The following is a 136,084-nucleotide window of genomic DNA, read 5'->3' on the forward strand; positions in this document are numbered from 1 at the left end:
GATGACAATTAAAAAACATTTTTCAGGGGCCGGCTCAGTGGTGCAGCGGTTAAGTGTGCACATTCCACTTTGGCAGCCCGGGGTTCACTGGTTCAGATCCTGGGTGCAGACATGGCACCGCTGGCACGCCATGCTGTGGTAGGCATCCCGCATATAAAGTAGAGGAAGATGGGCATGGATGTTAGCTCAGGGCCAGTCTTCCTCAGCAAAAAGAGGAGGATTGGCAGCAGTTAGCTCAAGGCTAATCTTCCTCAAAAAAAAAATAAGTGAAAAATAAATAAAAACGTTTTCCATATCTTTCCTCTTCCTTTCTTTCAGTATTTATAATAGCAGTGCTTCTCAAACTTTAATGTGCTTTCAGATCTCGGGGATCTTGTTAACCTGCCGAGATTGTTGGGTCTGGGATTCTGCATTTCTAATAAGCTCCCGGATGGTGCAGCCAATGCTGCCCTTTGAGTAGCAAAAGTACAAAGGACATGGGGCCGGCCCGTGGTACAGCAGTTAAGTTCACATGATCTGCTTTGGCGCCCTGGGGTTCGCTGGTTTGGATCCCGGGTGTGGACCTATGCACCGCTTATCAAGCCATGCTGTGGCAGGTGTCCCACATATAAAGTAGAGGAAGATGGGCACGGATGCTAGCTGAGGGCCAATCTTCCTCAGCAAAAAAAGAGGAGGATTGGCAGCAGATGTTAGCTCAGGGCTAATCTTCCTAAAAAATAAAAAAAGTACAAAGGACACGTTGTTAGGGGGTTAAATATACCCTTTAATTCAGTTGTTTAAGTCCCCAGATGCCATCACCATAGAACTTGAGGAGAAGTGTGGACATCACCTTGAAGATGCTCAACTTGGATCTGGAGCATGACATCAGGTCTGAAGGTGGGCGACCACGGAATATTGGAACTTGTCTGGTGAGCACAACTTTGGATGAATGGAAGGAGGATGTGTGTGTTTGTGTGTGTGTGAATTTGCATGCACATGGCAGTGACAGGGTGGAATGTAGCTACTGTGGTTGACCATGGCCCAAGCTGGACCAATAAGATTCTTTCTTCTGGGAATCTAGAACTTTGAACCAAGAGACATTAAGTTTAGAAGTTTTGGTTCTAATTAATTGCAGTGATCTAGAAAGAAAGTCCCTAAACTGCTACCGCTACAGTCAGTCCTTACAGCCTCCTTGATCCCTGCCCTTCCAGAGGCTGGGAGGGTTCATCTTCTTGAATCCCCTTGAGTCATCCTACCGTTGGTCCCCTCTCCATTTTCTTTTCTCTTCCCTAGCTGGAGTTTGCCTTCAAAATAACTGCAAATAATCCAGAACTCCTTCCAGAGGTAGCTGCCACCTGCTTCAACAGAGGGGAAGGCTGCTCTGGACTCAGAGGCTCACTTGAAACCCAAATGTCCAGGTAATTTTCGGGCCGAGACCCCGCCTCAGTCCCCCTTACACACAGCTCCTTAGGCTGCACCATGGCTCCTAGTTGCACCAAGCTGCTGCTGCCTGCCCTGTTTCCCTGGGATGACCACAGGGCCCAGGAAACATTTTAGAGGCACTTTCCTCCTCCGAAAAACACACCGTCCCTTTTTGCCTCTGACCTTTGAGAGCCAGGGGATCATCCAGTCCTCCAGACCCAACCCCCTCTCCCAAGGCTGGCTTAAGTGCACCTTCTAACGGCGCTGTCAGCCCTCTCTGCTGAGCTCCTACTACACCACAAGCACCCTGCATCGTGAAGGTCTAGTTCCCCGGAGACTGAGCTCCTTGAGGGTGGAGTCTGGGTTCCTCTGCTCTTTGTGCCCCCCGCCCCCCCCCCCCCCCAGCAAAGGTGTGTTACATGATTTACAGCTTGAATGAACGGGCGTGTGTGAAGCGGAACAGGAGGGGCGCTTTTCTTCATTTCCCCAGGAATTCAAAACGGACCAAGTGCCCTTTGGATGCCAGGCACGCTGCTGGGCACTGCGGGCGTGGGGGATGGGGGAGGACACAGATGATGAAACACTCTGACCCCTCAAGGCGCGCTGGGTCACCCCGAGGAGGTACAACCCGTCCCTCTCTTTCCTCCCCCCAAATGAACCAGTTCTCCAGTGATCCTCCTTGCTTTTTTGCCTCTCCCACGCTAAACCCGGTCACGCGGGGCCTGAAGGAGGGGGACCCAGGCGCTCCCTTCCCCGCACGCAGCGCTGCGGGTCCTGCCCCGCTCCCGGCCGCCCCCGGAGCCCCCGCGGCGGCAGTAGCCCGGCGCCCACCGCCCCCACCGCCCCCACGCGGGGCCCGCGCCCTCGGGAGGCTCCGCTCCTCCGGCCTCGGCGCCGCTCCCCTCCCTGGCACCAGGGGGCGCTGCCGCCCCACGGCCGTCGCCATGGTCACCGCTGGCGGCGGTGTGAGGTTTACGTAAAGGACGCAGCGTCCCCCGGGGGGCGGAGGCGGCCTTCACGCCGGCGCCGGCGCCCTGCGGAAGCGGCGTTAGTGAATCGGGGCCTTGGGGAGCCCAGGATGGAGGTGGCGGTCGCGGCGGCGGCGGCGGCGGGCCGAGCCCTGCGGCGGGCGGGAGGTAAGGGGGGCGGCGGGCGCGGCGGGCCGGGCTCCGGGCGCGGGCGCGGGGGGCTGGGCAGGGGCTGGGCAGGGGCCGGGGAGCGCGGTGGCCGGCCCGACGTGTCCGCGGGCGGAGGTGCGGCTGCCACGCGCGCCCGTGGCAGGTGTGGGATCCGTGCAGCCCCAGGCGCCGCGGTGGGGATGGTGACACCCGTGGCACGGACGTGGGTAGCGTGGGTCTGGCACAGGCAATGTGGTTTTCCTGGCACGGGTGGCAGAAGACTCACCCCCACCTTGGCGTGGTGGTGGCCACCCAGGTATGAGGCTGGTGCAGCCGTCTATGCAAGTAGGTGATGGGCTCAGCGCTAGACCCGTTCGGGGTGGCGGTGGACACATGGTGTCCCTGGCATGGGTGTGAGAAAGTGCTGCCGTTGCTGGGGTATTGGAGGGGTCTGGCCTTGGCACGGTCTGGAGTGATGGCACGGGGGACTTGAAGAATTGGTGTCCTCAGCATGGCAGGAGTTCTTAGCGTGGCCGTGAGAAATGGACTTGGCACAGCCTGGCCCTGTGAGGGGAGAATCCATGGCCTTGAGACCTGGTGGAGGGGAAGAGTAGAGCCCCATCCTCCCATTCTGGTGATGAGGAGGGGCATTGCCTCTGTTGTGGGGCCCACCTTTAGTGCTTATGGGGTACACTGGACCAAGGAGGGCAGAAGGCTGGGAGAAGGTTGGCATCCTTCATGTGTTAAAAAGAGACGCCAGAAGTTGCTTCTTCAAGAGGACCCTGATGGTGGCCCAGATAGAGAAAGCTGTCCAGGTACCAGCTTTGTCCTGGGCTCGTGAATTCACCCAGCTTTGGGCAAGGAGGGGGGGACGGATGGTTCTCAGGGGTGATCACCATCCCTGAACATGTGTCACGAGAATGTGCTGGGCTGAGATTGACCGGTGTCAGCAGGCCAGGAGCGGCGTGGTGCACCAGCTTTCTGTAGTCGCCAGGCCCTGCCTGTTCTTTGGATTGTTGGTTCCCTCTGGAGTGCCTGGGAGTTGCCTCTCTTCTTGGATGCTTGGAAGCCTTTGGGTCCAGAGGACCATTTGGGGGATGCTGAAAAGATAAGTCTGCAGCCATGGGGAGTGTGCTGGATTGTGTCTGCCCTCACCAGTCCTTTGAGAAGCTTTGGGTGAGGGTCTCACTCAGCATCACCTGGTGTTCCACTCCACAGAGGGGCAATTTACAGACCCCTCCGGAGAAGTCTTGGGATATGGGGGAAATCTTTAGGTGTTTGTGGATCTCCTGGGTAAGTGGATTCGAGGGTGGAAGAATAAATGGGGTGAGCTTGGGTTGAGTCCGGAAAGACAGTGTTGAGGGTACGGGAGACCAGGGTGGCACGTGACAGCTCATTTGCCAAGGTGGGTGCTTAGAGGTGCTGCTGAGCTTCCTTAAAGCCGGAGTGTCGTCCGGTGCATTTGGAGCCAGAAAACTTGAATTCCGGTCTCGGCTGTGTGACCTTGAGCAGGTGACTTTACCTGTCAGAGCCACATCACCAGGTGGTTGTAGAGGATGGAGGGGGACGGGGCACCCTTTGGTGGAAACCCTTTGTCAACAGTGAAAGGCTGTGCAAAGGTCGGGGATTCTTGTCAGGTGAAGAGACCACAGAGGGAGGTGATAGGAAATGGAGGCATGGAATGTGACAGGGGAGGAAGGCTTCCGGAAGGTCGAGGGCCTGTCACCGAGAATTAGAGGCCCTGAGCGTAAAGGCTCCTGGGGGGGGGGGGGTGGGATCTGTGGACACTGTGAGTCAGCTGCTGAGCTGGAACCAGGCCCCAGGTCTCCTGAGGACGGTCCCCAGCATGGCGGCAGCGGCTGTGGAGTCCTGTAGGAGTGGCCCAAGCAAGAGGATGCCCTTCGCTCGGGCTGCAGACCTGCCTGGTGGTCCTGGTGGGTCTGGGAGGTGTCTGTGGCTGACAGATCTGGGGTACCTGTGTGGGAGGGAGACTTGGAAGTGTGTATTTTCTCTTGAGAATTTCCTCTGGCTCCGGGTTCTGAGGATGGGGGCGGGGAACTGCCGCATCAGCGTTTTTGAGGCTGTGCCCTGAGGACAGAGAAGTGGGTCAGGCCCCCCAGGGTGGACGCGGGGCTGGGTGGTCCTGCGAGGCAGGTTGAGGCTGGATGGCAGGAGGCTAGGGGTGGTGGGGGATGCCCTCGGACACATGGGGCAAGGAGAAAGGGTGATGGGCACCCTCAGAGGGGTCCTCCCAGGGCAGACAGGTGTGGCACGAATTCCCCAGGACATCTCTCCCCAGCGGGAGCCCACTTCCATCTGAAGGGCCTTCCCAGGTGAGGAAGATGAGGGTAGCTGCATATTGCATTTCTTTCTGCCACCAGGGGCCGAATTCCTGACAATGGGCTGCAGAGTCTGAATTACAGACCCCCATGGCTAGGAGGCTTCACACTGGAAGGCCCGTTTCTCGATCATTCCATGTGACAGTCTGCTTCAGCCAGCAACCCATTTCACAAGCTTGCTCCCCAAGACAGAAAGTTTTTGCCTGTGTCCAGGCTGCACTGTCCAGCTATGTGGGTAGAAGGAGGACCCGACCCTGCCAGGCTGGCGAGCTGACTTTTCCGTGCCAAGGGACTCGCTCTGCCCAGTGGCTGTCGCCTGGACACTGCCTGGCATTGCCAGTGCTTCCTTGGCCATTGGTCCCCAGGTCGTCCGAGGGGCACCTGAGGCGCGCCTGAGGCCTGTCCCGCAGTCCCTTTCTCTGCCTCTCCGGGAGTCGCCGGCACTTCAGCTCCTGCCTGCAGAGCTCTTTGAAGTGCAAGTGCGTTAGGAGGAAGCCTCAGGCCTCCCTGTTGTGAATATTCAGCATGCCCCGTCTCCTCAGCTCACCCTGCACACCTCCTCCTGTTTGTTCTGATTTGAGGCTCAGCCTTATGGTTTTGGGTTCCAGGAGCCCTTTGCAGCCACCCCTTGCCATCTGCTTGGGTGGTTGGGATTCTGCCCAGCAGAGCTGGGGGGAAGGTGGGGCACATCGGACAGGCCGAGAGGGGGAGGTGGCCTCTGTTCCCCAAAAGCAGAGCTCAGGCTTTTTCCGAGTCCTCAGGGCTTGGGAGCCCAGCCAGATCACCACCCCTCATCGGCGTCGTGCACAGACGCTGATTTTGAGCAGATTCCAGCTGGGGCAGAGGGAGGAACGTAGGAGTGGACATCAAGGGCAAGCAGCTCCCTGGAGTTGAGATGTTTTCAACCCCGCTCCTCTGTCCTCTTCCCATTTCTCTGTCCACGTTTCTCCGAAAGTTGCTTAAGTCAGAGCCTGGCAACCTTTCCTCCCTCAGCAGCCTCATAAATCATGATGCCCGGCTGCTCTGCTTCAGGGTGCCAGGGAGTCGAGCATCTCTGGACCGAGGATTCTGGACCAGAGCTGAGAGCACTAGGCCAGCCGGCCACGGTTGAAGGCACAGCCTGTCGGTGGAAGCCACTCCTACCCCAGCCCCTCTCCCCGGGACCAGAGGGGGCCTCGATTTAATCACCTGTGGGCCCAGCGCTCCACCTGAGTTCAGTGTCTCCCTGGAATAGCCTCGCATCACGCTCTAGTGGACCGGGTAAGTAGCGCTGGGGGAAGTTTCACTGAGCGTGTGGTCAGAGAGAGATAAATCTCTCAGAACCGCGGAGCCCAGGACATCGCGGGATGTGGTTACCTTCCCGGCAGGCAGGCCTGAAAACTGTTTCTCTCCCTTTTCTTTTCTCCTCTCTGAGACTGGCTCTGGCTGGCCCAGATTTCTCTGGGGTGGACGGGGGCCTGTGTCTGTGCAGGCGAGGGAGACCCAGGAACCTTACCCATGGGGACTTCTTGGCCACCGAGGAAGGAGTCCACGGAGGTGACATGGAGGGGAGCGTTGTGGCCACGGGTGAAGGTGTTTGGTGGGGATGCCCAAGTCCTCCCCAGGCTCTGGGTTGGGATGCGCAGGGGTGGGGCTGTTACTGCCGCAGGGCTGCCCAGGGATGGCACGTGTGTGAAGCCGCGTGTGCCCGTATCGTTTCTGTGGGAAGTGAGGGCTGAGGGGGTGTGGAGCGCCTGGCGGTGTGGGAACTTGTGGGCTTCTGTGTCTGGCTGGCCTGGTGTCAGTGGGTGTGTGGAGCTGGGCGTTGCTGGGATCCTCAAAGCAGGAGAGAACAGGGGGAGCAGGGGGGCGGTGGCCTTTTAGCCCCGGGAGGGTGGGAGTGGGGTTTCACATCTCCTGTTGAGCTTCTTACGAGAGGAGCCTCTGTTTGCTCAGTATTCCTTAGAAGGAAGCCCAGGGTGGAGCTGTGCCTCTCGAAGGCCCGCATGCCTGCTTCCATGCTCTCCCCAAGCCCACCGGGCAGTCAGCTGGGCACAGTCCACCCGGTGACAGAAGAGAGCATTATAGCCCACGGGCCTTACAACACTGGAGTCATGCAGACCCAGATTTGAATCCTGGTACCTTTCTACACCTCAGTTTCCTCATCCATAAGATGGGGACACTGAGACCCCCCCCCCCAACCAGGGTGGTTGTAAGAATTCCACGACCTACAGTGCCTGGCACACAGAGCGAGCACCCTCAGCGAATGTTGTTGCTCTGGCAATCGAAACCTTTTCCACAGAAAAGCGGTTCCATCATGATCTGCATACATTAGCACCAGGCAAGATGTCATAGGTCCTGTCCCCCTTCTTGACAAGGAGAAGTCAGCTCCACCCTCCCCTTGGCATGGATGGAATCTTGCCAATCTGTCAACAGAATCATACACAAGATAACGTCTCAGCCCCTGGGGAACGTTTCCACACGGAGTCAGTGGATAGTTATTTCTCGCACACCCACTGAGGGGTGGGGTTCGTGAGGCCGGTGAAGATGGATTGGCCATACCAGAGCCTGTGAGGTGGAGAGTCTGCCCTCGAAGTGTTCACAGTCTATTGAGAAGCTGGGAGATGGAGACACAGGTCGAGGCTGGAGGTTCAGGAGGTGGATGCCCCCAGAGTCAAAGGAGAGAGTGACTCAAACCAGGGAGGTCACGGGAGAGGTGGGTGGCGATGACCTTTGACCTGGGCCACCCAGCTCATGAGGAAACGGCAGCAACGGGGGCTGTGGCTGGGGAAGCGGGTTGCTGAGTGTAGGTTTGTGGTCTGGCTTGAGTGTAGGCCAGGTAATGAAAAATGTTGTTGAAAAGTGAGTTGGAGCTGGGTCCCCGAGAGCCACGACTGTAGGGCTGGAAGTTGGGTCTGTGGGAAACCGTCGCTGAAGTGTTCTGAGTGAAGGTGTGGGGGCTGGTGCCCTCCCGGGAAGAGGCGTCTGGCGGCAGGCCCCGGGGGTTCTTGGGGACAGGAGTGGGGAGGCCAGCTGGGGGCCAGGGCAGTATCCAGGTGTGGAGGGTCTGAACCAGGGCAGTGGCCGCCCTGAGGAGAGGAGGGGGAGACCAGCCTGATTGTTGATGGAGGGGAGGCGGAAGCCCTGAGATTTGTCAGTTTGGTCCGTAAGAGGTGGGCCCGGAATCCAAGCAGGGCCTCCGAGTCCCAGCCTGGGGTGTGTTCCCCACCCTTGACTTTCAGCTGCTTGGACGCTGGTAGGTTCCCGGTCAGGAGTGGGAGGCCTTCCAGGATCCCCACAAGGCCGTTCTCATCCGCCAGGGCCCGCTGAGGGGCGTCCAGCGTGCCTAGCCCGCGCTTCCTGGCGTTTGATCATTTTCTCACCAAATTACCCCTTGAAATTTTGCCTGCCTGAGTTCAGCCCAGGAGGTTACTATTCTGGGAAGTTTCATCAAAACCCTTTCAGCGTGTGAGAGTTCTCTGAGCTGGGGGAGGCAAACAGGGCCTGTCTTCACCTGTGTTTCGGGAGCTGCTCCTAAGAACCAGTTCCTGCACCTGGAGATGCTCCCGGCTGCAGAGCCTGTGCCGGGCTCGGGGAGGGTGGGCGAGGCTGTGTAAGGTGAGGCAGGACGCGCTCTAATTCATCCCAAAGAGGCCTGTCGTTGCTCTCCTGGAGCCATTTAATTAATTTATGATTGATGTTCCTGGACTTCCTTGAGGTTAATTTATTATTGATGCCCCTTCATTATGTACAGGCTACCCTGCACCTCCCGCTGGGCAGGCTGGGGGTGGGGGGGGCCTGGGGGAGCTCTGTGGGGCTGCACCTCTGTCCCCCACCTCCAGCCCCGACCCTGGGGACAGAGCCCTGCCCTTGGCTTTCAGGTTTGGAGGTCGGGGAAGGCCCCAGGGTGTCTGTCTCCGGTAGACTTTGCTCAGCCACAAAATAACAGTAATAGTAACAATAGTTTCCATTTTGTGAATGCCGAGTAAGGATGCCCGGCGCAGAATACAGGAGGGTCAACTGCAGTCCAAATATTTTAAATGGAAAGTTCCAGAAAGAAACTATTCATAAGTTTTAAATCGCGCGCCGTCCTGAGTAGCGTGGTGAAATCTCTTGCCGTCCAGCTCCTTGCCCGGGACATGAATCATCCCTTTGTCTGGCGCACTCGCCATGCATGCTTCCCGCGTGTCAGTCACTTAGTGGCCATCGTGGTTATCGGATCGACTGTCGTGGTATCGCAGTACGTGTGTTCAAGTCACCTTTATTTTATTTAATAATGGTCCCAAAGTGCACGAGCAGTGATGGTGGCTGTGGGATATGCAGAAGAGAAGTTATTGTTGTCCATCTCTTACCGTGCCTAGTTTGTGAATTAGACTTTATCATAGGTGTGTACGTGTAGGAAAAAGCAGAGTCTGTATAGGGTTCAGTACTGTCTGTGGTTTCAGGCAGCCGCTGGGGGTCTTGGAATGTACCCCTGCAGAGGAGGGGCCGCTGTTGTGGAGGATCTCATGTACTCCTTGTAGCACGTCCTGCCTCTACTCCCCCATCCCTCCAACCCCTGTCTTACAGGAGGCTTAGAGAGGTCGAGTTACCTGCCCAAGGACGCACAGCAAGTAGGTGGGAGCCAGGGTTTGACTCTTCCCTCTCCTCTGTAAGCTTTACCTCTCCTTCAGGCCCTGCACAGCCCATCTCTCCCACCACGCCTTTCTTAATCTCCACTGAACTCCAGGGCTGTCCTGTCTAGCATGAGGGGGCGCGGCCTTGGTGCCCCCTGAGAGCGTGTGTGTTCCTAAATGTCCCTGGCTTGTTCCCCTCGCTAATCCATATCCTCATCGAAGACTAGCAATAATGGCAAAATCGCACTTAGTGAGCACAGATGCCATGCGAGCTAATTCATGCGTTAGCTCGCTTAATCCTCATAACCACGCGGAGAGGCAGGACGTATTGCCCATTTTGTAGATGAGGTTTAGAAACATGCTCGAGGCCCTCAGCACATAGACGGCAGGGCCAGGATCTGGACCCCAGCAGCCTTGAGGTGCAGGCTCCTCGTCCGATTCTCGCTCTAATTCCCATCTCTCTCCATCTCCTGGGGCCTGTGTGCGTATCAGATATCTGTGTATTCATCCTGCAGGCTCATCCCCTTTCGCCCGTCTTGCCTGAGTGTTCACATGCATCGGCCCTCCCCCCTTTGCCCTGGGGACCAGGAGCACCCACTCACTCGGGGTGGGTGATTTTAGGGAGACAGCGAGGCATGTGGAGGGTGCCGAGCCCAGATTTTGCCCCTGGCTCTGCTGGGCAACTTCAGATGAGTCACGCAGCCTGTCTCAGCCTCAGTTGCCCCGTTGGTGTAATAGCAGCAATGATATTTATTCTCTCTCCTTCACTGGCTGGCCCTGTGCTCAAAGGCAATGCTGATGGGAAAGACGCTGTGCTAATCAGGGGTTGGATTTGCTTGTGCGTGAGATTCAAGAGGCGGCTTGAAGGCCAGGAGTGCTTGAGGCCAGGCATGTAAACCCAGGCCAGGGCATCTGCACCCACTCCCTGAGCTACCGAGTGGGCTAGTGAATTCCATGGCTTGCCAGCTGGTGAGGACCTGCTCGAGGACCCTCTTTGGCCAAGAGCTGGGCAAGAGGTCCCTAAACGGGCTGCCAGGCCCCTGTCTGGTGTCCTGGTTGGCTGACCCGTGCCTGGGTCCTTGGAGGCTGTCCCTCCGGCTCTGGGGCCTTGGGTTGTGTGCATGTGCCAGGGGCCCGCCTGGGGTTCTGGGCTCCCCCCAACCTCATCTCCCACGCTCCTGGGCAGCCTAACTAGGTCGATTCAGGCTGCGTTTGGTGAGGAAGGAGCATAGCTCGCCAAGCAGCCACTGGGACCTCCCCTCAAAATATGCGGAAAGCCTGGTGAAGAGGTGAACTCTGCGTCTGTTCCGGAAAGCGGTGAGACTGTCAGCCTCGCCGTGGCAGGGTTCCCAGGGCGTTGGCTCGGAATCCTCTGCCTTCTCATCAGCTTCACTCTGAGCACGTTTCAGCACCCGGCTGGGCCTGGGCAGCTCGACGCGTGCTGCTGGGGCTCCCCCCGGGCCCCGAAGAGGAGGTCAGAGGCCCCGGGCTGTGGGTAGGGGCGAGGCACACTTGGCATTGCCGTTGGAAAGCCGTGGCCGGGCTGCTGTTCAGTGACGGTTTGTTTCACTTCCCAAGTTTCCGCCTTCTGCAGGCGGGGATTACGTCAGGCTCCGGGGGCCTGCCCTTTAGCCAGCTCCCCCTTCATCCAGGCTCCTGGACTGCCGTGGGATGGCTGCCCCGCTGCGGTTTTGTGGCAGCCTCCAGAATCTCGGGGCAGCCCAGTGCCCCGCGGCCGAGGGGACTGTCCTGGCCGGTCTCGGCTGCAGGGGCCCTCATCCCCAATGCGCTTGCTCCCAGTGAGCACCTCCCCACCTCCTCTACTCAGGACTGCCTGGTCTCCAGGACGCTGCCCCCATTTGTTCCTTTGATCACTCCCTTCTGATTCATTCTCTCTCTTCAAATTAAGCACAGCATAGGCCTGCAAGCACGGACTTTAGCCTAAAGACGGAGCTTCATCTGAGTCCACTGCTGCTTGGGCAAGTCACTTAACCTCTCTGAGCCTCAGTTTCCTCATCTCTAAGATGGGGGATCTAATGGGATATGGCTCCCTGGGTTGCTGTCGGCATCAAATGAGACACCACCTTGGAAGTTCTGCCATGCCCAAGAACATCGGAGGTTCTCTATAAACGTTACCTACTATTGTTAATTATCGGGATTTCTCTCGACTGTTCTCTGTCTGCCAGGCGGGTGCTAAGATGAGAGGACGCTTCCTTTTCTGAGGCAGCGGCTCCTCTGCAGCCAGGCAACCCAGCGCCACTCCTGCAACGCAGGCTGGACCCTTGGGCTTCCTCCACTCCCCTCCGGCTTCCGGGCCACTTCTTAGAGCTGGCAGTGTCCCACCATCCCTCTGGCATCTTACCCTTTTCCCGCCCTACACCCCACCCAGGCTGGCCCCAGCCCCCCGTTCCTTTTGGTTCCTCTCCTGTGTTGGTTTCCTTCCCTTTGGTGCCTCTTCCATCCAGCTGCCTTTTCTTTGTCCACCTTTTCCTCTCCTGAGGCCGTCGGGGGAAGCCATTGTCTTTCCTCAGAGACTGTCTGACCCTCCCGTGCCAGGCGGCGGCCCCTCGGCCCCTCCAGCTCCCCTTGGCTATGGGAAGGTGGCCTATGCATCAGACTGTGCATCCTGAGAGTAGGGGTCAACACTTGGCCTCACAGCCAAGAACACTGGCAACCTTGACAAATCCAGAGCCGTGTTTCGTCCTCTCCAGCCCTTGGGAGCCTGTTGGTTGGGGCAGCGTCTCCGGTAACTGGAAAAGGAGGCCAGTGCTTCTAAGGGGAGCTGGACTGGGGGCCATGGTGAACCCTGCCTGTGGAGCCACAGAGCCCCAACTGAGGCTGGAGGTTCCAGTCCTGGCGAATCCTCCTCGGTTCCAAGGACATGCAGACAGGGAGGGCCAGAGTCAACGCCAGCGTCCCAGAGCCAGAAAACCTGCCGCACCTGGAGTCTCTTTCCTCCTGGGAAGTCAAGGAAGTTTTCCCAAGAGGTTGTTTCACTTTCATACCTTTGGAAAGAACTTGCTCATCCTCGGACACCTTCCCTGGGACGGGGCCAGACTGTGGAGCAGAGAACAGCTTTGCCACTTGTCATCTCCCATCCACCCGTTCATTCAGGGACATTTAACAAGTACCTACTATAGCTAAGCCTTGTGCCTGGAGCTGGGAATCAGAGAAAAGTTACCACTTGGTCCTTAGGGAGCTCCTCACTTAGAGACTGACACATAACAGACAGACAGTACAAATGTAACAACAGCACAAATGTAACAACAGCAAACACCTCCTGGGAGTCAGTCCCCTCTGCCCGCCCTGCTCTCATGCTGGATGCGGCATAATTCGTCAAAACCTAGTGGCTGGGCTCCTTTGCTTGGCGCTCGCCTGGCTCTGTGCTCAGGGCGGTGCCCACCCGCCCTAGGAGGGAGGCCCATGGATTTTCCAGCAGAGGCACAGGTCAGGGGCCTCAGCTTCCTTGGAGAATTGAAGGAACCTGCTAGAGGCCATATATTTGCAGCTGGCAGAATGGGACTCAGACCGCCGTCTGGCCCCTGCTCCTTCTTGCCCCCCACCAACTGGCATCGGGTCTGAGGACCCTGTGAGCCACGGGAAGAACCGGTTGCTACAAAGGAGGGCCGCCTTTGGCCACCCTGTTGCTGAGTGGACCAGCCTGCCCCGCTCCCAGGAAGCCCTTGCCCTTCCCCGTGTGGAGGCCGTCATGGCTCGTGGCCACCTCCTCCGACCCCACACCTCACCCGCCTCGGCAGGCGGCATCCAGGCGCACACAGGATTGTTCCTCTCGCCCCACGTGCCCCCTGCCAGTAATGTTGAACACTTGGAGATTGTTCTCCTTGCTGCCTGCCTGCTCTGCCATGCAGTTTAATCAACAGGCTCATGGAGGGCCCCTGTTCTCCGGAGCCGCCTTCTCCATTTCTTGGCCCCTTTAGAGAGCCTGGCCCCCTCCCTTCCCCAGGTGAACCCCATTCAGCGGGCTTCCGGCAGTGGGAACTAAGCCGGGCGCCCAGCCCACCACCTGCTCAGTACTTTATAAAAGTTTAACCTTAATGGTGTAATGAACTCCCATCATAAAGCCGCTGGAGCGATACAGCCTGGGACGTATAAATTATAGGAGCCCTCTGAAGTTGTAATTGGAAATGGCAGCCACTGGAAGGTTGAAAGGGGCCGGCCCCATTGGGCTGAGCACAGCTATTCTGTGCTTCCTTTCAAGAGGCACACAGATCTGAGTCTGGCTGTGAAAAAAAGAATGTCCTCGGACCAAACCGAGCTCCTGGTTCCTCCGCCCCACTTCCCACTTCCTGCCCCCGACCGCGTCTGCAGAGCCTGCTGGCTTTGGAGGCAGGACCCCCACTCTGGCTCCGTGCCACAGACGGAGGGGGCTGGGAGGGAACGGACATGGGCGTGGACACGGCAGACAGGGTAGGCGCCAGGTCCCCCGTTTCCCAGGGAGAGTGTCAGAGCAGTCGGCCTGACGTCCCCCGGTCTCCGAGGTCCCGTCTGTAAGGTGCAGAGTTCGAGCCTCCCAGCCGAGCGGTGGTGGGGATTGAACCGGAAGCCATGGGGGCTTTGGGATGCGGGGTTAGGAGTTCAGGCTCTGGAGCTGGACTGGCTGGCTCCGTGTCACAGCTGCTGCTGGTGGCACTTGTGAGGCCTTGGCCAAGTCATTGAACCTCTCAGCTGCAGTTTCCACCTGTAAACTCAGGGTATCACCGACCTATCTCTGAGGCGTCTTAGGAGGATGACGTGGGATGATGCTCATCAGGGCTCAGTATAGGGCTTCTTTCATGGCCACACAGATCCCTGGGGAGCTTCCAGTGCAGATTCCCATGGAGGCTGGATGGGGCCTCACATCAGCTCCTGTGAGCAGGTGGCCCACAGACCACAGCTTGGGTGGCCAGGGCACAGTGTCTGCCCCACGGGCAGTGCCTACTAGTGCTGGCTCTGATTACCCATCTAGGCAAAGTGCCTGTCACCTGCACCCACCTGGCATCTGCACACAGGGCCCATGTGGCTTTAGCTCAGTGCTCCTGAGTGTGGATCATGAGCCAGAACAGCCTCACCTGGGATCAGGTTAGAAATGCAGAATTTCAGTGCCCCCCCCTCTGGCCCCATCAGCATCTCTGGGAGTGGAGCCCTGGAATCTGCGGTTCATCCTGCTCTGGGTGCTTCTGCTCCCTCCAGTAGGAGAAGCCCTGGTGGGGCGCGTCCTCTAGAGCAGGGCTTCTCCAAGTGCAGGATGGGTAAGCCCAGCCTCCAAATCTCCTGGGCTTGGCCATGGTGGGGCTTGCTCAAATATAGTATCCTGGGTCCTACCTCAGACCAACCGATTCAGAATTGCTGGGTGGGGCCAGGGAATCTGCATTTATCATGTCCTCACTGGGCATTCCAGTTTGAGAGTCACTGGGACTCTCTCACCGAGCCTGAGCGCTATGGAGAAGGGCAAGACCCGCCCCCCACCCCCCACCCCCCACCCTGTGTACAAGGCTTTGCCTCTGCTGGGGACAGAGAGCACTAGACGGGGGGTCGGGAGCCCCAGGCTCCAGCGTGGTCCCGCCTGCATCCCGGAGTTGCTTGGCCTCGGGCTCAGCCATGGGGACTTTGTCACAGCGAGAGGAGGGAACAGCCTAATGGCCTCCAGTAGGGAATTTGTCGAATAAACTCACGTACGCCGTGTACATGGACTTCTCTACCATAATGAGAAGATTGGGAAAAAGGTTTAACAAAGAGAAATGTTCACCTTCTCCAGCTCAGTGAAAAAAAGCGATAGATACAGAATGATCTTATACTTGGACGGAGGAAAAAGAAAGACTAGACAGATGTTAATAGTTAATAATTTTCCTATTGGGATCATGAGCGATTTCTATTTTCTTTCTCTCTTTTTTGTTTCTATTAGAGAGAATGTATTTTGCAATAAGAAGAAAAAAGTAGGTGTAGATAAGCTTGTCTGGTCCAGGGGCCTCAAGCCACAGGTGTCAGTGGCAGCCCAGACTCCCAGGACGGTCCTCCTCCTGTTCGACCTACCCACTGGGTGACTTTCACCATGGTCCCCCCCACCTCCGGCTGCGTCTGGTGGTCCCCAGTCCTGCGCACTGTTTCTTTAACGTTTTTACTTCCTCTCTGCTTTGAGTCTCCAGTGGTGATGGCAAGAGCATTTCCTCCACTTTGCACAAGAGGAAAGAGCAGGGAGGGGAGAGCCAAGGGGTGGGAAGCCCCCCAGCTCGCAAGCGTCTGGAGGAGAGTTGAGTTTTCATCAGGGTGTCACCTGGATGCCTGAACCTGAGTTCAGAGTCTGGGCACAGGGATGTGCTCAGGAAGTAATGGTTGAATGAATGAGGGTTGGAATACAGCCAAGGAGAGGACGAGAACTAGTGCTGTGTGACCTGGGGCACATCAGCTTACCTCTCTGAGCTTAGGGTCTTCATCTCTAAGGTTCAGGGGGTTGGGGAGGCTTGAACTCTGATTCTCCCAGGGCCCTTCCGGCTCTAATCTCTGGGGAGTCACATGCCTCCCGACTCCTGCCCCCTTGCCTAGTTTCTAAGCAATTTGTGCTGTCCAAGAATACCCCACCTGTCTGTCCCAGCTGCCCAATGAGTGTGTGTAGAAGCCGCTGCTCAGGGCAGGGCCCTCCAGGCAGAGACGAAGGGAGGAGCAGGAGGAAGGGAGACCCGTGGTGCTGGAAAGGAGAGTCAGCCACCGACCCATAGCAGAGGGCACACAGGCACCTGCACATTCCTGGATCTGACATTTGCCTGCCGCAAACGCTTTGTCGCCTTCGCACTGCCTGTGGTCAGGCGTCCGCTTTTCATCTTCTCCAGACCAGAGCTGCCTTTATCCCAGGGCCCCCTGCCCGGCTTTGCCGGCCGAGTCCCCGTTACTGTCAGGCCGCAGCAGCCCCTGAGCCTCCTGCCCTTGGAGCCGTTCCTTTCCGTTGAGTGGTTTCGCGGGGAGGAATGGTGGGGGAAATCCATTCAGGCCATTTGTTTTAAAGACATTTAAGTAAACCCGTGGGGTTTGTGTGGTCACATCTTTTCAGTCTTCTTTCAAAGAAATGGATGGGTTTCTGGGTCTCTCTCACCACCAGCTTCCGTGCCTGGGAACTGCAAGAGGCCCACTCTTCAGGAGGAAGCGTGGAGAGGGAAAGATCAAAGCTGAGGGGCTGGGGCAACCTGAACTTGAGCTTCTGTCTCCCCCGCCTGTGGAGGGGCTCTGGGTACCTGCCCAGGTAACAACAAGCCTCTGTCTGCCTGTGGTACCGAGGAATCAGCCCCACATGCCCTCTGTGCACTCACAAGCATGTTTTTCTGGCTCAGGGAGCCTGCAGGAACCAGCTTTGCCAGCAACCCAGAGGCTGGAGTTGGGAGCTAATGGTGGTGCTCAGCACAGAGCCTTGAGAGGGCAGAGGTGAGGGCATCAGGCCTCTGTGCTGGCTGGGATCCAGCCCATGCACAAGGTACATCCTTCTCAGGGATTCTGGGGGGCTTTTGTGTATAGGCGAGAGGAGGGGAGAGAAGAGCAAGCGAGCCTGGCTTTCCCCCTCTTTCTGCCTGGTGGTGAACTCCTGCTCAGCCGTCAGCGCCCTCCAGGAAGCCTTCTCTGTCTGCCTCGGGCTGAGCCGCTGTCCCTGCTGTGGGGCCTCCCCCCCAGCATCGTAGCTCCATCCTCACTGGCCTGCATGTGGGTTTCCTTGTCGTTCTGCACTATGAGCTCCTCAAGGATGGGGCTTGTCATCTTCGTGTTCATATCTCCGGCAGCTCCTTCTGGAGGTCCCGTCCAGTGCGTCGGAAGCCTCGGCTGGAACTCCCAGGCCCTGGCTCTGCTCTCCCCCTGCTCTGGTCTTGGAGCCCACGCAAGGCAGTGAGTGGGGCATGCTCAGAACATCACCCTCTCCTCGCTCTCCTCGCCTATGCCTAGAAGAAGGTGGCCCTCCCTGGGCAGGTGTTAGGCTGGAAGGGAATGGAGAGATGGGGTGGGTGGCGTTCAACTGTGAGACACTGGCCAGAATGTCCAGGGAGACAGACCCAGCTGGCAGTTGCCTCCAGCAGGATCTTGCAGGTCTTCTCCCCTGTGACCTTAGGGAGCCGACAGCAGTGAGGCGGCCGCTAACACCAACCGGTCTGGCAGGTTTATGGGGACCTTGCCAGGTTTCTTGAGGGAGAGGAGGTCCTGCCGGAGCAGGCTTTGTGCCTGTCCTCTCTGTTCTTCCCTTTTGAGGCCGTCCTGTCCTGGCCTTGTCCTCCTCTTTGCCCCTCCTCTTGGGGAGGGCCTTGACCCTCCCCTTCCTCGGGTCCAGGGCAGCATGGAGGTGGGGCCCGAACAAGAAGCAGAGGCCAGGGCCCCACAGGAATGTGGGGCGTCCACGACCCCTACCCTGTGAAACTCTGGGTGTACTGAGGCCCCTGGGAAGCAGGATACCGAGTTGCTGGGGTCACAGGCACCAGGCAGGGGCTGGCAGGGCCCGTGGTGACCCTTCTTCCACTTCCTCCCTCACTGACGTGCCAAGAAGTGAGGGACCAGAGGCCTGAAGAGGCCGCAGAGCGAAGCCTGGGACGGCTCCTTCCTGCCTCCACCGCCGGGCTCCCCTCTCAGGGAGCAGGAAATGGGGGTGGGGGAGCCCGGGCGTTCCTCTCACCCTCTGCCAGGAGGGGCTGGGCGCCCCACTCCGTAGGTGTCAGCGGAACTGTCACCCAGCGGCGGGCGCCGGGGCTGGGATTTCCCTGGCTGACTCACCCCGGCCTGGCTGTGCCTCAGCCCAGGCAGGAGTCGTTTGTGAAGGTGTCTGGGTAGCGACAGCAACTCACGTGGAGGGGGTCCCAGGAACCGGGAGTGGGGGCCGAGGGGTCCTGTGGCCGGCTATAGGCAGGTCCCCCAGGTCAGATCCACTGGCTGCCTTCCCCCCATGCCTGGGAGACCCCACGCCCCACTCCCCATCCAGCACAGCGCCCCCACTTCCCAGCACAGGAGGAGCAGCGAGGCATCGAGGGTCCTGAACACAGGGGGGCTGCTCCCTGCCTCCCTAAAAGATTCCCCCCAAGGGCGAAAGGCCTTCCCTTCCTGTCCTCTGCCAGGAGAGGCAGAGAATAGAGGAGCCATTGATTCCCTTGATCGGCGGGCACTTCACAAACAGGGCGCCCCGGTGGCCGACTATGAGAGGCAGGAAATGAGGCCGGCACAGTGACCCGGCCAGGCGCCAAGGACCCTTGCAGAAAGGGACAAGACTGTAGCTCTCCCCCTGGAAGAATTCACACGAGTCTGTCCGGCATTTCCTGGCCCCCTGCTGCCCTGGAGCGCATCTTCGGTTCCTCCCGGCCCCCAGCTGCCTGTGCCGCCTCGGCGGAGAGCAGGCAGTGGGGTGGAGGTGTCGTAGTTACAGCGTGGGGGGCTGGGGGAGGACGGAGCAGACAGAAATGTGGAGTGCGGCTTGCGACCAGGCCTGTGGGGGTGGCAGCAGCAGAGCCGCGTGGGGCGAGCTGGCTCTGGGGCGGGATGGGATGCACAGTCCTGGGTGATTGCTCAGGGGTCCCTGCTTTCCTGTTGCCGATGGGAGGGAGAGTCACCCCTTGACCTCTCCAGGCTGGAATAGCAGGGGCCAGCAGCCCCCCACCCCCACCCCCAGGGCCAGGCTGCCAGGGCTGAGGTTTGCAGGGTGACATGTGGGACCCTGGCATGGCTCGGTCTCGGCGGGCAGACTTCTCAGCCCCCTACTCACCCACCTGGCCTGGTGAGAAATGCAGGAGTTTCTGTTGGCCAGGAGCCACGGGGCAGCTCCTGCGTCCCTGACGAGCAGGCTGCCTAACCCCCTGCAAGCATGTCCGGCCCCGTTGGCCATGCTAATCCCTCTGTGAGCAGGCTCAGGGCAGGGTGGCCAAGGAAGGAATGTGGCCCGTGGGCCCAGCCTCCTGAGCGACAGGGCTGGGGGCACAGCCCAGAGGGCAGGGCCCTGAGCTCGGCCCACTGCTGCAGTCAGGAGCATCGAGGCTGACTGGCTGCAGCCTGAGTGGGCCGCATGGACAAGTGGGGCACGAGGGAGGCCTGGCCTGCCCTGGGATGGGCCCTCAGGCACGTCTAAGCCCTCCAAGGGGAGCTCTGTTGAGGACAGAGGACAGCTCTGACCAGGAGCGGCTGAGGCTCCGGGAGCCGGGCTTGAGGCCAGGGTTCCGGGTTCTGCTTCTGGCCCGCCGTTGACCTCAGTGTGGCCTGGGGCAAGTCTCTGCATCCTTGCCTCTCACCTTCCTTCCTAAACAGTGTGTGTGAGTCAGTGGCTCAGCAGGTGCCTTCCCTGCCACATGTTCTCCTGTTGTTTATTAAGCCCCCAGCTTCAGAGAGCGAGGCAGGGCCCAAGGACCTTCTCCCGATGGGCCTCCGTGGCCAGGTGCCTCTGCAGTGAGGACTCTCCGTTTCCTCCTCCCTGCTCCCCAGGTGATGGGTGAAGTGAGATAATGGCAAGACCTTCCCAGTACAGGGCCTTCTGGCAGGCAGTTGGGCCCTTGTTAAACAATAGCTGGTATTGTTGCCCTTATTATCATTACGTTTGAGTTATTATCATCATTACAGTGGAGTTGGCTCCCCAGAGCCTGCGGGGGGCTCCCGGGAGGAGGCGGTGTGGCTCGTGTCCTGAGCTAGCATCCTTTCCCCCCCAGCCTCACACCTGCCCCGATCTGCTTGAGAATGAGGTCAGACGGGGGCAGTGGAGGGTCTGGGCGGGCAGGCGGGGGCCCTGGCACCTCTCAGCTTGGCTGCACTGCCGGCTCCCATCTGCAGAGGGGCGGCCCACCCTCTGCAAGCTGGCTGGGAGACCTCAGAGCCGAGGAGCGCGTGTTCTCCAAACATCTCGTTCTCAGCAGATGGCAGCCACAACTCCCTTCTCCCCGCGGTTCCGCTTGCACCTCCCTTTGCTCACCCCTCCTGTTAACTTTGGTTTCTGCTTTTGGAGATGGGGAGGCAGCTGACAAGCCCCCAGAGCCACCCCGGCTGGGGGGAAGCTTGGTGCTCAGGGCGCGGACAGTTTCCAGAGGAGAGGAGACCGCCAGCCCCCAGCTGCCTCGTCCAGGAAGCTCAGTCCTCTTTGCCTCCCGCACGCTGCCTGAGTCTCCTTGGCCCACGGGGCCAGCAGCGTGATCTCAGCGGAACACGGGAGCTGGGCCCAGGGCCTGGTTTCTTGAGCAGCTGCAAGTCCCCAGGCTCTGTGCCCGGTGCCAAGGACACAGGACGCCCCGGGAGTTCCTGGCCTGGTGGGGAACCAGGTTCCTGCGGCAGGAATGGAGGGGCGCTGATCAGGCCTGCCTTGGGGTTGGCAGGCTTCTGGAGGTTTCACCTAGGAGGTGTTTAGGCTAAGCCCTGGAAGGCCAAGGTGTTCCCAGAGAGTAAGATGGGAAAGGCATTCTGTGCAGGGAGCAGCATGTGAAAAGGCACAGAGGCCTGCAGAGCACCCGACTGCGGTGGAGCAGATAAAGGCCAAGCCGCCCCTTCAGCCTGTGCAGTTCAGCCCCAGGGTGGGGTCTTCAAGGAGGAGACTGCGCTCTTCTGACTGCCTGGGGGCTGAGGTCTGCCTGAAGCAGAAGCGCTGGATGGGGGCTGATGGTGGCACAGGCCTTTCTCAACTGGAGGGAATCTGGGACCCAGCTCATGGCTGCCCAGAGTGTGGGGCCAGCAGGAGCAGCTCCTGCCGGTGGAGCAGCCCCAGCTCGTGCAGCAACAGGTGAGACGGCCTGGGGGCAGAGGCCAGGGCGTCATGGAGCAGCTGCATGCCCCTGGACGATGTGGTGCCCTGGTGCCCAGACTCCCACAGTACTGCCCCTCATTCTGTGACATGCCCTGGCTCCACCCCACATCCATGTGGTGCTGGGCAGAGCATCCACATATCGAGATGCTCTCCTGTGCCACACGCCTTGCTAAGTGTTCCCACACAGGCCTCGTCCCGTTTAACCTTCACGGAGCCGCACCCGTGGGCATCCCTGGCCCTAAGGTCCCGGGACTTGTCCAAAGTCACCCAGCCAGGATGTGGCCAAGCAGAGGCTCCAGGCCCATGCCTCCTGCTGGGTCACCTACCCTGTCCCCTAAGGAAGGCTCAGTGTGCGTGGGGGGTGGCACTCGAGCATCGGAAGTCCAGCCCCCTGAGGACTCCTGCCCTGTCCATTCTCCCCCTCAACACACACTCAGGCTTCTGGGGGGAGGGGAGGGGAAGGCCAAGCCATTCACCCTGGGGGCTCCAGTGGCAGCCGCAGGCAAGGCCACTCTGAGCAGTCGAGCACCGTCACTTTGGGCAGTGGGCCCGGCACAGAGGTGCCAACGGTGTTTGCTTTTCCCAGCCCCATGCTTGCTGTGCCATTCTCACCTGGCTGACTGTTTACCCAAGGATTTGCCCTTCAGGAAGATGGGTGGCGCTGGGCGAGGGTGGCAGGCAGGTAGCCCGCTGCTTCCAGGCTTCCAGGTTTTCTGCATAACTGAGGGCCACAGTGCCCATAAGCGCCACATCCTGCAGCCCGGGTGCTGCCCCAGTGGGGCCTGGCCTCGCCCGCGCACAGCATGTGACTTTGCAGTGCTGGGCCTGACATGCCTCGCGTGCCAGGGCGGCAGTGGCAGCAGCAGCTGGACGGTCAGCAAGGAGCAGGAGAGGTCCCCAGAGCCCTTGTGTTGGGCACTGGCCCTGGGGCATGGGGGCGAAGGGCAGTGTCAATGGGACTTTTGTGTGGCCGGGGCAGAGGAGCACATGGCCCAAGCCGGGAGTGCCCCGCAAAGGCACCTCTGCCCCTCTCTTCCCTGGAGCTGCCTTGCCTGGCCGCGGCCCTCACCCTTCCCTCCAGTGAGGAGAGCCTGCCTTGTTTCAGCCGGTCCCTGCCCTGCCTCCAGCGCCTTTCAGATGAATCGGCCCCAGGAACTTGATTTCTTCCCCGGCCCGGCCCGCCCCTCCGCCTGCCCTCTTGAGAGCGGCCTTCCCATCCTCCCCATGGGCTGACCGAGCTCGCCCCTGTGTGGGCAGGCCCTGACCGGGGAATGTGCCAGCGGCTCCTTGAGGCCACGGGCCTGGTCCTCGGGGCCAAGGGGAACAGATTAGGTAAACAGCGGCCAGGTGCATCTGGCGTCCCTGGGAAGAGGGAGCCCTTCCTCTCCCAAAGCTGGGACCCACGGAGTGGCCTGCGTTAGCTGGGGCCTCCCTCCCTGCAGTCCCGCCTGTGGCCGGCCTCGTGGACTGGCTATGGTCCTGTGAGGATGAGAGATCTCACACTGCCATGGGGGTCACCCTGCTTTCACTGTGGCCTTTGGCAAACCCATTGCTCTGGCCGTGGTTTCTCCACCTCTTGGTACCTGTCAGACAAGCTGTGAGGACGAGCAGGTGGTCACCAAGAGGCTGTGCCACCCCCTCCCTGGGCAAAGAGCTCTGTAAACAGAGGGCAGCTGGGAGAGTGTCATCGCTCAGGCTTGGGGACAGCCTTTCCAGATGGGCACAGCTATCAGAAGTTGCCTGGTTACTCTCGTGCTGGCTGTGTGCTGGGGTTGGGGAGGCAGCCTGGCCTGGTGAGGGACCCCAGGTCCCTCCACCACCACCTCTTAGCTGGGGAGCAGGACTGACATGGAGGAAGGAGGGACACTAGTCTCCTGGGGTTTGTAACTCGTTTAGGTCACTGTGGCTGCCGGGCCCTGCACAGCCCTCTCTCCTGCTGCTGGTCAGGGCGGGGTGCTGGCCTGGGGGTGGACCCAGAGTCTGCCGGCCTGAGCAGCATCACAGTAGCCCCACCCTCAGACCTCTGACCACACCGCTCTCTCCTCCCCAGCAGCCCTGAGGGTCCCTAATGCGCGTGGTGCTCACGCAGCCCCCTGGCGAGCGCTCAGCCTCACTCCACAGCAACGCTGTGAGGCTGGTGCCCTCGCAGTCCCCACCTCCAGGTAAGGAAACTGCTGCTTGTGTCCCGCTGTAACCAACGTCACTCAGATGTTATTTATCCCCCTTGTAGAGGAATCGGGGCTCCAAGAGGTTGTGACTTGCCCACCTATTGTGGCCGAGCCCAAAGCCATGCCTGGATTCTCTGACACCAAGCCCCACGTGTTTCCCACTGTCCCCTGCAGCAAGCCAAGTGCTAATAAATAAGCACGTTGACGCATAATTCATCCCACCCTGGATCTCTCTGGGCTTTTCTCTCGGAGGAACTCCGAGCCCGTCCCAGACGTGATCTCACACACCCTCCCCAGTCCCTGACGAGCTGGGAGGAGGCCCTGCACGGAGGGCGGTGGAGGGGCCGCACACAGCGGGCTGAGGGTCCGGAATCCAGCCCCTGCCGCACGCCTCAGCCCGCTGCCTCTGGGGGAGATGCTGGGGCAGGGGCGTGCCTGCCAGTGCCACCTGCTCTCTTCCTCTGGTCTCCTCGGGATGGCGCAGGTGTGAGCTGGGAGAAGGCGGGAAGCTGGGAGAGTCCGAATGAGGCCCCAGCGGGCTGGGCTGGGAAGCCCAGGGCTCCGTCGTAAAGGGAAGTAATCATATTCCTGAGGCTTTTTATAGTACTTTCCTCCTAAGAAGCCTCCTCTGTCTTGTTTGTTCTCACAATCCTAGGAAGTTGGCAGAGAGCACATCAGGGGCACGGGGAGGGAGGCCACTGTCTGGAAAGGAACCGAGGCTTGGAGACTCCCCGAGGTCGTGGGCAAGTCCGTGATGTGTTGGGTTTTGAACCTAGTCCTGACTGCCTGCACAAGTTGGTGCCCCTAAAACGCTGGGCCGTGGTGTGGTGATTCCTGGCCCGTCTCTCTCCCTGGGCGGCCGTGGGGTGGTACTGTCAGTATTTCTGAGTCTTCCATGGGGTGTATTTTTTCAGCGGAGGCCGAAGGCTTGTGGAGCGTTCAGGGGGAATAAAAAAGGGAATCCTGGGGCTGCCTGGTGGCATAGTAGTTAAGTTCTTCAGCAGCCTGGGGTTTGCGGGTTCAGATCCCAGGCGTGGACCTGCATGCTGCTCATGAAGCCATGCTGTGGCAGCATCCCACATACAAAGTAGAGGAAGGTTGGCACAGATGTCAGCTCAATAACAATCTTCCTCAAGCAAAAAGAGGAAAATTGGCAACGGATGTTAGCTCAGGGCCAATCTTCCTCACCAAAAAAAAAAAAAAAAAAAATCCTAGGGAAACTGGAGATCCTCTGGTCAACCCCCTCATTTTTGGATGAAGACATTGAAGCTCTGAGAGGGGAGCTCGTCTCCCAAGTCCTACCTTTTCTTCTACTGACAGTGGGCCCGGGATCCTTGCTAAGCCCCTCTGGCAGCCCCGGGCTGCAAGCTGGCCAGGTGGTCTCATGGGGAGCCCTGTCTCTGGGAGAGGGCAGGAGTACCCGGCTGCATCCCAAGAGCACAGCCCTCCGTGCTCTCCCTGGGGAGATGCCCCCTCCCTCTAGTGGCGTGTTTTGCAAAGTGGACATCACAAGTGACGCTCCCACAGATGCCCAGGAGGCCGAGGCGGGGCTGGGAGCTGGAGGGGGGTAGGCTCATTGGTGCCGTGGAGCCCCTTGGGCAGCAGAACCTCCCGGGATAACTGGTCATGGTCCTGGCTCTACCACTCACTGTGTCGCCTCAGGCAAATCATCCAACACCTTCTTCCCGCCACAGTTTCCACATCAGCCAAACGAAGGTGCCCCATTTCTTCCCTGCCTTGCCCACAGAATGCTGTCCAGCTGCCGTGAAGCCCCGGATGTGGTTGTTGCCGCAGGAGAGCCGTTCAGGACTGAGCCTGGATCTGGGGCATGGGCCACGGGGGGTGTGGGAGGAGCCCAGGGCTGGGAGTCAGGAGTCCTGGGTTTTGGGCCCAGCTCTGCACTGGCTCCCCCGGGCCGTGCTCAGACGTGGCTCCTCCTCAGGCAGCAAGGACTGGATGGGTTCCTGCCACCTGCCAGGCCCTTGGCTGGGTGCTGGGGACACAAAAGGGAAGAAGACAGGTGGGGCCTCTGCCCTGGGAGCCACACCCGGTGGGGAGGGGCAGACAGTAAACTTATTACCAAACGAATAAACTAGAGAGTGTTAGATGGTGGCAAGTGCTGAGGAGCATAGAACAGCAATGAGAGGCAGAGGCCTGGGGGCACCTGACACTGTGCGGGAAGGGCGGAGGAGGGACATTTGAGCTTGGAACTGAATGACAAGAGGGGCCCAGCCACGCAGAGATGAGGGGAGCATGTGAGGGCTTGGGCCTTGAGACAGGACACGCCTGGCTGTCTGGGGGACAGAGAGAGGGCCGTTAGCAGGGGCGGCGTGGGAGGAGGGGAGGGCAGGCAGGCCAGGGAAAGAAGAGGCGAGTTTTCCACGTGTGCTGAGCTCTGTGCAGTGACTGGAAATGGTGGGTGGGACAGGGACATCCTCTCTCCCAGCCTTCATTTCCCCTCCCGTGTATGGTTTCCGTCAGCTCCGAGATCTCTGCCTGGGTGAAGGCCTCCTCCGTGGGGCCGTGTTCGTGGTCAGAGCCGGGTGGCAGGACGAGGAAGGACTTCAGTGTTGAGGGGGAGATGCCTCCAACCTCCAGCTTAATTGTGGGGACCCTCAAATGTGGGAGCCGAGCCTGGTGACCACCCCTGAACTGGTGTCTGCTGGACCGACGCCCAGGCTGTCGCTGTTGGCCTGGGGACAGGCTGCCCCAGGCCTCCATTCCCCTGGCGTGCCTCCAGGATCCCTGAAGCAGGGCGCCGTCCATCTCTCCCTGCCTGCAGGAAGAGACAGCAGGAAGTGCTCCAGGGCGCTGAGGGCACATGCAGTGCTGGCCCCGCTGCCTGTCCAGTTGTGCAGGCTGTTAGGCTGGGGCATCCTTGGCAGCACCCTCTCCCTTGCTGCCCGTCCCCCTGGCACTGTTGTCTGCTGCCCCTCAGTCTGGGCCCCTTCCTCTCCACCCTCTTGCCTGTCTTGGCCCGTAGTTTCCTGTTGCTCTGGGGGTAAAGCTCAGACTCTGGGCTTGGCTCACGGGGCCCCGCCGGCCTTTCCACCTCGGCCCTCCTCTCGGCTCCCGTCTGGTCTGATCTTTGCTCCATCCACCGTGGTCTTCATGCCGAGGGGCATCCTCCATGCAGCTCCCCGCTGCCCTCTCCTGTGGCCTCTTTACTCCTTGTGCTTGAGAGCTCAGTTCCTGTTCCCAGTTCCAAGGGCGGGTGCCCTCACCTCCCTACTTGGGCCCTCGCTTCTGAGCACATGCCGTAGAGTTTTTTGTTGTTGTGCTTGAGGATGAGCTTGAAGTCTCTCTTTCATTCCTGCCTGTCGGCTCGGTGAGGGCCGCCCCCACATCGGCTTTTGTTTATTGCTGTGGCCCCTGGCATGTAGCTGGCACTCTGCTTATTTGTCAGCTGGATTGAGAATGGCTGCATGCGTGAATTTAATTTTCACTAGATTTCACCTGTGTCCACACCGCCCAGAACCCACCCCTGGAGCTGTTTCCAGCTTTTCCCCCTCAGATCCTGGCCCTGCCCTAAGTCAGGGGGTCTGGAACCACACCCTGGCTACATACGAGGGTTGGTGTCCACAACTGCCGGGCCCGGGGCCACCTCCTGTCCTGTGCTCCCGGGTCTGCCAAGCCTGGGGTCTGGGGCCCGGGCCTGTCTGCGGTCTGTCGAGGAGGGGAAGAGCTCCTTGAGAAGCAGGGTACCAATTGGAAGAGTGAGCAGGCGAGCGCCCTGTCAAAGTAGAGTATGTCCCAGCGGGCTTCCAGGGCGATGACAAGTTTGGAAACCAGGTCGAATTGCAGAGGAACCGTGGGACTGAGAAGGTGGGGTGAGGGCCCAGGATCAGATGACTGTGGAGCCTCTGCCCCTGAGCTGGAGGCCGCGGTTGCGCTGGGTGGTCCCTGGCTGAGCGGGCTGCCTTGGGCGCTGTGTCTCCCCTGCGGGCCGCCAGGCCTCTGCTCTCCGGGGGCCGGTGTCCTCTGCGCTTGCCATGAAGGTAGGAGAAATGCTGGTCCTAGGAGACTCGGCGTTGGGCATCCACAGCTGGCTCCCCCCGTGTCGGGGTTTTCCCTTTCCTGGCGGGGCCCTGTGCACCATGGGAGTGGGCTTCCAGCCTGCCAGGATGTTCTGGCCGGACAGGCTCTGTCGGACGCTGGCAGAGAGGGTGCACCCAGGAGTCCCAGAGCCCAGATTCTAGGTCACCTCCCGCAACATCCAGAGGCAGGAGTGGTATTTATAGCAGCCAGTGGCCACTGAGGGAGGGGAAGTCAGCAGGAGCGATGACGCAGGCCGCCCCCGACTCTGATCCCCCCGTCAGGCTCTGGCTGACGCCCTCACTGCTACCCCCCACTCCAGAGCCTTCCTGGGGCGAGCCGGCAAGGGCTGGGCCTGCTGAGGGAGCAGGCATTGTCACACTGCCTCCCGAAGCCCCGGAGGAGGCGAGATGCCACTTTCTGCCTGGCAGGAGCCTTGGCCTCAGCCCGTCTGGCCAGGACCTTGTCTGTCTCTGCGGCCCCAGGTGGGCAGCCCATTAGCACTCGGCACACGGCCCTCCTGCTGTCTCTCTGTGGCACTGTCAGCTCTCGTGGAAAGGTTCATCCGCTGGAGTCACGGGCAGCTTCGCTGACCTCCCTGGGGCCCGCAGGGGTCAGCGAAAGGCCTGGCTCGTCCCACTAGTAGCAGGCAGTTAATGGGGCGGACCGTGGGCCCCTGCCCCAGGTTGATGGGGAGGAGCCCCCCCCCCCCCCAATGCCCATTCCCTCCCTGCCGTGACCTTGTTAAGCAGTAGTGGAATGCCACTCAGGGCTGGAAGGGCGGCAGTGCCAGCCTGTGGTCATCAGGGCTGTGCCATGTGTGTGGCCCCACTTCCACCTCCTGCCACACCCAGGGAGCAGACCGGGAAGCAGAGGCCACAGAAGTGACAGTGTGACAAGGCTGGTGCCCCAGGCCCCGAGGGTGAGTCCTCTGGGAAGGAAAGTGATGCCAAACTTTGGAGTCTGAGGTCCAGCCGGCAAGGCCCTGTTCTCTCCGAGCCTTTGCACCCCACATACAAGCAAGTCCTTCTTTCCTGCCCAGGCATGAGTGGGCAGAAGGCTGACATTTATCAGGTGCCTGATGGGGTTGCCCCCGTTGTAGGGGCCAGTGCTCCCCTCCTGGGCTCCCCACCAGTGCCAGTCTCCGTTGCCCAGAGCCTCCGGGCCCATCCCCCAGGGAGGGGAGGGGAGCAGGGGGAGGCCGAGGTTTTCCCTTGGGAGCGGAGAAGGCGAGGCAGGTGCACCAGGAGCCTGCAGGAAAGTGGGTCCTGACTTCACTCATCTGTTGTGGACACATCAACCAGTGCTGAGGCCTAAGGCCGACTGGGGACAACCCCCGGGCTTTCCCAGGAGGAGCCCCTGCAGTGGGTGGGCCATCTGGAGAGCAGGAAGCACCGGCATGGGCTCACTTACTCCCTCACTCCGCTGATGAGCTGATGAGCAGGTGGGAGACGCAGACCAGACGGGAGCAGGAAATGGCCGTGCCTGCTGGCAGGGACGGAGCGGGGCCGTGGCTGGTGGAGAGTTTGATGGCTAACGGTTGGGAGTTGTAATCTGATTTAAAGGGCGTTTCAGAGCCATAACCCGCTTTTGAGGAGGGGATTGATTTAATTAAGACTGTAAACTTTGTGTGTGTGTAGCTAATGCCCGCAGCACTTTACAACTTTGAACTCACTTTGTCCTCACAGCAGTCCCAGAGGGAGGCACTGTCATCACCATCTCTGTTTTACAGATGACGAAATGGTGGCTGACGCGTACTGAGAAGTGGCTTCTGCGCTGTCCTCTGAAGGTCGTGCTCAGTGATATCTGTGTGAACAGAGGCACTGGGACAAGAGCCGGGTCTAGCCGTGTCCTCCACCCGGTCGCAGAGGGCCTTCTGAGCCCCCATCCCTCCTTGGAGGCCTGTGGTCCCTTGAGCTTGGGTCCAGCCTTGTCATGCCAGGGAGGTGGGAGGGAATGAGGGGGTCTGAAAGACCGAAGCGTCGGCCACAGTGCTGTCTCCAAGCTCCTGGGTCAGGTTTTTCTGTGACCCCTTTTGCCCTTGTGGCTCAGGCCAGGAGACACTTGTGATGGTCGAAGTTGCTTGGGCTCCTGCCTGGAGCCCCAAGGCTCTCGCCTCGGCCATCCTGCACCCACCAGCAAGTGGAACTCTGAAAGTCAAGGCCAGAGTGGACCTGAGAGGTCATCCTGTTCACTGCCTCTCAGACATTTTAAAGCACTGAAGCTGTTGAGTTCAAAATGCAGTGTTACGAGGAACCCCAATACGTGTGACAGCTAAAAGCTGCTCTGACAGGCGGCCTGCAGACCCCACCTGCTGTGACCAGCTCCTGTCATCCGGGGGTGCCTAAGCATTTCCAGAAACCCACTTGGAAGAGCGCGGACACCCCCTCATGGGGCACAGGAGAGGAGGGTCTCGGGGCAGGGTCTGTGCTGGGGTCATGTGCTGCTGGAAGCAGCACGTGCCACCTCCACTCGTGCTCCGTGGGGGCCGGGGGTGGTGGCCCTTCCTGTCGCATACGGGAGCTGCAGAACTCCTCCCCTGGGGAAGAGCTTGTGTTACGCAGTCACTCGATCCCCGCCTGCTTCTGCGATGCCCAGGGAATGGTCGAAGTGAAACCCAAGAGCCCGAGCGGCCGGCCTGTGCCCTAGATGGCTGTGCTGCCCAGGCAGGTGACCCCTCCGCAGATCAATCCATGGCCCATGCAGCCTCTGGAGTCTGGGAAGCATTTCCCCCCATGCAGACCAGAGCCCGAGGCCCGACCCACAGCCTGAGGCGGCACACAGGACACCGTTGGCACAGGGTATGCTGGGCCTGGGGGTGGGGGTTCCCAGAGGGAGCTGTCAGCCGAGGTGTGCCCACTTAGCATCCTCATTAACGGCCTCTTTAGGGGGCCCCTAATGACGTGGAAGGTGTTAATTCCTCTCGGAGGTGTTGCCAGGAGGTGTTGCCAGCACCCGGGACAAGGAGTCTCCTCTCGGGAAAGCTCTGAGAAGCCGGCCTGAGCATTGCAGATGAACTGCCTGGTGGGGGCTCCCAGCAAATGGCTCACAGGAGAGCAGAGGCCCTGGGGGAGCCTGGGGGTGGGCGGGGGGAGCATGGGGGAGCGGGAGGAGGCTGGACTGGGCAGTGGGCATGAGCGGTGGGCCTGTGCCCCTTGGGACTGAGCTGGGAGGGGGCCTACAATGGGACACCCTGAAAACTCTGAACAGACAGACCTGGGGCATTCTGGCAGGAGCAAGGCGTGGCCCTGGGCTGGAGGTCCATGGGCTGAGCTGCCCCTGGGATGGTGATGCCCATCCCACCGGCTTGTGGTGGATGAAGGAGGAGGGCCAGCGAACCCTCAGCCTTGCGGGTGGGTCTCCTCGGGGATGCCACCATCCCTGCCCAAGAAGGTAGGTCAGGGCGTTACGTAGGTTGTCGAGGATGAAGGCAGGTGTGGCTCAGCCTGGTCCCCAGGGATAGAGAGCAGGGCCTTTCTCTTTAGGAGGGTTGACTTAGATGCCAGAGAGACGAGCGTCCCTGCCACTCCTCAGGGGCAGGAACTCGGCGTAGTGAGGAAAAGCTCTGAGCATCAGGAGAGGTGATTAGTAAATAGTAACGAAGCCACTAATGCTTTCTGTGAGCCGAGAGTCGACATGCATTATTTCATTTTCTCCGTGTGACTCCCTGTGAAGCTGGTACCTTCATCATCCCATTTTGCAGATGAGGAAACTGAGGCTCAGAGAAGTGACAGTCACAGACAACGAGAAGTGATGGAACCAGGAGTCAGCCCCAGGGCTTGGTGGCAGGCAGCCGTGGGCTCACTGGGTGGCCGCCACCACCCAGACGCTCGCCTCTGAGAGGAGGGTTCCAGAGAGCAGGGTAGAGATGGGTTAGGGCGTGAGGAGACCACAGGGTGGCCTAGGAAGGACTCTGCCCAAATAGAAGCAGACTGGGGATGGGTGCCCGCCTGCCCGTGTCCTCCTGCAGACAGGCAGGAGGAAGCAGCCTGGGGCTTGGTGACCCAGGCGGCCAGGCAGCGCCCATGGGGCCAGCCGAGCCCGCCCCTCCGGGCCGCAGGCACTGGAATGCGTGTGGGATGAGGGCCTGTTCCTAGTTTCAGGAAAATAAATGGTCTCCAGGGGAGACTCAGAAACAAAACCTGGCCTGGCCGGGACCTGGGGAACCTCTTCCACTGTTGGAAACAGATCCATTCTGGCCCAGCCCTGAGGGAGCCCTGGCATGAAGCCCCCGGAGGGAGGACCTGGGGAGGGCGGTGGGGGGAGGAGGGCGGCCTGGCTGCCAGGGAAGGTCCTGCTGCCCTCCCTCCTGGCCCTCCCTCCTTGTTCCCCGTCCCCAGCCAGCCGCCCTTCCAGAACAACTAGCAGGAAACCAACGGGCCCAATTGATTTCCTGGGAGTTGGCTGGTGTCAGTGTCAAGGCCAGTGGCAGATGGCAAATTCTGCCTGTTGTAGACGAGTGGAAGATAATTAGCGTGAGAACGAGAAGCTGAAGCCCCTGTGATAGATGGAGCCCTGAGGAGGGCTCCTCGGGAGGGGCTGGAGCACTCACGGCCTGGCTCTGCCGCTTACCAGCTGAGTGACCTTGGGCAACTTCTTAACTTCTCTGGGCCTCCTTTTCCTCGTCGGTAAAATGGGGCTAGGAATAGCACTTGCCTCATAGGGTTTTAACAAGATTAAATAAGAGGAAGTAATATCTGTGAACTGCTTGCCACAGGACCTGGCGTGTGGTAAATGCTGTGACACAGGAGCAGCCGTACACACCCACCGGCTTGTAGTGAGGGGCATACGAGACACCTCCTCCGAGGCCATCCCAGGGGGAGGGTGGGGAAGGTGCTTGTCAGTCTAAGACCCTGGGGGCAGAGGGGACCCAGTGGCGGTGGCGTCTCTGTCCTGCCCCCGGCCCTCCCAGGCACGCTGTTTTAGTCCCAGGGCCTGGGCGTGTGGGGACCCGTCTCCTGCTGAAATCCGGCCCCAGCCCTGGGCAGGCGCGGCTCTGCCTTCTGCTCTGGCACAGCTGATGCGTGAAAAGCGACAGCTTTCGGGCCCCTAACTTGGGTTGCGCACACCCGGGCACAGGCTGGTGGCGCACGCGGCCCCCAGCCCACGCGTGCTTTCTCTCTGTCACCTCCCTCGCCGCCTTCCCCCTTCCAGGGCCTTCTGCGGACCTGGGAAGGAGAAGGGACATTGGGGTGGGAGGAGCGTGTGGGTCTTTGTGGCTGTGTGCGTGGGATGAGGACTCGGACCCACAGCCGGAGAGGTTGTTCCCTTTCAAGTGGCTCCAGGAGGCCCTTGAAGTCCCTGCTCTGCCTCCTTGTTGTGGGATCTGTAGGCAAGCCAGCACGTCTCCCTGAGCTTGTTTCTTCATCTCTAGAGCTCGAAAATACCCCTATGTCTCGATGAGGCTGGGACAGGTGACACAAAGTGTCCAGCTCTGTGCCGTCTCGCAGCCCCACAGCCCGCTCACTCAGGACAGACCACGGGACCCCCCTGGGCTCAGTTCTCCTCCTCTGCAGAATGGGCGACACCCACACCTTCCCCGACCGGGAGTCTGGAGCCCGGGGACTCAGAGCTCTTTGTGGGCCCTGAGGCCCTGCCTCTTCACCCCATGAGGGGATGTTCGAGGCCAGCTTCTGGGGTCAGAAACAGGCATTTAGCAGAATCCTGCTCCTCAGAACCAGCATGCAGCGGTTAAGCTGCGGGCTCTGGGACCGGGCTGTGTGACCCAGGCCAAGTCCCTCAGCCCATCTGTAAAATGTGGTTACAGCAGTATGTCCCTCACAGTTGTCATGAGGATTAATGAGCTGTGATTGTAAAGGGTTTAGGGGAGGCCCAGACGTGGTAGGCAACTGACGAATGCCAGAGGAGGTGAGTGGCTGGGTCCCCAGCTTGCAGGTGGGCCGAGGTCTCCCCGCCATCACCCGGAACTGCGCTGCAGTGTCGTGAGCAGTTCTGGTCCTGGGTCAGTCCCTCCTCTGCACGTGCTCTCCACGTGAGCCTCGTAAGCCAGCAGAGAGCTTCACCAGCTCTCTAACTGGCCCCGCAGCTGAGAGTGGAGGAGTCGGGGTTTGAGCGCCCCGGCTAAAAGGCAGGAGGCGGCTGCCAGCCCTGTTGGGCAGGAGAGTGGCCCGTCGGTGAGCCCGCCCTGGCTGAGATGGAGCCTCTGGCGGCTACCATGCACCCTGCAGGCTGCCCGGGGCCCAGCTTCACTGCATCAGTCCCCTGAGTTAGATGCCCTCGTAAGACTTGACAAGCTCCACTGCCCAACCCAGACACCCTAGGAACCACACAGACCAGGAGGAGCCAGCCGGCCGCAGGTGCCTGTCCCTGTTACCTCTTTGAGAGCTCCTTCTAACTTCAAAGCCTCCTCACAGGGGGAATCCCGTTCATCACGGGAGTGGGAGTCCTGGGCCTTCGCCTCCGGCCACCAAGGATCAAAACACCCTGAAAGAGCCCTTACAGACTCCCCAGATTCCCTTTTTGCTTTGGCCACCAGGAAGTTCAGTCTAATGATAGTTTTCCGTGTAGCTCCTGTGTGGGCCTTTATGTCTTGCATGTGTACACCAGATTCCCCGACTTCCTATTTTAATTTATTTAGTTTTTGTTCTGAAGTTTGTTTGTTTTTAAATGTATACTCTACCTTTTCCCTGTTTGTGGGTCCTATAAGGCACATGCAGCTGTTGGTTGTGAACACAAATAAATACAAACCTCCCATTAGCCCAGGCTCCTCCTTCTTCAGAAGAAACCCAGGGCTGGAGGGGCGGTGACTTTCTGGCCTGGGGACGCTGCTCTCGGTCTGGGACTGGCCATTCTGGATGTGGCCAGGCCTGACCCCGTCACCAGCCTCAGCAGGCAGGGGTGGACTAGGGGTCCGGGGAAGGTGGGCTGGGGTCTGAGAGCCTTGTCTCCTTCGCCAGCCGAGCTGCGGAGCGCTGGGGGCCCGCGGGGAGGCAGAGACCGGCCGTGAGGCTCGTCTGGAGCTGCACGAGTGGTGCCTGCCTTCTTGTGGACTGGTCTCCGGGAGGGAGCTCACGTGGGTTTTGGCGGCTTTTGAGAGGGTTACGCACCTTCAGGAGCGTGCAAGAGAGGCTGTCACCCATCTCTCTGGGTGACACTGTTGACAGCAGTGTCTCTTGGGGGCTTCGAGGGGGCTGTGCAGCGGGGAAGGAGAAGGGCGGGGGCCGGCTCGGGGACTCCGGGACCGTGTGTCCAGCACCTGGTGGTGACGCTGCAGGGATGGGTGTTACAGGAAAGCTGGGGGCCTCTGGGGCCTTTCTGAACTCAGTTTTCTTATCCCAAAAAGGGGGGTGGCAGACTGTTTCTGAGGCCCCATCTAACTCGGATATTCCTGCCCGAGGTGAGGGCTTCGGACGACAGCAGGAAGGACCCGGGCCTCCTGCCTGCTCAGCCTCCTGCCGCTCGGAAGGTGTTGGGGCGAAGTCCCTGAGCCTCCGTCTCCTCGTTCTTCCATAGTAATAATCACAGAGGAGTGCTCACTATGTGACAGGTGCTGTCTTAGGTGTGTGACTCGTTGAACCCTCATGACAATTCTGAAGCATTGTCCTAGGTAGTGTTCAGTAGCCCCATTGTGGAAATGAGGAACTGAGGCACAGAGAGGTTAAGTAACTTGTCCGAGGTCCCACAGCCAGTAAGTACGGAGCCAGAGCTCAGACACAGCCTGTGTTTTGAGCATGTGAAGTGTGAGTGACACTTCCTCTGCATCGCTGCTGACAGGCTGGAAGGTGGTTAGTCCGGGGCTTGGGACACAGGAGGCGCTCAGCTGATGTCAGATGTCTCCCTGTGGCCTGGACCTGGCTGTCATCCCTTCCTTCAGGCTCAGTCTCCAGCCTATCCCTGGCCACCTCTGCCTGGTCAGAAGCCTCTTGGGCTGACCTAGAGGCTGGAGGTGGCAGTGGACGGGCCTCCCACAGCACATCATCCTGTGCCCTGTGGGCACCGGCTTCAGCCTGACTCCCGTGACCTGGCCCGGCTCCCATCTCCCACCGGCCCCAGGCCTGACCTCTCTGTGCCGGGCCGCCTGGAGGCGGCCACAGCAGCCCACGCCCTCCTCCCTCCCCTGGGGACTCTGGGCACCCCGCCGGCTGGGACCCGCTGCCCAGGGGCTCTTCTCCCCGAAACCTGCTCCCCGGCCAAGCCCAAGGGGACGTTAGGATCAGGGGAGGAGACCCAGCCTGGGGTGCTTTAGCCGGCAGCCCCCCAAGGCCCACGGCGGGGGCAGGTCACCCAGTCAGGGCTTCTGTCTGCTCCGGCCAGTCCTTCCCGATCAGCTGGAGCCAGTCGTGGGCATCAGCAGCGCCTGCCCAGACCCCCGGGCCAGGTCACAGGTCACCCTGCCAACAAGTCCCCCAAAAGCCCCTCAGGAGCTCTGTTAACGGGAAAGCCACCGCAAATGGAGCCGTGGGGTCTGCCAGCACCCGTGCAAACCTTTAGTGACATCATCGCAGTGAGTTCTCCATACAGCCTGAGGGGGTGGTGCTCCCCTGGTTTTGCAGACAGAAGAAACGGAAGCCCGAGAACACTTAAGAAAGCCCGAGGAGGGGAAGATGGTTCTCCTGAGCCATCAGGGGAGCTGGGCTGGGGCACATCTGGAAGGGCGGAGGCTGTGGGCTGAGAGGACCCGTGTGACCCGTGTGACAGGGAGGCGAGCTGTTGCTGGCCTGCTGGTGCAGCTGCCTCGGGGGATGCAGCAGTACTTTGGGCCTGGGCCCAGGCTGCTCCCGAGGAGAAGGACCGGATTCGAGGTTGGCTGTGTCACCCTCCAGAGGCGGGAGGGCAGTGTGAAGATGGACGGTGCTGCGGGACCCTGGCCTTCAGGGACTCTGAGTTGAGCCGGGGCTGGAATGGGCAGCAAGGAATCAGCAGGTTTGCTGTAAGACAGTGTGCCCAGCGCGACACTGGGGTGAGGGGTCTGGGGTGGTCCCGTCAGGGAGCAGCCTGTTCCGCCTGAGAAGGGTGGGGTGGGTGGGGCTGGCCAGGAGCATTCCAGAGACGAGGTGACTTTTGGCTGGCCTAGAAAAACGAGTGGGATTTTGCCTGGCAGAGGAACTGGGGCAAGCGAAGCATGGAATCTTCCAGTGAGATGTTTTTAGGGAACAGCAAGTTTGGAGGAGTTGGGAAAGGAGGATGGGGCAGTGTGAGAAGGGACTGGAGCACCTCCCCAGCCAGAAGGAACCAGCGGCAGCCGGGGGGATCTGCGCTAGAGTCTGTCCCCACAGGTTGGGGAGTAGCTTCCTGCTCCAGGACTCAGAGAGGGCAAGGTACCTGCCCAAGGTTGCACAGCCTAACTGCTGGTGACTGCGGCCCTTAGCTGCTGCCTAGGGGGCTTGGACTTTATCCTGAAGGCCAGGGGGAGCCATGGATGGTTTTTAAAGTAGGGGACAGCATGTGCATTTTTAAAGAGTTTTCTATTTTTAGAAAAAGGAACTCCCAGAATGGTTACTGCTTAACCAACGGGTCTGAATCACCAGCAGGGAAATTGGGCTTTGTGGGTGGGGGAGAAAGGAGCCCCCAGGGCTGATCAAGTCATTCCTTCCATGTGATGAGGGGCCGCCAGCAGAGCCCCTGTTCTTCCCTGCTGGAGGGGACACCACGCCTGTCCTACAAGTGCCACTGTCTGGGGTAAGGAGGCGAGGCTGTGTGCCCCCCACTGTGGTTGTTGGAAGGCAGGGACCCTGTGCCCTGGCGGTCAGGGGCGGGGGGGGGCGGGGGGGACTCTGTGGCAGCCCCACGCCAGGAAGTAGCCTCTGCCCTCCCCATCCTGAGACATTTCCTCCAGATGAAATCACATCCCAGCAGGGGAACAGGCCCCCATTGTGAAGGGCCGGGGTCTCAGAGAAAGGGCGCCTTTCAGGCCCTCAAAAATAGCAGCCCTGAGATTTATGAACCCTCAGGGACTCGAGTCGTCTCACCCTCCCCCAGCAGCAGCACAGGCCCTGTCACCCCCACCCCAGACCATGACCTGTTGGTGACCAGCTGGAGGAGCCACTGGCCAGGCAGGGGAGGGGTGGCTGGTCCATCAGGGTCTCGGGCTCCCTTCCTCCGCCCCCCGCCCCCGCTGAGGCATCACTGGTGTATCCAGCAGGGCCAGGGTGTCCGCAGACATTTCCGCCACGTGGTCCTCACCAGAACTTTAGCGGGTGGGGATAAGCGACACTTTAACAGCTAAGGAAACTGAGGCACGACTCGTAAGTCGTACGCTTAGTGGGTATTGGAGCCTGGGTTTGAAGCCAGGCAGCCTGGGCTCCCAGCGCCGTGCCTGGGATTCTGCGCTGGTGGGCTGGCCCTGGATGCAGGCCTGTCATGGGGTGCCCAGTGGGGTCAGCCCGCAGGAGCCCTGCCACCTGATCTGGGTGGACTCTGGCACTGACCACAGCTGGGGCAGAGGCTGCACTGGCCACATCACTCCAGGGTCTTGACAGATCCTTGGCTGCCTCTGTGGGGCCTCGTGCCAGGCTCGCCCCATTTCTCCCGCCTGAGAGCGGGGAGGGCGGGGCCGTGTGCACGTGTGGGGCTGTGTGTGAGTTTGAGGGTGTTGCGTGAATGGTACACATGAATTGAAGAAGTGTTAGCCGCTCCAGACTCCAAGAGGGGAAGGGTGGGGATGAGAGGCGCGTGCCCCTCCGGGCGATTGGGAGGGCGGTCTGCGGGCCAAACCTGAGAAGCAGATATTCTGGGCTGCTGGCAAGGGCAAGAGCCTCGCCCGCCAGCCCCTCCACGGGTCGGCACTCAACTTCCTCCCCCGCCGCCCCCTGGGCTGGCCTGATTAGAGGGAATGCAGAGCTACGGCATCTGCTGGGAACCTGCTGGTGCCAGACCTCTCAGTCATTCCATTCATGTGAGGGGGGCACCCTGAGCATGCCCCCCCCCACATTCCACCTTACCCTCCAAGAGCCACCTGGAGATGGGAGGGGCTGTAGAGAACTGGCGGCTGAAACACCAGCTGTTGGCAGCGCAGTCCTGCTCCAGCCCTGCTGCCACCCACGGTGTCCCGGCCCCTCCCATCCCGTCATTTTGAAAAGAAGCAGTGCTGTCAGCTGCTTGTCACAGACACACCACTGGAGCCCCAGGCCCCTGCGTTCCCAGAACCCCCCCGCCCCCGCCCCCAACCACCCCACCATGTGGCTCCCGCGCTCTCCATCCTTCTCCTTGCTTCCCAGAATCCGTGCTCCGACTCCTCCTCGGAGAGACTGGGATGATGTCACTTCCTGAGAGTGGGGGGAGGAGTAGGCACGACCCCAGCAGCCTAGCCTGCCAGCCCGCCCGCCAGGCCGCCAGCTCCCCGGGAGCAGCCTGGCAGCGGCTGGATGAAGTGGCTGCTCCAGAGAGAGGGAGAGGGGGACGGAGACGGGTCGGGCTGGCCATGCCGGCCCACCACCCGGACCCACACCCCCTCGCCCACCCTGAGGGCCTTGCCCACCAGCGGGGGAGGCTCGGCCACTTCCTTCTCGAGTGATGCCTGTCTCTGTGGACACTCATTTTCCCCGGACTGACCGCCTGCCCCTGGACCAGGTGCCATGTAAGCCCCTGCTGGCCTGGGGGCAGCTGCCCACCCATGGGGCACCCAGCCCCTCTCTGCACAGTTCAGCACAGGGCTGCCCTGGAGCCCCTCCCTGGGATCTCCTGGACCAACTCCCTGTGGGGAGCCTCCTGGCCTGCACCACTGTCCTCATTCCTGGGGCCCTAGGGAGTGCGGGCCCCAGATTCCTGGGCACTCCTCCCTAAGCTTGCCTGTGGCTGTTTGAATTCAGTGACTTCAGAGAGTTGGGCAGTGGGCAGTAAAGGCTGCCTGGCTCGGGGTGGCATGGGAGGTGCTGTTGCCGGGAGGGTGGGTTACCCTGCAGGGCTCACCCAGGGCCTTTCCGGCAGTGGGGCTGGGTGCCCCAGCCATGCTCCTGACCCCCTATGTCCACCCTGTCCTCCCCTACCAGGAGGCCTAGCTGGGGTTGGGACTTCTGTCTGATAGGTGCAAAATCGAGTCACAGAGCATCCTCCCGGGGTTCCAGCAAAGCAAGACAGCGAAGACCTCATTCGACAGATACTTACTGAGACCCACTCTGTGCTGGCCCTCCCACCCGCCATGCTTGCAGCCCCATGCATGCCCTCACCCCCACATTCCCCATGGCCTTCAGCCCTCCACCCACCCTGCTTGGCTCGTGCTTGGTCTGGGGGGCCCTCCCTCTCCCCGGCAATGTGTACACTGGGCCACGTCTCCTTGAGGAAAGGCCATAGGGTGCCTAGGGACTCCCCCGATCCTACGTGGGGAGCCAGGGGTGAGCCCAGGTCTTGAATGGAGCTGTAAAGTCACTGTTGGAGTAACCTCAGGCAGAGTGGATCCCATGGGGCCAGTGCCAGTCTGGGGTGCAGGAGAGACCTCACGCCAAAGCCGCTGTGGCTGCTGAGGTCCTTCCTCTTGGCTCTGGGCGGTAGATAGGGCGGGAGGCGGTCCTGCCCAGGGATGGGTCAGTATTTCCAGTGGCCTGGAAGCCCCTAGGCTGTGGGGCCTGGGAGAGATGCCTGTGCTGCTGGGCACAGCTGGCTGGGAGTGAGGTGGCCCGGTTCCGCAGCGGCCCGGGCAGCCACAGGGTCCTCTGCTCTCTTTCAGGAGGTGAGTGTCAGGCCCGCTGAGCCTCCGCACAGCAGCCAGCCATGCCCGGGATCGTGGTGTTCCGGCGGCGCTGGTCTGTGGGCAGCGATGACCTCGTCCTGCCAGCTATCTTCCTCTTCCTCCTGCACACCACCTGGTGAGTCTCGGGGCCACACCTACATAGGCCTGGAAGGCGGCTTTCCGGCCGTCTGTCCTGACCCTGTCACGCTCCCAGGAGGAGGTGTCTGAAACCCCGACCCCCTTAGGGTGATACCCACGTGGGCAGGGCCTGCCTGCAGGGGCCGTGGGGGGCGCGCAGGCTGCCGGGCCCTCACGCGGGTGTCCCCCAGGTTTGTGATCCTGTCTGTGGTGCTCTTCGGCCTGGTCTACAACCCGCACGAGGCCTGCTCCCTGAACCTGGTGGACCACGGCCGCGGCTACCTGGGCATCCTGCTGAGCTGCATGATCGCCGAGATGGCCATCATCTGGCTGAGCATGCGCGGGGGCATCCTCTCCACGGAGCCCCGCGAGTCCATGCAGTACGTGCTCTACGTGCGCCTGGGTAAGGCCGCCCGCCTCGGCTGGGGCCCCCCGCCCCCGTGCTCCATGCTGCATTCAGCCGGCGTGTGTTGGGCACATGCAATGGGCCAGGCCCTCCGCCAGCACCGCTGTACAGCGGCCAACCAGCAGACGGACTGGGCTCACTCTCGAGACCAGGGCTGGGCGGGCCACAGCCCGAGGGCCAGATCCGGCCCGCCGTCTATTGCTGTAAATAAAGTTTTCTTGGAGCCCAGCCCCACCCGTTCATCTGTGTGCTCACAGTCTCTGGCTGCTTTTCCGTGACAACACCAGAGCTGAGTAGTTGCGACAGAGAGCATGACCCGCAAGGTCTGAAGTATTTCCTCTCTGGCCCATTACACAAAAAGTTTGCCAACCTCTGTTCTGGTCACGTGCATCTCTTCAGCCGCTTTGTGACCCTTCCCCAAACTGTCCCCTCTTCTGGGATTCCTCGGGCCTGACCCAGCTCCCTGGGGGGCCAGCCTTTGTCTTCTTGCTGGGCTTCTGGTCCTTCCTAGTGAACACGTCCACTGTGCTTCTAGGAACTGTGCTAAGCCCTTTTCCCCCCGTGTTAACTCAGGGAGGAGCTGTGATCGGTCTTGTTTTACAGATGAGGCATCTGGGGCCCAGGGAGGTCAAGGTCACACAGTTAGTAAATGCGTGAGTGTCCGAGCTGAGATTTGAACTGGGTTGTCTGGCCCCAAAGTCTGGGCTCTTAGCTGCCACATGGTGCTGCCTGTGGAGCCAGCTCTTCCAACACTGTCTCCTCCGGGGCTGCCGGATCCCCCTCCCTGACCCCATGTCAGCCCTGGGCTTAGGGCTCGGCCAGCTTCCCCCCGACTCCCTCCCTCCCTCCTCCTGCCTCAAGTGCTGGAGCCCTCTTCCTGGGAAACAGCAGTTTCCACCAAGCACACGTAGTCCTGTAATGTAGTCCTTGTCACCCCCACTTTACAGACGGTGAAACGGAAGCTCAGAGAGGCTAGTTAACTTGCCTAAAATACATTGATTCCGGAGTTCGTGGATGTCATTCTAAAATCGTGAAAGAACAGGGAGATGCCTGTCATCATCCGGTCACCTTCTTGGGGAGGTGTCGGGGCCTGAGGGCCCGTGAGCTAGGACAGGAGGTGGGCGCATCACAACAGGACAGAATGGTGGTGGGACAGCCACCTCCCTGGGCCCGTCCCCGTCGTGGCCTGTGTGGCAGGGGGCGGTGGGTGGTCCCATGCCCCTGCTAGCGAGCTGGTTGGAGGCCCCGCAGTAGGAGGGACCAGGCCAGGGTTCCGGGGCCTCCCTGGAGGGCAGACGGTAGCCGTCCTTCAGCCAGGGCCCTGCTCTCCTTGCAGCCATCCTGGTGATCGAGTTCATCTATGCCATCGTGGGCATCGTCTGGCTCACTCAGTATTACACCTCCTGTAATGACCTCACTGCCAAGAACGTCACCCTCGGTATGTCTGCCAGCCCAGGGTGGAAGGGACAGAGCCGGTTTAGAGAAGAGGAAGCTTGGGCACCACCGGCAGGAAACGGTTTCTGTGAGGACGCCCGGCGGGTTGGCTGGGCGGTCTGTGGCCTTCTTCCTTGTGATCTGCCATCCCCCCTCGGGGGACCCTGGTCTGGGGGAGCAGCAGGAGGCACAGCCGCCTAGGGCAACAGTTGAGGGCCCCTCGATGCCTCGCTGGAAACCCACAGAGCCGTCTGCTCTGTGCCAAGGGTGGGCCTTGGGGTCACGGCTCAGCGAGGGATGGCCACGTGGCCAGAGGCTGCGGCCAGGGGCTTCTGACCTTGCTGGTGGGCCTCAGAAGCAACTGAGGGGAGAGAGGCTCCAGCGCCCCTTTCTTGAGAGCTGGTGAGCCAGGGAGATGTCCGCAGCACCTCTTGTGTCCCACTGCTGCCCCCACAGGGATGGTCGTCTGCAACTGGGTGGTCATCCTCAGCGTCTGCATCACTGTCCTCTGTGTGTTCGACCCCACGGGCCGCACCTTCGTCAAGCTCAGAGCCACCAAGAGGAGGCAGCGCAACCTGCGGACCTACAACCTGCGGTCAGTCGGTGGGGCGGGTGGGTCTGCTGAGGGGAGGGCAGGGGCTGGCCCCGCGCCTCCCGAGCTGCGTCTCAACCTGTGAACAGTCAAGGGCTCAGCCTCTCCCAGCCTCTGTTTCCTGGTCTGTAAATTGGGAATAATGACAGTTCCTGCCTCGTGCTTCTGCTGTGCGATTTAAATAAGATAATATGTACACGGTGGTTCCCACAACGCTCATTCTTGGTACCTGCTCAGTGAACGGTAGCCATTGTTAGCCTTGTTTTCATCTTCAGTGCTACGACAATGATGGTAACAGCAGGAAGGGTGGATACACCGACCAAGCATTGCAGATATTAACTGACAATAACTCTATGGGGTAGCTGTTACCATCATCCTCGTAATACAGATGAAGAAACTGGGGCACAAGGAGGTTATGTGACTTGCCTGAGATAATACAGCCTGTACATGATGGGGCCGAGATCAAGTCCAGGGAGTCTAACTGGAGAGCTCTTGTGCTTAACCACTAAGCTAGGCTGCCTCTAGGATTCAAGGGGCTGGAGGAGGTTAATCAAGGAAGGCTTCCTGGAGGGGGTAAATTTGGTATGGTGCTTGAAGAAGGGCAAAAGCTGTGCCATGGCAGAGAAGATGAGGGAAGGCGTTCAGACAGGGTCTCAGTAATTCCCGTTTACTGAAAGAAAAAGACTGGGGGGCTTCCAGGGTGGGTCACAGGAACTCCCAATAATCGAGCTCCCACCGTGAGTTAGGCCCCTGCACTGAGCCCCTTCCACGAGCAGTCGGCTCCCTCCTCTCGCCGGCCCTGGTGCTATAGTGAGACCCATTCTATGGATGAGTCCATATCCCAGAGAGGGCAGGTCACCTTTCTCAAGGTCACGGTGGAGCGCTCCATCCCCAGCCCCCAGCACCAGGGTCAGGACCCCTCAGGTAGTGGAGCGGCTTGCCCAGGCCCCCAAGTCCAGCAGAAATCCCCCCACCCGACCCTCCCCGGCCTCTTCTTTCAGCTCCCCCCGGCTCTCCACGTCAGCTCAGCGCCGCAGCAGGAGCCACACCCGCGCCTGGGCTGGCCACCTCCCAGCGCGAAATGCCAGGTCTCGGAGCCAAGGCCCGGGAGCCCGTTTTCCCTCCCGGCACAGCTGGTGGCCACCACCCCTCCCACTTTGCTCACTCTGAGCACATACCCCCCACCCGACCTGGTTTCTGGGTTCCTGGGGCCCTGGAAAAAAGTCTCCCCTCCCTAACTCTGGGTAATTGCCTTTGGGGCCCAGGGCAGCTGGCAGTGGGAGCTGGTGGCAGCTGTCATTTTTTTTTTTTTTTGAGGAAGATCAGCCCTGAGCTAACATCTGCTGCCAATCTTCCTCTCTTTTTTTTTTTTTTTTTTTTTTTGCTGAGGAAGACTGGCCCTGAACTAACATCCATGCCCATCTTCCTCTACATTATATGTGGGACACCTACCACAGCATAGCGTGCCAAGCAGTGCCATGTCTGCACCCAGGATCCGAACCGGTGAACCCCGGGCTGCCGAAACAGAACAGGCACACTTAACTGCTGCGCCACTGGGCTGGCCCACGGCTGTCATTTTTATGAGAAGCTCTTCCTGCAGTCTCCGGACCTGTTGGGGTTCCTCCAGCTCTTGGGCGGGGCTGGGCATGCCTCGGTTAACATGACCACCTCTCAGGCCATTCTCCAGTCGCCCTCCCTCTGCTCTGAAACCAGCAGACAGTTTTTCTAACCGGGACCTTTTCAAGCCCACTGACCCTTCACCCACTTCCAGGTTTGGGGACACGCACAGACCCGCTGTGCCTCACCGACAGGCTGTATTAGTTTCTGGAAGTCAGGAAGATGCTCGAGTCCTTGTCCCTTTTTCCTTCCAGTGAAACCTGGTGGGGCTTGGGAGATGGGTCGTTCCCAGCACTACTCCCTGGAGCCTCGACCTTGGATCTTTGCAGAAGGAGTGTCTATTCTCCCTTCATGATACTGAGCCACTGGGCAGAGGGGTGCTGGTCCACGAACTTTCTGTGCAGATTTCATATGTCTCTCCCCGTCTTCATCTCCGGAGCCGGACTGATGCATTAGACCAAACCTGTCACCGGCTCCACCTACCCCCTGGTGGGCAGAACGGGTACTGCAGTCAAGTGTTAGGTCAGCGCTTCCATCAGCTGGAACTTCCCGGGGAAGTTAGAAGCCCCGTTAGGTTAGAATGGGTTTAAGAATGTGATGCCTGGGGAGCCCAGCTTGCCTAGCATGCTGTCCCTTCATCAAGCAGCTGGCAGGTGGGACGTTGGTTCAGGATGTAAGGTTACCCGAGTCCGTTAGGGCTTGCAGATCCCAGAAACAGCAATTCCTTTGCACACTTTCCTAATGGCCCCCGGTAGCCCTGGAAGGCCCTGTGGCTCCCCACCGTCTTTGTCACCCGCTGCCTTGTGGAGCCAGGGCTGGGAGCAGGAAGCGGCCTTTTGCCGCTGAGAGGAGCCAAGAAGCTCGGGAAGGAGGGCCCAGCTTGTCACTCCTGATGGATGCTAAGTGCCTTGCATGCCCTCGGGGTCACCTGTGCCTTTCCCTCCTACTGCCCGCTGGCGTCAGGCTCTGAAGGGGCCAGCAGGAGGGCGCATGTCATAAGAGCAAGTGGGCCCCTTCTTGCTCAGTCTTGAAATGTGCATTTTTAACATTGCATTTGTTATCTTTATGCCCGAAACACACCGGCTTCTGGCACCAGCATCGGAAGGGCGTCCGTGGGTAACTGGCCAGTCGCTCTGCCGTTGGGTGCAGACTCCTGGTGCCCTGACTCCCATCCGAGCATCCAGACTCCCTGGGGCTGGGGCTGGGGGTGGGAAAGGACAGGGCCAGACGTGCAGTGAAGGGTGGGGCCCTGCCCTTCTAATGTTCAGGGCCTCCTCCAGCCCCTTCGTCTTCCCCCAGGCACAGAGAAGGTGAGTATCTGAAATCCTTTCTGAGGGAAGCAGGTCTGCTCCAGGCCCTGGGATGAGTCAGAGGCCCAGCACCCTGCTGCCATCTCCCAGGGCTCTTGGTTGGAGACTAGGACACCTGGGCCTCAGAGCAGCGCCCACTTTTGGGTTCCCAGCTCCGGAGCCCCCGGGCATGCTGGCGTTCAGTCCCGGCCTTGGCCGATGGCAGGAGTGCCCCCCAGGAGTGCTCTGCTGGCCAACAGCCAGGTCACTGGCCACCCAGTTTGGCCAGGCCTGGGCCCTGTCCTCCCCCACACCCCCTGCCGGGGAGCCCTTTGGTGGGGTCCTGGGAACAGGCCGCCCTGTTTCCATTACATCCGGGCCCTGGCTCTTCTGATCTAGCCCCCTGACCTCACACAGAGCAACTGTCCCCCTTTGCAGGCACCGCTTAGAGGAGGGTCAGGCCACCAGCTGGTCACGCCGGCTCAAAGTGTTCCTCTGCTGCACCAGGACGAAGGACTCGCAGTCAGTAAGTACCAGTACGTCGCCTCCCTTGGGCTGCAGTCCCGCTGTCAGCAGGGCCGGGTGGGGCGGGGCTGGTGGAGGGAGGCTGGGCCGTGAGCAGGAGCAGGGGGACAGCTGCTGGTGGGAGGAGCTGTTCCTCACTGAGCGACTCCCACGCATGTGAATTGGCCACCCCTCGCTTTGTCAAGGGAACAGACCCCTTGGAACTTAGGGTCTAGTTCAGGGGAAGAGAGACTCAAAGATCAGGACGACCCGGAGACCAAGAAGCAGCGTGTCACCAGCTGTGGGTTTCTCTGGAAGACCCATCACAGCTCTGAAGTGCTCAGTGTGGTCCTTGACGCGCAGTCAGCCTTCCGCACCCGGGCGCGTTGGGAACCACAGGGGCCAGGCTTCTCACAAGAGCGTGCCGCAGAAGGAAGGCAGCAGGGCGGCCCCAGGGGAGGGAGGCAGGGTCCTCAAGATGGAGCCCCTAGCGCTGGCAGGGCCCTTAGAGATCATCCAGCCACCCCTCATTTTGCAGATCAGGCAGCTGAGGCCCAGAGAGGTGGAGTGACTTGCTCAGTGTCCCACAGCTAGTTAGTGGCAGAGCCACTGAGGTCAGGAGACCAGTCCTGCCTGAGCCAGACAGCAAAGTGCCCTCCACGGAAGCCACCAGAAGCTTTGAGTGGCTCCTGCCCATCCACAGCCCCTGGTGAGCCATAGAGTGAGTAATCAAGTGTAAGAAAGCCCCCGAGGTTCCCTGGTGGGCGGGGAGCCCCCCACGGGCCTCTCTGGGAGTCCTGAGGGGTCATAGTCCAGGGCCTGGGCCACAGGCAGACCAGGCGGAAGACAGGGAGCAGCCTCCTCGCCACTGCCAGGGCCCACGGGGACACGCCCACCCCTCCTGGCACAGAGCAGAGTCTGCTGCTGGAACCTGGTGAAAAGGCAGCCCAGGGGCTGGCCCCGTGGCTGAGAGGTTGGGTTCGTGCACTCCGCTGCGGCAGCCCAGGGTTTTGCCGGTTTGGATCCTGGGCGTGGACATGGCACCGCTCATTAGGCCATGTTGAGGCAATGTCCCACATGCCACAACTGGAAGTACCCACAACTAAAATATACAGCTATGTACTGGGGGGAGTTAGGGAGAAAAAAGCAGGGGCGGGGGGGAAAGGCAGCCCATCATAGAGGGGCCCAGACCCTGGGTCCCATCAAACACTGATAGCCCAGGGGTCCAGTCCAGAGCATGGTTTTCTTTCTTTCTTCTTCTTCTTCTTCTTCTTCTTCTTTTTTTTTGGTGAGGAAGATTGGCCCTGAGCAAACATCTGTTGCCAGTCTTCCTCCCTTTTTTTTCTCTCTCTCTCCAAAGCCTCAGTACAGAGTTGTACATCCTAGTTGTAATTCCTTCTAGACCCTCTATGTGGGATGCCGCCACAGCATGGCTAGATGAGCCATGTGCAGGTCCATGCCCAGGATCCAAACCAGTGAACCCCGGGCCGCTGAGGTGGAGCGTGTGAACTTAACCACTATGCCACTGGGCCGGCCCCTAGAGCACGCTTTGATCAGTCCATGGCTGTGTTGCTTAAATGTTTGAATTGGATGCCAACATTTAAAAATCAAGGGCGTTTGTGTAAACTTCCATATTTCTGGATCTGGCAACGTGGGCCCCTCACAGGGCTGGTCAGCTGGAGCTGAGCAGTAGCAGCTTCTGTTTGGCCCCATTAAGTGTTCGAGTTTGCATCCCTGGGTTTTTCTTCTCTTACGAAAGCCAGACACTCCGGGCAGGAGCCCCGCGCGAGAGAGCCAGTTGCCATGAGTCTGTTCCCACCACGGCCTCTCCAGCAGGTTAGGGAAGAGGTCCCAGCCTCCTGCTTGGGGTGACGCAGGGAAGACTCAGCATCAGCCGGCAGGGCTGCCTCCTAGGCAGGGCTGTCCTGAGGACAGGGCTCGGGGGAAGCCAGAGGAGCTACTGGCCCAGCATCGCATACTTCTCCTGGCACACGTGGGGGTCCCCGAGCCTGAAGCCGCGGGCAGATGTGGGAGGGGGCCTGAGACCCAGGGGCTCCACAGAGCCCTTTGGGGGCCTTTCAAGGTCACGGCTGGCGGGAGGTGGGAAGAAACTCAGTCGGGGAGGAAGCAGCCAGGAGCTTAGTTTTGGCTTCTCTGCTAGAGAGAAAGGCCGGAGGAGAAACAAGCGGGCCGTGCAGGGCTTGGTTCCTAGTGTCTGGGGAAAGAACAGGAAGTGGCTCACGTTGGCATCTGTGCGTGGTCGACGGTGAGTGCCATAGGAGCTCGAGGACAGAAGAGGGCCGGGAGGTGGAGGACGGAGAAGGGTCAGGGGTTGTCTCAGGCAGCCACTGCCAGCTCGGCGGGAGCCCAGAGCCCAGGACAGGGCCCTCAGGGTCAGGGCTGCAGAGGGCCGCCCGGGGTCGGGCCCAGCTGGCGCCAAGGAGGTGCTGGGGTGAACCTGGGGAGGGGGCCCGGAGAGGACACCCCACCCCGGGGGTTCACACCTGGTCTCTCCTCCTCTCTCCTGCTCCCTTGCCACTGCCTCCTGCCTCCCTGGACCTCACAGGATGCCTACTCGGAAATCGCCTACCTCTTCGCTGAGTTTTTCCGAGACCTCGACATCGTGCCGTCCGACATCATCGCCGGCCTGGTGCTGCTCCGGCAGCGGCAGAGGGCCAAGCGCAACGCCGTGCTGGACGAGGTGAGCACCCGGCCCTTCTCCAGGCAGCCTCCCCACACCGGCCTCCTCCCAGGCGCCCCCGCCGCCCCAGCTGCCCCCGCTGCCCAGCTTCCGTGCACCGTCTTGGGCCCCGGAGGTCACCCCGTGATGCTCGCTCCCCTCCCTTCCCCAGCTCATCCCTTCAGCCAGCCACTCACGGCTCTTGCTTGAGTGACTTCCCTCTGCTGGGCCGTGTGTGGCTGCTGCCCAGGCTGGCCGCAGGGCCTTCTAACCACAGGGGCCTGATGGATGATGCCTAATGGATGGGCGTAGAGCCCGGGGGCCTGGATGCCCCTCTCAGCCATGCAGCTGGATCTGGGCAGCCACCTTCACAAGCCTGTCTTACAGGCCAACAATGACATCTTGGCCTTCCTGTCTGGGATGCCCGTGACCAGAAACACCAAGTACCTCGACCTCAAGAACTCGGTGAGTCAGAACCACACCTCCCCCCAACCCCCACGCCCCAGCGCCCTGGCTGGATCCCTGTCTCCCTTTGCTGAATGACCTGTGCAGTCACAGCATCGGCCACACCTGCTCTGTCCCGAGTCCCCCCTCAGCTCTCCAGACAGCTTCTCTTCTCAGCTACCGCCACCTTCCTCCCGAGAATCTCCCCATCATGCTGGTCCTACAATGAAACCCCCAAATCTGCCTGTCCGTGCTCAGAATGTCTTGTCCCAGCCTCTCAAGGTGACAAAGTGCTCCATGAGGGTGAGCTGGTATTATTATTGCTGTGGTTGTTATAAAGGCAGTAAAGGGCCAGCACGGTAGCGTAGCAGTTAAGTTCACAAGTTCCACTTTGGCAGCTCGGGGCTCGCTGGTTCGGATCCCAGGCGCAGACCTACACACTGCTTATCAAGCCATGCTGTGGGACGTGCTGTGGCAGGCATCCCCCATATAAAACAGAAGAAGATGGGCACAGAGGTTAGCTCAGGGCCAGTCTTCCTCAGGAAAAAAAAAGGCAGCGAGACATAGCACTTTGGTTTTTAAGCCTTTTTGAGGAGTTGAACCTCTTCGCCGGCACCTTTAATAGAAATCCAGCATGTGTGTCACAGGTAGAGGTGGACCCGCCCTGTGGGGGTACAGCCAGCCCTGCCTCCAGAGTAGACCAATTTGGTGTGCAGCAGCTCCACGCTGTGACCTTGAGCAAGTCCCTGATGCCCTCTGAGCCCATTCCTGTGGGTATAAGGTGGCGCTGGGCACACCTCCCCCCAGAGCCCTGGTGGGGAGGAGATGAGCCATCCTGAGTCCCGATCCCAGCGTGGTGCCAGTAAACGACGGTGCCAGTCGGGACGCTACTAGAAGGATCCACTCCTTGCACCTCAGTGCCCGGAACAGCCTCATTTCTCCATCTGCCGCCACCCCCCAAAGCAGGAGTTGTGTCCCCTCTGAAAACAGCCTGTCCCCGCTGACCAGGGCTGCCCTGGCTCGCTCTCACCACCCCTCCCTCCACCCCTGACCACTAGGCGAGAAGGGGTCAGGCTGCCATGGCTCGAGGGGCTGGGGTCCCGCTGCCACCTGCCAGAGGCTACGTGCCCCGCCCTGCCAGGAGCGCAGGAGGATAATTACCTTCTCTGGCTGGTTCCTGAAGAGCAGACGGAGCCCGCCCAGGGACGGCCCCCCCAGCCCGCCCCGGGCCCTGATTAAGGCTGCCTCTTGAACTTCACAAGATGACTAATGGCCCTCTGTAACTTTTACAAGGTGACTAATTCCCTCTAAGTGTAAGTGCAGGAGTCCTCTGCTGCCTGGGGCCCCGGGACGCGGAAGCCGCCTCGCTTGGGCACCTGTGCCTCCCGCTCCCTCTGCCCAGCAGACTGATAACAGCAGCCGCTGCCTCAGACGCCCGGTTTCCAACCGGCGCCTTTCTCCCGGGAGATCCCAATCTGCCCCAGACGCCCCTTGGGAGCCTGTGACTCCCTGAGTCAAGCTGGAGTCTCCTATATCTGCAGACAGAGACCCTGAGGCCAAGACGGTTGGCGACATGTCTGGTCACCCAGCATGTCAGTGTCTCCAGTGTCTGCTCGAGGCCCGGACACCGCCAGCAGGACGGCCCAGGGCCTCTCAGGGTTAAATGTCCCTTCCCAGGGCCTGATGGCTGAGGAGGGGTGATGGCTGCCCATGCCTCCCCCTGTCTTCTCAGGAAAATGGGCAAGAAAATCGATCTAGGGCTCCGAGCATTTTTCTGTCCCCAAATCGTTAATTCTGAGACTGAAGCAACAGGACAGCTCTCGGAGGATTCGTGCGCTGGTTGCGTGGAGATAATTAGGGAAATGCAATTATCATCTGAAGGAGCAGTCCCTCCTGCAGGGCCGGTGGCGGGGTCTGCAGCCCCTGCGGAGCCTCGGAGGGAGCCCCCTCCCCCATCGAGGGGCGCCCAGGGGCCTTGAGGCTGCAGGCGGGAAGGGCAGGGGGTGACTGCCCTCCGCATCCTCTCTTCCAGCAAGAGATGCTGCGCTACAAAGAGGTCTGCTACTATATGCTCTTCGCCCTGGCCGCCTACGGCTGGCCCATGTACCTGATGCGGAAGCCCGCCTGCGGCCTCTGCCAGCTGGCGCGGTCCTGCTCGTGAGTACCCGTCCCGTCCTCCCGGCCGGCCAGCAGGTGTGGACAACAGGTTGAGGTCATGGGGCAGCGCCTGCCCCTGGGAGGCTCTCCCTAACCGGCCTGTGCCTGCTGCCCGCCCAACCTCCCCTGCGGCCTGCGTTGCTTCTCTTCCGCCCCATCTCTGGACCTCGACCTTTCTGGTTCTGCATCGTCCCTGGGTGGGGAGGAGTGCTGGCTTTGGAATCACACAGTTCCGGCTTTGAATCGAGACTTTGTCCCTTGCAGCCCTGGGCAGGTTCGTCTCCCTCTGCAAACGTCAGTCTCTCTATCTGTAAAGTGGGCATGGTGCTACATACCTCCTGGCATGGTTTCCATGAGATGTTGCCCAGTACCTGGCACTGCTGGTTCTCCTCCCGTCTCCCTCCCTGCCCCTCTCAACCCCTCCCCTCTGCCCACAGCTTCTCTCCTCCCCACAACCCTCCTGTGCTCTGCCTTTTTGAAAGAAAGGCCTTTCCTGGTAGAGGTCCAATCCATAGAGGCCTCTGGAAAGGCCTGGAGAAGGCCCTTTGTGAAAGGCTCCAACCCTTTCACCAGGAGTTGGCAAGGCCTCAGCCCAGGACCTGCCTGCGGTTGGACATCACCCTCAGCCCAGCCAGCATCCAGGCCTGGGGTGGACTCTGCTTTCCTAAGTGGCCAGCTGAGGACAGAGCTCCGGGAGGGCCCCTCCCCATCCTTGATGTCTCCGCCCTCTCCCCAGGCCAGGCAGGAGGGCAGCTCCCTGTTCTGGAAAGGCTGGCGTGCTGGGCGGGCAGCTTCTGTCCAAGACACCCTGCCCTTGGGGCCCATGGAAGCCACACCCCTCCTGCGGGGCCGTACTTCTCCAGAAAGCGAGTGGCTCCCAGACTTTGTTCTCACCATCCCCCAGCAACTGGCAGAGCAGACCAGGGCACCCCATGTCCCCTCTGCATCTTTGCCGGCCGGCACACAGCTGGCATTCCTCCCAGCGTCATTGGGAGTCCCCGCCACGGATAGGAAGCTTCCCAAAATGAGCACTGAACCAGGAGTCCTGAGACCTGGGCTCTGACAGGCCCTGCTCCTTTACTCGCGGGCAGGGTGGGGACATCACTGTACAGGCAGTGTCCGTCCTGCCTGCCCGCAGGATATTTCAGAAGCCAGGGAGCCACTGGCAGGCTGGGCCCTTGAAGTGCCCTGTAGACAGGAGGGATGTTGGCGTCTTGTACAGCTCACTGCTGCAGGGAGAGGGAGCAGAGGGTCCTTGGACACCATGAGGGCCCAGCCGGGTCCCCGCCTGGAAGAACCAGGTGCCTGGGGGACAGAGGAGGCAGGCCTGGAGTCCAGGCCTACAGCCAAGGATGTCGGGATAGAGGCCAGAGGGCCAGGCCCCCTTCTCTGAGTGCAGCCCAGTGTGCCAGCACTGGCGGGAGGAAGGAGGGCTGCCCACCCCCCTTGGGCCCACGCCCTTCACCTGGGAGAGGTTCTCCCGTCCCACGCAGAGCATGCCAGCCAGGCCTGCCTACGGCCCCACCACCCTCGGGAGACCCCACTCAGCTCCAGCCCTGCCCCTGAGGGTGCTCAGGCTCCCGTGGCCTCCTGTCTGCGGGGACACTGCCCTCAAAGATGCCACGGGCCCCTCCCTTCCAGACTGCTGGGCTGCTGCTGTCCTCAGGTCCCTGGCCCCCGATCACGGACTCAGAGGCAGCCCTCTGCCTGGAGAGAGGGGGAGCCCGCAGTTATCGAGGGCCTGTTGTGTGTTCTTTCTGCATCTGGGGCCTGTGGTCTCACACCAGCCTTGCCAAGTAGCTGTCAGCAGCTTCTCTTACAGAGGAGGAAACTGAGGCTTCGGACGGCCTAGCGCCCTCCAGGCCCTCACAGTCAGGAAGGGTCACATCAGAGCGAGGATTCAAGCCCAGGACTCTGTCTCCAAAGGCCACACTGTGGTTTCCATGTGCTCGGTGCCAGAGGACGGGGCTGAGGTACAGAGACAGCTGCCCGAGAAGGGGCCCACCCTGAGCCCCAGGCCCACCCCCGCTTGGCCCGGCAGTGTTGGGCGGCCCTCCCAGCGTGCATGGAAGTGGTCGCCCACCCCAGGCCCGGTGGCTTCCCAGACTTGGCCTGACCCTGGGATTTCTCATCAAGGCCTCTCCCTATTGGAAAGTATGTAACAGTCCCTCAGGTGCCGCTCAAGTGGAGACAAACCTTTCAGCATCCTTGAAATTCATGATTCTTAATAAAATCTCAGCTGTCATCTCGAGACAGCTGGCAGGCATGGGTCACATGCTCTCAGGGCTCCGGGGCCCATCTGTTGGGTGCTGGCTCCCTCTGGTGGCCTGAGGAGCAGCTGCTCCCCTAGCTGGGTGCCCAGCTTAGCCGCTCACCCGTTCATTCTGGGAGCCTGCTGTCTGCCTGGCACTGTTTTGGTTCTGGGCGGGGCCAGATGGGGCAGGGACTTGGCCCCTGCGTGGACTACAGCTTTTCCACTGGGCAGGCGGGCGGCATTGTAGGGTTTTGCGTGAAGAAACGTGGCTTGACTTACAGGGTAAAGGGGGTCCTAGCTGCCAAGTTGAGAATGTAGGGGGCAGTTGTAGGCGAGGGAGACCAATCAGGAGGCCACTGCGACACCCCGAGGCAGAGAGAATGGCAGCTCGGAGCTGGCGGAGGGGTGGCGGCGAGGGAAGTGGTTGGAGTCAGGTGGCCCCAGAGTGGGGCCCAGCAATGAGCGGGGGATGTGGAGGACTGCAGGGAGCCTGTGGGGGCGGGCCATCGGGCACTGGGACCTGGAGAGGTTGCGACCCTGTGGGAGGTCTGAGAGGAGACGGGGGTGGTTGGGTGGAAGCGTCTGGAGGCCATGAGCAGGCCTGAGAGTGGATGGGGCCCCACAGGAGCGGGTGTAGCCAGTGGGAAATGGAGGTCCAGACCTGGCCTCTAGGCCCTCGGGGAGAGGCCAGGCAGGCTGCCAGTGAGGGAGAACCACCCAGGAGAGAGGTGCCTCCTGTGAGTGGGGGGGCAATTTCTGAGGGGAGGGAGAGGCCCACTGGTCACATGCTGCCAAGAGGCCACGTCGGGGGAGGGCTGGGAACCGGCCGGTGGAGCTTAACCAGGGAGGTTTGGAGACAGGGGCCAGTGGGGGTGCTGCAAGAGCAGGGTCCCGAGAGGCTGGGAGGGGGATATTGCTCTAATGGAGGGTCCCCGGTGCTGAACCCTCTGTCCCCTGCTCCAGGTGCTGCCTGTGCCCCGCGCGGCCCCGGTTTGCCCCTGGAGTGACCATCGAGGAGGACAACTGCTGTGGCTGCAATGCCATTGCCATCCGGCGCCACTTCCTGGACGAGAACATGACCGCAGTGGACATCGTCTACACCTCCTGCCACGATGCGGTGAGGGGCTGGTGGGCCTTTGTCCTCTGCAGGCTCCGGGCGCAGGCGGGGCTGGGGGCTGGGGCCGGGAGTGCCGAGCCGTCCTCCCAGGCTGTGGGAGCCCTTGGCTTTGCCGGCACTGCCAGCAGCGGCCTCCAGGCCTTCCCAATGGGGCAGGCAGAGGTGGGCCCCTCCTTCTCCCCACCCCCTGGCCTGCACCCCCTCTGCGGCAGGAAGCGGACCCCAGCCCTACACCCAGTACTGGGGCTTCCTTGCCCCAGCCGTTTGGGGAGAGAGAGGGGGAAGAAGTGGTGAGGGTTGGGGAGGGGGCAGCCCCTCTGGACTCCGCAGGCTGGAGGCAGCGCTCAGGGCTGCTCGAGTCAGAGCGGCTGAGAGGGCTGGGTGCTGGTCGGAGGGATCTACCACGACCCCTGGGAGCCCCAGCAGTCTCACAGCAGCCCAGTGCCTCACAAAGTCAGATCTCCTGGCCGGGAAAACCTCCTTAAGGTCCCTTCCCCGAGTCTGGCCACTTCCCAGGGCTGCTCAGGCTCACGAGCCACCTCCTCCTAGGTCTACGAAACCCCCTTCTACGTGGCCGTGGACCATGACAAGAAGAAGGTGGTGATCAGCATCCGGGGAACCCTGTCCCCCAAGGTACCCTGCCAGTGGCTCCCAGCCCCCTGCCGTGGACCCCCTCTCCCCCCCGAGGGGTGCCCACCTCCCTCTTCCTGTCCTCCTCAGCCCCGCCCCCACCTGTCCTCTCTCCCCATAGGACGCCCTGACAGACCTGACCGGTGACGCCGAGCGCCTCCCTGTGGAGGGGCACCATGGCACCTGGCTGGGACACAAGGTACCCCTCCTCCTGGGCCCCGATGGCCCCTTGCCTTCTCCCCTCTCTGCTGCCGCGCAGACCTGTCCTGTGTTTGGGGTAGGGGCTCCTCTCTGCTCGCGGGTCTCCCCGGCGGAGATGATCAGAGAGGCGTGGGTTCCTTTGGAAGGAATCCTGCGGCCTCCTGCTGGGGCCCCCACAGCCCTGCTGGGCCCCCATCCTGTCGCAGAAGAGCCTGACGAGGCAGCTGGGAGGTCACACTGGTTAGGTAGACACAGCCCCTCTGAGCCTTGGTTTCCTCATCTGTGAAATGGGAATGGTGTGATGAAACGTCCGCCAGCCCCACAGCCGGGTGATCGTGTGGACCAGAGGGGGACATGGTTAGTGAGCCACTGGTCCCTGTGGTCTCTGGTCCTGGAGGGGCCTCCCTCCCTCCATAAGACACCCACCTCTGTTCCTCCTCACCCAGGGGATGGTCCTCTCGGCTGAGTACATCAAGAAGAAGCTGGAGCAGGAGATGGTTCTGTCCCAGGCCTTCGGGCGAGACCTGGTGAGGCGTTTTGCACGCCACCGAGCCCTCCCCATGCCTGGCTCTCCCTCCCCCAGGGCAATAGGTTGGGGACAGGATGGGTGAACACGGACCCTCCCCACAGGCCGGGCTGTTACGCTGTCCTCTGATCCCTGGCTCCCAGCCTCCTCGTCACTCGGTCCCTCCCACCTCCTCTGACCCCTTTCTCTTTTGTACCAGTTCCTCCTGGGCACCCCTGCTTGGCCCCACCCGGTTATGCACACCTGCTCTGTGCCAGGCACTGGAAGCACAAAGATGGCTCAGGCCCAGAGCTTCCAAAGTAGAGAGCAGAATGGCAAAGAAAATACTTACAAAGCGGATAGAAGGGGTGCTGCTCTGGTTGGGGGCACTCTCCTAAGGCGCTGCCAACTGCCTTTCCCAAAGCCAACTAGTCCCTGGACTCAGGGGATCCCAGTCTAGTTGTCAGGGCACAGGGATGGGGGCAGGTGACAAAACGATTATCTTAGAGTGTAGTCACTATATATAAAGGTCTATTCCAGGTTCACTTGCAGTGTTGAGGAGGGAGTGAGCCTTTCCTGGAAAACCAGGAGGGCTTCCCCGAGGAGGTAACCTCTGAGCAAGTTTTTGAAGCATCAGTAGGAGTTTGTTAGAGTAGTCTCCCCAGGAAGTGGCTCTGTGGGGGTCCAGCTTGGCTTTTCCTCTGCCCCAGCAACTACCCAGCACAGACGTGGTCCCAGGACTCTGGGAGGAGCCCCCTGCCTCCCGGTGTCAGCCCAGACAGTCAGTTTGGCGGGCAGCGGGGCGGGGCTCTCAGGCTGCTCTCGGTCCCCAGGGCCGAGGAACCAAACACTACGGCCTGATCGTGGTGGGCCACTCCCTGGGTGCAGGCACCGCTGCCATCCTCTCCTTCCTCCTGCGTCCCCAGTACCCGACCCTCAAGTGCTTCGCCTACTCCCCACCAGGCGGCCTGCTGAGGTGAGCTGCGTGGGGCCGCAGAGTTGGCGGGGGCTAGACTGGGCAGTCTGACTTCGGTCACATGGGGCCTGGGGATGGGTGGAGCTCTGTCAAATGCCAGGCAGACCCGGGGGTCTACCCCCAGCAAAGCCCTACTGGCAGGAAAGGCGGGGCAGGGAGCGGTCAGGAGGCTAACTAACGCCAGGATGCTGGAGCAGGGCCCCTCCCCGCCCTAGCGCCCCCCCGGCTTCCCTTGCAGTGAGGACGCCATGGAATACTCCAAAGAATTCGTGACCGCCGTGGTTCTGGGCAAAGACCTCGTCCCCAGGTGAGTCGCTCCCCACCTCCACTGGCCTGGCCTGCGCTGTTCCTACCTCCTCAGGGCCTCGCCCCGGCGCCACATCCCTCTCACTCAGTCACCGTCTGCTCGAGGGGCCCCAGACCCCCTCCCCATCCTCAGCAGACTCCCCTCCACCTACCCCGTGACCCCGCCAGCCTGCTCTTCGTGTTCCTGGGGGCTGGGCGTGGGCCTGCCCCAGCTGCGGCCCACCTGGCACCTCTCCTGGTCCCTGGCCAGCCCAGCTGACGCCCCGTCTTGCTCCCTCCCCCAGGATTGGCCTCTCCCAGCTGGAAGGCTTCCGCAGACAGCTCCTGGACGTCCTGCAGCGGAGCACCAAGCCCAAAGTGAGCCCCCTGCCCTCCCTCCTGCCCGGGTACTGGCACTGGGCCCTCATCTCTCTTGTGCCCTGCCTGTTCCTGGGCGCAAAGCACAAGAGGCCCAGGCACATGAGACCAGGCTGGGGTGTGTTTGGTGTCATGGGCCATCAGACCCTGAGCATCACTGAGTTCATCCTCTCCACCCCTGCCTGTCTTTGTACAGACAGGGAAACCGAGGCCCAGAGTAGGTGCAAGATTTGTTCTTGTTCACACAGCAAGTTGTAACTGAGTCAGGAGTGGACCCAGGGGCTCCTGAGTCCTGGCTCCCATCACACAGCTGTCTTAAGTCAGGAAAGTGCTGTCCCCGTGGCTCAGTGCTTCGAGTGTGTGATGGGAAGGCCTCGTCCGCAGCCTGTGGTGGCGCCCCGGGCTCGGGGAGGCTGGCATCACCTGTGGAGGGATCTGGTGCCGCTGGCTCCGATTTTCTGCCGCGGCCCGGAGGGGAGGATCAGCTCTCCCTCGTCCCTCCTCAGGTCCTCGGAGGACACCGGGGGCTCTTCCTGTGGCAAGCTGGCCTTCAGCACGCCAGGCCAGGGGGTGGGGATGCTGTGGCCAGGCGCCCTGAGGCAGGCAGGAGGGGCCCACCTGGGCCAGCAGGTCCCCCAGGCCGGTCCTCACCCCATTCACCGTCTCGGCCTGGTTTGGACTGTCCCAGCCTTGGTGCCCGTGACCCTCTGGGAGGCTGTGCCCTGTGCCAGGTGCCAGGGGTGGACAGGGCAAGAAAGCCTTAGGGGACCATGTCTGCCTGGAGGAGCTGAGTTCCGGGATGTAGGACTGTGCCCATCAGACCCGTCCTGGGTACTTATCAGGCCCTGGAGGCAGGTGGCTGGGAACCAACCCAGACATGCCAGGCCGGGCGGGTGCAGCTGGGCTGAACTTCAGGCTCTGTTCTGCCTCCGACTTGTGAAATGACCGAGAACAAGTCCCTTCCCCTGCTGGGCCTGTTTCCCCGTCCTTGGATAAGGGCTTGACCGGTCTGCCAGCCCCTTCCAGCTCTGAGTTCCACAATCCCACGTCATCTGTCCTTGGCAGCTTTTTGGCCGTCCCAGCTCCCACTGCTCCCCTGGGAACCCTCCTCCTGAGCGCCCCTCTGCCCCTGTCCACCCTGCCAGCACTGCTCAGCTCCGTCCCTGTCTCCCTTCTGCCCGCGTAGTGGCGAATCATCGTGGGGGCCACCAAGTGCATCCCCAAGTCGGAGCTGCCCGAGGAGGTGGAGGTGACCACCCTGGCCAGCACGCGGCTCTGGACACACCCCAGCGACCTGACCATCGCCCTGTCGGCCAGCACCCCGCTCTACCCGCCCGGCCGCATCATCCACGTGGTCCACAACCACCCAGCGGAGCAGTGCTGGTAGGGGCAGCTGCGGAGGTGGCAGTGGCCGGGGCCGAGGTTGTGTCCTCCAGGGGTGTGGGGGATGGGCGGCCTTCCCTCAGTCACCCCTTGGGGCTGGGGGCAGAGGCTGGGAGATGATGGCCCCGGGCCACCATGGAGGAGTTGCCCTAGCCTTGACCGTGGAAGTAGAACAAAAGGCCAGTCCAGGGCAGGACTCCAGGCTCCTCTCTTGACGGTCCCATCCCTTGTCCCCAGTGTCAGCCCTTCCCTGTGTCCCCCCAGGGCACCTCTCCCCACTGGTGGATGCCCCGGAGGGGTCACCCTCAGGCCCTGGCCAGCTCACACCCTAGTTGTCACTTGGCCTCACCGCAGGATCAGTTGGCAGAGAGCTGGGAGCGGGGCCGGGGTGGGTGCAGGAGGGAGAGGGGAGTGGACGGGCATGCAGACATCTCTCACGCCTGCTCTTGCAGAGGGCTGGGCCTGCACCCTCCTGCCCGCGTGGGCTGCATCCCCTGACAAAAGGCTTGTGAGCTGGGCCCTGCCACACAAGGGCAAAGGGCAGAGCCAGGGGCCGGCGGGCCGGGGCCAGGCCGCCACTCACCCTCAGCCTCCCTCTGGCCCCTGTGCCCCTCAGCTGCTGCGAGCAGGAGGAGCCCACGTACTTCGCCATCTGGGGTGACAACAAGGCCTTCAACGAGGTGATCATCTCGCCAGCCATGCTGCATGAGCACCTCCCCTACGTGGTCATGGAGGGGCTCAACAAGGTGAGCCCGGCAGCTCGGGCGGACACTCAGCCATGCCCCGTGGTGTCTTGCGTGGCGGATCTCTGCCCCTATTTCACGGACCAGGGTGTGGACGCTCAGAGAGGTCAGCCAGAGTCCCCAGCTGGGTGGCGGTGGGGCTGGAAAGACCACTCCTGTCCTGGCCTCCTCACCCTGCTCTGTCACACTGCTGTGTGGCTCCGTGGCGGGGAGGAGTTTGGGAGTCTCCCAGGGACCTGTGCCTGAGGCAGGCTCAGCTCAGAGGCCCTGAAGACCAGCTGGCCCCTGACAGATGCACAGCCAGGCAAGGGCATCCTCGGCCGTCACCTGGCCACAGCAAGGCTGAGCCCAGAGAAGGGAACCTCCAACCTGGCCCACCTGTGGGGTGAGGCACACTTGCAGGGCCAGCCCCAGGCCTTACAGGAGAAGCAGGGACTGGGGCAAGAGGAGAGTGGGGCCCGGCTGACCCCAGGAGGCCCTGTTTGGCCTGAGAGGCTTGTCCTGCTGCCATCCCCCACCCCCATGATTGTCACCCCTCCACCATCACCAGCTTTCCTGTCCTGTCCCCAGGTGCTGGAGAACTACAACAAGGGGAAGACGGCCTTGCTCTCTGCTGCCAAGGTCATGGTGAGCCCCACCGAGGTGGACCTGACGCCTGAGCTCATTTTCCAGCAGCAGCCGCTGCCCACGGGGCCGCCCGTGCCCGCTGGCCTCGCCGTGGAGCTGCCCGCCGCGGATCCCCGGAACAGCAGCATCAGGTGCGTCCTGCCCACTCCGGCCCCACCCTGGACAGTGCATGCGGGGGCCACAAGTGTGGCTTCAGAGCGTGTATGCTTGTGCACGTGTGTGTTCACGCAGCTCTGCACTCCTGCACGAAAGGGGTCGGATGCGCCCCCTCTGCTCGCGCTCTCTCTCTGCTCCCACTGCCCCAGCCTGCCGTCACTCAAGCCCACGTGGGTAGCGGGCATCTAGGGACGCATGGTCCCCCCGGACACAAATGCAGAGATTCACTCATACCCCTGTAGACCCAAACAGACGGACTTAACGTACCCAGGCACTTACACACACACACACAGACACACACGTGTGCATTTGTATTGGCGCTCACATGTGCATATACATATGCTCACAAATAGTAGCTCTAAATACACAGGGAGCTCCATATAGACATTTGCACGTATAGGACACACACCAAGACCAGGCCGGGACACACGTACACAAGGACACGCTTGGACAGGCAGCCATGTGTGTAAATGCATAGACATACCTGTGCCCAGCCAAGCCACGTGGACACACGGGGGCCGACACAGACACCTGGTACACACACTGTACACGTAAACACAGAGGTGTGCGCACAGGCTCCATTCCCCGCCCCATTCACACGCACTCTCTGGGGATCAGGCTCTTGAGAGGTCCTCCTCCACCTTGAGAGGGGAGATCCTCCTGCCTCTCTAGGACCCTTCATGCCCGGGTCCTGAGTCAGGTCACAGATCTGGCCAGCAGGCTGCTGAGAAGGTGGCCGCTGCTTCCCAGGCCCTTGGTGGGGACACCTGGACGTCTCTCCATCTGTGCACTTCTTGTGGTGGCTGCATGACCAGAAGAGGGCGCCAGTGTCCTTTTGCAGCTGCAATGCCGTCGCTGCATCCCCCATGCCCTGCAGGCTGGTGTGCGGAGTGACCCCAGGGGGGCTCCAGGGCTCCCGGTCCAGCAGAGGGCCACAACCCACGGGAGAGGCGGGGGGACCCCAGTGTGAGGGAGGGAGTAATGAGAGCTCTGGAGGGGCCACAGAGGGGTACTGGTCCTGAGGGTGGGAGGACAACCAGTGTGGGTGGCTCTGTGCCATCCTCTCCCCTCCCCCCTTCCCTCCCGCCCTCTCCCCTCCTTCCATCCCTCTCCCCGCCTCTCCCATTCCACACTGCCTCATGGGTGACCTGGGCAGCCAGGCTCTGGAGCTCAGGCCCGCATCAGGACAGTGACGGGGCACCAGTGCAGGGTTCCCCAGCAGGGCTCCTGGAGCCCAATGCCTCAGGCCCTCAGGACCCTGACCCTGGCTTAACTCAGCCTCCACCCTTTTTTCTCCTGTCTTGGGTTCCTGTGAGTTGTTTTTTAAAAGTCAGGATTCCCAGCTCCAAACTGTTGAACAACCACCAAATTCACTTTCCCCTCTCCCCTCCCCAAGTTGTCCAGCCGGGGAGCTGGGGGTCGGTCCCCACCCCTCCTGAGTCTCACCCCTCCCTGCCCTGCCTCTGCAGGAGCAAGTCCCAGTCTGAGATGAGCCTGGAGGGCTTCTCGGAGGGGCGGCTGCTGTCCCCAGTGGCCGCGGCGGCAGCGGCCCGCCAGGACCCCGTGGAGCTGCTGCTGCTGTCCACGCAGGAGCGGCTGGCGGCGGAGCTGCAGGCTCGCCGGGCGCCACTGGCCACCATGGAGAGCCTCTCGGACACGGAGTCGCTGTACAGCTTCGACTCGCGCCGCTCCTCGGGCTTCCGCAGCATCCGGGGCTCGCCCAGCCTGCACGCTGTGCTGGAGCGCGACGAGGGCCACCTCTTCTACATCGACCCCGCCATCCCCGAGGAGAACCCGTCCCTGAGCTCACGCACCGAGCTGCTGGCGGCCGACAGCCTGTCTAAACACTCGCAGGACACCCAGCCCCTGGAGGCGGCCCTGGGCAGCGGGGGCGCTACCCCTGAGCGGCCCCCCAGTGCCGCAGCCCATGAAGAGGAGGAAGAGGCGGGTGGCGGGGCGGCCCCCCACGGAGAGCTGGCACTGCACAACGGGCGCCTGGGGGACTCGCCCAGCCCTCAGGTGCTGGAGTTCGCCGAGTTCATCGACAGCCTCTTCAACCTGGACAGCAAGAGCAGCTCCTTCCAGGACCTCTACTGCATGGTGGTGCCCGAGAGCCCCACCAGCGACTACGCTGAGGGCCCCAAGTCCCCCAGCCAGCAAGAGATCCTGCTCCGCGCCCAGTTCGAGCCCAACCTGGTGCCCAAGCCCCCGAGGCTCTTCGCTGGCTCGGCCGACCCCTCCTCCGGCATCTCACTCTCGCCCTCCTTCCCGCTCAGCTCCTCGGGCGAGCTCATGGACCTGACGCCCACGGGCCTCAGCAGCCAGGAGTGCCTGGCAGTGGACAAGATCCGGACTTCGACCCCCACCGGCCGTGGGGCCAGCCCCACCAAGCAGGATGACTTGGTCATCTCGGCACGCTAGCACCCCGGGAGCGACTGTCGCCTGAGGCCCGGGTCCGAGCAGGTAGCCCCTCGGGCTCCTGGTGGCTGCCTCCAGGGCCGGGCCACTTTGAGGAGAGGCCCCCAGAGGCCAGTTTAGCCTCAGGCACGGGGCACTGCCGCTGAGCTGGGGGTCCGCATCCCTACCTCAGCTTAGGATCCCCAGAGCCAAGGCGGCTGGGATCTAGGCCCTCCAGAGAGGGGAGGGGTGTGGAGCAGGGAGGAGCCTGGGGCAGCCTGCCAGGTGGGCAGCGCAGCACCGGCCCACAGGGGCATCCTGGCGCCCCCTGTTCCAGGATGGGCACTGGGCGTGCTGACTCCCCATCACTGCCCTCTGGCTGCTCTCCCAGGGCCGAGATGGAGAGCAGCGCCCTCCCCACATATTCTCATCTGTGGTCCAGGCTGGTATCTGCCCTGGCCACCCCCCAGATCCGGTGCCTGCTGGCCAGCCCCCTGGGGTGACCACCCACGAAGGTGGCCCGCAGTGCTGTGTATGTTTACAGAAGCTGCTGGGCTGCGCTCAGGGTGTTTCCTGGGCTTGCAAGCCCCCACCCCCCAATCATGTGTCCAGTGACCCCACTCTGAGCAGGTCAGGGGACAGCCTCCACAAGGCCCAAGTCAGCCGAGCGACCTTGAGGGGTGTGTAAGAGGGGTGGGGTCAGGAGCGTCCCTTCTCTGCTCGGTGCCCCTCATGCTGATCCCTCTGTCACAGGGTCCTGGGCATCCAGGCCTGCCCCGCCTGCCCATTGCTTCCTGGCTTGCCTTCTACCCCCAGGGATCCTGGCCACTCAAAGGGTGGAGAACACAAGTATGACCACCCCTGGCTGCAGAGTCAGTGCCCTGGAAGGAAGAAGGGCGCCCAAATCCCCTGCCCTTGAGGGTCCCATGTAGCCCCTTTGTATCACCTACCCACCGTGTACCGGCAGCCCAGCCCTGGCATCTGAAACCAACCCCATCTCCACTCCCCTCAGCTCCTGGTCTTCGCTGCCTCTCTCCTAGGAGTGGGGCTCCTTCCATCTCCATGTCCTGTTGGCAAAGAGTGGGGCCAAGAGTGGAGTGTTGTGGGACCTGGCCAAAGACCCTCTGCCCACTGCCTGGGGGGCGGGGGGCCGGAGGGGGCAGGAGGGCCAGGAGCTCTGGGGCTGTCCTGGTTTAGCCAGAGGCCTCCACAGCCCCCGTTTGAGGGTTTTTTTTCCCCTGCTGGGTTGGGGGAGCGGTGGGGAGGTGGCGCCCCGGCCTTTCCCCAGAGGCCGAGTGGGGAAGGTGTGCATGCTCTCGGGGGCATGTGTGCATGTGCATGAGTGTGCACCCTTCTTGAGGAAGGGACTGCTGGCGCGCACACCCCACCCCACCCCACCCGCCCTCCCTGCCTGCTGCCTTCCCCAGCCTGCCAAGGAACCACGGTGGGGGCCTGCGCGCGGGGGCACGGGGCCAGCTCAGTTTCCGATGTCGCCCGTTCCCCTCGTCCTGCCTGCTGCTCTGACCCCCGTTTGGAAAACTGGTGTGTGCCGAGGCGTAGACCGCCCGCTTGTGCCTTCGTCTCCTCGGAGGCAGGCTCCCCCCCCACCCCGGCCACAGCCTCCCCGCATCGGCCAGGCCCCCCTGACCAAGACCCCCCTCCATCTCATGACCACTGGTGTCTGGGGCCTGCGTCCTAACCCCACCACACACACAGCTGGGACCCCTGCCCACCCTGACAGACGGTGTCAGAGACCTGGGAGCTGGGCCTTCCTCACTCTCTGTGACTCCCACCCCTCCCCAGGCTCCAGGACCCCGCCCCTGCTGAGGGCCCCGCTGCTGGCCCAGCCCGGGCCCAGCACAGAAGCAAGATGGAATCAGTGGCTCTCAGAGTTTAAAAACAAGACAAATCACAAATCAGAGTCAAGTTCCAACAAGCACCCTGGCCAATAGCAGGGAGAGACTTGGTGCCTGGCCTTTTAATTCCTCCCCTGCCAGGGTGGGCCCCGGGACCTCTGAGGGGGCCTGGTGCCCACCCCTGCCCAGGACTGAGCCATCAGGGACAGACTCCCCGCCCCCAAGGCTGCAGCCACACTGGGTTACAGGCTTGGGGCTGGGGCAGGCTCGGACTCAGCCCTGGGTGCCCCCGGGTCAGCCCCCTCCCTGCCCCCTCCCCACCTCACCCCCAAAGGATGGGCCTGCTGCAGGTCTCTCCCCTCCTCCCCACACCACTCTTGGGGGGTCTGAGCCACCCCCCTCAACCCAGCTCGGCTCAGACCGACCCCCACTCTGTCCCCCAGACCCGCAGCACAAGCTCTCCCAGCCATGCGCTGGCCTGTCCTCGCAGGGGCCCGGGGGAGCTCCATATGCAATCGGCGGTGAGCAGCCGGGCCCCACAGACCCTCCTGCACGCTCCGTGCCATCCTCCCCTGACTTTTTTTGTACTTAATGTATGAAAGATCCAAACTAATATTGCTGTAAAAAGGAGAGACAAGTTAATATAGCTTATTCTATAAATATATCTGTATATAACGGTTTCTGTATATTGTATAGAGCTGTGTATAAACTGGATGTAGAAGCGTGCCGGCTGCCTTGCGTGACCTCTCTTCCCCGCAGGTGGCGGCGGTGGGGGTGGAGGGGGCGCGTGACTTGCTGCTGAGGTCAGTGGCAAGTGGCCAGAGGACCTCCGAGACTGGCTCTCGCCGCTGTCGATGCCCTGGTCCAGGACCACACGATGAGTCTCAGTGAGGGACCAGAAGACCCTCAAAGCCCCATTTGAATGGGGGCAGCCCCTTGTTGAGCCCTGCCTGTGTGAGCTGTGCCGGGGGATCCGTGTCCATGACCTCATTAGGGCCCTGAAAGATGGGGCTCGTTACCCCTTTCTCCTCCCTGAGGGGTCTGGGGCTCAGAGAGGGTGAGTAAGCTGCCCCAAAGTGCAGAGCCAGTCATCAGGGTCCCAGGCTGGTCCCACAGTGCCCGCCCCTCCTCGCAGGGCTGGGAGCTAGGGCACGGGGGACGACTCCACTAACCCCACCCCCGGGGAGCACTGAAATGCAGAGACCTCAGCAAAGAGGGCTTCCCGGGGAGGGTGCAAAATGCCTGTCCAGCCCAGGGACCCCAGCCCGCGTGGCTCCAGGACAGCGAGGCCTGGGCAGCTGCTCCAGCACCCAGGTGGGCCTCCTGCCAGCCACTTGCCCCGGCCCGCCCCTCTACACAGCAGGTGGCGCTGTTCCTCCGGCCAGTCCGGCGGCTGGCCCAGGCACTGGCCCCACCAAGCTTTGACCTGACCTTGATCTCTTCCTTCCCCACCCTGCCCATCCTCCCAACCCCAGTCCAGAGTGACCCTGCTCCTCCCAACCCCAGTCCAGAGTGACCCTGCTTGGTGAGGGGTTGGGAAGGGCGATAGAACAGCGCCTGTCTTCACCCACGGCCTCTTTGAACAGAAGAGGAAACCGAGGCTGGAGAAGGACAAGCCCTGCTCAAGGTCACTCTGGTGGCGGGGGCAGATCTGGAACCCTGGCCTCCAGCCTCACCTACTGGTTTTCAGAGGTTCTTCCCACCTTGGAGGTCCTTTGGTTTGCAAACTATCCTATCCAATTAGTAGAGCAGAAGCAGAAGAAACTGAGGGCCAGAGAGGTTCTGTGCCTTGCCCAAGGTCACACAGCTGGAGTGTGGAATGGGGGGGGCTCTCATGAGGGGCAATTCTGGGAAGAGCTGGAGCAGTGCTCAGCAGGCAGGGAGGTGGGAGAGAGGTTACCCTGCAGGCCCCAAGACTGGGGGTGCGCTCTCACCCCAGTCCAGGGAAGCATGAGCCCGCTTCCCTGACTCCCTGGGTCCACACTCACCACCCCTGGGACCTTCTTCTCTTCCTCTGCAAAATGGGCCGATGCCAGGGCCGTGTGGGCCCATGGGAGGCCAGGAGTCCTGCGGTAGGGAGGCCTGGCCACCTGGCCGGTAGACTGAGCCCCACCCTCTCCTGGGCTGCCCTCCAGCCCGTTACTCATTAACCCTCAAGTCCCTGCCTCCCTTTCCCCAGGGCTGCCTCCTCGTGTCCCTACTGTCACTCAAAGGCCGGCCCTGGGTGCTGGGCGCTGGGGACTGGCCTGCCACCATAGGAAGCCCCATTTATGGATGACTTCCCTGGCACTTTACCCACACGGTGAGGTGGGGACAACGGGCTGATTTACAGAGGAGGCCTCCAAGGACCGGAGGGCAGGCCTGGGAGAACAGCTGAGCCGGCCACAGGGGACAACCACGTCTGCTGGGCCGGGGCTGAAGTCTCGGTCCCTCACTCATTGTGGCTTGTTGGGGAGAGGGGGCAGGTGGCGACTCCTCTCCATGGATGGAGCCCTCAAGGCCCTGGCGATGGGGCTCCCTCACCAGCCTCAGCCTCTCCCCACCCGGACTTGGGCCCCAATTTCATTACAGAGTTGGAATGCGGCAGCCTCGACTCTTGGCTGAGCCCTGGAGTCCGGGACGTTTCCGCCACCCTTCTCCCCCAGCCAAGAGATGAAACCCCCCGGGGACAGTCGCTCCTTTGCTCCGTGGCCTAGTGGAGTCAGGGGATGGGACTAACAGGGGGCTCCGTCCCACCATGTCCAACTTCAAGAGACTTAAGCCAGCCCGAGGAGTTGGGGTGTTGGGAACAAAAGACACATATCCTCCACCCTTTGATGACCCAGACATCTAGGGGTGATGCTTAGCTCTTGGGGATAGCCTTCAAAAGGTGGGCGTTTCAGCACCACCTGGGGTACGGCAGAAAGACCTGTGGGTGGGGGAGGCTTATAAAGAAGCTGGTTTTCCAGCTGGTCCCTGGCAACTCCTAAAATAAATTCATTTTCAAAAATCACACGGCATGGGCGGGTGTCCACTTGGTCCACGGCAGGCTTGACCCGGGTGGGGGAGGGGGCAGAGCAGAGAATAACAATTGTCTTAAGGGATGCTGCGGAGGGAGAAAAACCTCTGGGGTGTATCGGCTGGAAAAGAATGGGCGTCTCAGTGTGGCCCTCTGCTGCTCTCAGCCCGGCCCCTGCGGGGGGAGCGCCGGTCAGCACACACAGCTGGGGCCTCCAGTAAAGTCCCGTTCTATATATCTAAGAGCAACAACTCGGAGAGCGGCCCCCGGAGGGACAAAACCTCATTGTGAGGCACCCGCCGGCCTGGGCGCCCCCTCCCCCAGCCCCAGAACTGTCGTGGTATTGACCCTCCTCGGCGGGCCACCACCGGCCTGCTGACTGGGCCACATCTGGGCTCAGGCACTGGCCTCCCCTCCCCCATGGCTGGCTGCTGAGGAGGGGGAGGGCGGCCCGGGTGGGAGCAGCTTCGCAGGCTCTCACCCCATCCCTGCTGGGCAGCCCGGCTCGGCCCCCCGCTCTCCCCCGGGGGGCCACTGGCAGGCAGAGGGGAGAGCTCTGGGCTGGCTAGGCTGGCATCCGGACCTGCCGGCAAGTCCTCTCACCCCGCTGGGCCTCAGTTTCATCATGTGTCAAAGGGTGGGGGGGGTGGGACAGGTTTTCCAGTTCTGACTTGTTGTATCTGAGGATCCCGAGAGGGTACGAGCTGAGCCACTCTGCAGTGACATGATTCGCTGGGTCTGGGATTCCAGAACTCTCGGCTTCCGAGGTTGCAGGGTCTAGGGAAACAGTTTGAGGATACATCGTCCATTCATTCAACACATTTATTCAGCACCTACTGTGTGCTATGTAGTGTTCTTGGTGTTGAAGCTAAAGCAATGACCAAGCCAGAAAAATCTCTTACCCGCATAGGGCTTCCATTCTAGAGCGAGAAGAATAACGGCAAAAACAAAATCACACTCTTTTACACGGTGAGAACGAAAGGCCTAGGGAGGAGGAACCTGCTGTAGGTAGGGTGGTCAGAGGGGTGATGAATGAGCCGAGACCTGACTACTGAGAAGGAACCAGCCATGTGGGGACAAGCATTGTAGATAGATGGAACAGCATGTGCCAAGGTCCTGAGGCAGCTGTGGGCCTGGCATGTCTGAGTGATGGCAAGGAGGCCTTGATGTCTGTGACTTAGTGAGCAAGGGAGAGAAAAGTAGGAGCTAAGGTCAGTGGTACAGGCAGGGGCAGATCCTACAAAGGCTTGGAAACCGGGGCAAGAGGTTAAGATATTGAGTGCAAAGGGAAACCACAGATTTTAGCAAAGGAATAAGAAGAGCTGATTCACGTTTTAAAAATAGTCATTTGGGAGGATTGTAGAGATCAGCGCGGAGAGAGGCTGTGCAGTTGGGCAGAACAGGGATGAAGAGGCAGAGGGACGAGGGTGGCGGGTTTACCCCTGACACACTTGAGGTGGAACCTTCAGACCTGGCGCTACCACACCGGGAAGCAGTGGCTGAGCAGGCAGCTTCCCAGGTCTGCCCAGATCTGGCTCCGAATATTGGCTTTGCCCCTAACCACCTTGAAACCCTGAGACCTGTGCCGTCCAATATCGTACCCACACAGGGCTATTTAAATTTGAACTAATTAAAATTTAACAAAATCGAAAAGTCAGTCCCTCGGTCTCAACAGCCACCTTTCAAGGGCTCCATGGCCACAAGCGCCTAGTGGCTCCCAGATTGGACAACACGGAGAACATTTCCATGCTCACGGAAAGTTACACAGGACAGCACTGCCTCAGACGGTGCTGAGCGTCCCTGAGCCTCAGTTTCCTCCTCTGTCAGATGCACATAACCCTACCTCCTGGGTAGGGGAACCTGGGAGGACTCAAGGAGCTAACGCCCACCAAGCGCTCAGGGCGGGCCTGGCCCATAACGAACGTTCATGGAATGCATCGCGGAGATGGAAGGTGAGGACCGGGGAGGAAACAGGGGAGGCTGCTGAGGTTTGCTTCTGAAACTCTCAGATTCAGATCTTCCCCTGTCCAAGGGGAGGATGAGGACTGCGGGGGCACGGAGTGGCCGCTGACCCCAGCCCCCGCGAGCCCCGAGCCTGCGCGCCCTGCGGTCCCCGCGCCCCGGGGAGGGACCCCGCGCCGAGCCGAGCGCCGCCTGCAGGAGCCGCGCGCCCTGCCCGCCGCGGGGCTGCGCTCGGGGACCGGCCGGCAGGGGGCGCGGGGCCGGCGGGCGGGGCGCGGGGGGCGGGCGGGGGCCGGGCCAGGGCGCGCGGGGGGCGAGCGCGGCGGCCGCCCGGGCGGGACCGCAGCCGCAGCGGAGCCGGGACTGTCGCGCGGGCCGCGCCGGCGATGCCGCGCCCCCGGGCCGGGCTGTAGCGGGGCCGGGGCGGAGCGCGCGCCGGGCGGGCCGGCCATGGAGGTGGTGGACGAGACCGAGGCGCTGCAGCGCTTCTTCGAAGGTGAGGACCGCGGGCGGCGGGGGCGGCGCCGATCACCCCCTCCCCCGGGGACTGGGACCCCGACTGTGCTTTCGCCCCGCTGGGACCCCTGGGCTGGGGCCCTCCTCCAGGCTGGCACCCCCCTGCGGGGCTGCGAGTCTTCTGGAAGTTACTCCCCACCTCCACTAAAGTTGGGCGCCCTCTCTCTGTCCCCCAACACACAACTTCCCTGGAGTTGTGTCCTCTTCCAGTCTCGGTCCTCCTTCGTGCCTCCCAGGACCTGCAGTCCCCCCTAAATTCTGACACCTCCCACCCCAAGCGCACTTCCGCAGTCTGGGGACCCTGGACTGTGTTTCCCTGGAACCCCATCCAGGCCCAGACTCCTTTTGAGGCTCCGACCCCCAGCACACCTTCTAGCATCTTCCATGCCTCTTAGACTGGCACCCCAGCCCCAGCGTGCTTCCCAGAGGCTGGGACCCCCCCCCCCCCCCCGCCAACCCAGAGACCCAGGCGCCTTGTGTGCCTTTCAGGTTGGCATCCTCCCACCGCCTGACTCCTAGGAGCTGGGACCTCCCCCTTGTGCTTCCCTGAGACTAGGACCCCCTTTAAGTCTGCCACCCACCTTCTACCAGGCTGCTCCCTCTCCCAAGGCTGAAATGCCCCTTGAAGCTGTCCCCCTTCCCTACCTGGGCCTGGGAAGCCCTCCCCAGCATTCCTCCCTGGGCTGAGTGGGCTGGATTGCCCCACTCCCCCACCCTGACTGCACTGCTCTGCTTGGTCTGGAAGCTTCTTGAAGTTGGCATCCCTGTTGCCAGCCACCTCGCCACTCCAAGACCCTCCGCCAGCTGTGAACTGCATCCCGCTAGCCCTCTGAGGCTCCTCAGGGCTCTGTCACCCGCCCACACCTGTCCCTGCGGCTGTGCCTCCTCTGGCTGTGTCCCCCACCCCCGACCTTGACCCGGAGGGGACCCTCTCAGGGCTGGGATCTACATAGACCCTACAATATTTTCTTCTACCCACTTCCCTGTCCCCACAGTGATTTGGGAGGTCTGCTCCCACGTCTAAGCGACTTCCTGACCCTTTTCCTGAGTAGCATCTGCCGGTCCTCAGGGCATCCCCCTCCTCCTGGGTGCTGGATTCAGGAGGAATGAGACCGAGGGTGGGAGGGGGAGGCGGAGGTGCAGGCTGACATCTTCAGCCCACTCTGCTGCTTTTCAGGCCCTCTAGCCCCTTTTCTGCCCCTCCCTTCCAATTTGGGGAGCCCAGCCTCTGCCCCCACCCTCTCCCCAGTCCCTAAGCTCTCATCCTGCTCCTCAGTGCATTCAGAACCCAGAAGTCAGGGACTCACAGCCTTCCATCAGTGTGAACCCACCCCTGGGGGCCGGGGCTGGCCCACGGGGCATGCTGTGCTGGCACTGTGGGGCTGCGGGGCTGGGAATCGGGGCCCAAGTTTCAAGCCTAGAGCCCAGATTCCGTGGAGTCCCATGAGGGAGAGAAGAAGGCCTCTCTTTGCCTCAGTTTCTCTCTCTCTGTGACCTGAGAGGCAGGAGCCTTTGTCCCCTCCAGCTTGCTGCGCAGCCCAGGGCAGGGCATCCGCCAGCCTCAGCACTCACCTCTCCGGGATTCTGGACACCCCAGCAGACCCAGATCCCAAGAAGTCATCTTTGGACTAGATTAAATGGTTGATCCCCAGGTTGTCGGGCTGTTTGAGGGTCCCAGGCAGCCCCCCATCAGTCCCAAGGACTCTTGTTTTCCCCCGACTCTGTTCATCCTTTAGAAACCCACAGGAGTCTTATGGGGGCTGGGGGCCCCTGGGGAGGCAGGAAAGGGACACAAGTCCTGCCTTGGGGGTACTGTTTTGAGGTGCCCTGAGCTTTCTAGGTACCCCAGATGACCCCCGGCTAGTGCCTCTTGCTTCCTCCAGATAGCCCCCTGTCTCCTCTCCCAAAGCCCAGGGCCCGGGCAGAGGGGTGGGCCTGGCTGGCCAGGGCTCCCTGACTCCTGAGCCAAACTCCCTCCTGGCCGTGGGTGGGGGTGGGGGCTGACGCCACGACTCAGCCATGCGGCCGGCCTGGCGGGGAGGCTGCGCAGCTCCCTCCAAAGAGATAAGAGGAGACTCAAGAATGTCTGTGGGGAACAGGGGTGGGTGTGGGGCTGCCCGCGAGGAGGGCCCCGGGGGGAGCCAGGGGCTGGCGAAGTGTTCCCAGAGCTTGCGATGGGGGAGGATGGGGTGGGCGCCGAGGGCCCGGGTCCCTGGGGCCACTTGGGAGGGGAAGGCCTGGCAGGGCATCAGATGGGCAGTGGTGTGGGGGGACCCAGCGTGAGTGTCAGGGTGCACCCGGGAGTGGCGGAGCCTGAGCGTGCTCGTGGGTGTAAGTGTGAAAGGGCAGGGGGTGGGGAGTTGTGCTTTTGTGCGTGTGGACATGGTGTTCCTGAGCGTGTGGGGGCAATGGGTGCTCTTGCACTCAGGTCTGGGGACCCCTGAGTTCTCCTCCGGGTCCCCGCTTGGCCTTGGTCACTCCCTCTGGACAGTGGGTCTGGGACCGGGTCCATGCTTTCAGCTCTGGGTTTGGAGACGGGCAAGGGCTTTGCTGAAAGGGCAGGGGTGCGCGAGACCCCTCGTCTGACGTGGCCCGCACCAGGGTGGTGTCCTGGGTCTGGCCCTGTGCGGGTGGGCCAGGCTGTGCCCCGCTCCAGGGTGGTGGGCTGGGGGCTAAGGCGCTTTGGGCCTTGGGTGGGAGGCTGGGACAGGGCGGCCCCCTCGAGGCTGGTACAGCCGGGGCCCCCGTGACCGCCCTGCTAATCCCTAGAGGGAGGCTTCAGCCGCCCGGCTCGGCGGGCACAGGGCCTGCGGAGAGGGGACCCTCCGGGCAGCATGCACTGGCTCCCAGCAGGTAACTGGGTGGCGGTGGCATCGTCTTGACTGGCTGGGGCCTTGGACACCCAGAGCCCGGTCAGGGACAGGGACAAGGCAGCATCAGAGGATCCCGGGAGGACCTCCGAGGTTCTGGTGGTGGCTCGGCCTTGGAGAGCTGTGTGACCCTGTGCAGAGCTCTTACCCTCTCTGGGCCCCTTTTCCTCATGTGCAGGACAGGAGGCGGTGGCAGAGAAGGTCTGGATGCCTTCAGCTCTCATGAGCCTAGTCTCCCAGCCCTGGAAAGAAGGGAGCTTGCAAGGGGGAGGGTGCTGGCCCCTGGCTCCAGGGGCATGTGGCACTTGAGTCAGCAGCCAGTGTCCCCCAGAAAGCAGGTGGTATAGAGGAAGCCTTAGAGGCTGAGGGGAACTGGGCTTCTAGCAGGTGCTGGAAAGGCACTGCGAGGTTGGGGCAACCTCCACTCGGCCTCTAGAGCCCACCAGGGAGGCTGGAGGGAGGGGGCGGGTTTTCACTCCTGCCAGCCCCGATGGGTGGCTCGGGCTGCTGACTTCCCTTCTCCTGCCTCATGTCCCCTCCTGGGGCAGCCAGGGGCCCTGGACCACAGCAGGGGCTTCCAGGGTCATTCTTTTTAGCCACCAAACAAAGACGAACTCATGGTCTCCTGAGAGCACCTCTCTGCTGGACGCAGAGACCCCAGAGCACCAGGATCCTGGTTTAAAAGCCACCGGCCCCCGGCTCCAGATGGTGGGGGCGAGGGGGTGACATGGGCCCCCTTTCCCAGAGGCCAAGATGGCGGCTCCGAGAGAAGGGAGTTGGCCAAAGGGGACACCTAGCCCCATCTCTCTCTCTGCCACCAGGCCCTTGGGAGGGAGGGCGGCCTTCCTTCGGGGACCAGCAGCTGTGCCTCCAGAGGGCAGGAGGAGGCCCCGGGGGAGGCCGCCTGATGGCTTGTGGGAGAGGATGCCCACCCTGGACTGAGCTGGGGCTGAGCTGGGGTGTATGATGGGGTGGCACCAGGCCCCGTGTCAGCCTGTCTGTTTGTCTGTCATGCACCCAGGGATAGGTGGATGGGGGAGGCAGTCCGGCCCCTGACTCTCAAGGATATGAGATGAGGTATCTCCTGGGTTCACCCAGAGACCCTGGGAGGACACCTGTCCCAGCCGCCCTCCCCCAGTCCCTGAGTCCAGCTGGAGGGGAAATGTAGTGTGGGGTCTGACTCATCCCCATGTTCCCAACACCCAGCGCAGGGCCACACAGGGGTGGGGGGGGCGGGGCGGGCAGGAAATGTTCCCAGGGTCAGTGGAGACAACAGTGGCTATGGGAGCAGAGGCGGGGCAGGGGGTGCACCCCAGGAAGCCGACTCTCTGGGAGGACCTGTGGTCAGCGCAGGGAGAGCAGCGGGCTGTGTCCAACCTGCTGGCCTCTGGAACTGAGGCTGGGAGCCTGGGCAGAGGGCCCTTGGGGTCTTAGGCAGGGCCAAGCAGGGTGTCTGGGGGAAGGACAGGCCACTCAGGGCTGACTGGCCTCCTTCTGGGGCCCTGGCACCCGCTGCCTGACTGCCAAGGGCTTACAGGACTGGGGGCCCTGGCAGCAGAGGCTGCCGGGTAACAGCCCAGCGGGGCCGCCAATTGGCTGCTGCCCTTGGACTTTGCCCTCCTGATAAGGATGGGGAGCAGAAATGATTAACCGAATCATTAACCGGGGGTGGCCCCACCCCACCCAGGCGGCCTGCCCTTCCTTTCCACCTTCTTTCTCCTCACGGCCCTCTCTGGGCCTCAGTTTCCCTCACAGCCTGGGCGCGTGTCTAGGGGGGCCTCCTCTCCCATCTAGGTCTCCAGCCCCTGCTGCGTGGTGTGGGCAGCCCCTTGGCTGGGGGCACGGGTTGGATGGTGTCATGGTCTTCAGCACTCACGGTGGGGGGGGGGGGGTTTCCGGCTCTGGGCTCCCCCTCGGCCCTCCTCCTGGGCGTATCGCTGCCCCTCCCTTTTCTCATCTGTAAAATGGGAATACAGCTGTGGTCACAGTGCCTGCCTCTCAGGGACCTGTGGGGACTAGGTAAAGGGGTATGAGAAGGGCCTGGTACAGGGCCTGGTGCAGAAACCCCCATAAATGTCAGCCTGGATTGTGATGATTATCCCCCAGGCCGGCACAGTCCCATTGAGCAGGCTCAAGGCCGATATGAAGCTCCCCACTTTGGGGAATTTTTGGTCCATGGGGTAGGTCAGTCGGTGCCCCGAAGCTTGGGCTGGGGCCTGGGGCTGTGTGCCTTGGGGAAGTGCCTCCCTGTCTCTGGGCTCCTTACTCCAGGGGTGCTGGGAAACCATCAGCCTTGTGGAGCACGCTCTGGATGCGGGGCCTGCGCCGTGACAGGTCTGGCCACACCTGGTCCTCATGCCCCTCCTGGTTCCTGGACCTCCAGCGGGGCCTGCCCCACCTCGGAACTTGGGCAGACTTGGGCCTTGGGCAGGCGGGCAGGGGGAAGGGGCTTGACCGTCTTTTGCCTACGGCACCCAGGCCAGAGGCTTTTGCATATGTCGTCTCCCTGGCGTCCTGGTGTTCCACAGAAGCGTAGGTGGTGTCCCCTTGCTTCTGAGAGGGGGATGCTGAGGCAGGCAGGAGAGGAAGGGGACGTGTCAGGCCCACTCAGGGCAACCACAGCGGAGCTGGGACGGGATCCTGGGTCTCCTGGCTGCAGCCTGTCGCAGTTGGGTGCCAGCCTGGAGTGGGGCCAGGAGGGGGCCTCTCCTCCTCCCTGCGTGCCGAGGGACCCCATCCACCGCTAATGGCTGTGCCAGGTGCCTGCCGTTCAGCCCCTTGACCTCTCTGGGCCTCAGGGCCCTCACTCCAATGGTCAAGGTTGTGGGGTGGAAGCAGTAAGACCCCGAGAGGGCCGAGGCCTGGAGGGGGAGGGGAAGGAAGGGTGAAACCCTGGGTGGGGGGCAGTTGGGTCCAGAGCCCCCCTGACCTGGACTGTGGACTAGGGGTCCCAGGGCATCCTGTCCTCCCTCTGTCTCTAAGCCCCAGCACTGGAAAGTTCTCCCTCCATCTGGCCTACATCCCTCCAGCCCCCGTAATGCACACTCATACCCTCTGTCTCTCTGAGTTTGGGGACCCTCCCTCCCTGGGGGTGTCCCCTCACTGCCTTCTTCATCATCTCAGTCCCCTGTGCTTTCTTCGCCCTCCACGGTTCTCCCTTTGGGGTCTTTGGTAACCTGGCGGAGTGGGAGGAGAGGGGTCGCCATCCCCTGCTCTGCCAGCTTGGAGGGGCTGCCTTTGGTGGGGTGGTTGGGGGTCTGCGACACCGAGTTTGCTCATTTGGATCTGGCCCCATCTAGAGCTGATGGGGAGGTGTGTCGGGCTGGGCCTACCATGGGGTCAGCGAGCATTTGTGTGCACGAGTGTACCAGTCTGGGAGGTGTCAGAGATGTGAATATGCGCAAGCATGCTGGTGCCTCAGGGCCTTTGCACTGCCTGGAATGCTCTTCCCAGATATCCATGTGGCTCACCTCCTTCTTATCTTGGCTCAGGGAGGCCCTCCCTGACTATCCTATTTAAAATGGCAACTCAGCCCGGCTCTCCTGGCACCCCAACCCCCTTCTCTGCCTTATTTTCTCCATCATCTGTCTCCTTTTAAAATGCTATGGATTTTGCCAATCCATCCTGTCATCTGACTCTGCCTCCAGAATGTCAGCTGCACGTGGCAGGAGCTCTTGTCCGTGTTGTTTACGGCTGTGTCTCCGGAGCCCAGTGTCGTGCCCGACACAGAGCAGATGCTCGATAGATAACTGTTTGAATGAATGAAGTGGGGGGGGGAGCACACGTGGAGCACGCTGGTGTGCACACGTGTGTGTCAGGTGCCACTGCGTAGATGTGTCTGTTCGTACGGACAGGATCACCCGCGTGTCAGTGGATACGCGCCTGGGAATGTGCCCTGGGGTGTGCACATCCGTGTGGGCCGTGCGGTATGTGAGCGCAGGTGGGCGTGGGTGACCCTGGGCGAGACCCCACCCCAAGCTGTGGCTGTCTACTCTGCCCCCGTGGGGAGGACACTTCCCCAGCTGGCCTGCCCTGGTCCCTGCGGGAGAGGGCCGGGGGCATCGGATGGGAGCCACCTCGGCCCCGTGGAGTAGGGCTGGGGGGCCCCCAGAGCAAAGCAGAGATCCTTGGGGACCAACGTGGCTTCTTTAAGAACAGGCTGTAGCTTCTGGGCTCAGTTCTGTTGGACCCGGCTTGGGACCATCTTGGGGCTGTAAGTTCCGCCTCCTGTCGACCTGAGGACAGGGTGGCAGCCGTGTGGGGACTAGGGGAGGACTTAGCTATAGCCCAGGAGTGGCTAAAGATTCCGGGTCCCCTGGAGGAGATGGGTCTCTGTAGGCAGGGTGGAGGGGCTCTTCTGCATTTTTGGCCAGAAGTTGAGAGGGAACAAAGACAACTGTGGCTCAGATTTATTTAAGGACCTGATGGCAATGACGCAAAAGCCACATCCTTGTCATTCAGCCCCAAGCTAACTGGAGATTTGATGCAGAGAGGCAAAGGGTAGCTTGCAAAATCAAGTGTCTGACCTGAAGGCATTTTGAGTGAGAAGACTCTGGTTGCAAGTGGAAGGCTGAAGCAGGGACAGCTAGCTAGTTACCTGTTAACCATAGGTGATATTAATAAAGATAGAAAGTCCAGAAGAAAGGAGGTGAGGGCCCACTGTGCCCCGTCCCAGTGTGAACTAGTTTGGAGCATGTCAATTAGCTCGGCACTGGGGGCCCTCTGTGACGGGGGGAGGGGTCGTGGGGGGCATTGAGGAGGAGTTGCCTGAGCAGGGAGGCAGTCACAGAAGGCTTACCCACTGCGGGGGATGGCTAGAGCCAAGGCCTGGAGGCTGGCTTGTGCCATGTAAGTGCCAGAATAGCAGCACGGTCCTGGTCATGCCTCAGAGGGACCCAGAAGAAGGTGGGAGGCTCCCTGGAGCAGATAGGCAGTCAGGTGGTGAGGCGTGGGGAGGAGCGGTCCGGCCTGGGCGGGAAGCGGATGGAGTCCTGAGAGAGAGATGGACACAGAGCAATTCACGTCGATGGAGGAATGGCCTCCTGGGGTCGGGGCTTCCCACCATCTCCTTGGAGGCTCATGACCACCCGGCCACGCAGGGGTCCCTGATCCGCTCGCAAGAGAGGGCGGCCGAGGCCCAGGGAGGTCAGGGCGCTTGCTGAGGGTCACACAGCTGTGAAGGGGGCCCACGTGAGTGGCCAGGCCTCCTTGAGCCCTCCGATTCAGGTACCTGGGGTGGACCCTCAGGGCAGCGGGGGGACAGGCTGGGGCTGTCAGCCCCGGCTTCAGACCAGCTAGGCCTGGCCAGCATCCTTAGGCCCTGGCCTGCCCTGCCCGCAGCCACGTGGCTGACGGGATTTCCGCCATGTTTGGGGCATGAATTGACAAGTGCCCCATTGACGGGCGGGGGGGAGGGTGTGGGCAGGGCACAAGACTCCCACTGTGCCGGGTCCCCACCCTCCCCCGTTCCCCAGGACAATGGCCGAGACTCAGCCAGTGGACACAGCTGGTTGCGGGGGGGGGGGGTGATGAGCACGAGGAGGGAGGGGGGGTGTCCAGGGTGGAGGACCACCTGGGCCCCCACCCGCCCTCATCCTGCACCTGGGTTATGTCCCCTGCATCCGTCTTCTGCCCAGCCGGGTGGCCTTAAAGGGAGGAGGAAAGAGGAGAGGAGGGGGCTTCCTTCCCACAGCCCTTACCCCAGCGGCCTGGCTCCTGTTAGAAGCAGGTAATAAAGAGCCTAATTAATGGGAGCAGCTGGGGCACAGAGCTCAGCCGGGCCGGGGGCGCCTGGAGGGGCCCTGTCTAGTCTGGACCCTGACCCCAGTATGGCCCGGCCCACGTCCCTGGATCCTGGCACGCCTGGTGCCAGGGTCCCGCTTGCCACCCTGCTCATTCTTTCCGTGGACATTTATTGTGTGCCTACTGTATGCTTAGATGTTTAGATCCCAGGGAGGCAGGACAGGGCGGGGCTCACAGCCCGGTTCCCACACCTGTAAGCAGCGGGCACGGTGCTTATCCTTTCTGAGCCTCAGTTTCCTCATCTGTACAATGGAGACCCTACCCCGTAGGTAGGATTATTAGGAGAATTAAATAGGAGCCGTATGAAGTGTCTGGTGTGGTGGGAGCTGTGGACAGTGGGAAGGCGGTGGACAGACCCTCCACCCGTCTGTAAGGTCTGTGCTAAGCAGGAGAGAAAAGAGCCTGATGAGAAAGTAGAAAGGAGGCTGCCACTCAAGAGATGGGACAGTCAGATATGGCCTCTGGGAGGAACTTACATTTAAGCCAAAACCTAAAGACTGAATACGAATGGGCTTTGTTGGGCAGAGGGAACAGCGTGTGCAAAGGCCCTGAGGTGCAAGGGGGATGTTTGTCCAAGGATGGAATGAGGCAGGGGATAGACCATGGAGAGTTGCCAGGAGGCAGGCTGTGGGGCAGGCAGGGGGCTGCTCGTGCCAGGCCTTGGACTCTGGTGGGCTCTGGTGATCCCGAGCAGTGGGAAGGGGTTGAAGGGTTTGAGGAGGGGGAGGGCAGGGACCTGGTGGTGCCACTTTCTGGCTGTGGGACCTTGGGCAGCCTCCCACTTCCTGCCTGGCAGGTGTCTGTTGTTGGCTCAGGGATGTTCCAGGGCTCTTTTGGGAGCAGTGCAGGAGGGGGGACCCCAACGCTGCCTTCCTCCTGGGTTCCTGGGGGCTCTGTCCCAGCCTCAGGAGCCCCTGGGCTCCAGCAGACCCCCACTTGCACCCTGTCCTCCCAGAATGTTCGGTTAGAAATGTCCAGGGTGGTTTGGGGGGCGGGCTGGGGGCATCTGCCTGGCAGCTGGACCCTTTGGGCAGGGCAGTGTGGGGAGAAGACCAAGCAGGCCTCCAGGGCTCCCACAGAAGGAGAAGAGGTGGGCTCAGTCAGTGTTCCTCAGGAGGCCCACCAGCCCCGCAACCCCCACCCCGCGGCCCACCCCCACCCTTCCCCAGGGGCTGCCTCCTCCCTCCTCCGTCCACCCGGCCCCTGGCACGGGAGGGTCTCCCCTCCCGCTAACCACATCTGGTTCTCGTTAGGGTCTCCCAGGATGCCTCTGCCTGAGGCCCCCCTGTCCCGGGGGAGGTGGGCAGGAGGATTAGGGGTGATTAGGTAGGAGCGCTCCTGGCCGGGGAAGGAGGGGGAGGAGGGGGCCTGGCCTGTTATAAATAGCAACACCGTGACTCAGTCACCTCATCCTTCACTGTAGATTCCAAGTTCAGGCTCAAAAACCTGCAGCTTCAGGGGCAAGGGTGGGGTGACGCTCCAGTATGCCCTCCCTCCCCGTCGCCTGGGCTCCATCCTGCCTTGGGAACCACCCCCCCAGCCCATCAGGTGGGGCAGCCCAGGAAGGCCCAGAAGTCTCAGCGACCACCAGCCATACCTTCCCCCTTGGAGTCAGGTCCCTGGGCCCTGGTTTGAATCCTCATTGCTGTGTTGCCTTGGGGAAGAGACTTGACCTCTCTGAACGAAGGGGCTGATGCTAATAACACCAAGTCTGCAGGGGTGACTGGGAGGTAACCCTGGAAAGCAGTCGGCGTAGTGCTGGGTCCTGTTGGGTGCTGTCAGCAGGAGCCGCTGTCACCATCCTTGTCCTGTCATCGTGGTCCCCATTGCAGGTTGGGAGTTTAAGTGTCACACTGCACGTGAAGAGCCTACGGGGTACCCAGCATGTAATATGATTATCAATGTACTTGGCTCCAGAAGTGCCTGGCACACAGTAGGCGCTCAACAAAGGAGACCTGTCGTAAACAGGGAACGATGGGGTGGGGGCCAGAAGGTAGACAGGAGCCCCAGAACCTCGGCAGGCAGACTGGTCATTCCCGGCTCCAGAAGCTCTTCTTGCTCTGGCCACCCAGGGCCCTAGCCGGCCATCAGCGGTGCTCGGTGGGTGTCCCTTGTTCCTGGCTGGGTGAGCCGGGGGTGGGGGCCCGCAGGAGGGCCTGTCCCAAGCAGCGCGTGACTCCTAGGAGGGCTTAGCCACTCATTAATCACCTAAGCGGGGCTCAGCATTCTTGAAATGCCGGCCGGGGCCAGGGAGGGGCCTGGGCTGGGGGCTCCTGGGGACCCCAGGGCGCTGGGGACTGGGAAGTGAGGACAGCCACTCCATCTGCTTAGCACTCTCTGCTGGGCACCTTACATACCTTAGTCTATTTCATTCTCAAATCACCCCTGTAACGTGTTAGCTGTTCGTGTCCCCATTTTACTAATGAGGAGACTGAGGCTCAGAGAGGGTGTGTGACCTTCCCAAGGTCACACGACGGGGAGGAGGCGGGCCAGGATTTGTTCCTGGACCTGTCTGAGCTCTGTTCCCAGGGCTCACCAGGGGAGGGGGCATGAGGTGCCGACCCCAGACTCAAGGCTCCGGGGCCCAGTGGGAGGGGTACCTCCTGCCTCAGTGGGGCTGGCCAGCCCAGGTCAGCAGTGTGGGTGGGGCCGTCCTCCATTATCAGGGTTGACGCATCTCCCACGTCAGCCCCCTTATCACCCCGCCCTCTGGCTCCCCCCGCAAGGTGACCCCAGGAGGAGAGAGGCCAGCGCCTCCCCTTCTCCTCCCTTGCTGATGCCTGAGAGCCCTGGGCCGCCTTTTCTGCGAGTCCCTCCCCTTCTTGTGGCCGGGGCCAGCAGGGAGGGCCCAGGAGAGGGCGGGCAGGCCTGGCGGAGGAGCAGGGCTCAGGCCTCCATCCTTCCTGCTGTGAGGCCAGGGCAAGCCCTTACCTCTCTGGGCCTCTGCTCCTCCTCTGGAAAACCCAGGCTAAGCACCCTAGGCCCTGTTACAGGGGTGATGGGCGTATGCAGTGAGGGTGGGCTGGGCTGGGCATGCCTGGTTCCGATCCCCACCCCTTTCCATCTGCAGCAGGAGCCTGGGGTGCTGGAGGCTCCCCCAGCCTCCTGGGCCCTCAGAATGTATGGCCTAGCCCAGCCAGGCCTTGTGCTCTTGGGGACCCACCAGCTGGGCCACCTGGAAGTGACTGCTGGAGGACAGGGCAAGACACAGTCATCGAGTCTAGTTCTGTGTCCTCGAGGGTGGTGGGCATCCCCTGGCCACTTGACCCAATAATGTACCTCCTTTGCTCCTCACAGCATCCCATAAGACAGGGGGACAATTACCCCATTTTACAGACAACAGGAAGGGACTTGCTCAGTCGTGAAGCTAGAAAGGGTCATGGAGAGGCACAACGTGACTTGTCTGTCCCAGATCTGTGCTCTGGGCCCCTCCACTCCTTGGAGACTCCAGGTGGCCTTGTGGGCCGGGGGAGGCATCATCAGTGCCTCCTGGAGGGGTGTCAGGTGGTGGACGAGGAGGGCCTCTCCCGGCACATGGATACACAGATGGGGAGGAGCCTAGGGGCATAGGTTTTGGAGGGCTCAGCCTGGGAGAGTTGGAGGGCTCGGTCCAGAAGCCTAAGGGTCTCAGGGAGCTGGACCCCTCCCCTAGCTCACATCTGTGCCTCCCCTGCAGGCCACGACATCAACGGCGCCCTGGAGCCCTCCAACATCGACACCAGCATCCTGGAGGAGTACATCAGCAAGGAGGATGCCTCCGACCTGTGAGTGGCCCCGTGACAGCCTCGGCCCCACCCCCGGCCCCTCCGGCTTCCACCTTTCACCTGGCAGGCCTGACACGGCCCCACCTCTGAAAGCTGCTCCTCATCCTTTCCCAGCGCTGACCCCTCTGTCATCCCCACGCTGCCCTGTGGGTGGGGCCTGGGGACCTGGCTGGTGCTGAGCTTCCTTCCTTCTCTGCAGCTGCTTCCCTGACATCTCTGCTCCAGCCAGTGCCGCCTCCTACCCCCACGGGCAGCCAGCGATCCCCAGCTCCAGCGGGGTCCACCACCTGAGCCCCCCTGGGGGTGGACCCTCCCCGGGGCGCCATGGCCCCCTCCCACCCCCAAGCTACAGTGCCCCGCTCAACTGCAACAACAACAACGGCATGGGCGCCGCTCCCAAGCCCTTCCTGGGGGGCTCCGGGCCCCCCATCAAGGCAGAGCCCAAGGCTCCCTATGCCCCAGGGTGAGTGAGGGCAGAGAGTGGGGGGTAAGGATGCAGGGGCCCAGGGGCCAGTGTGGGGCCAGTGACTGAGGGCTTGGCAGTGGTGAGCGGGCTGCCCCGTGGGTCGGTAAGAGGCGGGGCAGGACGAGGGCCAGGCTGAGGAGGGACTCACGGCTTTGTTCTGAGGCACTGGGCAGCCATGGTGGGTTCTGGGCAGGGGAGTGATGAGGGTTGATGTAAGTGCTGGAAAAATCTCTGAGGGCTGTGTGGAGAGTGGATGGGAGGGGGTGAGGCTGGAGGCGTGACTGCTTACATTCACGGGACCATCTACACACGCGTGCACACATGCAGGGCACACACATTCCCCTTGCCACGCCAGCCCCATCCACTCACTCGTGTAGCCAGCTGCTGTTTATGGCGGCCACAGGGAGTTGGCCGATGGCACAGATGTGGTACCTGAAGGTCCCCCTCCCTCAGCCAACCTCCCAGGTCCTTCCCCCATCCCTCTGAGGGGCCCACACCAGTGGCCTGACCCAAGGGCTCAGCCTGGGCCTGGCTGGGAGCAAAGGTTCCAGGAGGCCACCAGCCCAGCAGACTCTAGGGCAGCCTATGAACACATGCACGTGGGGAGAGGCAGAGAATGTGGGTCTGCTGGGCTGTGCACAGGGGCTTGGAGAAAGTTCTGGGCTCCCCAGCCCGGGGCAGGGGGCAGGGGGCTCTGTCTCCGGGCAGAAGAATGATGAGTGCTGGGAGGGTGACACTGGTCAGACGGCCTGGCTGCCTCTGCAGCTCCACCATTTCCCAGCCTTCTGGCTCGGTAACCCATGACGTGGGTCGGGGCCTCTGCCCCAAAGGCTCCCCCGTCCAGGTGACTCTGGAAATAAGGGAGGAAGACATGAGGAAGGGCTGGGGGGACGATGGCTGTTTCCTGGCTTCCAGGGGGAGGGCGGCGGAGGGGAGCTGGGGTGCCAGGGGGCAGACTTTGTTGCACAAGGCAGGCATCCACTGGAGACCAAGAGGCTGTCCCTAAGACCCGAAGGGCGGGGGCAGAGGGGAGAGGACGAGCGTGTAATAAGCGCCTGCTGGGTGCCCACTGCCACCACCTCCCTCTGTGTGTACGAGCTCACCTACCTGCCCCAGTAACCAGCTCCTGGGGGACCCCAAAACCAGCCGGCCTGCGAGGAAAGCTTGGCTGCCCCTCACAGCAGGATTGAGAGAGAGAAAGGGCCTATCAGAACCACACGGAGATGCCATGGCTGGCCCCTCCAGGGAGGGACCTGGAGCCTCTCTCTGCCTGCACCCCTGCCAGGCCCTGTGCTAGATGGTAAAGGAGACGTCCCCATGCCCCGGGCAGTGTATCCCGCGGTCTAGTTGGGGGGTGAGGTATTAATCAATCAATCCCCACATCGAGGACTGATGAGCACCGCGAGGGGTTGTAAGGAAAGACCCCTAGGCCTGTGGACTCTGGCGTTCGATTGCAGAGACTGGAGAGTGTGGAAGACCTTGACACAGTAGAGGAACCCAAGGCCACTGTCAGAGAAGTGCAGGGAGCAGGTGGTGGACGCCGAGCTGGGGACGCCCCGTCAGCCCGCCAGGCCTTGAGGGCCGTGGCAAGGACTGAGTCCCCATCACTTTCTTCTGTCATCCTTACACCGCTGGCAGGGTTGGGTGGGTAGCTTGTCCAGGGGAGCCCTGGGACTCTGGAGTCAGCCCAGAGCTGTGTCCATGACAGCTCGGCCGCCTCTGGCAGCTGCCTGGGCACGACAGTGGGCAGTCTCTCCAGATGCAGGGACCAGGATGGCCAGAGAGCCAGACCCCCGCATGGCCGCAGCCTCCACATCCCTGGGTGAATGCAGGGTTCATGCAGGACGTGTTGACCTCTCAGGGTTTAGTTTTTTTTTTGTTTCCCTGAACCACTGATAAAACAAAAACTGTAAGAAAAAAATAAACCCAGGCCCGGTGGAGCTGGCTCCCTGCCCAGCCCACACCTGCCCATGGTGGGGCAGCCCCCCGGCGCTCCGCTGAAACTCCCCAGGCCCAGCCCCCAGGGCCCCGTGATTCCAGGAAGTGGGTGCAGGAAGAGGGGAGCAGACCTGGCCCCTCAGTCTGGGGAGGGTGTCCTTGAACCCCTGTGCCATCCTCAGGGACACTGGTTACTGGCCCCCAGAAGCCCAGTAGGTCGGTCTGAAGGGATATTGGGCAGGAGCCCACAGTCCCCCACCCACAACTCAGCCCCGGGTCCTGCCAGGCCCCCCATGGTGGCTGGTGCAGAGAAATGCCCCTAAGGGTGGGTGTGAGGGGACCGTGATGCCACTGGCCTCTGGGGTCCCTGGGAGCCTGCCCCGCAGAGGAGCTGTCTGGCTTGAAGGCATGGGCTCAGCTGCCCATCCAATGGCCCCTTCCTCCTGCTCCCGCAGCACGCTGCCAGACTCTCCCCCAGACTCGGGCTCCGAGGCCTACTCCCCCCAGCAGGTGAATGGTGAGTCCGGCGGGCACCGCCCTCCCCCTCTGGGGTTTGGGCAAGTGGTTGGGGCGGCCTTATCGGGGAGGCAGGGCGCAAGGGAGGGAGGGGGCCAGCGGCCGCCCAACAGCCCAGATTATCGCTGGTCAAATACTCTGTGGCCCTGGCTATTGTTTCCCCACGGGCGGGTGGGGAGCCTGGCCCTGCCTCTGAGCAAGTGTCCCTGCCGGTGATGCCACCCGCCTGCCCGCCTGCGCCATCATGGACGCGCCCTTCGGCGGTAAGTGGACGGCTGGGGGAGGCCCGGGGTGCAGCCTGAGCGCGGGCCTCGCCGTCGGCTGGGCCCACGTCGCCTCGGGGGGTGCTCAGGGGTGCAGCAGCCCCCAGGTGGCCACGAGTAGAAGGCTCACAGGCAGCTGTCTCCCCACAGCCCAGAGAGGGGTCAAGAGTTCTGTTTATCTTACCAAAAACATCTCTGGAATGCCTCCTGTGGAACAAAGGGAGCGGGCCTCCCCCCTCGGGCTGGGGGGCTGGCCCCTGGGAGCCCCGTAGAGGGGCTGCCAGAGGGAGGAGGGCTGCCACAGGACTGTGCTGGGGGTCTCTGGAGACTTCCTCCTGAGGCCCAAAGGAGGACCAGGCTGGAGAGGAGCTGGAGGAGAACTTTGGGATAAGGGAGCTGGGCCAGGCCCAGCCCCAGCAAGGAGCTGGCTAGGATGGGGCGAAAGGCTGCCCATCCCCTGGACAGGGTCTTGTCTCTAGTGTCCAGTCTCTAGGCTGCCCATCCCTCCTCCCACATGAGGTCGGAGGGAGGGCAGCCCCCAGGCTCAGCCCAGGAGGGGGTGGGAATCAGGAGGCTCTGCCCAGGGGACAGCTGGGACCACCACCTTGAGTGAGGTAGGTCTCTGACGCCCACTCCCTTCTCTCCCGCAGACCCCCATCTCCTGCGCACTATAACCCCTGAGACCCTGTGCCACGTGGGAGTGCCCTCCCGCCTGGAGCACCCGCCCCCACCTCCAGCCCACCTGCCAGGCCCCCCACCGCCCCCGCCGCCCCCACCTCACTACCCCATCCTGCAGCGGGACCTGTACATGAAGGCTGAGCCCCCGATGCCCCCCTATGCCGCCATGGGGCAGGGACTGGTGCCCACCGACCTCCATCACACCCAGCAGTCCCAGATGCTGCACCAGCTGCTGCAGCAACATGGAGCTGAGTAAGACGTGGGCAGCTAGCTGCCCCTAGGGCTGGACAGACAGGGTGGGGGGTGGGGTCAGGGCAGCAGCAAGTGGGGCAGAGATGGAGGTAGGGACAAGGATGAACCCAGGAAGGACAGAAGGCCCTGACCCCCGGAGATGGGGGTCAGCACGTGCATCTGTATGTGCCCAGCAGTGCGTTGGGGACTTACAGCAATGGCTAAGCCACCCCCATTGCCCAGATAGGTAAACTGAGGCTCCAAGAGGGGGAGATGCTCACCCAGGTATCAGAACCAGGAAGGGGCAGAGCTGGGACTTGAACTGGGGCTGTCCCCTTACTCAGACCCTAGTGACTCCATCTTGTGGAGTCCTCAGCTTCCTGAGGAGGTTCTAGGCGTAGATCCCAGCTCCCGGCTCGGACACCAACCTGCAGAATTGTCTTTTTCTCTGTTTTACGTGTTGAGATTTCATGAAAGATTTAGTTCAAGGAAAGATCCCACTGCCAAACTTTTTGTAAATCAGAAGGGGAAGGGGTGCCGTGCAGCCCCCCAAATCTTTAACCCCCTCCCCAAAACTCCCTTTCCAAGCCTATAAAGGGTGACACTGAGAGTGACACCACAGGGAAGGGGCCCGACTCATTCATTCCGCAAATGATTCTTAGCACTCTGGCTGCCAGGCCCATTGCTGGGTGTGATGGGGATACAGACAAGTCAGGTGTGGCTCCTGGATTTCACAGGTGGGGGGCTAGAGAGGGGTGACAGAGACAGAAAATGACAACATGGAGTGATGGGGGGCGCTCCAAGGAGGCAGAGCCCGGGGCTTCCCGCAGGACGTGTCCTCTGGCTGGGCATATCCTGCTGAAACAGGGTGGAGAGGGGAGGAGGGGCGTTACTGCCCAGGGGCAGGGGGCTCAGGGAGAGCCATCCCCCCATGGCTCACTCCTCTGTCCCCCTAGGCTCCCCACACACCCCTCCAAGAAGAGGAAGCACTCCGAATCACCCCCCAACACCCTCAACGCCCAGATGCTGAATGGAATGATCAAACAGGAGCCCGGGACCGTGACGGCCCTGCCCCCGCACCCCACTCGAGCCCCATCCCCGCCTTGGCCTCCCCAGGGCCCGCTCTCCCCCGGCCCCGGCTCCTTGCCCCTCAGCATCGCCCGGGTCCAGACGCCGCCTTGGCACCCACCAGGTGCACCCTCACCAGGTACGTGGCTGGCTTGCTCGACCCCGCAGGGGGCCCACCCTTCAAGGTGGGGTGTGGGGCCGGGGCCCACATGGGCGTTCCCTCCCTCCAGGTCTCCTGCAGGACAATGATAGTCTCAGTGGCTCCTACCTGGACCCCAACTACCAGTCCATCAAGTGGCAGCCGCATCAGCAGAACAAGTGGGCGACACTGTACGATGCGAACTACAAAGAGCTGTAAGTGGTCTGTGCGACTCCCCACCCCTCCTGGCCACCCCATCTGGGGCCCCCCAGCCCTGGCAGTGGCGTCACGGTCCCAGAGCAGGGCCTGGGAGCACACTGGGTACAAGATGGTCCCGTTGTACAGAAGAGCAGACAGGCTCAGGGCAGAGCCAGGCTTGGCACTCAGCGTTCCTCAGTCCTGGCCCAGCCCGAGGGCTTCTTAAGAAGGTGGTGTGGGCCAGGGAGGGGCTGGTGGGGGCCAGGTCAGGGAGAAGGGGGGAATGAGTGTTTTCTGACTCCTCCTTCCCCTCCACCTCCTCCACTCCTCCTTCGGCATTCCAGGAAGGTAGCAGGAAGCTGAGTGTCAGCAGGGCCCTTCCAGCCCCCTCCCTGGGGAGGAGGGACCAGGGAGTGGGGGAGGACTGGGTCAGAGGCAGCCCGGGCATTCCTACCTCTCCCTCAACACCCACACAGATCCAGTTTCCCCGCTCAGGCCAGGAGCACTCTGGGACCACTCCCCCGACTCCCACTGAAGGCCAGTGCGGGGTGAGAGTGTGGCTCCCCTCGACTCACCTTGGACCTTGCCAGGCCTGGGCAGGGTACCTGGACTGGGGGCTCTCAGGGCTGAGACCGGCCTCCTGGAGTTGGGTGCCCCAGGCTCTGTGGAACTCTTAGCCACAAGCCCTCAGGGCTGGGGGGTCCACCTGCTGTGGTGGCTGAAGGTCCCTTGGGCCCTGCCAGGGTCAGCGGGAGAGTCTTTGGGGACCTAGCCCCTATGGCCTGGTGAGGACCCCCACTTTGACTCCTATGCTTCTTGGGCCGGCCCTGCCACCCCAGGCCCCAAGGCCGGGAAGCTGGCAGCTGAGGCCCCCAGTGTGGCCCAGGCGCTTCCTGGGTGTTCCCCTGGGCCGGGCAGGTGGGTGGAGCCCCGAGAGGGAGAGGTGGTGAGCCCTGGGCCTTCCTGTGGTTGTTAGCCAGGCCCAAAGGCCTCTCCCCACAAGTTGGGAAACATTTTCCCTGCCTAGCTTCTTCCAGCAGGCCCTGGGCGTCGGGAGCATTCCTGGTGCCTGGGGACCTGGATGAGCGCACGCCAATAGTTGCCCCCCTTCCTGCCACCTGGAGGTCCCCTAAGGGTCCTGGAAAGTGCTTGGAACACCTTCCCAGCAACAGATGGGTAAACTGAGGCTGCGTCTAGGTTGTCTAGAGTGCCCCTTTCCTGATGGATGGAGGAGTCAGAATGAGGATGTTTGGGGGCTTGAGCAAGCTGGTGGGCAGGGGCTGGGCCAGTGCCGAGCCGGCGCCTGGTTCCACCGTTGCCACGGCACCCAGCTGTCAGGCAGTAGTGATGCTCTGCAGACATATCCCCTCTCACCCCATCTCCCGGGAGGGAGGGGGCTTCAGGCCGTGTTCTGGGAAGGAGTCAAGTGTGGTGAGGGGCCGTCAATCTCCCCCAGGAGAGTTCCCTCCTGTCTGGTGGGCCTCAAGGGTCCTGCCCTGCCTCCCCATCACGAGGGCGGGGTGGGCCCAGGCATGTAGAGGAAAGAATATCGGCTGAGGAGTTGGCAGACCTGATCGCAAATCCTCCTGGGGACTCAGTTTCCATTTCTGAGGAGTGGGGGCAGCCCCATGAGTGGTTTGAGGATCGTCCGGGGTACCGGCTAGGAAATTGCTGTGGAACGCAGGCATGTGGGAGGGACCGACATTCGGGGCCATCTTTGGGGGGCCCCGGGTGAGTGCCCTCCCCTGCCCCCAGGCCCATGCTCACCTACCGCGTGGATGCCGACAAGGGCTTCAACTTTTCGGTGGGCGATGATGCCTTCGTGTGCCAGAAGAAGAACCACTTCCAGGTGACGGTGTACATCGGCATGCTGGGCGAGCCCAAGTACGTCAAGACGCCTGAAGGCCTCAAGCCCCTTGATTGCTTCTACCTGAAGTTGCACGGAGTGAAGGCAGGTTTGGGGGCTCAGCAAGGAGGGCTGGGCAGGAGGGCCAGGATGGCGTGAGGGCGTTGAAAGACCCCAAGGCGAAGCTCCCCCGGCTAAGCCCTGCCACCCTGCCTTTCCTCCCTGTGCCTGCCCCTAATTGTCAGGCTCCTCTGCCCTCTGCTCAGTTATGTTACCTGTTTCCTTCTCTACCCTGGGCCCCCCAAGTCTGTGTCCCTAGCCGAGACCTCTCTCCTGACCCCTCTGTCAGCTGCCTCAGCTCCACATCCCAAGATAAACCCCCCATGAGCTCACCCCTCCCCCTGGGCTCCCTGCTCAGGGAAGAGGGCCCCAGGGCCCTAGTTACCCAAGCCGTGAGTCTGGGGGCCTGCTTGCCCTCGCCTCACCATACACAGGGCCCTGCTATTCCCTCGACACGGTCCCCTCCTCTCCTCTCCTCTCCTCTGCCTCTCCTGGGACCAGGCCATCCCCTCTCCGTGTCTGAATGCCTAAGGCAGCTTCCACTCTGGCTCCTGACTCCTGTTCCACCTGAGACATGGTGGGCACCACACTCGCCATTCTTCCAAGGCTCCCAGTGCCCTCCCAGTAGAGCCCCCCCTAACTTCTAAGCTGAGCCCCCAAAAGCCTTCGGGATCCAGTCCTTCACTCCAGCCCTGCCATTTGCTGGGCCCCAGACACGGCCCTGTCTTTCCTCTGGTGGCTCCCTTTCTCTGGGATGCCCTCCCAACGCCCATGCCCTCCCTCCTCTGCTGGCTGACTGCCCCTTAACCTTCACTGTGCACTCTGCTGCTGTCCCTGGCCCTTGGGGACACTTGCCTATCTCTACTCTTAGAGGCCCCTCCCCTGTGACCCCCCCAGCACAACCACAGTGGCTGTTGATTTTGAGACCGTGAGCTCCCAGGGGACACGGCCGCATGTGTCTCCTTCAGTGTCATGAGGGGCCAGTGCTCGTGGAGGGGTTGAGGGGACGTGGGTGTGGGACAGGGTCTGGGGAGGGCGTGGGTTTGGGTGTGAGCAAGTGTTTATGGAGGCCGGTTTGGGGCGTGTGCTTGGAGGTGGGGGAGGGTGTGGATGTGGAGGTGGGGGCTGTGAGGGTGACTGGAGTGTGTGTGCGTGGGGGAATGCCTGCAGAGGTGGGGGGAGCGATGTGGGTGTGCACCTATGTCGGGGAAGGCACCGGAGTTTGTGGCAAGTGAGGCTGAAGGGCGGCAGGACCAGGCGGGGAGCAGGGGGCCCTGAGGTGCCACTGGACTCTGCTCCTCGCCCAGCTGGAGGCCCTGAACCAGTCCATCAACATCGAGCAGTCCCAGTCAGACCGAAGCAAGCGGCCCTTCAACCCCGTCACGTGAGTGTCTGACCCCGTGGGACGTGGTACCTGCAGCTGGCTTGGGAGCTGAGGGGGGCCCCGCAGGCACCCACCGTGTGTACCTGCCACACACTCCTGACCTGGCGCCCCCCCTGCTGGCCTGCCTCTCCAATACCCCCCTCCCTGCCCCCTGAGCACCCCGCCCTTCCTCTGCAGGGTCAATCTGCCCCCTGAGCAGGTCACGAAGGTGACTGTGGGGCGGTTGCACTTCAGCGAGACCACCGCCAACAACATGCGCAAGAAGGGCAAGCCCAACCCTGACCAGAGGTGAGCAGGCTAGACCCTGCCCCGGGGCCCTCCGTTTCTGAGGAGGAGGGGCAGGGAGATACCACCCTGTGTGGCACAGAGTCCCACAGACCGACCCGTGTTACAGATGAGGGACCTGAGACTCAGAGCCCTCAACTGACTTGAGGACGGGACAGCAGAAGCCTGGCTTCTGATTAAGGAACCGCTCTGTGGCTTCCTAGCTGTGGGCCCTGGGGAATTTCTGCCCCCTGGTGGAGACTCACATTCCTCCTCTGTAGGATGAGGTGTTAATGCCCACTTCCTGGGGGTGCGGGGAGCCTGTGGGAGATGACTGAGTGGCAGTTTTGTGCACTGTACCTCTCCCCGGGAAGTGTGGCTGGTGGGCAGGGGCAGGTGGGGCCGGACCCTGGGTGCCTCTAAGAGCCCTGTGTGCCCCAGGTACTTCATGCTGGTGGTGGCCCTCCAGGCCCACGCACAGAACCAGAACTACACGCTGGCTGCCCAGATCTCGGAGCGCATCATCGTGCGGGTGAGGGCCACCTTCTCCCAGGGGGTTGAGAGTCCTCCTCAGAGCGGGGAGAAACAGCACCCAGGAGAAATACTGGGGTACTGGGGAGTCAGGAGCTGGAGTGCTGATCCTGTTGTGCACTGGCTGTGCGGCCTTGGGCAAGGCTCCCACCCTCTCCGGGCTGCAGTTGTCTCCTTCACAGTAAAGCATGGAGGTGGACAAGAGCTGGTAGCCTTCTGAGATCCCACTAGTGACTGAGAGTTGCCACAATGGGAGGGACAGTTTAAGTTGGGCATGGTGGGGTGAGGAGCCCTGGCTGGAGCTGGAGGGGTGGCTGCGGGGCTTCCCCCTTTCCCAGGGCGCTGCAGGCCCCCGTCCCCCAGGACTGATCCAACCGCAACTTGCACTAGGCCTCCAATCCAGGCCAGTTTGAGAGTGACAGCGACGTGCTGTGGCAGCGGGCGCAAGTGCCCGACACCGTCTTCCACCATGGCCGTGTGGGCATCAACACTGACCGGCCAGACGAGGCGCTGGTCGTGCACGGCAACGTCAAGGTCATGGGCTCGCTCATGCACCCCTCAGACCTGCGGGCCAAGGAGCACGTGCAGGAGGTGGGGGCGGAGCTGTGGGCGAGGGGCGGGGCGAGCCGAGCTGCGAGGGGAGGGGCTGGTGGCAAGGGCGGGCTGCGAGGGGCGGTGCTGCTTGTGTGGGCGGGGCTCGTGGGAAGGGCGGGGCCAGATGGAGGGGTGGGGCTGCAGGGGAAGGAGGAGGGGGTGGCAGGCCCTGGATCAGGGGACCCAGGTAGCAGGGTCTCCTCTCCACACTGCAGCCTCGGGGCTGCCGCCCTGCAGGGCTCCGGGGCCCGCTCCCGACGGGCCCGGGAAGGGAGGGGTTCAGTCTAGGTCCTGGCTCCCGCACAGGTGGACACCATGGAGCAGCTGAAGAGGATCTCGCGCATGCGCCTGGTGCACTACAGATACAAGCCGGAGTTTGCCGCCAGCGCTGGCATCGAGGCGACCGCGGCGCCGGAGACGGGTAGGGACCGGCCTGCGCGGATGGGGCTGGGGTCCGGGAACCCAGTAACCTCAGCCCTCGGTAACCCAGCCCCTGTCCTCTGGCAGTTCTGTGTCCCTGTCTTCTGGAAACCCTACTCTCGGGAACCTCTCCCCTTGACTTCTGGAACTCCGCCCCCGGGAATCCCGCCCTCTAGAAGTCCCGCCCCTCAGCCCCTGGGAAAACGCGCCTCCCCAGGACCCGGGTACCTTGCCCCTTGACATTGGAAGCCCTGGAATCGGGGTCCTGGCATCCTCGCCCTTTGGCTCCCTAGATGATTCCTGCCTTCATCCTCCTGGATCCCTGCCCCCTTCCCCTGAGTTCCCCCTGGATTCCTTACTCCCAGGAATCCGCCTCTCCCTTCAGCCCCGGGAACCCCACACCTTGACTCCCCTGGAACTACAACCCTGTGAACACTTCCGTGGGAAGTGGAAGCCCCTTGCTTCAAGGCTCCTTAGAACCCAAATCTCTAGCCCTCAGAACTTCGCCCTCTCTAATCCCTGCCCCCTCCTTACATTAGACTTGTCCCTCCCCAGGTGTGATCGCCCAGGAGGTGAAGGAGATCCTGCCTGAGGCCGTGAAGGACACTGGAGACGTAGTCTTTGCCAATGGGAAAACTATAGAGAACTTCCTGGTGGTGAACAAGGTCTGCAGGGTGGGGGAACTGGAGGGGACCTAAGGGGCAGAGGGATGCCAGCTGGAAGGCATTCACCTCCTCCATAGAGATGGGGGCACTGAAGTGCAGAGGCAGGAGCAGCCCAACTCTCTCTCATGATGCCTCCAGAGCCCCCTCCCCACCCCCCCAGGGAAGGGGAGGGCGTTCAGCGCGGGAAGCTGGGGACTTGCGCTCTATGGCTGTGTGGTCAAGGGCAAGAGCAGCCTCGCTGAGGGTCATTGCCTTCTCTGCAAAAGGAGGGAAACAATAGTAACTGCCAAGACATTCTCCTGTGGTTATTGCAAAGCTTACACATGTGGTTTATTGTGAGGATGATGTTTGTAACTTACCTGGCATGAGGCTGGGCACCGAAGAGCATGTTGTATGTTTCAGCCTCTGCTGAATAAAAGTGCTGAAGTCTGAGACACCATGTTCATTGGAGCGGGGAGGGCAGAAGGCCAGAGCCTCCGAGAGATGGAGAGTTCCGATGAGCAGGGTGGGGGCTGTTCAGGCAGGCTGGATGGCCCAGGCAAAGGTGCAGAGGTGGGGATGCTATTTGGGCCCACAGAGAGCGGTGGGAGCTGAGGCTGGCCTGCATAGGGAGGCCTGGAGGGGCTCCTCTTCTGCTCCCCACTGGGCCTGTAGCCTGGGGCTCCCGGGAGCTGACTGTGCCCTCAACATTGGCCCATTGGCTGTGGCAGGAGCGCATCTTCATGGAGAATGTGGGTGCTGTGAAGGAGCTGTGCAAGCTGACCGACAACCTGGAGACACGCATTGATGAGCTGGAGCGCTGGAGCCACAAGCTGGCCAAACTGCGGCGACTTGATAGTCTCAAGTCCACTGGCAGCTCAGGCGCCTTCAGGTGGGGGCATGGGGTGGGGGAGGGCAAGACCCCCTTCCCAGAGGCACCTCTTACCCTGGCTCTCTTGCTGCAGCCATGCAGGGAGTCAGTTCAGCCGGGCAGGCAGCGTCCCCCACAAGAAGAGGCCCCCCAAGGTGGCCAGCAAGGTGAGGGTGGGCAGGAATGGGGGGCAAATAGACCAGGGGCCTCCCCATCCCCCATAGTGTCTCCTTCCAGCTTGCATCTCTCCAGGCTCACTGACTCCACGCGCTTCCCCTCTCTTCCCAACCCTCTGGCCCTCCCAGCCTCCAGTTTCTCTTTCTCACCCTCTGCCCCCGGGGGGAATGAGTAGACCTTGGCTTCCCCACCTCCAGCAGAGCCCACAGTAGACGAACCCGTGGGCTCCCTAAGTCTGGACCTTGTCTGCTTCTTCCCCTTTTCTTCCTGGTCCTCAGTCATCGTCTGTGGTCCCAGACCAGGCCTGCATCAGCCAGCGCTTCCTGCAGGGAACCATCATTGCCCTGGTGGTGGTCATGGCCTTCAGGTGACTTGTCCTCTAGGCTCTGGGGGTGCTGGCTGGGGGAGTCAAGCTGCCCATGGGCCCAGGCCTGGGGGAAGAGGAAGATGTGACCTGGGAGACCAAGTGGCTGAGGTCTTGCGGAAGGAGGTGGGCTGCCTTGTGCTGTCTTGTCCCTCAGGGCTGGGGAGACCAGTGTACCCCTGGGGGCCCAGCCCCTGGGCCCAAGGACCACAGGCCTTACCCTAGAGAGAGGGCACTGGACGGTGGCTCCAGCTCTAACTGTGGCCCTTTTCTGTGGCTCCCAGCGTGGTGTCCATGTCCACACTGTACGTGCTGAGCCTGCGCACTGAGGAGGACCTGGTAGAAACTGATGGGTATGTCCCTGGCGGTCCGGCTGTGGCCAAGCTGCCAGGCCAAGCGGGGCTTCGGTGGGCCGCCCAGGGTCAGAGGAGCCAAGGAGGCTGTGTCTTCTCAAGGGGGTTTCCCAGGGTCTCAGCCTGCTGGGGGCTGGTGTGAGTGGGTGGGAAGGGCTCCCTAGGAGGGGAAGCTGTTTTTCCCAGTTCCTGCTGAAGCCGATATTTCTCTGTGGTCTACTCAGTGCTCCTCCGGGTAGCTGGGCCTGAGTCAGTAGCATCCAGGGGGCCCAGGCTGGAACAGGGTGGGAGGAAGGAGGGCCAGGGTGGGAACTTGGGCTCTGCCCCCTGTCACCCGCAGCTCCTGGGCCATCTCTGACTGTGTCTTCTCTTCTCTCCTCCCCGGTGCCTGTCCCCTCCTTTCCTCTCTGCTGCTCCTTAGCTCTTTTGCCGTGTCTACTTCCTGTCTTCTGGCCCTGCTCCGGCCCCAGCACCCTGGGGGGAGCGAGGCCCTGTGCCCATGGTACGTGTGTGGACCAAGCCCCCTCCCTCTTGCCTCTGGCTCCTGCCTCCTTTCCACCTTCCCTGTTCACCTCCTCCTGCCCCTCCTGCTTCTCCGGGACTCCCAGGTCTCCCCGCTCCTGCTCTCCCAGCCCCTCTGAGCTCAGCCCACCCTTCCCCAGCAGGTCCAGCCAGAGCTTTGGGACCACTCAGCTCCGACAGTCCCCTGTGACCACTGGGCTGCCAGGCACACAGCCCTCTTTGCTGCTGGGTGCGTAGCTGGGGTGGGTCTGGAGATAAGGGACGGGGGAGAGGTGGCTGTTTTCTGGCTGGGGGGCTGTGCTGCTCCCCTCTGGCTCACACAGCTTCTGGCCTCCTTCCTCAGTTACCGCCGGCCTGGTCAGCTCAGCTCCGGGTCCAGCCATACGCACTGTGGACCTGTGCTTCAGCCGCCCCTGCCCGGTCGTCTGCTGCTCCTCGTCCACCCCCAGCCCTACTCTTGCCCCTAGTCTTGGCCCCAGCTCTAACCCCAGTCACGGTCTCAGCCCCAGTCCCAGCCCCTCCACCAACCGCTCAGGTATGGCTATCTTGGGGCCAGGCTTGGGTTGGGAGGTGGTTTGTGTGAGTCCAGAGAAAGGCCCCCAAGACTCACTGGTGGGAGGGTCTCCTGGAGCCCAGAATAAGGCTCTGCAGAAAGACTGGGAGGGAACCAAGAGGCATATGGGAGTCACCTAGAGTCTGCAGGGGTCCTAGAGACAGCTGAGCAGGAGGCAGCCAGTTCCCTCTTCTCAGCCTGTCCCTGGTTCTCTCCACAGGCCCCAGCCAGATGGCCCTGCTGCCAGTCACCAACATCAGAGCCAAGTCCTGGGGCCTGTCAGCCAATGGCATTGGCCACTTCAAGCATTCAAAGAGCTTGGAGCCTGTGGCTAGCCCTGCAGTCCCCTTCCCTGGGGGGCAGGGCAAAGCCAAGAACAGCCCCAGCCTCGGTCTCCATGGCCGGGCCCGCCGAGGAGCCCCCCAGCCTGGCCTGAGCCCTGTTCAGCCCACTCAGGCCCAGGACCAGCCAGGTACATGCTCTGCCGCCCCACCTCTCAGCCCAGCCCAGCAAGGCTCCCTCGCCAGGGCCCATTTCAGCCCAGTCACGTGAAGGCCTGGGTGCAGAACTGTCAGTCAGCAGACGTTTGCAGAGCATTACTAAGTACCAGGACTCAGGCCTGGAGCCTCAGATAGATCGCCTCATTGATTCCTCATGACACTCCTGCAAGACAGGAACTGTCCCATGGTTCAGAGGAGGAAATGGAGACGTAGGTAAAGTGACCTGCCCAGGGTTGTACAACCTGTCCGTGGCAGAGCTGGAATTTGATCCCAAGTTGGCCTGACTCCAGGCCTGCCTCCTTCTGTGTCACCATGCCAGGGCAAGGAGGGTGCTGTACAGGGTCCCCCCAATTTTTCCAAACCTCAAACCCTTGGTTTTAACAAAGCCAGAGAATGCTTTATTGCAGAGGTTTTCAAACCAGGCTCCCTCTGAGGGCTGCCCTGCAGGTTGAAGGGGAGGCCAAGAGCCAAGAGCCTTCAGCCTGGTGGCAATGCTCCAGGTACTGGGCCTCCTCATCAACTTTCATTTGGTGAGTTTTGTGGCTTAAAAAAAAAAAGAAGCTTTGAAACTGTGGCTTGCCGAGTCTGAAGTTCAAAGTGATGAGGGAAACCCCATGGGTGCATGCTCACCAGACAGCCATTTCCTGGGCCTCTGCTCTGTGGCTGGCTCTGTACAGGGCCCTGGGGGTGATGGAGACAGACATGCCCCGCCCCCAAAGAGCTCACAGACACCGAAACGCAGGAGAGTGTGAGGCTCTGAGGGGACGTGCAGGCAGCTGGGCACCTGGGGAGGGCACTCTGTCGAGGCTGGGGTGGGGAGGTGATCAAGGAAGGATCTGGAAGGTGACGTTGGAATTAAGTGTCTGAAGGACAGTGAGAGTTCACCCAGAAGAGGAGTGGGAAGGGCCCTTTCCATCTTGTCTGTATGTGATACCCGTCCATGGGTCCATGGGGTGTTCTGGGTCCTGCTGGGGTCCTTGGGTGTCTCTTGGAGCTGAAAATGGACCAGGTCTAGCAAATGCTCAGTGGCTAGTGGCCCCAGCTTCCCCCTCTTGGGGGGGGATGGTCAGGCAGCAGCAAGCCTGTAGGTGAACTGAGATAAACAAGAAAGCCTTGTGCCCCCCACCCCACCGTCACCCTTCAGTCCCACCCAGCCAGCCAGTCTGTGGCGGGTTGGTCCAGAGAGGGCCACACGCAGTGGTGTGCTGGTGTTTAACAGTTGGCTCTCGGGGTGGGGGTCGGGGAAGCCCTGATTTGCCTGTGTGAATACTCCCACTGTGGCTGATTTCAAGCTACCAAGTTGACATCACTGAAGCCAGAGCTGGGCAAAGATGTGTGCGATGGGGAACACAGGCCTGAGGGGCAGGCTCCTCTACAGCCCTGGCAGGGGATATGGAAGAGCCATCCCTGCTCCTGGGCATTCTGGTTCTGTCAAGCAGGCAGACCTCAGGCTCATGGGAACCGGCTGGTGCTCGGGCTGCTAGGGAAGAGGGTGGTGTGACCCCAGCCATTGTGGGGGTCTGGAAAGAACAACCTGGAACTTATTCATCCTAAGGTGGGAGTGACCGATCCCAGTCTGGCAAGGAAAGGCTTGGCTGCTTCTCATTTGTGTCCTGCCTTGTCACCCTGCTCCCTGCCCCAACGGCCTCTCTCCTTGCAGACCCAGTGCCCTCCCTGACCTCCATCCAGGTGCTGGAGAATTCGATGCCCATCACCTCCCTGTACTGCGCCCCAGGGGATGCCTGCAGGTGGGCCTGGCTCCCTCCCTTCACCCCAAGGACAGGTTCCCTCAGGTGACATGAGCTCAGGCAGCACAGATGTCCAACTCTTGTTCCCCTCAGGGAGGAGCTTCCCCCCCAAGGCGGGGCAGCCCCTTTCTAGGCCCTCGAAGGGCTCCAGTGTAGACTGGGGGCTGAGGAGTCGACGGGGGGGCCTTCAGCAGGCTGGCCTTGGGCTAAGGAGCCAGCTTTGCCCTTTCAGGCCTGGCAACTTCACCTACCACATCCCCGTCAGCAGCAGCACCCCGCTGCACCTCAGCCTGACCCTGCAGATGAAGTGAGTGCCAGCGCCAGGGAGCAAGGGCTGCGGTGGTCCTGGGCAACCTGGCGAAGGGGGCCTGGGAGGGATGATGCTAAGTTTATCGCCTGCCCCATCCTTCACTGGCTCTGGGACCCAGGCAATCTCTGGGCTTCAGCGCTCCTGTAAAATGGGCTGCTGCCTCCTGGGGGTGTGAAGACCACGCGGGATGGTAGGTGGGGAAGGGCCGGTAGCTGTTAGGACCCTGACTCTTATGCCTCCTTCTCAGGTTGTGGGATGTGGTGGCTGTTTCAGTGGGGCAGGGCGGGTGGAGTGGAGGGCTGGCTGGGCGGGGCTGGCGCTGAGGAACTCGGAAGCCCACTTCCTTGCTGACTGGCCTTCCCCCAGCTCCTCATCTCCCGTGTCCGTCGTGCTGTGCCGCCTCATGTCAAAGGAGGAGCCGTGTGAGGAGGGGGGCTTTCTGCAGAGCCTTCACACCCACCAGGACACCCAGGTAGGGGCCAGCTAGGCCCCAGAGCTTCCTCTGCCCTGGCACAGCTGGGCCCCCAAACGGGAGAGGGGAGGGAGCCAGGGCTCAGAGTGAAGGCGGCTCCATAAGGGACACTTCAGGGCCTGGGCCTCTGTGCCTTGGGGAGGGGGGCATGCGTGCACCTTGCTGCTGAGCATCTTCTCAGCCCTGTCCCTGCTCTGACCCATCCTTGGCCCTGTCCCGACAGAGCCTGGGGAAGAAAACAGCTCCATGAAGACCAACTGGAATGAGTGCAGTGGTGGGGACAGGGCGGGTGTCCTTGGCACCCACAGCAGGGAGAGCTAACCTGGTCTGGTCTCAGGGTCAGGACAGCCACCCACAAAAGTCATGTTTAACTAACACGAGACCTGAAGGATGATTTGGGGTCAGCTGGGGAAGGAAGAGGACGGTGCCTCAGGAGAACAGCACGTGCAGAGATCTGGAAGCCAGGGAGGGCGCCGCCTGCTGGCAGGGCTGGAACTGTGTGTGCAAGGGCTGAGAGTCCGGGGACAGCAAGAAGCCCGCCCTCAGGCTCAGGCTGGGCAAGTGGCATGGTTCGAGCTATGATTTTGGAAGAGCCCTTGGGCTACATGTAGAGGGCTAGCTCCTGCTCCGGGAACCAAACGGCTGGGTCCCTGTCACTGGCCACGTGACCCAAAGTTGTGACTCTCAACACAAATGAAGGAAATTTCTTCTCATCCATTCATGTGTTTATTCAACCAGTATCTGTCAGGGCCTCCCTGTCCCAGGCCCAGTGCTGGGCCAAGCTGTGGGGAGACAGAGCTGGGGTAGACATGGGCCTGGCCTTCCAAGAATGCCTTCTCTAGCTGGGGAGAAAAGATGTGCAGAAAGTAACCTGAGTAGAGGATGGAGTGAGCGAGCCTCAAAAGGGGCCCAGGCCCTGTGACCTTGCAGAGAAGACAGCACCTGAGTGGAGGGAGAGCCTGGCCGGATGCTCCTTAGACGGGGAGCTGAGGCCTGAGCCCACAGAGTATAGGGGCCAGGTAGGAGGTGGGCCAGCTGCATGCGGCCAGGCCTCACGCTACCCGGCAAGGGCGAGCATGACAGACCTGGGTTTGAATCCCAGCTCTGCTGCGTGTCCACTGGTGATTTTAGGCAAGCAACTCAGTTCCTTCATCTAGAAACAGCATCACCTTATTGGGGTGTGGTGAGGATGGGGTCAATGAAATACTTGGATGTGCCTGGAGCATAATGGGTGCAAGGGAAGGGAGGCAGGGGCCAGGGGGCACGGCTGTGGACTTGAAGGTATTTGGCATAGTCTGCATAGAGGGTGCCTGCCATTGCTTCCCAAAGCAGAACCTGCTCCCTCTGATCTCTCTGCTTTTACCCTTCAAAAACCTTGCTGAGAGTCCAGGGCTGTGATGGCTGTGGCGCGAGGGATGCTGGTTGGGATAGGGGCAGGGGCTATCCTGACCCTTCTCCCTTCTCTCTCCAGGGCACTTCCCACCAGTGGCCAGTAACTATCCTGTCCTTCCGTGAATTCACCTACCACTTCCGCGTGGCACTGCTGGTGAGCACAGACACCCCACCTGTCCCCAGAGGTCCAGGTACCTGTATCTCAAGTGTGGGGCTTGGGGAGGGGTGGGGGGGTTTGCAGAGCGCATGGAAGGACTTGGGACACAGTGTCAGGCAATGTGAGCAGGGGGAGTTGCCTCCTGCCCTGCACCTCCAGAGCCGCCTCACCCATTCCTGCTGCCCTTCCACTCAGGGTCAGGCCAACTGCAGCGCGGAGGCTCTGGCCCGGCCAGCCACAGACTACTACTTCCACTTCTACCGCCTGTGTGACTGAGTTGCCTTCCTCAAGGCAGCACCACACCAGGGCCCGGGGGTCCCTGGGCGCCCCTTCCACACTGGATGCAATGGTGTTACACTGGAGCCTGCCGCCCGCCATCTCTCTGCCGTTCACTGGCACTCCCTCAGAGAGACTGAGCCGGGCTTGGCCCTCCCCGAGACTGGTGAAACTGGAAGTCCTCACACTGGAGTTGCTGTTCCTGCTGGTCGCCCCTCACACACCATGGAGGAAGCCAGAGAGAGACCTGTGGGGCCAGGACAGGACCAATTCACATCTGTCCAGATATGGTGGGTGGAGGGCTGGCTTCAGGTGCCCTGGAGGCAAGGGAAAGCCTGTGACTGTCCAGAGCCCACCCTCCCTGCCCCTCCTTTGAGACTGGGAGCCACCCGCTTTTGGAGAGGACCTGCCCACTTTTGAGAGCAGCGGGGGGCCTGGATGAGCCCTAAGAGACTTGGCTGGACCCATGAGTCGGCAGAGGGCAGACAGCCTTCATCCTCAAAGCTGCTCCCTGGGGGTGGCTAGGTGGTGGACGTTTGGGGTTTGCCTGTTACGCTGGACTTGGACTTATAAGCTTTAAGAGTGGCCCAGGAGGTCTCTTCTTTCCCGGCAAACTTGGCTCCTAAGAGCTCCCAGGACAGCTGAAGCCCTTGGATGGGCTGGAGACTGACCATGTGCCTTACGTACACTTAGTGCCTGGCTGAACCATGGGGGCCAGTGGGCCAGGTAAGCCTTGGACCCTTGAACCTGGAGTATCTGCGGAGGGAAGGTCCCGGTGAGTCCCCAGATGGCGTTGTTGCCCCATGGCCTGGACCCCTGGAGCTTCCAGAGCTCACAGTAGTGTCAGTGACCCATCACTCTCTCTGAGCAGAGGAGCAGGAATCCCTACAGGGCAGTAGGCCGGTCTTGGCTGGTGGGTGGACGCAGACAGCTTTGGCTGTTGTTAATGAATTACTAAAATGCACTTAAACCAAGGGCAGGAGTGGAAGGAGGGAGATGGAAAGCCCAGGGTGGGCCAGAGCCCTGGCTCTGATCCGTCCCACGGAGCCTCAAGACCATCCCACTCCTGACCACCATGCCTGGCCTCTCCCTCCACTCTTGTTTGCTGGTGGCCTCGTCTCCCCAAATCAGGGGCTCCTGTGCTGGGCTCGGACAGCGAAGCTGGAGAGACCCGTGCTTGGCAGGAGGCCCCATCTCTGCCACTCCTCCCAGGAGCGAAGCAGTGGGCCTGGCTTATGAAGTCTCATCGCAAGTGCCAACGTTAGTGGCACTTAGTGGGTGCCTGGAGCATTGAGGCCACATCCAGGCTCACGGAAGGAGGGTGGAAATCATTCAGCCATGTCTGCAGGGTTCAGGAAGGAGGCCGGGACTGACCCTCCTTGCTGTGATACTCTGCCACTTCGTTGGGAACCAGGCCTTGCCCCTCTCCTGCTTCCCATTCTCCGCTTTGAATGGGAGGCCTTTTGGTGGGGAAGCTGCATCTTGAAGCAGCCTGTGAACTGTGGGCCCCCTCTGCCGTAGATCTCAGAGCACTTCTCAGGATGGGGAAACACCAGGGGAATTTAGGGGACAGCAGGAGTACCCTGCCTCCCAGTCCCCTCTGCCACGTGGTCCCACCCCCTCAAGCTGACATAGGAATTACATGGCTCCGCACACCACGCAGGGGTGGAGCCTTACTTAGGACTACTCTGTTCTCCCTCCTCCCCCTGGGGGAACTCTCCCTGTAATGCCTTAAAACTGCCGAGACCTGCCCCTTGTAATAGGATTCTTGGGCTCCCTCAGTCGGGGTGCAAGTTCTTGGACTGCAGCCCCTCAGTCTTTAACTGGAAAGTGACCCTCCACTGCCCCCTGGAGCCCATGTGGACACAGTATAGCCCCAATTTGGTTAGCAGCTGGCTGTTTCCATGCCTGGGGAGGGGGTCCTCAGTGCAAGGATTGGGGCCAAGCTGGGGCTCCAAGCTGCTCGAGGGGGGTCAACCTTGGACCAAAGTTGCCTTAAGCCCAATAAGGTTAAAGTGCTTCAGGGAAGGCAAGTCAGCCACCTGCTGGAGGCTGACAGCAGCCTAGGTGGCACTAGTGAGCAGGGGTCTGGGCTCCATCCCCTCCCAGGGCCCAGCAGCCATCCCTCCCTCCCCCTCTCCCCTTTGGCATTTATTCCCGTAGCCACTGGGCTAATCTCCCCCAAGCTTCAAGCTGTACAGAGGGCCTCTCCATGCACAGTCCCCACCCACATTACCTCCCCTGCAAAAGCCTGCGTGTGCATAGAGCGCCCCCTCCGTCCCAGTTAACTCCCAGTTCCTGTCCCTGAGCTTTGACTCATATTTATCGCGTACCAACTCTGACTCTGGAGTGGGCAGAGGGAAGCAGCCCCGGGCCTGCTTGCCTCCTGTCCCCTGAACTGTCCTTTTCTTCTGAAGTAAATATACGTATATAAATAAATGTATAAATACTGCTTTGTATCTCAGCTTGCCTCCCCGTCTCTTCTTGAGATTGTTCTGGTGGGAGATGGAGTCGCCTGTGGGGCCGGGACCAAGTGGAAGCTCTGGGGCCGCTGAGCCAGAGGGATGCTTTGCCCTCCGTTATCCTTCTTAGCTTCATGCAGGCTGGGGAACATGACTCAGCAGCTGCCTCGCCTAGCCACACCCCACAGACCTACAGCTGCCCTACTTGGGTTCAAAGTAGCCACATTAGGGAAAAGCCTTCTTGGGGACAAGCTGAGCCTCTTGAGGGTCCCCAGCTCAGAGAAGGGTGGCTACATTTAGAGGAGGGGACTGGCCCGGGGCAGACTTGCTTGGTGCGGGTTTCAGGAGAAGTTTGCTCTAGGAACAACAGACGAGGGTAGGCCTGCCCCCTTCCTATCCACAGGTAGGCCTTCAACTCCAAGGACAAGACAGCCCTCCCACACCCGCCTCGCCCCTCAAAGGTAGAGGGCACGGCTTCCCAGGAGCAGGAACCGACTGAAAGGCAGAAGAGAAATGGGAAGGGGTGGGACTGGCACCCAGCACCAGCACCACCCCCACGCCGCAGAATGGGCACCAGAGGGACTGTCACACATCTGCCTTTATTGTGAGCAGCAGGTGGGACACTTCTAGCAATGGTAAAAAAATTAATTTACAAAAGCAGGGATTCAGTGAAGCCACCTGGTTGGAACCTGAAAGAGAGGGGTATCAAAAATGAGACCAAGGACCCTCATTTGACCCACTTTTCTCACTGAACCCCTATGCTCCGGGAGCAAGGGCTGGCAGGCACACTCCTTTGATGCTGGGCCACCAGGGCCGATTCTCAGTGACTTGTCTGGTGGATTATCTGCAGCAAGGTTTTTTGGTTTTTTAAAAATCACTTAGTCAAGATTTATTTCAATGACTGAAAACACCGAGACTAACCAAGATGGTACTCCTTGCTGAAGTTCTAAGTCCCAGATCCTGACCCCCTTCTAGCCCACTCCCCAGGAGTCTCTCTAAGACAATGGTGTGACTTGCAAGATTGCAGCTGTGTAACCACGGGAAGCCTGTGCCCAAAGCCCTACGCAGGACACCCCAAAGCCCACCTGAGGCCCTGGGCAGTGTGGAGACCCCTGAATGGACAAGGTAGGTCACGCTCAGTTCAAATCCCCATTAAGGACAGGGAAAGAGGCACATGTGCCTGGCGTCCCCATCCACTCTGCTGAGTCTGTCTCCACTGCCCAAAGGGTCGTGCAGGCCTGAGGACCTGGTGGCTTCTCCAGTGTCCCACCCTGTCACAGCTCTTACCCTTGGGGGCTCACACGTAGATGCCGACCCAGAGTAGCAAGAAGAGGACTCCAAAACCCATGAAGAGCGAGGCCACCAGAGAGATGAGGAGCTCTTTGTAGATATCCCGAGTGTACTTGGTGGAGGTGACCTCATAACTGGCAGGGCGATTAAGGAGAAGAAAAGGGATGGACTGCGCAGGGCAGGGAGCCTGGCCAGTGCACCTCTGGGAGAAAGGTCTGGGCAAAGGGCCTCTGGTGCTCCGTACCACCCCTCCACCACCCATGAAGAAAATAAGACCCAGAGAGGTTACGTCACTTGCCCCAGGTCACACAGCTAATGAGTGGCAGAGCTGGGACTAGCCCTCAGATCTCCTGACACCTCAGTGCACCCCTCCTTATACCAGTTTTCAACTTCAGGTCCCCTATCCCCAACCTCCAGTGCAGCCAGGCCCTCTGTTTACTATCCTGGAAGTCTGAAGAGCAAACTGAGCTCACCTGAACTTGGAAGATATGGGCACTACCTAACCTGGGACATCCAGAGCCTTCCCTTGACTTCCATCCCTCCCCCATCCTCATGCCAGAACAAAACTGACAGGGTGCATGTGCCCCACGTGGTTTCTCCCTCGGTTTCCCACGTCACTAATTCTGGCCCACGGGCTGCTCAGCAAAAGGATACACAAAGAACCAGGCGGTGAAGAACATGCCAATGGCCAACAGCACCACAGTCAGATGGGGGAAGACAGCCGGGTTCACTGGGCTGGTGTATCTGCTCATGGCCTCAAGCTCCTAGGGGAGGACATGAGATCAGAGCCATTGAAGAATCCCACGACTTCAACCTGGGGGGACCACGGGGTCATCAAGGAGCCTTGGGCTGCTTGTGCCTGCTAAAGGCCTGTTTCAGCCTGGGAAATACGGAAATCCTTCAGAACCAACATCAGGTGATTCAGTGTGGGAAGGACAACAATTACATCTTACACAAAGGGGGCCCTTTGTCTTTTGCTAAGAAGGGGAGCTGAGAATCAGAGGCTGAAACACAGAAGGTGACTGATTAGCTATGCATCAGTGGTCCATAACATCACCTGAGGCCCCCCACCGCTATGAAAAAAACGTGATGAAACGCATGAACTCTGCCTGGGAAAAGCCACATATTAAAAAAAAGTCGGCCTATAATTTTAAGAGCTTTATGGACCCATATCTGTAGACCCCAAGCTAAGAATCCCTGTTGTAATTCACGCAGCCAGGACCAGTACCCAGATCTCAACTGCTAATTCTATAGTCTTCCCGCTACACGATTATGGAATCTCAGGATCTCCACGCGGAAGACATCAGTCAAAATTCTGGCTCTAGTGAATAACATGAGCCTCAGTAAGGAGTTACAATGATATCTGTCTCCCAGGGTTGACGTATGATTTAAGGAAGATGACAAACGTCAAAGGACCTAGCTCAGGGCCTGCCATATAGTAAGCAGCTCATCAATAGGTGTTTGTTTCCTTCCCAAAGTTATGGGAAGATTATGAGATCATGCCAGTGAAAGAGGGCTGCAAACGTCAAGTTCGGTACAAATGTTAACTTCCATTGTCCACCCACCGGCCAACGCTTCTAAAACCCAGAACATAACAACTCGGGAGAAGTAAACTGATCCTATTGTTCTAAGAGACACTGCAATTCAGTTCCGTACACATTTATGCCCCCCCTGAAAACGACAGACAATCGCTGCCATTTATGGAGCCTCCGATGGCAGGCCCTGTGTTTGGCACTGGGAATACAAAGATGAATAGACATCATCCCAGGGCTGGCTGCACGTCAGACGGTGGTCACTAGGAGGCGTGGCAGATAACAAAGAGGTCCGTGACACGTGGCGAGAGGTCTGTACCGAGGCTGCGGGAGCTCCCAGGAGGGAGCGGCCAAGTGCCCCAGAGACTTGGAAGTGCTTCACCAAGAAGGTGACATTTGCCCAGGGCCTTGTAGGATGAATACGAGTTCGGCAAGGGGAAGAACTTGCCAGGTAGAGAGAGCTTGAACACAGGTAACAGAGACAAAAGCTCGAAAGTCTTAAAAATGCACCTCAAGTCCCTCACCCTTAAAAATCGCGAGATCAAAACCTCAGCCTAAAGAGGCCACGGCAGGATGCTTCCCCTCCCCGCCCCTCAGCCCAAGCCGGAGGATACAGGAGCCTCCCGCTCTCGAGAGCTCGGGCGTCTGAGGTCTCTGCGAGAGAGACGGGGCGTGGGACGGGCACCGACGGGTCCCCACAGCCCTGTCGGGAACTCCCCTCAGCCCTCTCACCATTTTGCCGGGCTCAGGGTATCCGCCGCTCTGCCACCGGAAGAACACGTCGGCGGGAGCAGGCGCCCTGTTCGGCCGGAAGAGGAAGTGCGGCCGCGCCCTTGGCATTGTGGGACTTGTAGTCCTGTGGTTTCGGGTATAGAGGGAGCTGGGGACCTGCGGGGGCCTGATATGGAGTAGGGACAAGTGGTGGAGAAGGGTAGAGCAGGGTCGCTGAAAGAGTCCGTTCACCCTGGCGAGACTGTCGGCCGTGAGAGAAGCTGGCTGAGGAGATCGGGGCCTGAACTACACTTCCCAGGAGGCTGTGCACCGCGGCGGGTCACGTGACGGGAGCGCGGGCTTTGGAAGGCGGCTGAGGGAGAGGGTACCCGCGGTCGCGCTGAGAGAGGTGCTGGCTGAGGCTTGTCGTGGGGGACACCGGACCAAGCGCTCGCTGCCGAGGCCTCGCGCTCCAGAGGCCAGGTGAGACCCCACGGGAAGCGCCTCCGAGGGCGGCGGGGTCGGCTCTGCATCGGGGGCCGTGGAGGGCCGTGTGCGGCGCGCGGAGCCGAGGCGAGGGCGCCGGGCTGCCACTTTCCCGCCGCGGGACGGTCGCGAAACCTCGAGCCTCTTTCTTCGTGTGTAGAGAGAGGATAATAGCTTCCCCTTTATAGCGACCCCTTTACGGGGTCGTTGTGTGTTTTGACTTAAGACCCTGGTTGAGAAATGTTTTTTAATCTTGACCCCTTTGCTGCCCATCTCTCTGGGATGCTGCGGGAGGATAACGGGCTGACAAGGCATTGTCCGCTCTGGACACGTGCTAGCAAAGCAGGCGGCTCGAGGCATGAGACAGGATCGAGAGGCTTCTGCGGGGGGAACGTTTGCAGAGCCCTTCGTGTATGTTCAGAGTTTCTCGTCTGTTATCTCAGTTAAGCCTGGCAGTCATTCTGCAAGACAACCGTGCTTATCATCTTATTTCCTACACGGGAAAACCAAACTTCACTACCTTAGTAATGTCCCACACTAAGTGATGTTACACCGATGGAGAATGGTGGCGCCTAAATGCAAGGCCACTGCCATTCACAAGGGAACTAAAATACGATGGACCTTCTAGAAGGGGCTACAGGATGGCGGGAGGAGGGCACAGCTGAGCGAAAGGGTCTTATCCCAGCCTTTCTCTTGGGTTCCCAGACTGAGGGTAGGTTGGGAGCTAGAGACTGGGTGATCTTGATGCCATGCTGGTGTTTGGACTTAATTAGAAAGAGGAATGTAACAGGATCGCTTATACTTTAGAAAGAACCCTGTGAAGGAAGAGGCAGAACCATCATAAGGCCTAGTATAATATTTGTTAGTGTTGGACACGTTCCACCAGTGGGTACATGATGACTTTAAGTGGCACCCCAAAAATCCTTTTTAATAGCTATATATTTAGGTATAACCCAGGTATGACACAGATATGATTGCTTAAGATGAGTTCTTAAAAAATGGTGTCCATTTAAAGAAAATGTTAAGGGAATGAAAGTACAAGTTTTAGTTGGAAGTTGCAAAAATTAGGAAGGTGATTTGGGCCTGCCTGAAGTTTGGGAAACACTGCCCTAGGTGATATTTGGTAAGGGGCCTGAACCACAGAAGTGCCATCCTGGGCTGAGTGACTACAGCATGGCTAGATCAGGGCCTGGGGTGGAGTAGGAGCCGGGGAATTCATGGTTCAGACTCAGTGGTAGAGATAAAATACAAAACGAGAGTCCTAAAACTGCTGGTAACATCATGATCATGGAAGTGGTGGAAGCTCTTAAGTGCTGACGGGCTTCTGAAGGGAGATTAGAGCAGTCTGTGAGAAAGCCACATATGGATATATATATATGTAAAGAGATTTATCCTAAGGAATTGGCTCAGCTGATTGTAGAGGCTGGCAAGTTTGAAAATTGAAGGGCAGGCCCGCAGGCTGGAAACTCAGGAGTTGATGCTGTAGTCTCGAGGCAGAATTTCTTCTTCAGGAAACCTCCATGTTTGTTCTCAAGACCTTTCAAGTGTCTGCGTGAGGCCCACCCATATCATGGAGGATAATCTCTTTTACTTAAAATCGACTGATTATAAATGTTAACCACATTTACAAAATACCTTCACAGCAACACTTGGTTTAGCGTTTGATGAAATAATTGGGTACTGTAGCCTAGCCCAGTTGACACACAGAACTAACCATCACAGCTGCTAAGAGGAGGTGAGCGGGAGGAATGAGCTGGGGCTGTTCAATGACTGGTGTAAAGGTGCAAAAGAGGAAGGAAGGTGTTGCTCATGAATTGGCAAGAAGATAGATGCTGATGTGTTTTTTTGACCTCTTTACACATTCAGCCGTGTATCATAGTTGCTCTCCTATCTATCACATCTCACCTCCTTTGTTTCGCCAGTATTTGCCTGTCCTTCAGGGCCCAGTTGTACTATTATGATCCCTGGACTCCTTAAGCTGGGCCAGGCACTCTTCTCTGGACTTGCCTGGTCCTTGATGCAGACATCTGTTGTAGCTCTGATTGCAGGCTAGCCCTATTGCTGCCTTAGCCACAAAACTTTAAGCCCCTCAAGGACATCAGCAGTGTCTTATTTCCCTTAGCACCAGTTCAGTTCCTGATGCTCAGGAAGCCTTAGTATTAATTGAGTGGACTCCCTTACTAAGTGTACATTTCTTGAGAATGAGAACTTTGTCTTGTTCATCTTTTCGTCTTCTGCAGTGCTGACGTGGTGTTCTTTCTGTTGCGCTGAATTTGTTTAGCTGAAGGCATGAAGTTGGTGAGATAGCGCTAGTTATAACCCCTGGTCCTTTTGCATCCTTTAAGTTCCTCCTTATCTTACTGGCCTTTCTTTTTTAGCTGCCCCTCCTCTGTGTTGCTATGGGAATTCAAGGCCTGGCCAAACTGATTGCTGATGTGGCCCCTGGTGCCATCCGGGAGAATGACATCAAGAGCTACTTTGGCCGCAAGGTGGCCATCGATGCCTCCATGAGCATTTATCAGTTCCTGATTGCTGTTCGCCAGGGTGGGGATGTGCTGCAGAACGAGGAGGGTGAGACCACCAGCCACCTGATGGGCATGTTCTACCGCACCATCCGCATGATGGAGAATGGCATCAAGCCCGTGTACGTCTTTGACGGCAAGCCACCCCAGCTCAAGTCAGGTGAGCTGGCCAAACGCGGCGAGCGGCGGGCTGAGGCAGAGAAGCAGCTGCAACAGGCTCAGGCTGCTGGGGCCGAGGAGGAGGTGGAAAAGTTTACAAAGCGGCTGGTGAAGGTCACCAAGCAACACAACGATGAGTGCAAGCATTTACTGAGCCTCATGGGCATCCCCTACCTCGATGCGCCCAGCGAGGCCGAGGCCAGCTGTGCTGCCCTGGTGAAGGCTGGCAAGGTCTACGCTGCCGCCACGGAGGACATGGATTGCCTGACCTTTGGCAGCCCTGTCCTAATGCGGCATCTGACTGCCAGCGAGGCCAAGAAGCTGCCCATCCAGGAGTTCCACCTCAGCCGGATCCTGCAGGAGCTGGGCCTGAACCAGGAGCAGTTTGTGGATCTGTGCATCCTGCTGGGCAGCGACTACTGTGAGAGCATCCGGGGCATTGGGCCCAAGCGGGCCGTGGACCTCATCCAGAAGCACAAGAGCATCGAGGAGATCGTGCGTCGGCTCGACCCCAACAAGTACCCTGTGCCGGAAAATTGGCTCCACAAGGAGGCCCAGCAGCTCTTCCTGGAGCCTGAGGTCCTGGACCCGGAGACTGTGGAGCTGAAATGGAGTGAGCCAAATGAAGAAGAGCTCGTCAAGTTCATGTGTGGCGAAAAGCAGTTCTCTGAGGAGCGAATCCGCAGTGGGGTCAAGCGGCTGAGCAAGAGCCGCCAGGGCAGCACCCAGGGCCGCCTGGATGATTTCTTCAAGGTCACCGGCTCGCTCTCCTCAGCTAAGCGCAAGGAGCCAGAACCCAAGGGATCTGCTAAGAAGAAGGCAAAGACTGGGGCAGCGGGGAAGTTCAAAAGGGGCAAATAAATGTTTCCCCTCGTTAAGCCTCCTTGACCCCAGAATATTCGCCTTGCTGTACCCTCAAGAGCTAGCGCTAAAGAAACCGCCACGGGGGCAGGGAGGGGACTGCATCGCTTCTCCAGCACTACCCTCCTCAGTAGTGCTTTTCCCTTTTTTACTTGATCTTATGGCAGGAAAGCCACCGAGGTACTTGGTTTTTCTTCTTTTTTGCTCAGGAAAGTATGTCAGGCTCAAACCACCTCTCAGGCAATTTAATGGACACTGAATCCATTGTCACTTGAAAGTGACAGCAACAAGTTTTGAAGAGGGGAGATGGGGATGAATGGTAAAGATAAATGACTGTACAGGATATCCTGGCTGGCCACCTGGTGGCTGGTGGGAGGTGATGGTGGAACCAGACTGCGCTGGTCTCTGGTTTGGCCTTGGCTCACCCTGAAGGACAGCCATCAGGAAGACCCAGTCGTAACCGATGGGAAGAGCCACTAAGAAATGAGACAGGCCTCTGCTAGAGTCCCTGAAGTTGGCAACAAGGGTTTGATGACTGGGTATGTGTCCTGGGGTGGGCAGACACTTGAACTTGCTATGTAACTTGAGTCTTTACATTTGTATTCAGAGGCGGAAGGTGGAAAGTTCTCATGGCCTCTCTGAGGCAATCAACTGAGTTGAGACTTTGGAATAAGATGCTGTTTTCATGTGCTGTTTTTGTTTTAAAGGTATGAGGAGAAAGAGTCAATAAAATTACAAAAGTCACCAGAATGTCATGTTCTTTGAGAACATTTGAAAACATCTTGAGTGCCCTAGGCTGCAGGTAGAATGTAATAACATGCTGGAATTGCACCCTATTAACAGGTGGTTTGAGAGTGGCCACAAGATGGCGCCGTGCCCTATAGAATGGCGGGAGCAGCTTTGGCGGTATTTCAGCCGTTTGGAGGGGGTGCCTAGTTTATCTTGCTGGGAAAGGAGTTTGAATAAATTGAATGGATTTCTGGTCTTCCGCCTACCGTGTAAGATAAAGGCACTTCTCTGAGACAGCCTTACAATTTAGATCAACTACTCCTAGCATCCAAGCATTTACTTTACCAGTTTGTAAATCGTGAATTTTACCATTCAAAAACCACTTCCTTGTTCCTTTTGTGCCATCAAATTCACGTTACTGTTTCTCATGGAGATGGAATGTTGTTGTACTTGGAAAATTTTGTAGTCTTCATAAAACTTCGTGGGGAGCTGTCCTGTTTGAGTTTCTTAACTTTTTAGCATTTCTATCACTTACTGCCATTTGAGATTATTAACAAGGACACTTAAGTGTAAGTGGCCTGAAATTTAAGTTGGCAACATTTTGACATTAAGCAGGTAGAAGACTAAAGACCAGTGGTTTTCAAAATTTTTAATGGAGCAACCTAGTTTTCAAGTGAAATCTTGCGTGGAATCTCAGGATATAAGAGCTCCTCTAGTTGAGGCAGGAATGGGATATAGTCTCCCCACAACGCCCTCATGACTAGGGGACTCAGTGGTGTAGACAGAAAGTTCTATCCCTTGCATCTGAGTTTTGTTCACTGCTCTCTCTAGCAGTTGATGACGAGTGAAACCGATTTCCCCAGATTGAATCAAGCCGATTTATTTCCGCTCTTCTTCTAAGCCTGCAGTAAGGGGCCCCAGAGGCAGTAAGACTTCTACTCAGGGGTTATCGCTTTGGTGCAGTAGCTCTAGTTACGGGATTGCACCCTCTGGTTGTCAACCATGGAGAGTGGTTTGTTTTCCTCTGGTTTTTTGAAGTTGAGTTGCTTGGTCTTTTCTAGTTTATTAACCACTGCCTACTGCAGGGAAAACCAGTTCTGCAAATTTCTGTTTAGCGTGTTCTAATCTTCTTGCTCAGACTGTTCTAGTAGGATGGACGTTAAAAGGCATTGCTTTGCAGTCCAGCTCTGAGGCACTGTGCCTGCAGAGAAAGATTTAGGCAAAAAGGAGACTTATGGGGACCACCCACTGAGATGAGAAATGAGTTACAGAGGGTGAGGGCATTGCCTCGTGATAGGAAGTGATGCAGGTAAAACCTGGCTTGTGAATCTAGGCACTGTAGCATCTGAACTTATGGAGATCGTGGGAAGGGGTTGCCTTTGCTTTTCCTTGCCGTGGACCACCTGTGCCTTGGTGTTTTCCGGAGGGTCCTGTTGTTCCTTCCTCTGCCCAAGGGGCTTATGCAAAGGGGAGTCTGTGTTCAGAAAGAAGTCAGAGCCACAGAGATAGTAGCTTATAGCCAAGGCACAGGGAGTCCTGTCGACACGTGTAGAAGAGCATTGTCGATCACAAGTGCATTAACAGCCTTCATTTGGGTCAACATCAAATTTTATTTCTCAGCATTATGTCATGGGGAAGTGGTAACAAAATTGGCACACACAAAAGGAATACTGATATCCGGCCTAATTAAAGAGAATGCCTCCGGCAAAGTGGCAGGAGGATGAAAGTAACAAAGATAAACATAGACGTTGGAGTCCTAAAAAAGTGAGTTGAAATGTTAGTTCTGTCACATCTGTGACCAGAGGTGACTTGTCCTCTCTCAGCCTGTTTTCTTATCCGTCATTGTTTGGATTTGAGATCACTCGTGTTACCACCGTAACAGTCTGAGCTCTTTGTCACTGGTGCGTCCTTTTGTGGCCATGTGAGACCACATTGGTGTAGGCTAAGGAGAGAAGGCCGCAGTGGTTGAGGTGCTTTGAGGACCTGAACTTTGGCTCAATAAACTTCACTGGGTTTGCTCAGATCGTGTAGCCTGAGCCCACAGCTGGCCGGCTTGCCAGGCTGGTGACGCCACACCCAAACCTTAGGTAGCAGGGAGCAGGGCTGGGGAAGGATCAGCACCTATTCTGGAGTGAGGGAGCCAATGAAAGTAGAACTCTTCAATTCTCATTTTTCTGCCTACGCTGTTTTTAACCAGGTTCTGCCCAAATGGAAAAGATCCAAACTCTTCTGCAACCTGTTCTCCCCCTTCTCTTTTTTTTTCCTTTTTAATCCTTTTGTCTTTGTTTTGACAAATTTCTACGTAATCACGACAGCCTTTCCATAGGTGGTGCCCTAACCCCATCCCAGCATGCCGTACGACGTTCATCTCCCTGATGGCCACTCTCCTAAAACTAAATGTGAACTCTTCTGGGGCTCTGCTTTTCCCTTTAGTTTGAGGTTCTCTCCACCCAGTGTCCAAAATTATCAATATGCTTAATAGATGCTGTTGAACAGGTGGATAATCCCCTCACCTGAACCGAAAGGTGAGAGTGGGAGTGAGGAGGGAAGAGGGGGTGACTGCCAATGACAAGCCCTGGGAGTCAAGGCGAGACTCCTGGGGCACATTCCTATGTTTGCTCTCTAGAGATGGGTTAAACTCTCTTTCAAAAACCAAGAAATTAAAAAATCCTCTTTCAGTATTAGATTGATTATCCTAAATTCCTACCTGGTCCCCAACAGAGAAAGATGCCTAACAACAACAACAATGATCACAAACTTCTGTGTTTTTATCTTCCTATTTCTGGTTTAGAACTATGACTTGATTATATTTAACCCACTGTTCCTGCTCAAAAGTAATGCTATAACATAATTTAGGTTATAGAAAATTTCTTACATCCCTTACATTCTGGCTGAAACGTGTGTTTTCCTCATGCCTGGTAATTCACTATCTCCCAACTTGGTCCCATGTGTTCACTGACTGCTATTTTATTAAACTTGGATTACAGGTAGGGAAGCGAAGGGGAACCACTGAAAGCCCCATTTGTTTTTGGGGAGAAGACTAAATTGCCCCATCTGCTCTCTTGTTTATGGAGCAAGAAGTGGACTCCCCATTCTGGGAATGTTCTCTTCCTTGGGGGGTGGTTAGAAGAGATGAATCAAAAGCTGAAGGGATTTTTAATGGCCAGCAACTCTCTGGTAGCTGTTTTGGCAAGACCTAAGACCTAAGGCTCCCTCAGTACCCTGGATGGAACATGGGGCCAAAATCAGTAGTGCTGACATCCTTTAGGCCCAGATGTCTCCAATAACCACAGTCCTAGCCATTGCCTTGCCTGCTTCTAAAAGTGGAAAAATTGCTTCTCCGGGAGCCTGAGGCAGCCACAGGTGACATCTAGTCGTAGAGCGAGCTGAGCTCCCAGGCACTGGCTTGTGCAAGGCCTCAGAACTCTAAGCACTCATGCTTCCTTTCTAAATCTTACTCAAAAGGCTCAGCTGCCCTGTCTCCGCTCCGGCCTGTGAACCTCTGAGATTTGCAAACACGGGTGGAGAAGGCACTGAGAAGTGGACCGGTGACATGAGTTTACTCCTTCCCTGGGTGGAATTTTGCTGCTAAACTTCCTCCTGATTTCTGGGCTCAGTGGGTCCTGCCTATTCTTCTAATACTCTCCTGACTTCCTCTTTGCTCACCAACCTACTGCATCTGCCAAACTAGAAAAAGGAAACAACAAAACTCTCACATCCCTGTCCCAACAGCTACCTCCCTCCTTCCAGGGGGCCTGCCTGTTCCCCCACCCCTCTGAGACTTAGATCTGTGCCTGGAGAAGAAAGGGGAGGGGTTTGAGACAGAGCCTTTATCTCCTCAAACCCACCCCCTCTGGATATTAGAATTGTAGTGGCATTGTCCCTCAAGCTCCCCTCTGCTTTGGCTCCAGACGCTCCTCTTCCAGATGGGGGCCTGCTGTTATTGCTGAAGATAGGCATCTAGCCAGAGCTGCCCGGACTCCTTCAGTGAGCTGTTGGGGCAAAATGGGAGCAGGCAGTGAGGGAGACAGGGCGGAACCAAGTGAGAAGCCAAACTCCCCACCAGAAGTACAGTAGTGAGACTAACAGGCATGGAGGCCGCCTTCCACGTGAACGCTCTCCTCCCCTTCGCTTCTGAGAAGGCTTGAGCCTTGGCCCTGAGAGCCAAGGCCTGAGCTGGCCACAGGACCAACAGCACGCCCTGCCTTTGCCTCGGTGACCTCCATTTCAGATGGCCAGGGAAACCTTCCTGTGACTCCCACCCGACACTTCCCCACCAACCCCACTGCCCCACCCCGCAGCCATCCTCCAGGCTCAGGTACTCACTAGACGATGTCGGCAAAGGCTGAGAGCAGGGGCTTGGACTGGTACTGGATGCCATGCTTGGCGCACAGGGACTGCACCAGGGGAGCCACTTTGTGGTAATTGTGTCGAGGCATCGTGGGGAAAAGACTTGAGGGAGAACAGGGCATGGTCAGTGGCTCCTACTTCTTTGTTCCCCTGCACACGTCGACCCTCCCCAGGACCCGGTGCCTAGGTCTCCCCACTTACTGGTGCTCGATCTGGAAGTTGAGATGCCCACTGAACCAGTCATTGAAGGCAGACTTGTGCACATTGCATGTTGCCTGGAGCTGTAAGGAAAAGAACAGGGGAGAGCATGGTTCTGGGTACCAGATGGAAAGGCCAGGCCGGCCTTCTCCAGGTAAATGTGGCTGGGGTGGGGTGTGGGACTGTCCCTGGGCACTCCCTTCTCCACATGATGGCAGGGGAGAAACTTCAAGCTAATGAGGCAATGCTGTTGGGGACTTTGTTGTTACACCATGGCACCCCCTACACCCTGCGTCTCTGCCCACCCAGCCTTTGCGTTAGTTATGCGCAGGTCTTCCAAGTGACCGTCCCTTACCTGGGTGGAGAACCAGTCCTTGTTCTGGTCATGATCAATGTGCATGGGGATATGGTTCATCTGTGTCACCCACACAAACCAGTTGCTTTCCAGGAACCTGGTGGACACGGCGCACAGACAAAAACAAGTTCTTACTCTCCTTCAGACAGCTGCTCCAGCCGAGCCACCTTCCCGAGCCAAACCTGAAAACCCCTGCCACCTGAAGCCCCAGCACAGCCCGCAGACCGGACTGGTTACTTCCAAACGTCTGCTTTTCTTTGCCAGTCCCTACTCCCCCATCACATACTACCTGACCATGAAGAAAAGGCCCAGGAAGCCTTTCAGTCCCAACAATGGCACGTAAGTGAGGACGATGCGAACGTAGAAGGTGACCATCCAGGCCAAGTCCTGCCGTGAGAGGCAGAGAGCATTAGGACTGGCACAGAGCACCTCTGCCTCTTCCTCTCACTTCACCTGTTTCTTTGCATGATGCAGCCATTCTCCCGGTCCCCACACTGGCACACTCAGTCACTGTCAGCTTCTCTCCGTTGCCCAATCCTGCAGTATCTAGTGCCGCTGCTCCTCCTGTCCATTCCCACTGGCACCTACCAGCCCTCCTTGTCTATTTCTTTCTCAGGTACCAAGGCCTCCAGCTCCTCCCAACCCATCTAAATCCTTCATCCCTTCATCATGCTGCCAAGTGAATCTTCTAGGACCGTGGCTCAGTCTGTGCCAGTGCACTGATCAAATCTCCAGTCACTTTCTGCACCATGCTCCTCCCCTGACACTTGAGTCCTCTCCCTGTCCAGGGGCTAAACTCGCCCCTCACTTCCCAGCTTCTCTGCTCAGAGTCCATCCGCCCCCACCCCACCTCTGCCTGTCCTCCAAGGCCAGCCTGCTTTTCTGATGCCTCATCCAGCCAGATGTCGTCAGGCCCCTTTTGGAATCCCAGAAGCTTCTGCTTGTACCTCTTCTCCGGTGTCAACCACATCCTGCTCCATCAGAAGTTTCCCAAGACTAAGTGCCATCTCTTACTCATCTTCCCCATTCCCCAGCCCGGCCCCTGGCTTTGTTCCCAGCACAAGAACCTCAGGAGATTCTGGCTGAATGTAACAGGGCATTGGGAGTCAGGCTGCCTAAGTCCAAATCATCCCACCTAGAGGTAAGGAAGGTCTGTACTACTTCTCTTACTTTCCTCTCAATTAGGCCTGGAGTGAATCTCAGTAGGATTTCCCCTGGAGACCCCTTTCCCCTCCCTCAGGGTCCTAGAGACAAAGGATGTGGGACTCTTGGGCTGTGCATACTCACCACCCACTTCTTCCGCTGGATAACAAAATAGAAAATATACCACTGGAAATAGAGAGGCAGCAAGGCTGGGGGCCCAACTAGGGAGGAAACGGAGACAGGGAGGAGGTGTGAGCAGCATGAGGGTCACAAAGGGCCTCTGGCATGGGGCTGCCCCTTGCCGTCTCCTCCCGTTGCCCCTCCAGCTGCCTTGGCACCACAATCCAGTGGAACCCACAGGCACTGAAGGCGGGCATGAATGCAAGTGTGAAGAAGACACAATCTCCCAAGAGGATGCTGGCAGGGTACAGGGTGGGTGGCTTTCTTTTCCAGTGGAAGAGGGCCACTGGGGAAACTGCCTCCACACATGGAACCTGCTCTGCTCCCATGACTTGAAAGGGTCCTGGCTAATACTCTCGGAGCTGCCCTGGCCACTGCCCTGCTTCTGCCAGGGGCCTTACTACTGGCCCTATGCCTGTCCTTGCAGCCATCTGCCCCATGTTCTTGGCTGCTCCACCATGTAGGTGAAGGGACAGGAGCAGGAAAACGTGTGTTGGGGTAGGGGGGGATGACCTTGTGATCCTTCACAGGCTGAAAGCTCACTTTCTTGGCCCAAGGACATGAGTTTGTGCCACCCAACCTGAAGTCCTAGAGCTGTGGGCAGTGGTGGAGGGACTTCGCTTAAAACTGGGAGTTGATGGGGCTGGCCCCTTGGCCGAGTGGTTAAGTTCTGCACTCCGCTTTGGCGGCACAGGGTTTCGCTGGGCGCCGACATGGCACCGCTCATCAGGCCATACTGGGTTGGTGTCCCACATAGCATAACCAGAGGCACTCACAACTAGAATATAAACTATGTACCGGGGGGGCTTTGGGGAGAAGAAGAAAATAAAACAGATGTTAGCTCAGGTGCCAGTCTTAAAAACAAACAGACAAAAAACCCCCTGGGAATTGAAGAAGTGGATCCCGTCCTCTGTGCTGTCCCATTTCCTTTTCTGTGTCCCTTCTCTGCAGGGCCCTCCCTGATGCTGCTTATAAGCCCCTGCATTACAGTGCCCGCCCATGGCTCCTCTATCCTGATGTGCCATGGATTCTAACATTCTTTCTCCCAGACTTTTCTGCTCCACCCTCTGCCCCATCCCCCTTTCTCTAGTAGGGATGGTTGGTAATAGGCAGTTAGGATAAATTCTTTTGAACTAAAATAGGATCATTGAAATCAACCCCTCCTTTCCTTTAAAAATTTGAATTTTTAAAGGAGTTTTTAAACTCAAATTTTAGGCATTACAGTTTTTTAAAGCAAGGACTATATAGCAGTCTTCAGAGAGCTTAAGCCAACCACAGAAATCTCCTCTCCTCAGCTCCAACCATTCCCCAACTCCCTCTTTGGATCCAGTCCTCCCATAGCTGTGTCCACCTTTGTCCCCCTGGGGGTTGGACTGTGCCCTGCTGGGTCACACTGGCACAGCTCTCTGTTAGACAAGGGTTAAGGTGAGGTTTACGGTTTAATTGGGATGGCCCCACCTGACCACGCAGTTCTCTTGTGGTAGCCAGGGTGGGACTAGAGGAACTAGTTTGCCTGTAACACAGATGACCTTAGACTAAAAATTAGCCTAACTGTTGACGTGGCTCAGCTGACATGGTAGGTTGCGGATGGGGTCCTTTCTCCAGCCTTTACTTAAAATACCCTAATGGCTTGGGGAGTCACTTCATCCTCACACCCCCTCAGCACCCTGGCCCAGGCATCCCCCTGTGTGGATGAGGACACTCACTCAGGAAGAAGTATTTGTGCTGGTGGTTGTATGGCATGTACTTCTTCTTCTGTTTCCCAAGCTGTGGAAAAAAGCAGACACGAATCAGTACCCGCAGACCAGCCACCTGTTCCGCTCCCCATGACCTTGGCTTTTCCCTGCTTGGGAGGTTAGGCCTACTCCGGGGGCTGTCAGCTTGTGGGTGCTATTGGAAGGCTCCAGCTGGCCCAGCCTTCCTTCTAGCACCTGATGCATGAAGCCCCCGGCTGTGATCTGCCACGTGCGCCACACCACGGCATGCCGCTCAATGCCTGGGCCCACATGAGGCACGTGCACAGGTCTGCAGGTCCTCAGGACTCCTCATGTTCCTCCAAAGACACCTTCATCCTAAGGTTTCCCGGCCCCTCCACCTTCTCCCCTTCCTTTCTCCCATCTGGTACTTTTTTGACCTTAGAGTCTCCATGGACAACAGTTTTACCCCTACACAGGTCAATATTCCCTGTACCTCCAGCCCTGATCTTCCTATCAAACTCTTTTGGTCATTTATTTGAACATTTATTGAGCACCTACTGTGTGCCAGGCACTGTTCTAGGTTCTGAGAGTACAGAGGTGAACAATAGAAATTTCCTACCCTCATGGAGCTTATAATCTGAGGAGAGGATGCTCATTTTGTAAACAGAAAATCTGTAAACAGAGCTCAAGGTAATTACAGATTAAAAGGAAAATATAACAGAAAGTGAGGGAGGCAGTGTTTTGACTAGAGTGGTCAGATATGGCCTCTCTGAGGTGCTGACAGCTGAACTGAGACCCAAATGATGAGAAGCAGCCAGTAATGCAAAAATTCAGGGGAGAGCATTGAAAGCAGAGGGAAGAGTCAGTACAAAGGCCTGGGATGTTCAGGTGACAGAAAGAAGGCCAGAGTGGCTGGGAATAGTAAGCAACAGGGGAGAATGGTTGATAAGGCCAGAAAATTAGGGATGGCCAAATCATGTTGACCTTAGAAAGCCGTGCTAAGGCCACGGTAAGGAGTCTGGGTTTTATTCCACTGGGGAGGGGAAGCCACTGGAGGGCTTTCAGTGGGTGCAGCATTATCTGCTTTGTGCTTTCAAAGACTCATTCTGGCTGGAGGTGGAGGAATGAACTATACGGGGCAGGTTTAGTGGCAGAGACACCAGTGAGGAGGCTGGAACAGTAATCCAGCCCTGAAATGGACCAGGCCTGGGGATGGTAAGCAGTGGAGATGGAGAAAGTTGATGGACTTGGGATACATTCTGGAGGCAGTATTAAAAGGCTTGCGGGATGTGGGGGTGAAGTTCCCCCCATCCTAAGCACCATTAACTCAGAGCGAAACCCGGAAGAGGAGCATCTGTTTTGTGTGGTAGGGTGGGCGGGCAGAACTCTGGCCTCCTATTTTGGAACTGTTATGAAGGGGAGCCCCGTACACTGCTGTCTCCTTGAATGGCAATCAAATGCCATTATGATCCTAATAACTGCCCTGTTGTGTTTTGACTCTCGGAGGCCAGAAAGGTTGTGTTTAGGGTGAAGTGTCACCTGCATTTCGTTTTTCTCCAGGAGAGTTGGGAGGCACTGAAGTGGATGCCACTGGGTCAGCATGGGCATCAATGCCCATTTAACCTGTACCCAGAAGGGCTGAACCAAGCGCCAAGCAGCCTGTAGGCCAGGCATTTACTAACAGGCAGCCTACCCTCAGCCTCATAACTAGGCAAAAAAAGAGGCTATTTTGGTCCCAGATCATTCTCCATTTTTTAGTGTCTGCAGACAGGGATTTCCTGAAAACCCTAGTACCAAGAAGCAATCTAGGCAGTGGTGTGAGAAGGTGCTCTTCTACTTAGACTCCCACCTTTTTTAACCCTCTATAGTGACAACAGAAGTGCCACCAAGAGCCCCATGCTTTGCCCAATAAATAACCCACATTGCCCTTGAAGCAGCCACCGGAGCCAGGCAGGACCAGGGCTGGTTCATCATCTGCACAATGTTGCTAAGACAGTGGTGGACGTGTAGCAAACCAAGAAAATCCCTGCCTAGGAGGTGGGAAAATAGGGCGTTATGCACAGGTAGGGCATGAGCCTCAAGCTAGGGGCTCCTGGTGCCAGGACAGCCAGTGCTCCCAAAGCCTTTCCAGAGTTCTTCTCACGGCCAGAGGGGACAGGAGAGCCAGGCTACCCTGAACGCCTGCCTGGAACTGAAACGTGTTCAACGACAGTTTAATTCTTGGCAGAAGGTAGGGGCGAGGAACCTGGCAGAACCCTGACTGCAGCCTAGAGCCCTGGGATGAAGGCTTTTAAATTAGCTCTTCGGAGAACTCCGCTAGCCATTCAGTCTCCTACTGTCTTATGCTCACCAAGGGCAGACCAGATCTCCACTCCCAGGCCTTCTTCCTTTCGCAGCTGCATTACGATTTTGGCTCACAATCTCAGATGACAACTCAAACCCAATGCTGACCACCCGGGAAGTCAGACTGGGATCAGGTGGGTGGGAAGAATTGCTCAGTGAATGAATGTTCTAGGCACTGGGCATCAAAGAAGAGTAAGACAGTCCAGCCCTTGATGTGGAAGACTGTGACACAGTAGGATATCAAAGTGTAAGAGAGGAATACAGACTGCAGGGGCATTGACTGCCTGGGGTAGGGGTGTCAAAAAAGCAGCCCCCGAGGAGGGCCATCCATCACCTTTAAGGAGGAGCAGGGCTTGGCACAGTAACCTCCTGATCATCCTTTGGATCCTTAGCAGCATGTGGTACCTTTATGTGATAACTATTTGCTGACTTGAGGCCTGTCAATTGCCTCTTGCCTCCCAAAACTTCCAAACAGCCAGCCGGCCGGCCCAGCCCCCCATGTCTTACTCTGACAGCAATGTATTTTCCCCAAAGCCCTCTGTGCTGGCTGGTTTCCATTCTCCAAGACTTTGTCACTGATGTCTCCACTCACCTCCACAGAGAGGATCTTCCCCAAGGCAAAGAAGAAGGGGTGCATGTTGATGTCTGGGTCTTTGCGGAAGCAGTTGGGCTTGGCGTGATGCTGGAAGTGCAGGTGGTTCCACCAACTGGCAGGGGCCCCCTACAGAAAAGTGGGGACATGAGTATGAAAGTATGAGTATGACCATAAGTATGAAAGCCTAGTGCTCCCCCTCCCCACAGGCAGCCCTTCATTGACTGGAGTTTCAGAGAGTCCCTCCCCATCCCAGTGACCTTCAGCTGGCCAATCACAAAATGATGTAGCAGGTGGTTCCACGTAGAGGTGCTGAAGACGGACAGGTGTCCAAAGTCATGCTGCAGCCAGCCAGCCTGGGCCTGGGAGAGAACAGTGAGCGCTGAGAGCACCCACCTAGGCCCGTGATGGCCGCAGCACCCTAACTGAGCACATCAGGAGAGGAGTCAGGACGCCTGGCTCCTAACTTTGGCTCTGCCACTAACTCACATGAGAGTTCCTGTCCCTGTTCTTCAGTTCCCCAGCTCTGGAGCTCTGATTTATGATGTCTACAGAACTGAACATCCAGACTACAGAAAAGGACAGCGAGGGACAAACTCAGACGGCTGGGCAAATGGATTCTGACAGCCAAGTATTAGGGCCCAAGCATATTAACATGTTGGGCAGTGTTGTGGTGGGGAGGAAGCCCTGCTTTGCCGAGAAACCAGAATCTTGGCTCTAGGCAGATTTGGGCTGTGACAGAACCTAAACAGAGTTTCACAGGAGAAACTCCGCAGGAAGAAGGGAACCCTTGGAGGAGAGCTGGAGAGGCAGTGAGAAATGAAGATGCGCGTGTGGCTAACGAGCAGGTGAAAGCCACAGACAATGGAATGTGTGTTCTCTCTCTGCACTAACTCTCCCCCAAGTCCTCGGCTCTGTCCCGGTCAGAAAGCGGGGCTCCTGGCCTTCCTCAGGGGGACAAAGCGCTTTCCCCAGGGATGCTGAGCACGGCTGTGCTCTTGACAAGCTAAGGGCTCTCACCTGAACTGTGCTGAGCAGCACTGCACAGAGGAGGAAGGGCACGAAGGATGTCCCAAAGACCCAAAGAGTGAGCCAGGCAGCCACATCCAGCAGCAGGATGTGCAGTAGGTACAGCAGGAAGAAGATGTGGTTGGGCTTCATGAGCCCCATCTGCTCCACTGTGGCCCGCAGTTCCCGGAACTCATCGGTCAGCTCTTTCTGCACAGCAGAGTGGAGAGAGTGGGGCTGTTACTCTTCCCGGCTGAACCCAGCACTGCTGGAGACAAGGGCCCTGTTAGGCTCAGACCTCCCACCCAGGTAGCCCTGGGAAGTCCACCGTCCTAGGTAAAGACACCACCACACTGAGGAAGGATGACAGGAGGAGGTGCAATGGCATCACACCTAAGAGCAGGTGGTCTTTGGAGTTAACAGACCTGATTCAAGTCCCTGCTCTGCCGTTTACTAATGGCCTGATCCTTGGCCATGCTGCTTAACCTCTCTGAGCCTTGGTTTTCCCATCTGTAAATGTGTGAGGATTACAGGAGGTTATGCCTGGCACAGAGTATGTGCTCAGTGGACAGGTCTCACGATGATGATGGCAGTGGTGGTGGTGGCAGCCTTGTGAGAACCTTAGCTTCCAAAGCCCTGCTCCCGTGGGCCTGTGACCCAGTGACTGTGCGGGAGAAACAGGGACCTCAAGACTCCCAAGAACTACTGACTGGTCACCTGTGATCCTATCCAGGCCTGCCTTCTACCCTGTGCCCCTCAACAACCACAGGCTCTCCAAACAGCAAACCGGCTCTCACGTTCTTAGTGGGCTCAAAGCTGGGCTGCTCAGGAGACAGTTCTCCAATCAGGAGAGAGTTCATATACTTCCTCACAAGGCTCTTGTTGATGTGGAATGCCACAAAAGGATCCTGCAAGGATGGGGAGAAGGCAGAACAGTGAGGAAACCAGCCCACCCGCCCCTGGCCTCCTGGAGGGCTCACACCAAAGGCCATCCTCCTGATCCAGCAAGGAGGCTGTCCCCAAGTTCAAAGAGACACCACCTGTCTCCAGCCAACTGCCCTTCGAGGGTGCTCAGACCTTTCCCAGGTGTCCACAGCTCAGGGTGACCCAGCCTCCGTGTTCTAGTAACAAGGGCACCACACTAAGGAATAGGAAGCACGGGTTGGGGGGACCACAGAAAGACCTGCCTGGGCTGGCCTTTCCTTTGGGCGTCTCTAGGTACAGCTTTTGCGCTTGAGTTTAGTTATAGGTGAGAAACAACCAGAAGGGATGGGTGCGGCTATGAGAATTCTCTTTCCGTGGGACTTTTAACAAGGCCCTCTCTGAGCCAGCGTTCTCCATAACGTGCGATGAGGGAGACTCCTTATGTCCGAAGCGGGGAACTTCTGCGTTTTTCCCCCTCTCTGCGGCTATCGAGGTGGGGATCCCTGTTTTCCCTAGCGCTCTGACCACTCCCTGCCCCCAGGGAGGCTAATTCTGACTATGCGAGGTGGGGTCCTCTCTGTAGGTCAGGCAGCCCCAGACCTTGCTGGGAACCAGCACTCGAGGCGGGATCGAGGGCGGAGCCGGCGGCCGGTGGCACCACACATCCGGACCAATCGCGCTCTCCGCCTCGGCAGCCCCGGCCCCCGCCCCAAATCACACTGCAGGAAGCCCCGTCGTCGGAGCCTGCTCCGTCTGCGCTTGCGCCGCTCTACGCCTTCGCCTGCGGCCGCAGTCTAAACGCCCCACTGGTCACTTGGGGTGACCAGCGTAGACTTTGGCCTCCAGCCCCAGGCCGGCCACGTCAGAGTGAGGGGCAGGCCCTCATCCGGAAGCGTCTATGCCCCTTTGCGACATAACGGGAACTCCGAGGCGCGCTCCGGGATGGCAAGGACGGAGGATGGGGACATCAGAAGGGGTTAGACCACTGGCGCGGGATGAAAGAAGGATGTAGGGGGAGGGGACGCGGCGAAGCGAAGGCTCCACCCTTTGGGTCCCAAGGGGTGATCCCTGACTCTCCAACCCAGCAGGGAGGCGCCAGGTGCCTTAGCTCTGAGAACAGGTTGTCTAGAAAGGGAAGCAGCAAGACGGGGACTGGGGTGCGCGCTGACCTCGCGGTGAGGCCCGAGGGACGAGGGACGCGACCCTGCACTGGGCTTACTGCCCAGGAGTGCAAACAAATGTCTGCTGCGGCGAATAGCTGGGGACCCCGCTGGCTTGCGGCTGAGTGACTTCCCCACAGGATTCGAGGACCGCTCCGCGGGTCCTCGCTAAGTGTTTGCGGATGCAGGCCGCCCACCTTTAGCATGGCGCTCACATTCCCCTCTGCACCAGCAGCCCCTAGCCCTCTCCGGCCCGTGCGGCCGCTTCCCCACCCTCCCGTCTTCACGCTGTGCGGGGGTTCCCAAGGCAGCGGGCACAGGTGGCTCCCGCCTCAGCCCTATCCCCGAGAGTGGCTCCCTCTCCTGCTCCCGCTCTCGAGTGTAGCCCGGTACACTCAGTAAAGGCGCGGCTTGCGCTCCCCTCCCAGCCACCGAGACAGGTCAAGACTCCCTCTCCCTGCCACCGACCCCTTCTCCCTCGGCCTCGGCAGCACCGCCATCCCAGGCGCCCTGCATCCTCGCTGTCTTCTCCGCTAGCCCTGCTCTGGGGCCTGCCCACGCTGGAGACGGCGAACTCAGGGCCACAGACGGAATGCATGCACGGGCGGCGCAACCCTTTGTTTGTGTGTGCACGTTGCAGGCCTCCATCCCATGCCCCAGGCTCCAATTTTCATAGCCTCTCTCCTGCCCCTCCGTGCCGGCAGCACACCCAGTCACCGGGCAACAGGTATGCTCCGGCGCCACCGGCTTTTCCCCGAATTAGTTGGTGTTTGGCCGTGGGTGCCCAGCTTCCGGTCTCGCGCACTGAGCCTCTGGCTCTAGACGCCCGGCGCGGCCTCGTCCCCCGTCCCACTCTGGCAGCACTCACCGTTGCATCCTGCCCGGCGTAGTGGCTGATGACCCGGGAGCCTCCGGGGTGCCGGCGCGTGAACTCGCTGATGTTGTACACCTTCCGGTCGATGACCAGCCACTGCTCCTTCCCGCGGCCGGAGCGCTGCGCCACCTCGTCCCAAGTGAAGTAGCGTGGGGTCGGCCCCTGGGCCGGGGTCTCGGGGGCCATCGGGGCCGGGCGACTCTGAGCGCCGGCCGGGCAGGGCTGTCGCGCGCGCGCTCGGGGCTCGCTGGGTGTAGCGCGCGTCCGCAGCCCGCCGCCCGCGCGCGCGGTTTTCAGCCCTCCCGGCGCGGCCCTCCGAGCCCCTCTGCGCGCTCTCCCATTGGTCGAGCCCGCGGCGGGGGCAGCGAGACCCTGCCTCCCAGCCTGGCCTGGAGCCCGCGGCTGGGGGCGGGCGCCGAGGGGCGCCCCCTCGCGGGCTCCTTGAAGGAGTTGCCGCTCGATCCCGCTTCCCGACCTGCGGCGTTTCCTCCCAGGCGAGGATAACGGTTCCTGGGGAGGCTCCCGGGTGCGCCGGCCTGGCTCGGGGGGCGGCTGCCGCGAGTGCGCGGGTGGCCACAGGGTTCTGGGGTAGGAGTTGGCTCGGCCAGGGACGGGGGGCGTCGGCCGAGCCGAGGGAGTAGGTGGATGGAGGGCCCGGCGGCGAGGGAGGCCTGCCAGGCTGGCAGGAGTAGGGGTGGGGAGGGGGGAGGGGCTGTCCTGGCAGCCGATGTCGTCCTGGCGCGGAGGCTGCCCTAGGGGGCTGGTCTTTAGGCTGTGGACATCCTCGCCAGTCTCCGGACGCTCGCCCTCCAGGTGGATCCAGCATCCACCTGATAAACTCACACCCTGGGCGCGCCGCTCCACCCGTTGAGCTGCCTGAAGTAACAGGCTGAGAACCCTTGGCGGTTGTCTTGTGAACAGCATCATTACGGTTTATTGAGTTGGGGGGCGGGGAGTCGTCATGCTTTACTTTGCTCAATGTAACATTAAAAATGCCCCACAATTTTTGTAGCCCTTTTTGGTTTGTTTGTTTTCATTTATGTTCTCTTTTTAAATCAACTGGGATCCTTAAATAAAAGGCAGTGGCCCGCGTCTCCTGACCTCTAGGAGGCCTTGGGTGAAGAGCCTGCGTCTCAAGCTGAGGTGTCTCTTCTCCAACCTGGAGGCAACTGGGAGCTGCAGCAGGCCTTAAGTAGAGAGATTTGGGGCTCAGATCCCCGGGTTTTAGGAAGGAATGGGAAAGCACCCAAAGGTTGGGGGCGCCAGTCAAGAAGCTGTTGCCGGATGAAGAGACCCAGAGTTTATGTGCTGAGTTTTCATTTATTTATTCCACAAAAACTTTATAAAGCACTTACTATGTGCCGGGCACTGTTCTTAGTGTTTTGCAAACGTTAACTCATTTAATTCTCATAACAACCCTATGAGGAAGGAACTATTGTTAACCTCCGTTACAGATGGAGAAACTGAGCCACTCAGAAGTATTTTGTCACAGTGGGTTTGTGGCAGAGCGGAGATTTGAACCCACCTGTGCTCCTTATGCCTGGGGTCTGCTGTTTCTCCTCTGATTACACTAGTATTTGGGGACATTGATAGGACCCTGCAGCCAAGGGAGAGGAAGCAGAGCTTTATCCCAAGCCCTGAGCTGGAGTCTGAGCCCCTAGGAGTCAGGAGAGGGCATGCAGAGCAAACTAGGAGAAATACGGCTAGGTTTCTGGTAGCAAAGGACCTTAATCCATTCAATCCAAATCCTTCATTTTATAGAGAAGAAAATCGGGTTCAGAATGGGGAAGGGACTCTCCAAGTGTCCTTGGGGAAACTCAGGGGTTCTGACCTCTAGTTAAGATGCCAGGCCACTGCACCTTGCTGGGAAATGACGGTCCATGCAGCTGCCAACTTTCCTTTAAAAAAAAATCCTTGCCCAACAATTTGGGGGTGTTTAACAAGAGAAATGAAATGGTTTGTACTCTTTGATTAAGAAATTTTACTCTTGGAAAAGTGGGAAGTGGGAGACCACAAAGATGTTTATGGCAAACTTAATAGCAAAAACTGGAAACCATGGCAAGTCTCGATAATAAAATCTTCAAGCTCACTGGCATATATTCACCCGATGGGGATCCAGAGTGATTACGAATGAGCAGTATGTGAACTGTTTTGATAGGGAGAAAATACTTTGCAGTGACAAAAGTAGAACCCAAAGTGGTATGATTACAATTATGTAAGAAACTCATGGATATTAAATAACAGAGGAGAATCTGCCATGATGAGAACGTTTCATGGTTTAATATTCTTAAGTTTATTTTCCTGCCAAGTTGCTTAATCTCATTAAAGAAAAAGAAGAAAAAGAAGAAGAGGAAGAAGAAAGACCTTGCTCAGCCATTATGCCTGTAGTGAAGGTTCTGTGGGATAAGACACTCTGGTTCAAAGAAGAGATGGCAGGGTCAGTGTAGCTGTCCTTGCTTCTCTGGGGCACCTTCTTCCTCCCAGGCCGTTAGATCTGCTTCTAGGAAACGAGAGAAGGCAGGCCTGAACAGGCCCCAGACCATCAGATTTCTCCTGGAAATTGTTCTTCAGTGCCCCAGGCATCAATGTCAGCTTTTCACTGGTCTTTTTTTTTTTTAAAAAAAAAAGATTTTATTTTTCCTTTTTCTCCCCAAAGCCCCCTGGTACATAGTTGTGTATTTTTAGTTGTGGGTCCTTCTAGTTGTGGCATGTGGGATGCCGCCTCAGCATGGCTTGATGAGCAGTGCCATGTCCGCGCCCGGGATCTGAAAACCGGCGAAACCCTGGGTCGCCAAAGTGGAGCACGCGAACTTAACCACTCGGCCACGGGCCGGCCCCTTCACTGGTCTTTTAGTGCAACTTTACAGTACAAAGGATCTCTATTTAGAATAAAACAAAAAGACTAAGCTTAGAATCCTGATAATGGGGAGATTGTCTACTGCACTGTAGCAAGCAACCATATACATACACCCTGACCTGTTTAACCTTTTCCCTCTTGTTGGACATTTGTTTAGAAATATTTGCTTGTATAAATACTGCAGTGATGAACATTTAAGCATAAATATTAGTTTATAGTTTTTAAGACATAGATATTTATATTTATGAGCATTTTCTTAGGATACATTCCACACGTCTAATTAGTGGATCAAATGCTAAGAACATTTTTAGGCCCTTGTTATTTGTTGCCAAATTGGCTGTCAGCAACGTTTATTTGTTGAGCACTCGCTATGTGTCCAGTTCCACCACAGCTGCTGTCACCAGAACAGAAAGGAATGCCGATCTGCCGCTCCCTGGCCGACGGCCTCCCCACCGATACTGTGAGCTCTAAACATGCAGGAATGAAGCACAACCACTCTGGATCTCTCCTGGGGGTCTCCCAATCCCCCCTCATTCTATCCAAATAATTGTAATATCAAACTACAGGCAAATTCAATTCTAAATGTATTTCAAAGTTAGAGAAGGATCCATCAAGTTCCAACAGGGGATGTAGCAAGGAAGAGAGTCAATGTGGTAGAACAGAAGAATGGGTTGATATCTGAGACCTGGAACCTACACCTGCCATTCCACCTACTGACATGTGATGCTGGATGTCTTATCAACCTCTCTGGTCTCAGATTCCTTTTTAAAGCGGAGAGGCCAGATTCCTTCCAGCACTAGCAGCCTATGTCTTTTTTGATGAGTTTCGCTCATGATACAATACTTCTGGTCAGTGTGCACCTAGAGATGATGCTTTTGATGATAACTGCTTCTCAGATAAGTTCACACAACCTGTTACTTAAGGCAACTAAATTTGACATCCTTGTTAAGTTTAGATCATTTTTGTTGTTGAAAATTGAGTGTTTTTAAAATAGTTATGACTTTGCTGGCACAAAATAATCAATAACCATTCTATAGATAAGAGAAATAGGTAAGTTTTACTTGAGCCAAACTGAGGATTATAACCCAGGAAGGCAGTTTCCACAAAGGAAGAAAGCATTCTGGAGAAGCGCGGCTTTCAGTACAGTCTTATACCTTTTTAGGACAAGGAAGATACATTAAACATGCCCAGGATACATATTCATCAGAATTTCAAAGAGATATTCAGTTTTAAATTAGCAGGTCAACATGGCCCTGATGTCAGGAAAGGGACTAATAAGGCTTTACTGATGTTCGGTATTGGTGGGGGAGAGGCAGTATGCATTCTTATCTTAAGAGAGTGCATTCTTTCCTTTAGTGGTTAAAGCAGATGTACAATGTCTGTTTGATAGGGCATAAGCCAGGCTTCTTTAGTTCAAGCTGAATCACTTTTGAACCTGAATAGTTACCCCATATACCTCAATATGTGAAAAAATCTCTTGTCATTTTTCCCTTGGGATCAATAATCTTTCGACAGAAAGTATTGATGATCAAAATATTGCCTGTTGGTGCCAGGGTAGTTGCTGTCTGCTCTGGGTCCATCATGTCCCTCGGTGCTAGGCTTTTATTTCATTAATTTTCCCACTTATCCACCTTGGGGAGAAATAGTCGGATAAAGTGGACAAGCATAGAGGTATATATTGACAGAAGAAGTGTTTTATAGGTTATGCAATTTGTCAATTATTTTTAGATTATTGCATAAACATTGTACACGCGCTTTTACATGACTTCTTGTACTTTCCTTGTTTATAACAATTATAGAACAAATAATTCAATACTTGAAATGATTAGTTTAAAAATGAGTTCTTGGGCATAGTCTTTATCAGAAAAGAAAATTTGTCCAAGGTTGTAAGATTGATTGGCCATCTCAAGTCACTGAGCAATCATTACTCCAGCTTGCATGCCAGTCTTACAGCACTGAGTAAAAAAATGGTAATTAGTTTGAATATTATGATTAATACAAGAATTCCAAGGAGTAATAGAAATAGGACTTGCAATCCATATTGCAAAAGGGAGGCAATACTGGAAGGGAGCCAACTAAACAAATCAGGATGAGGTGTCAGGTTGCTTTAGGGCATTCACCTGCTTTCTCACGTGCTTTAGCAGCGATGACACATTGGAAGACTCATCACGTGTAAAACACAGCATTCAGTTTGAATGATTGTACAGGTACCACCTTGGGATGCAATTAAAATGTCTAAGCCCGTTCTATTTTGAAGGACAGTCTTTCTCATTGAAGACATTTCAGTATTTAACAAGGCTGTTCCTGCTTGACTATCGTTAAGGGCTTGTTGAGTAAATTTAGAGCTTCTATATGTGATATAACTTCTAGCTTCAAAGAAGGAACAAGTATAGCTGCTAGGTGGCCATGCCGGTGGAACACTGAGCAAGCCCATCTGGCCTGGAAGAGAGCAAGATTGGCAACAGATATTGGCTCAGGGTGAATCCTCCCCTGCATTCAAGGGAAATCCGGAGTGCAGTGTATTAGCCCTTCGGATGGTAGCCAAGGCCAGAGGTTTCTCCACATAACCACCGAATTCCATTAGGAGCCACCCAATAAATGCCTGGCTTTCAAGACCAGTCTATACCAAACCAATCACTTTCTTTAAGTGTGATACTATTTTGAAACCCTTAGATGGAATAATTATAAAATGAGTATATGGTTTACAAGGCATTACAAAGATTTAAAGGAGGAGATATAAGGTTGGGAATACAGGCCTAGTCTAGAGTGTTGGGACAGCTGTCTACAACAGATGACATCTTCTCATCCTCGTTTGGAGGTATTTGTCTTGGTCTGCTGAAGACAGGTGTCAGAAACAGGGGTTGAAATCCACTCAGGCAGAGGACCCTTTTTAATGAGAAATGTGAATCTATGAGTCTATGCCCTTTAATTTTGCAATGCACAGATTGGTTAAAATTATCTGTTATAGTGCTTTCCAACAGAGCTGCAGACAGTCTTTTGTTTGATGCCTTTCCCAATAAATAAAAGCTTGAGGTTGTAGTCCATAATCCTTAAGGTCTTCATCTCCCAGGAGCTCTCTGGGAAAGGAATCAGCTACCAACATTTTCATTTCTTTTAAGCACCTCAATGAGACCCTGGCAACAATGTAATATATCTCCCTTAAGGAAAGTTGGTTCATGCATTTTCTCATCTAATTGCATAGACCCTCCTGTTTTTATTTCAAAAGGAGACAGCTGATATTTACCAAAATGTGTAGATCTAAGATTGAGAAGTACTAGTGGAAGAGCTCTTGGCCATGAGAGATCAAATGCTTCTGAGAGCTTTGCCAAGTTGAGTTTTGATTGTACCGTTAGTTAAAATGTTGCATTATTGGGCAAATGTCGTGAATAGATTTAATTATAGATTTAATTATTTGTCTGGTGGAATGAGTTTCCCAGTCGCTGAATAACTCAGTAGGAGTTTCCCAAACAGCAATTATCCTTTCCAGTAATTTACCTATTACTAAAGCCATCACTCTTCTGCAAGGAAAGGCCTCAACCTAATGTGAGAACACACAGATCATTAGCAAGATATTTATATCCTTGAGGTGCTGGCATTTGAACAAAGTTAAACTGCCATACCTTAGAAGGTCCCTTAAGAAGGGGAAAGTGATGTTGTGACCCATGAACTGTTTTCCTGGGGTTATATTTGGGACACATATTGCAATGAGCAAATGCTTTATCGGCCACCATGGGAGAAGGTGTCCAAATATATGGTTTTCCGCATAAAATCATCTTTTCAGGTGGTCAGTGGGTTAATTGGTGTATATGCTAGAGTAGTGGCAATTGTGTTCCAATAGGCACTCTGGCTATTTTGTTTCTGTCGGGCCTGAATCACATCTGCATGGTGGTGTCAAAAATTCCCCTTTTTTGTTGCCACCTTTGCTTCTCTTCTTTTGTGGCAATTTCTTGAGCCTGTCGAGGGAAATCTTTCACTGGATTATCAGAGTCAATAGAAAGTAGGGGGCATTCTCGAGGCTGGACGGCATATCCAGCTTGATAATGTCCTTGCTTGTCATTTAAGTAAAACCCATCTGTAAGCCAAATTAGATAATAGAATGCAGTCTTGGTCGTTTTCCTCCTATGGTGCTAGAAGCAAGGTATCAGGGTTAAGATAGTGAATAATATTCAGCTACACCATATAACTAAGAAGGTTTATCATCATTTACTCAACAGTGCTTCCCATGCAATTTAGCATACCAAATAAACCTAATTAGTTTAGTATCTCCCTCTGTAGGAAGGGAAACAAATTTCTTTGAGAAGTCCCAGGGGCCCTCTGAAAATTCTCAGAGAAATTGTCAAGTCAAAAGAAACTTCATTTAGGATTGGAATTTTGGAGAGCTTGTCAAAAATACCAAAAGGTTTTAACACACTTCGCCAAACAAGATCAAGTGTTTGCTGTGAAAAAATGCTTAGTTCTCCGTTTAACCAAAGCGAGACTCACTCATAAGTAAAGAAAACCTTTTGTAATCACTTCGTCAAGAGCAGACTAAAAGTCCAGGAAAATTGTCCTTTTAAGAAAGAGAAAACCAAATTCTAATTTTTGTACCAGCTTACTTTTGATATTAAAACTTATTCACTTAATTAAATTTATTCCAGTCTTAGCTTGACCTGGCATAAAACTCTTCAAAGGTCCTTTTTCACAAACCTTCTATAACTTTAATTTTACATTCATATTTTGTTCTATGCCTTCCCTCCTTCCTAGTATTTTAGGACAAATTTACCTTTCTTAACAAAACAAACAAAAAATCTCCAAACATACATTTTACTTTTCTTGTATAGAGATGTCTTCGTTATTATTATTTTTTATTAGCATCTTGTGGAGTGGCAGAGACACAAATACTTTCTAGAAACATGTGCTTCTTCAGAAAAGTTCTCAGCATGGCACAAAACATGTTTATTAATATAGCCAAGTATTTTCTAGTTTCTCTGTAATAAGAAGCCAAAGGTAGATAAATCTATGTTTAGTAATTAATGTCTAATATTTTATCTAATGTGGAAATGACCAAGATACTCCATAAATTTCTATCATTTAATTTAACAAAAGTCTAAGGTTTCAAGTCACCAAAGGTTTTGAAGTTATTGGAGCTACATACACCATAACAATTATTGTTAAAAAGTTCACTGAAAACTTTTATCTTTTCCCATCTATTTAGTTTGTTTCCAATAATTATATTTAGATTACCTACAAAAACTTCATGAGACATTAGACAAAACCAGCTATCATTCTAAGCTATTTTGCTAACAAATTTTGTAACAGAGAGAACATGAGCTTATTTGGCTAATAAACCCAAGTAGAGTGAAGGTTACATCTCTGCATCATAGCCAGTGCCTATAACTCTGAAGATATGCTTATTTCAATCGAACCTAAAAGCTTAAATAAGCTTTCATTTACCAAAGATTGTTTTATATCATGCTAACTTGAAAGGCATTTGGGTTAGTTTCTATTACACTTAGAAATAATTTGTGTAAGTGCTTACTTTAAGCCAATTAAATAGATCTCCTTTAGAAATTATACCATCTGGAGGTAGAAAAATATCATATATGTAACAAAAATAACGTATATATAGACACACACATAAACACACAGGTAGATGCAACAAAGATTTGATAGCCTCTGTTTTTAAAATTTTCCTTAGAATTTTGGGCAAGGGTACTTTCATAGAAGTCTGCATCTCCAAAAGCCTCTTTCCCCATTTTTCCCTTTCTTTCAGTCTTAGGAATCTGAGATGGTCTAGATAATAGCTCCTGGAGAGGTCACAAGTTTTTGAGATCAACAGGCGATGTTAGCTTCTTATCAAAGGACTGACACACCCATCCAGTTCCATAATCCTTGATTTGCTTCTTTGTCTCTGGATATGTAGTTTTATCTCAATTTAGGGGAGAAGGCATAAGAAAACCTCCTATCAGGCTTTTTTTTTTTTTGAGGAAGATTAGCCCTGAGCTAACTACTGTCAATCGTCCTCTTTTTGCTGAGGAAGACTGGCC

At 58.8% G+C, this 136,084-nt stretch overlaps 5 protein-coding genes across 22 annotated transcripts; 3 read left to right on the top strand and 2 right to left on the bottom strand.

The window, feature by feature from the left end:
• The first annotated feature begins 2,379 nt into the window (after positions 1–2,379).
• DAGLA (diacylglycerol lipase alpha) lies at positions 2,380–65,527 on the top strand. Of its 11 annotated transcripts, none has more exons than XM_070487957.1 (21): positions 2,392–2,537; positions 5,891–6,118; positions 40,007–40,145; positions 40,339–40,550; positions 41,890–41,991; positions 42,444–42,582; positions 45,924–46,011; positions 48,517–48,690; positions 49,057–49,134; positions 51,146–51,270; positions 54,488–54,641; positions 55,191–55,274; positions 55,393–55,470; positions 55,919–55,999; positions 56,811–56,953; positions 57,192–57,260; positions 57,544–57,616; positions 58,803–58,999; positions 59,616–59,745; positions 60,313–60,500; positions 61,995–65,527. In XM_070487957.1, exons 3-21 carry the CDS (start codon positions 40,051–40,053, stop codon positions 62,944–62,946), a joined length of 3,162 nt encoding a protein of 1,053 aa, XP_070344058.1. In that variant the 5' UTR covers positions 2,392–2,537; positions 5,891–6,118; positions 40,007–40,050; the 3' UTR covers positions 62,947–65,527. The 11 variants fall into 11 exon arrangements, with proteins under 11 accessions (XP_070344056.1, XP_070344064.1, XP_070344066.1 ...); XM_070487956.1 differs by lacking the exons at positions 2,392–2,537; positions 5,891–6,118 and adding exons at positions 26,558–27,347; positions 29,117–30,185; XM_070487955.1 differs by lacking the exon at positions 5,891–6,118 and having other exon boundaries at positions 2,380–2,537.
• A 4,524-nt stretch (positions 65,528–70,051) lies between these two features.
• MYRF (myelin regulatory factor) lies at positions 70,052–104,089 on the top strand. 7 transcript variants are annotated; one of them, XM_044749859.2, is made up of 27 exons: positions 70,052–70,234; positions 82,603–82,690; positions 82,890–83,153; positions 85,550–85,611; positions 86,524–86,803; positions 87,739–87,989; positions 88,081–88,204; positions 89,943–90,138; positions 91,401–91,477; positions 91,655–91,765; positions 92,183–92,273; positions 92,663–92,863; positions 93,173–93,287; positions 93,842–93,951; positions 94,662–94,822; positions 94,896–94,968; positions 95,257–95,345; positions 95,627–95,695; positions 96,117–96,197; positions 96,358–96,446; positions 96,561–96,752; positions 96,991–97,242; positions 98,931–99,018; positions 99,251–99,325; positions 99,695–99,800; positions 101,272–101,346; positions 101,545–104,089. In XM_044749859.2, the coding sequence occupies exons 1-27, from the start codon at positions 70,189–70,191 to the stop codon at positions 101,623–101,625; spliced, it is 3,447 nt and encodes a 1,148-aa protein (XP_044605794.2). In that variant the 5' UTR covers positions 70,052–70,188; the 3' UTR covers positions 101,626–104,089. The 7 variants fall into 7 exon arrangements, with proteins under 7 accessions (XP_044605794.2, XP_070344069.1, XP_070344070.1 ...); XM_070487968.1 differs by having other exon boundaries at positions 96,361–96,446; XM_070487969.1 differs by lacking the exon at positions 96,117–96,197.
• Positions 104,090–104,667: 578 nt separating this feature from the next.
• On the bottom strand, positions 104,668–107,764 carry TMEM258 (transmembrane protein 258). The gene is made up of 4 exons (XM_014866937.3): positions 107,642–107,764; positions 106,032–106,141; positions 105,375–105,511; positions 104,668–104,776 (listed from the first exon to the last, which is right to left on the bottom strand). Exons 1-3 carry the CDS (start codon positions 107,747–107,749, stop codon positions 105,385–105,387), a joined length of 345 nt encoding a protein of 114 aa, XP_014722423.1. The 5' UTR covers positions 107,750–107,764; the 3' UTR covers positions 104,668–104,776; positions 105,375–105,384.
• A 125-nt stretch (positions 107,765–107,889) lies between these two features.
• FEN1 (flap structure-specific endonuclease 1) lies at positions 107,890–112,392 on the top strand. The gene is made up of 2 exons (XM_014866935.3): positions 107,890–108,103; positions 110,485–112,392. The coding sequence occupies exon 2, from the start codon at positions 110,506–110,508 to the stop codon at positions 111,646–111,648; it is 1,143 nt and encodes a 380-aa protein (XP_014722421.1). The 5' UTR covers positions 107,890–108,103; positions 110,485–110,505; the 3' UTR covers positions 111,649–112,392.
• Positions 112,393–113,967: 1,575 nt separating this feature from the next.
• FADS1 (fatty acid desaturase 1) lies at positions 113,968–128,143 on the bottom strand. 2 transcript variants are annotated; one of them, XM_014866888.3, is made up of 12 exons: positions 127,196–128,143; positions 125,041–125,151; positions 124,256–124,453; positions 123,496–123,597; positions 123,236–123,364; positions 120,310–120,370; positions 118,568–118,644; positions 117,570–117,667; positions 117,281–117,377; positions 116,929–117,008; positions 116,704–116,829; positions 113,968–116,369 (listed from the first exon to the last, which is right to left on the bottom strand). In XM_014866888.3, exons 1-12 carry the CDS (start codon positions 128,126–128,128, stop codon positions 116,318–116,320), a joined length of 2,064 nt encoding a protein of 687 aa, XP_014722374.3. In that variant the 5' UTR covers positions 128,129–128,143; the 3' UTR covers positions 113,968–116,317. The 2 variants fall into 2 exon arrangements, with proteins under 2 accessions (XP_014722374.3, XP_014722375.3); XM_014866889.3 differs by lacking the exon at positions 123,496–123,597.
• Between the last annotated feature and the right edge of the window lie 7,941 nt (positions 128,144–136,084).

Source organism: Equus asinus, chromosome 17 (assembly GCF_041296235.1).
Source record: "Equus asinus isolate D_3611 breed Donkey chromosome 17, EquAss-T2T_v2, whole genome shotgun sequence".
Lineage (NCBI taxonomy): Eukaryota > Metazoa > Chordata > Mammalia > Perissodactyla > Equidae > Equus > Equus asinus.

Coding starts and splice junctions, on each gene's coding strand:
- DAGLA (XM_070487955.1), top strand. CDS start 40,051: ATGCCCGGGATCGTGGTGTTCCGGCGGCGCTGGTCTGTGGGCAGCGAT. Junction 48,691..49,056: donor GCAACGCCGTGCTGGACGAG/GTGAGCACCCGG, acceptor CCTGTCTTACAG/GCCAACAATGACATCTTGGC. Junction 59,746..60,312: donor TCATGGAGGGGCTCAACAAG/GTGAGCCCGGCA, acceptor TCCTGTCCCCAG/GTGCTGGAGAACTACAACAA.
- MYRF (XM_044749859.2), top strand. CDS start 70,189: ATGGAGGTGGTGGACGAGACCGAGGCGCTGCAGCGCTTCTTCGAAG. Junction 92,274..92,662: donor CGGAGCGCATCATCGTGCGG/GTGAGGGCCACC, acceptor AACTTGCACTAG/GCCTCCAATCCAGGCCAGTT. Junction 99,019..99,250: donor GCCCCAGGGGATGCCTGCAG/GTGGGCCTGGCT, acceptor TTGCCCTTTCAG/GCCTGGCAACTTCACCTACC.
- TMEM258 (XM_014866937.3), bottom strand. CDS start 107,749: ATGCCAAGGGCGCGGCCGCACTTCCTCTTCCGGCCGAACAGGGCGCCT. Junction 106,142..107,641: donor ACCCTGAGCCCGGCAAAATG/GTGAGAGGGCTG, acceptor GTCCTCCCCTAG/GAGCTTGAGGCCATGAGCAG. Junction 105,512..106,031: donor TTCACCGCCTGGTTCTTTGT/GTATCCTTTTGC, acceptor TCGCCCTGCCAG/TTATGAGGTCACCTCCACCA.
- FEN1 (XM_014866935.3), top strand. CDS start 110,506: ATGGGAATTCAAGGCCTGGCCAAACTGATTGCTGATGTGGCCCCTGGT.
- FADS1 (XM_014866888.3), bottom strand. CDS start 128,128: ATGATGCTGTTCACAAGACAACCGCCAAGGGTTCTCAGCCTGTTACTT. Junction 120,371..123,235: donor GGAAGATCCTCTCTGTGGAG/GTGAGTGGAGAC, acceptor TTTTTTCCACAG/CTTGGGAAACAGAAGAAGAA. Junction 117,378..117,569: donor GGCCTTTTCTTCATGGTCAG/GTAGTATGTGAT, acceptor CGTGTCCACCAG/GTTCCTGGAAAGCAACTGGT.